Source organism: Cygnus olor, chromosome 1 (genome assembly GCF_009769625.2).
Source record: "Cygnus olor isolate bCygOlo1 chromosome 1, bCygOlo1.pri.v2, whole genome shotgun sequence".
NCBI lineage: Eukaryota > Metazoa > Chordata > Aves > Anseriformes > Anatidae > Cygnus > Cygnus olor.
In genome coordinates this window covers 19,781,652-19,906,697 of record NC_049169.1, presented here as the reverse complement: position 1 = coordinate 19,906,697, position 125,046 = coordinate 19,781,652, and the positions used below count along the sequence as shown (strand labels likewise).

At 36.8% G+C, this 125,046-nt stretch overlaps 1 protein-coding gene and 2 long non-coding RNA genes across 6 annotated transcripts; 2 read left to right on the top strand and 1 right to left on the bottom strand.

The window, feature by feature from the left end:
- Window positions 1-9,175: 9,175 nt before the first annotated feature.
- BRD1 (bromodomain containing 1) lies at window positions 9,176-67,692 on the top strand. 4 transcript variants are annotated; one of them, XM_040549128.1, is made up of 13 exons: window positions 9,176-9,610; window positions 14,046-15,426; window positions 27,987-28,143; window positions 34,522-34,653; window positions 35,870-35,998; window positions 36,790-37,102; window positions 37,871-38,131; window positions 41,294-41,782; window positions 57,755-57,890; window positions 59,436-59,563; window positions 65,025-65,134; window positions 66,558-66,712; window positions 67,488-67,692. In XM_040549128.1, the coding sequence occupies exons 2-13, from the start codon at window positions 14,060-14,062 to the stop codon at window positions 67,669-67,671; spliced, it is 3,561 nt and encodes a 1,186-aa protein (XP_040405062.1). In that variant the 5' UTR covers window positions 9,176-9,610; window positions 14,046-14,059; the 3' UTR covers window positions 67,672-67,692. The 4 variants fall into 4 exon arrangements, with proteins under 4 accessions (XP_040405062.1, XP_040405073.1, XP_040405083.1 ...); XM_040549139.1 differs by having other exon boundaries at window positions 9,187-9,610; window positions 41,678-41,782; XM_040549134.1 differs by lacking the exon at window positions 9,176-9,610 and adding an exon at window positions 10,101-10,458.
- A 22,346-nt stretch (window positions 67,693-90,038) lies between these two features.
- Window positions 90,039-99,630, bottom strand: LOC121064099. Its single transcript, XR_005816337.1, has 3 exons — window positions 99,573-99,630; window positions 90,800-90,919; window positions 90,039-90,156 (listed from the first exon to the last, which is right to left on the bottom strand). It is a non-coding gene; the product is annotated as an uncharacterized LOC121064099 (long non-coding RNA).
- On the top strand, window positions 99,624-112,516 carry LOC121064100. Its single transcript, XR_005816338.1, has 3 exons — window positions 99,624-99,766; window positions 100,064-100,181; window positions 112,356-112,516. It is a non-coding gene; the product is annotated as an uncharacterized LOC121064100 (long non-coding RNA).
- The last annotated feature ends 12,530 nt before the right edge of the window (window positions 112,517-125,046 follow it).

The window sequence follows — 125,046 nt, the reverse complement described above, 5'->3', positions numbered from 1 at the left end:
TAAAAACAGAGTTTGGTCTTGGCCAGGTCTGTCAGACACTGTAACAGACATGTAGGGGCTTAGCTAAGAAGGCTCTATCACCAGTCTCTTGACTAGCAATCATGGTGATTATTTAACATGCAATAATAACAAATGGAAATATATCATCTCAAAAAGCATCTCTTAGAGAACTATAAAATTGTAACAACATGTTGAACATTACTTGGAATTATAGTTACTCTCATCACACAATGGAAGGCATGACAACATAAGAATATGTGACAACTTTTTTTTTGTAATAGTTATGACTTTCAAGAGTTTTCAATTTATAGTTGAAAATTGTACAGTAAAATTAAAAAGAATGAAAATTCATTTTGTACTCTCCCACTGCACATTCCTGATTCTGTACACATTTTTCTGAATATCTTATTTTTTTTTCATACATCCTATTATGAAAACTTCAGTAACAGTTAAAGAAATTGTCAACTTTCATTAAATCATCTTCTCAGTTACCCAAAAACCAATCAGTATATAGATGTATATCACCCATTGAGTGTGATATAGCTGTAACTTCTTTCTGTTCTATGAAATTCACCAGAAACTTAAGAAAGTTAGTCTCAAAAATCTGAGCAAAATGAGTCAGAAAGACTTCTCTCAGACAATCAGTTAAAATGAAGAATAAAACAAAGAGGTGGGGGTGATCTGATAACGTGACTGCAAAGAGGAAAGAAAGTAACTGTAATACCTAGGGAAGGCTCCAGGCTGCCAGCTTGTGGTGGATGTCACAGTTTTGGGTGTAGTCATAGTCTAAAGATATAGATTGTGCATAAAGCATGCAATCCAAGGTGTAAGTATGTGAAAGAACATAAAGCTTTGGAAAGGTGGATATTAGGAAAGCTTATGTAAGGCATCTTGACAGTAAGTAACCAAAAATTTTCTTATTTTTTTTTTATTAAAAGATACTCAAAGAGTATCTTTTTCCCCCCCCATTTATATATTTTTATGAACTTGTTGTCTGATTCAGGTGTAGTGAATAAACACCTTTATTTGTACTTTTAACTTAACTTTTAACTTAACCTGACATGAATTAAAAGTGATCTGATACTAAATGAATGTCAAAAATTCATTTCTCAGTCCTTGGAGCAAACTGCAAATTACCTAGCTCACTGTTGTGTTTTGTGGAGTATCAGAAGGCTAAGAGAGCATGGTCCCAAAGAAACTGTTCAGATTCTCTGGAGAACAGGTGTTATGAGCTCAGAGAAGAAGGAAATACCACTGCACTAACCGTAAGTAAATAGCTCTCTGTCATTCTCAATACAAGGGCAGGCTATAATAAAAGCCTAAAATCAGCAGGCAACTAGATGAAAACATGGTGTCCATTCCTACTGTGACAGACAGAACATATATATTCCTTAAATGTATCTGTTTCTCTGTCAATATGCTGTTATAAGTTACGAGAAGATTGCAGAGGTTCAGTTGCTGCAGATAGAGCTCTGTGTTCTGTGGTCTCAGAGTCTCTCCAGCCACTAAGCTTTTCATCTTAATTTGAATTTATTGTTCTTCTTATCTACTTCTTTTTTTTTTTTCTTGGTAGTAATGGTAACAGTGATGGTGCAATGATAACTTAATGTAGTTCTGTCTTCCTGAATGTGTATGCCACTGGAGATAGCTAATGTTATAATGGCATATTGGTAATACCAGTGGTGGGAGCAATAACCATTTTGCTGCTATTACTTGGTTTTAGCAGAATTTATTACCAAACCTCTTCTTACTCAGTAACAGAAATAACCTTACCACTCAAACCTTTAGCTTCACTTCGAACGCCTTGTGTATCGGTGGTGCATTTTCCATATGAAATAATTAAGACAAAAACTGTCTTAAATAATACTTCTTAAATCAAGCATAAAGAATCGGTGCCTCTTGTATGCACTGAGATAACATATTTAATAAAATGATTTGTTTTTCTTGTATAGGCTCCAGCCTCTTCCGGGACCCCGTGTAGACAGTGCCAACTTAAAATCAAAACCTTAAAATAAAGGTCAGAAGTACTAAATTTGGATGTCCAATTTAGTATCACAAGGGTATGGTTTCTAAGAACACTTAACATAGGAGAGTATTTATATATTTAGCATACATACCCCATTAACTTCAGCAGGCACTTGGCTCTGCTCATCGTATCCAAGGTGTCAAGCTGGATGCTCAGAAAAGAAAGAATGAACAATTATGCAGTGGTTGTGAGCATGTTTAAACAGTATTCTCTGCCAAAGCCATGATGCCTTTGTGCTTTTATATTAATTACCTCATTTGTCACAAACAACTGGCTAATCTCTTTTTGTTGTCCTGGATTTATACCACATCAGGAGTGTATGTTGGTAATTTTGGTGTGGAGTTGTGCATATGACAGGAAGTTCAGAGGATTTATTCATATTTAACCTTTGTGTGGAATGAGGATGATGCTGGAATATGTCTATGAGGAGTGATCAAGTTGAAGATTCTACTTTTTTAAGATTTGTTTTGGTCTACAAGGCCATATTATATATTAGAACTGATTTATATAAATGTGATTTTGGAAGATCTCTATCATCCAGCACCAGGCACTGGCCAAGATAGCCGGGTCTGAGATAAGGCAAAGAAAACCTACACAGGGCTAATTTTGCTTGCTTGTTATCTGATACATACAAATAGGGTTTCTGTATTCAGGGGATGCCTTTCTCTGGACTCTTTCTGAAGCTATGAGCTATATCTAGTTTTCCTGTTTGTTAATTTTTTGGTGGATGTCATGTATTCATAATCTTGCTCCTGATTTATTTTTTCACTTTTTCTCCACAAGGTGATGTCACCTTGCTTTGTTGTCTTTCCTCATGTAAATGGGGAGACAAGGTTTTAATTCTAAATGAGTCCATCTATTCTGGGATTACTTCTGCAGTAAATGACTGGGGATTCCAACAGTGAGGCTTCCTCTGCTACATACCATCTTAATCATCTGCAGACCAGGTCTGTCCTTGAGAATGAATGAAGAAGAGGTAGTAAAGTAATTAAGGCTGGATTTGTTTCATCGCTGATTGAATTTTAATTTAATTATGCCAGAGCTGAAGTATTAGCTCGGTGTAAACACTGGATTCTTTCTCGGAGATGCACCTTTGTGAGTGGCCTAACTAGGAAAAACACTTCACTCCAAATTTGCATTTTATTAGATATTAGAGTTACAAGTTCTGATACTGACAGCAAGGAATTGGAAATTCCTTGGAAGACACCTAAGTGATTTAATACATAAAGTTCGTAAGTTATTAAACTTTATGGAAGCAGTGAGTAACATTTCTTTGCTTGGATGAAGGCTGTTGCCAGTGTACAGGAAGGGATCAGGGATCAAAAAAAGGTTATCAGAGAAAATAAAAATGTGTTTCTAGTAGTATTGTTTACATGCTGGCTTAAGCAGTTGCCTGAATTCAAGTTGAAAGAAAAATCTTCTGAAACCCAAACCTGATGAGGAGAATAACTACAGGAAGAAGTTAGAAACTACTGAAAATGATGTTTGATTTGAAAAATCCATTGTGTGATGAGTATTTTTGTGGAGAGCAATCCTTCCCCCCCCTTTATGGCTGCTTTTTGACACAAATTTTCAGTTCAAATAATTTAATTTGTTTCATTAACCTTCTATAAATAGTTTTCATCTGCTTAGTTCCTCAATACATCCTGCAAAAAAAAAGTCAAAATACAATGTAAATTGTTTAGCCACAGTGGCTGTAGTTCTTTGCTATGTAAGTACGATATATTTAGAACTTTTCACATAGCAATTATTGTTTTGCTCTTTGATTCCCACCCATTACTGCTGACATTTTGTCTTTGCCCATAACTTGGCTCACTTAGTTATTCTATGTGAATCGAGTCAGACATTCCCATTCTAAACATGCAGCTTCTTTTGTCAGCTTAAGCTAATGATGCCTAATAATTAGGAACGCTAAAGGGGCACTCAGACCCTGGGTTTACTTTCCTGCTGCCTTCCTTGCCCTGGCAATCATGTTTGTCTGATTGTGCAGTGAGACAGTTCAGGGAACTAAACAGAAAATCAACAGGCTAAAAAGTGAAGGGTTATTATGATGGCAATTACCATTTGGCAGGGATAGCTTCCCATAAAGGCCTTTGCAGGTGGAGCTACCATACAGAACATATTAAAGGTGCCAATCTGTAAGTAGTAGGAATTGAATAATTAATGTCAAAGAGGCAATGACAGGAGAGAAGGGGATTAATACTTCCTTGTTTAAGGCTCTGTCTGCTCTTTTGTAAACAACAATATCATTAGATAGGAGTCCAAATAACTGCTCAAAGGGTTTTTTTTTAATCAGCTTAAGAAGAAATACTAAGTCATATAGCTTTCTTTCTGACCTGCTTCTGAGCTCTTGAATCTTCTTACCTCATAACAATTCTGAAATTTCAGCAATGTGGTTCACATAAGTTCTATGGCTATATATCTTGAATCACCAAGGATGCATTCATTGTATCCTCTTCATTGAGCATAGTGCCGTTTTGCTATTTAAAAGACCTACAGGTGAGTAGATGGGTAAGCTCTGTGCTTCTGGTGCAGCGTTTTAAAAAAATAGAAGTTAATTTGGATTTTTTTTTGTGGAGTGTAACACAGATATGCTTTAACGTATATTCTAATACCTTTTTTTTCATATTTGCAGTGTCTGCGGGGGTGAGTTCAAGCCCCACCTTCCATTGTGCAAAGTTTGTGTGCACATTTCGTAAAGAGAGCCTTATAAATGCGAAATCCCAAAGGTACGTGATGTTAAAGGATTCAAAACAGTGGAAGGGTAAGGAAGGCAGGAAGTAGATTTCCTTGTCAATTCTGCTTCTCAAAGAGATGTTTAACTACAAAGGCTACATAACTCTTCTTGCAATAGGTGAGTCCAAGCAGTAGTTCATACAAATGCTTAAATGGAAATGGGGTAAGGACCTTTGCATAGCAGCTGTACAGCCTAAAGACCACTATGTCAAATGGTCTTTAAGTATTATCTATAGATAACATTCCACAGGACTGCTCAGCAGATGCAAGTCACAGAGGTATTTCTTAGCAAGCACAGTGATGTAGCTTGAGTTCTGGTGGAGCTCTAATGATAAAAGGGCTCTGTCTTTATCAGTACCGTAGGAGGCATTGACAGAGACTGCAGTCTGTTTTAAACCGTGTTTCAGAGAAGACTGTTTCTTTGGATCACCATGAATTCTTCTGGAGATCTAAAGGGTCTCCTTATCAATTTTATAAATAGAGAACCTCTTTCTTTCCGAGGATGAGAAAGATGGTGCATACAGAAAGTAAGAGTTAGTGAGGCCAAAAGAACCAAAATACTTTGATTCCGTAGCAGTTAGTGAACAGGGGTGAACACCTATATTATTTCATTTTAACTCAGCCTTTGTCACAGTGTGGTCAAAATCTTCAGGACTGAATTAAATGAAAAAAGAAATGCATAATTCTTACTAACCAGAGAACAAAGAAGATATGCAGTAATCTTGTAGTGGTGAAAAGACTCAATGCTTTTCTTCTGTATTTGGAGCTAAAAGGTTCTGGAATTGTCATCTAGGACTTTGGACCATATATCTCCCTCAGTCTCATATGAAAGTGTAGTTTTTCTGCCAAAGTATTGGTGTTATATAGGAGATGGATCAGTGATATGTGGATTTGTCTTTAAATATAGCAGTTCCCAGAGATCTGCCAAAAGAGGTGCAGGGACACTACACCACCACACAAACTGAGAATAAACAGTTGTGTTTTTGTCAGCATGTTGCTGTAACATGTCTTGTGATAGGGTTGCAGCATCTTAATCACAGTGTATGCTGTCCAGGCTTCCACAATGTTCGGGAACAACCTTTTTTTGAGAACAGCTGGCCTTGCACAGTCAGGCCCCCTGAGTAATTTGCCAGTGCCACAACGATGAGGTAAGTGAAATGGAAAAGCATCACCCTTGCAAGATGTGAGGAACCATAGTAACATATATTATCAGACAGTATTTTGGGGGAATATAATTATGTATTGAGTGTGAAGAAGCAAACCATATAGTGGGGAAGTGAGACTTAGCAAATTTTATAGGGACAGTTTGGCCTGAGGAATCACATAGTGGTGTTCCACGTCTTAGCGAAGTTAGGCAGAGTTGTCATCATGCTGGGGTGAAAACCCATGTCCCAAATCTATCTGAAAACTGAAAGGTTCTTGTGACTTCTAAAGAATATGTGGAATGGGATCTGGCTCTTGCTTGTCCCTTTAGCAGCTGGCTGTTCAAAGAAGGAAAGGGATACAGAGTTCCATCCGAGGAAAATCAGTACTACTGCCAAAAATTAAGTGCAGCAGCAAGTCTGAGTTGATGTCTATTTGGAAAAAAAGGTGTTGCTGTGCAGGTGATATACTTGAGCAGTGTAGTAATGTCTCAAAGGTTGATTCTGAAAGGGAAAATGAGCAGATGGATAGCATTTGAGTTTGTTTACATGATTCTTTCCTCTTGAAATGTTTGTCTTAAGAATTTGATAACTACTGCAGGTGAAAGCTGGTAAGCAGAAGATATTCCATCTGTGAAAATCTTTCTTGGAGAGTGAGTCAGCAGTGGCAACGTGAATCAAAACCTGATGCTGCTAAGCAGGAGTGTGAAGATTGTGATGGAACGGGACCAAAACCCCACACACATTGAGTTAGTGCCAAAAAAGGTGATGAGGGTCCTGTTGCCACCAAACTATCATGCAGAGGGCCAGTTATCTTTTTGCTTGAAATTGTACGGCATCCCATAAAACTTGTTTCCTCCTCTTCCAAAAATGGAAAGACTACTATTTTGAGGCACTAGATCTCACTTGTGAGATGGAGCAGGCAAGGAAACAAATCTTTGAGATTATAGCAGTGTGCGCTCAGGACTGGTCAAATACACCAGGCAATACCGTACATTGTTGCATTTTGAAAGAATGTGAGCTAACATTACAGATATTTAACATTGAGGATTGAAGATCCTGATCTAGTAGCCTGTCATAAGGTCAATGAGAGGAGGTTCAAAAGTGTAAGGCTCCTGTTACTGGACTGTTTGTCAGGCCTGCTCTGATCTTTGTGCCATTGCTGTGAAACACTGTATCAAGGAATTACATGCATTCTGTGCCAGAGCCTGGGCAGTCTATAGTAAAAAATCATACCTTCTTCCTGGGGTTAATTGCAAGGATCTAGAGCCCTGATGAACCCTGCCTGTATGATAGTAATTTGAAATGGAGTTACCGTCTTTAGTATGGGCACCAGGAAATGAGGCTCAGCAGTTCTTTGAAACTCTGCAGAGAATCTGAGGAGCACGGAGACCTTTCTGCGTTACACTAAAATAGATCAGAAGCCTCTCATTTCAAATCAGTTGGGAGATCAGATCCTGGCACTGTAACACGTTGTCATGATTGATTCAGGCTGTGCTATGAGTCCTTGGTCAACAGGTCGTGGGAATCAGTGATGCTGCCACTGTCTTTATAATGAAATGATTTTGGAACTACCACTTCCTCTTTTTATCAGCGTGAAGTTTAAGACATTACACTTTATGGATGGGGTGTTTTTACCAAATGTGCCTTGTGCACAGGACAGGCAGAGCTGGAAGATGAATCTCAACAAGATCATGTAAGTAGAGTTTACCAGAGATTAAAGCATGAGATCAAACTGCAAAAAGGTGGTTAAATGGTACAAATACGTGTAAGGAATGCTACATTATTGAAGGGATGTGCAGCTATGGAGTGCTGCAATCCACCTGGCAGGAAAAAAAAAATGGAAAAGTGCCAGACTTACTTCTGCATCAGACACAGGAGAGTATGGACACCATCAAGCTCTCTGTGGAAAACTTGTCTCCAGTTATAAAACACTTGTACAGCTGCAGGACAGATACATATGTGGATTATCAGTTAAAAGATGAAACAACATAGGTTTTATCACAAATGGGATTTTATTGTACTCATTATTAGCTTCTTGACAATATTTGTCATTTCTAGTCATTTTTACAACTTGAGTGTACGCTAGCATATATGATTTAGTACGCTGCTTCCTCTTTAGTATCTGTCACAAGCTGAATTCTATATTAATTTAAATCAATGTATTGTAAGGCTTCTGAGACTGATGGTATGACCATCTAAGTGATATAAACAGAGTAATTCTTTATAAGTAGTACACAAATGACCAGATGACCTGAATAGTTAAAACATTTTTTTTTAATTCAGAAATTGAAGTTACTGTGCCAATGTGATCCTACAGATCTGCTTCTACATTGAGTGCAGTGCACAAGTGTTAGCTGTTTTAATAGCCTCTGCTTTGCTGGAGAACAGCCTGCTGGATGGTCCTTGATATGGGGGTGGGGGTGGGGAAATGAGTTGAAAGTACTTACATTGCCTGTTGTACAAGATTTCCTTAGCTAAGTTACTTGAGCTCTCTGGACCTTAATTCACTTTTTGCAAGTAAGTATTGACAGGTGTATCTATATCTGATTTCCTAGCCATCAGTTTATTGTTGGAGAAACTGCTGTTTGAGGCAAGCAAAGGGTACTGCTATAAAAAAAAAAAAAAGTTGTGAAGTTGTTTTGAAGAAAGCTTTATTCCGTGAGGGGTTGTTGCAGATGGGCAAAGAGCACCACACCTACTCTTTGCTGTTTTTCACTGCACGCAGGGCTCTTTCTGTGTGATAGGCAAAGACAAGTGTTTCCCTCAGACAGGGCTAGCTCAAAAGAAGTTTTTGAAGCATGTGGGTGCAGCTGTCCCACGGAAACATACAGTAAAATCCTCCAGATCTCGAACATGGCTGTCTAAAAATAATACTCCACAAAGGCTGTCCTTTGCGCGGGGAGCTAGAAATAACCCGTTTTTGCTCGCTCAAAACGTGAAGGCCGATACCAGTTACTCAAAAGCAGAACCACGACCCGGAGACGACGTAAGAGTGAACTTTCAAACAAATTTGCTAAGCTCGAGCTTGGACTTTGCCCAGAGAAATAATAAATCGCAGTTACGCGCAGTTCCGAGCTTTGGTTTCGTAATGAAGCAGCCCTCCCCTGTCCCGCCCCACACACACACTGTTCGCCCGGGTTTAAATCCCCCCGCGCTGAGGCATTTCCGTGCCCCCTCGCCGGGCCGGAGCCTTCCCGCCCTGTCCCCTGAGGCGCGGCCCGGCGCTGCCTCCACCATCGAGGGGCGGGCGGGCGGCGGCGCGCAGGCTCCGCCCGGCAGCGGCGGCAGCAGCGGGTCTGGGCGGTGCCTGGCGCCCTCCCGTCCCTTCCCTCTCCCTCCTTCCCTCCCTCTCTCCCTCCTTCCCTCCCCCCCGTCGGCGCAGCGCTGTGGTGAAGCCGCATTGTTTGTGCCGAGGGGGGAGGGGAGCTGCTCAGCCCCGGGAGCCGAGCGCCGAAGCCCGCAGCCGGAGCGCGACCCGCGCCGCGCCTCACGAATGCGCCCGGACCGGCCGCAGCAGCAGGAGCAGCAGCAGCAGCCCCGCAGCCAGCGCCGGGCCGTCGCCGCCGCGGGCAGCGCCGCCCTCTCAGCGCCTGCCGCCGCCGCGGGAGCGGGCGGCAGCAGCAGCAGCGGCGGGAGCTCCGCCATTAGGGCGGCAGAGGCGGAGCGGGAGGTCTGTCAGCCGCGCCTCGGCGGCTCCCACAGCGTGAGTGAAGCCGGGGCAGGGCGGCGGCGGGGCCCGCCGACCACCGGCCGTCGGGGTGGGTGGGCAGGGAGGGAAGGGAGGAAGGGAAGGGAAGGGCCAGGCCCGGCGGCGGCCGTGGAGGCTGCGCGGGGGGGAAGCGGAGCGCGGCGGTCTGGGGGAGGGCGCCGCTCGGGCTGTTTTGTCAGCCGCCATCTTGGTGGGCCGAGTATTTTCGCGGAGGGGAGGGAGGGAGGTGGCTGTTGGGAAGGGCCGGGAGGTGATGGGCCCGGGCAGGAACCATCCTCCCGGGGGCGGAGGGGGGGAGGCGGGGAGCGGGGTGGGGGGGGGAATGCCGGGGCCGGGCAGGAACCATCGGGCGCGGAGGGGGGCGTGCGCGCTGGAGGCTCCCTGGGCGTGGGCAGGAAGTGTCCGCGCAGGAGCCGCCGGGGGCGGGGCCTGGAGAAGGGGGTGGGGCCTCAGGGGTTGGGGGGCGAGATGGCGGCGGGGGCCGGGAGGCGTTGGGGGGGGAGCTGAGGGGGGAGGCGCGTTGCGGCAGCCCCGGCGGTCACCGCAGCGGCCTTGGCGAGGCCGAGCTGCCTCCCCCCGTCCTTCCCAGCCTGCCACTGTCCTTCTCAGCCTCCCCGTGCCGCCCCCGAGGGGAAACACTCCCGCTCCGCAGCCGAGGCCGTGGGTGGTGCCCCCCCACCTCCCCCCACCCCGCGTGCGCGTCAGCACCGTTCGCTTGCCCTGCCTCACTGTCTGGGGCTGAGCGGCGCCCCGGTGTCGTTTTGCTTCCGATGGCCCATTGAGAACGACAGTCCCCAGTCCCCTGAGCGGGGCGTCCAGAGATCTGGGCAGTTTGGGTGAAGGTAACTGGGACGGACGCTGTGAAAGGAGTTTGCGAGTAAAGAGTGCGTTGTGGTGCTTCTCCTGTTGGTGATCCTGGGCCTCGCCCTCACAGACAGCTGTCTTTGTGCGCTTGTGTTGTGGCAGGGCACAGTGGCTGCTGGCGACTTTCTTCCCAAGCAGCTGAGGTAGTTCCGAGAGGGAAGAGCTGCAAACTTTCCTGTTTGATCTCCTACACTCTTCAACTTGTTGAAAGAGGCAGAAAACTTCTGACAGAAGTATATTAAAATTACTCTGCTGAAAGCGTGATGTCGCTGTTGATATCAACTGGAAACTGGTGGCATAGTTTATTGCTTTTCAAAGTTATGTACGTAGTCTTCATTCCTATGGGCCTGCAGGATACTCTAGAGGGTGAGAGAAGAGAGGTGTCTGATAATTAACTAGGAAAAGCAGACCAAAAGCCGGTCTTGAATTTGCTATGTAGAAACCTAGTCTTCCCCTGGAATATTTATGGGACACTTGCAAATAGAAGACATGTGAGGGCAACAAAACAAAGCCACCACTGCTTTGGCTCCTGGAGTGTTTAGGTTATTCACACTTAAGTTTTACAAAATTAAGCCAGATTAGTACCCATTCCAGTTCTGTGTTCACTGCGTTATGTTTGTAGGGTATCCATTCTCCCAGCAAATTGTAATTTGCTTCATGATCGAGCTTTATGTAGAGTTGAGTGTTACAAGGAAGATGCTTAGATATTAGCTCAGGCACTGTTTGGCATTGATTCATACAGTTTGACATTTATGACAGTAGTCCTAAGTGAGAATACATGTGCTTTAAAATAGTTTCTTCCTCTTGTTGCCAGCTTGCAGCCATGCTTAAGAATTTCAGGTAGATAGGTGTAGAGAGATTGGAAAATATTATTATAATACTGTAATACTGGGTTAGGTTAGATAATTAAATGTGTGCAAGTAGCAAAATTTTTGATTTCTGAAGGCTACCTCTCATGTCTCCCCCAGTAATTTGTTTAAAACAATCACTATCCTCATAGGCATTGGTTGTATATCTGTTCATAGTTGTAAGAAGAGAGATTTAAAAAGAAAACACAGACGTTTACATCTAGACAAAATTAAAGTGCAATTGTATGAGGTAAACGTAACGAAATGATCTGGGTTTTGTTATTGTTTGTTTGTTTTTATTGGTGACTAAATTCAAGACAAGTATCAAAAAATACCATAAAATGAAACCATACTGATCCATAGTAGGTTGCTGTACACTGACACATCAATGCGTACTAGCTAAAAAAATCTCTCATATTTGTTCACGTTAATAAACAAATCAGGGTCGTTGTGTTATCTTTGGCCTCTGAATTACAAAATCTGTTGTGAAACTGTGGGAACTAACTTCTAATTGCAGTTAAATTATCCGTATGTCTGTTTCTAGTTACTGGACCTTCTGTAACAGCATTAGCGGTATAAACTTCTTCTGGAGTTAAGAAATAGGTCTAATTTAATCCTATGTTATTTAACAGAACTAGATTATTAAATATTTCTCCAAACTTGTTTGAAGAGGTGGATCCTTTTTTATTCTTCCGTTGTTTTTAAAGAGCAGATCAGAGGTGTGTGATGATTAAACACTGACTGTTGTCTGGTTTTGAGCTTGTGCTATAAAAACAAGTAATAAGAATTAAGGAATATCTGTGTAAAAGTCAGATCTGTGAGTAATATGCTTAATCTTCACATGAATAATAAGGGTAGCTTAGATTCATCTTTTTAATTTCTCTTTGGGAAACCAAGGTCAGTTTGTGATAGCAGATAGATGAGACCCTCTCAAGAGCTGCTTTTAACACTTGTTGCCTAAATTGTCTAGTCTTCCCTTAAAATGAGTTCCTTCAGGACTTCAAAGGTGGATTTCTTGAAATTGGTGTCACAAACTGAACAAAAGCAAAAGGCAGGCTCCATGGGATGTTTTGCATATTAATTGTTCCAGTCTTTGCTATTTTCTTGATAAAATAGCTACAGTGCTGTTGTAGCGTGACACTAACTGTGACAATAACTGTGCTCTGATCTCTAATTGTCTGCACTTTTGGCAATACATGCTGATGCTAGCTGAGTTATTTTAACTAATAGGTGACACTGACATTGTTAGTGTCGCAGTATTTCTGTCTGATCAGAATTAAAATAGGAGGCCCTAATAACACTTTAAGCAGGTGATTAAAGATCAAGAGTTGTTTTTTCTGTACCTGAGGTTGAAGTTTTCTTTATTAATGATTTATTAGAGAGGGGAGTAGAAGAACTTTTAAGCTTGAGGTTATCAGTTGGTTCCGTAATAGTGTTCAGCCTTTGTAGGGGGGGGAAATAAATGTCATATAGAGTGTAAGCATGGAAGCTCTCAACTAGAATTTCTGTAGTCAAAATGCATTCCTGTCCTAGTCACAGTGCTTCATGCTAGGGAAAAAAAGAAGTCTTTTTTTTGGTATGTTGTGTGTAATGGGTGCTGATCTTGTTCCAGTAGCTGATAAACTTGGAAATGATGTCATTTTCATTTTATAAAGAGCTTGGGTGTGAATTTAAAGGCAGGGAGATACTTACCTACTCCAGTCGCTGAAGAGAACTCTTGAAGAATGGGTTGAGGGACAAGGGTGTAAGGGATGCGTGCATGCACAGATGCACAGAGCATGCCTTCAGCATAAGTCAAATTACAAGTGGAATATTTCATAACTGCAGCCCATACTTCACCATATTGGTCACTGCGAGTTTAATTGTGTTCTTGTCATTTTGTGCATCTCTCGGTATTCAAAAGTTTTGGCACTGACTCGGATTCAACCTGCTAGTATGGGGGTTATGTAAAACAGTAAAATGTGCATTGATGCTGATAACTTTGTGGCCATGGCAATGATGTGATTCTCAGATACAATGCTTGTAGAACCGTTTCTGTGGGTAAGTGTAGTAAGGTAAAGAATAATAGATTCATGAAGAATTAAAAAAAAAAAAAGCTGTCAAACCGCATGCTTGTCAAATTTGGAGGTATGCATGTTTTTCTAGCTGTAAGTATAGGTGTACTAACTGAGCTCTTAACGTATTTCAAACTGTATTGGATACAGTTGTGGGAAAAACTTAGTCTCGGGGTTATGTAAGTACTTTTAGAGGGGAGATCTAGAGAAAAAAATCTGAAGCTCAGGGAAAAAAAAATTGAAACTGCATTTTTAATTGCAATTCCAATTACTCAGCAATTGTAATTACTGTATTAAAGATTTTCTTAGAATGTAACAGCTATATTATTTTTCTGTGGCATTTCTGATTCTTTTTTTCCTCATGCAGAGTTGTTCCCGTTAGCTCATCTGTAGCATTTTTGTTATGGATTTTATATGGCTGTGTTTACTTAGAGAAGCTAGCATTTAGGAGATCATTTTATCATTAAGTTATTTTCTTCAAGACTGAGCGGTCTTATAAACTAAGGGCGAGAAGTGTTTTTCTGTTGTTGCTGTTCTTTTTTTTTTAATTGGATAGGTGGTTTGGGAGCCATAAGGCTTAAGTTATTTCTCTTACTGTAATAAAACTAACATTTTCAAATCATTTTTCAGAGTTCATAATTTTAACTGTTGCTCTCGTTTTAGGTAAACATTACCAAATGAGGAGAAAAGGAAGATGCCATCGAGTATCGGCAGCAAGGCATTCTTCTTCCCCATGCAATATTAAGCACTCCCCTACACGAGAAACCTTGACGTACGCTCAAGCTCAAAGAATGGTTGAAATAGAAATTGAAGGTCGCCTGCACAGGATCAGTATCTTTGATCCTTTAGAGATTATATTAGAAGATGATCTTACAGCCCAGGAAATGAGTGAATGCAACAGCAATAAGGAAAATAGTGAAAGACCACCAGTTTGTCTAAGAAGCAAACGGCATAAAAATAACAAAGTGAAAAAGAAAAATGAAGTTCTTCCGAGCTCACACGGTATACCTGCTACAACAACTCCTCTTCCAGAACCAAAAGTACGGATTGTTGAATACAGTCCCCCTTCAGCTCCTCGGAGACCTCCAGTTTATTATAAATTCATTGAGAAGTCAGCAGAAGAACTTGATAATGAAGTTGAGTATGACATGGATGAGGAAGATTATGCATGGTTAGAAATAATAAATGAAAAGCGGAAAAGTGATGGAGTGTCAGTTGTTTCACAAAACATGTTTGAATTCCTTATGGATAGGTTTGAAAAGGAGTCTTATTGTGAGAACCAAAAACAGGGTGATCATCAGTCTTTAATTGATGAAGATGCAGTGTGTTGTATATGCATGGATGGTGAATGTCAGAACAGCAATGTAATCCTGTTTTGTGATATGTGTAATTTAGCAGTACATCAGGAATGCTATGGGGTGCCATATATACCTGAGGGTCAGTGGCTCTGCAGACACTGTCTGCAGTCCCGTTCTCGGCCTGTAGACTGTGTGCTGTGCCCAAACAAGGGAGGTGCCTTTAAAAAGACTGATGATGATCGCTGGGGACATGTTGTGTGTGCTTTGTGGATTCCAGAAGTTGGATTTGCCAATACAGTTTTTATCGAGCCAATTGATGGTGTCAGGAACATTCCCCCAGCCAGATGGAAGTTAACATGCTACCTCTGTAAACAGAAAGGTGTTGGTGCCTGCATCCAGTGCCACAAAGCAAACTGCTATACTGCATTCCATGTGACGTGTGCTCAAAAAGCCGGTCTATATATGAAAATGGAACCTGTGAAAGAACTAACTGGCAGTGGGACAACATTCTCTGTAAAAAAGACTGCCTATTGTGATGTACATACTCCACCAGGTTGCATACGGAGACCTCTAAATATTTATGGAGAAGCTGAAATCAAAAACGGTGTTTGTAGAAAGGAGGGATCAGTCAGAACTGCTAGGTCTACATCAAAAGTCAGAAAAAAGACAAAAAAGGCCAAGAAAACAGTGGTTGAGCCCTGTACAGTTATGCCAACAGTATCTGCTCCTTATATCCCCCCCCAGAGGTAAGCAAACCATCCAAGTGAGAGAAACCTTTATGTATTTATCTGTTTAATCTTAAGCCAATGCTTTTAGGTACTGACTTAAAGCCTTTGTGTGTTTCTTCTATGTCTTCCTTAAAGGCCATATTCAGGGGATTAGTGTAAATGATGTACATTGCACTTCAGTGAAATAGCATTAAAAATGCTGTAACTTCTTTAGATAAATTAGTAAGTGGTCTGACCTTGAATTCAGAAACCTTTTTTTTTTTGTCAGACTAAACGATGTTGTGTGTGCAGTTGTCTGCTGTACTTTTGAAAATTATCCACTGAATTCGCAACAGCCTATGTAGTTGACATTCATTTCAAAAAGCCAAGCTCAGGGCTGACTGTATTTATAATTTGGGAATCTGAACTTCTTTTCCTAGCTTTAAGACTTCCAAAATAAAAATTAAATTGGCATATATAGGATTTGAATCTTGTCTTATCTCACATAACTTAAGCATAAACTTGTAACTTAAGATCTATGCGGGTACAACAAGCCCTCCAAGAAATACTTTCCTTGCAGATCAGAGTAATTTTTCAGGAGTTTTCTCCTATATCTGCATTTTCCTTTTGCAAATACAGTAGCATTTATGAAGAATTGAAGGAATTTGGTAACCTGTATACTTTTTTTTTTAGAAAAGTTGATTGTAACTTAGTTGCATTCTTAGTCATGTAACCAAAAACGAATGTGCCCTCTCATACAATTCTATTATCAAATCTGTTCTGTAACTGTAGCATAATCTTTCTGTTTGAACAAAAATTAATGAACTTGCAAAAGTTTTAATCCTAACCATGTCTTCACTTACAAATTTATTCTTTGTAAGAAGTTCTGTTTAAGCCGATTCTTCTACTAGTGTACCTGTTGCAGTTCTCGCAGAAGCTTTTGTTACTACTGCAAATATAAACACCAGAGCTGAAGTTGCCCTTTACATTTAACATGCCATATTTTTGTATTTTAACAGTGATGAGCAGGGGGCTTGCAGATGGCTCTAGATCTGGTGAGGCTAGAGAAGTGTTGCCTGCATGAGAAAGTGGGGGTGTTTCGAGTGGTGTTTTTATATGTAATAACAGAATGGAGCAAAATGGAAATGTTGTATATCTTTGTTTCATGGGTTAAAGGTTTTGGAACCAATTAGATTAGCTACAGCATAGTTTAAAAGAGCTGTATCATCTCATTTCAGATTTCTTTCACTTATAATGCATTTCAGCAGTGGAAATATATGTTTTGGGGATTTGAGCAATGAAGTAAAGCTCTGGATTAGAAAGATACAACTGTGGTTTTGCTGAACGTTTGATAAATAACTCACTGTGCTAAGAAATGCAAAATTGGACTATTGGGACTAAAACCAAGTTTGTCTTTATTGAGTATTTGTTTTGATACCAGCTTTTACAACATCAGTATGTTTGTTTAACCCTTGAATTAAATTCTTATTGAAGTTAATAATAGCACTTTAGAAAGTTTCTCAAAAGAGGCACCAATTCCCATGTGCAGCTTAATCGTGTACAAGATTCTTAGGATAATATAAATAATATAACTAAACCATGCTCTTTGAAAGCTGGACCCAAAGTCTCGGGTAGTGAACATTTAAAACCAGTTAAGTTAATCTAAATAAGTAATGTTTTGAGATTGCAGTCCTTTTCTGCAATAAGATTTGCTAATGTATGTAGCTACCTATGTATTGACTTTGACAAACAGCCTTTAGCTCATGTGTGGTGTTTGCAAACATCAGATGGTTACACTGTTCACTTCCGTGATTTGCTTGATTTTGTTTGGTGATGCACTGAAGAAAGGCTTAAGTTGACAGTTAGCAACAAATCTTGTTATTTGAAATGGTGCTTTTGTCCATGGGAGGGGGAGCTCATATAAAAGAATTTGCCTTTGACTGAATTAAGACGTGCCTGATTGATTATTTTATTTTTTTCTTCCCTTCTCTGGACATACTACAAAAGACAATGGACTATGTGAGAGTTGAGAACTAGAATGCATGTTCTTAGTTGTAGCACTGGTAATGCTTGCCATAGGTAACTTGTGTGAAAGTCAGACCCCAACACTAAAGGGATACTATCATCAGAATTGTATTCATTCTTTTTAACAGTGTTGTTACATGTGAGGAACAGACTTGTAAAGGGTATTGATCTCTAAACTTCTTTCCAAGACTGCAAAGAGTCAACTTTATTCCATGTATGCTCAGCTTCATGTTACTGGATGCAAGCATGGGTATTTGTATTAGTTGACAAAATACAATTTCCTGATACTGTATTCTGTATCAGAAGTGCACACTTGCCGTGGTGTTTGGTTTGGTGTAATTTCTTCATCATTAATATCTACACTATAATGTTTCTTTGGCTGTTTTTTTTTTTTTTTTTTTAATATGATAGCAGCAGTAGTACACAAATATGAAGAATATAGTGAGCAGGAAAATATTTGGTGGATGTAGCCATTGAGCACACCTGCTCAGGGAAACCATTCTTGCCATATATGTTTAGTTACAGGTGGAAGGGATGTGTGTTGGTGAGTGTATGTGGAAGAGTGGACAGTACACTGACACCTATTATAATAATTCTGTACTCTAAGAAGCCTGTCTTAATACTCAAGATATGTTAAAAGTACTGGTGTAAAACAATGTACTTCATAATTTTTCACAACTTTTTGTACCTCATGAATTTCTGTATCTACTTAACATTACCCAGGTAGCGTCATTCCTTAGTCATTTGTAATCTGTCTATTACATGGCCCCACAGACTGTCATCTATGAACTACTGAGTGTAGGGTCAGAAAATTTTAAATGGTAGTAATAGGAGACGAATGCTTGTTTTCCCCTCCCTCCTTTTTATTTCTGGGCAGCTATCTATCCTCTCTTACTTACCTCAGTTTTTTAGGAAGTCCATAGCTAAGTACCCACTTTCAAAGGTGCAGGATGTCACATTAGAGCCTTGAGGTGTCTTCAGTTTTCGGTGCTGTCAGTGCAGGCTCCTTAGTAAGTTGCTTAGCACTTGGAATAGTATATGAGACTACTGGGGAATCTCATATGTATATATATGACTTGCATCAGACCTTTCTGTCTACAGAAGTGTGTTCTCTCTTTGGTAGGAAATTGCACTCATGTTTTCTTGAAATATAAAGTGTTGAAGATTGTTGCTTCTCTTGAATTCATCAGCATTTTTTTTTTCCAGGACACAGAAATGAGCTTAATCTAGTCTTACACTTCTGGGAAGTGTCAGAGCCAGCTACGCTGTGTGGAGGAGGGAGGGGAGAAGGACGTTGCCTCCAGCCAAAGCTCTGTATGGCAGGGACAGGCAGTACCTGGGTGCTTTGGCAATAAAAGTCAGAATGCCGACCTCCTGCTGTCACCAGCTAATTTGTCTGGAAACAGTGGCAAATTGTTTTTGCAGTGCCAAGGTGCAGGTGCATAGTTCACTGATGATGTGTGATGGTTGAATTTTGCCTAGTTAAGTAAATGAGTAAATGTCTTTTTTTTTTCTTAATTAAATACAAAAAATATTTTCTTTAGATTGCAGGTCCAAAATTTCTGAGTTAGGAAATTCTGGCTTTTATTGTTGACTTGACAATCTAAACCTTGTTTCTTGTCTGCATGAGTTAACTTGTACTAGCTCTGTACATTTCTTGTGAATTTTTTACCCTGTTGGTACCTATCATATACCTTCATAACAGCTACTTTATTCAGTGGATGGGATGGATGCACAAAGAAAGTTTTCAGAGAGAACATTACAACTAATCTGGTTTCTCTTGAGTGCTTGATTCTGTAGTACAAATAACATTGTTTTGGTGTAGTCTCTTGATTTTGTGTGCTGAAAGAGGCATCTAGGGTGTGATTGCTATATGAAAAGCAAAGCTAATAGTAGTATTTGTGTTGTCTAAAAATCTTGTATAACTAGGATTTTGTGGACATATACTTGGGGAAAAAGGTAAATAAAATACTTAGTCCTCAGTATTTTGGAAATATACCCTGAGACACCGTGTAATCTGTTTCATTAAAAACACCATTCATGCAGCTATTGCTCTATTAAGTGGAAGCAGACATTTTAAAGTATATAACTATTTGCTTTCATTTTTAGTTTCTGTTTCTACGTGGTATATATGTAATGTCTGTAATTAAGAAAGCATTTGAAATGCAATACTTGTACAGGGAACAAAAAATAAGCGAAAGAACCACCACTTTAATAATAGATAGGAACAAGGCATTGTGCTTGCTTTTCATCTGTCAGCTGCGTTACATCATACTATTGAAAAAGAATAAAAGATATTTATGAAAGTAGGTAAGCAGCAAGCAGATAACTGAGAAGAAAAATTGTTGAGACAAAGATATTTTCAGCTGTCTTTAGAAATTAACATTTACGTGTTTTGTATTACCAGAAATTTCTATGTTAACCTTTGCTGTGATTAGAAAGCATATTGTTCCCGGTGGTAAAACCGGCTTTCTGTAGCTGTGTGTCTCAAGGCAGAACTGGTGTGTGTTTGTTTGTTTTGTAACTTATCCAGTAGAAATTACCCTACTTTCTTAACAAATAGTTAACTGTAGTTACGATATCTAGACACAGGAATCTTCATTGCCTCTAAAGTGGAACATGGACCAGAAAAACAAATGAACAGCAAGTGATGGATGAAACACGATATAAGCAGAAAGAAACACATAAGAAGGCCTTTGAAACACTGTCAGTCTGCTTTCGTGGATGATGCATCTTCATTGTACATGTGGCTTGAGGGTTTCTTTGTGGGATTTATTTTGATGTTTTAGTGCGTTGGTTTTCTCTAATACCTTCTGAAAGGTTGTCAGTGTGGGAAAATAATAATAAATACTTACTAAAGTTCAACATCAGAAAAAAACTTTGGATAATGCTACTAGGATCAGTGTTGCAATGAAGCCATATAAATCCAGACCATTGCTTATTAGCCATATACTTATTAGCTTGAATACACGTGTATATATACTTTCACACAATGATGTGGGAATCCTTATTTTAATTATAGGAGAGCATGATGGAGATAGGCCTTATGGGTTACACCTAATAATGAGGTGGTGGAACCACCTAGGTGTGAAGTGAAAGGGGATACCACCAGCAGTCAGTCACCGATGTTTCTTGTCAGTTGGGTCAACTTCAAAACCTTCTCTGATATGCGTAGAAGTCATCTGTTGAAGTCATCCTACCCTTCTTGCTTAAATTAAAAAAAAAAAAAAAATGCCTAAATCAGGAAACGAGGTTCTAGAGTGGTCACCAGCTTTGCCTCAGCGTTATTTAAAGCAAACAAAATAATATTAAAACAGTAACTGTTGAGCTTTATTTTCAAGACAGTTCATCTTGACTCCGGTTGCCTTTTTAGATAAGAATTAGTAAATGTATTTAAGTAAAAAAAAAAAAAAAAAAAAGTGGAATTTCATTTAAAAAGGGGGGGGGGGGGGGGGGGCAAACTTGTATCTGACAGTAAAGGCCAAATATTGACTGATTTCTGGGAAGTGATTCCCCCCTCATCCTTAGGGTGGAAATGATGCCTCATATTTAAACACTCCCTTTTTACAAAAGGGATACAGGAAAATACTGTAGATATAGTTTTCTTTTTTTGTGTCTGTGTATTTTGTTTATTTCATGTGTACAGGGCAAAGAAGCTTAGAATTGGGATTAAAATACATTAGATATTTTGGTATGGTGCATCATTAGTGCTCTGTGCGTCCTCAGAGGGTTTGATTTAAAGTTAGGGAGGTCAAAATTCATGACCTGAATTTAACAGTAATAAACACCACAGCTACTTGAAATATTTTTTTTTTCCCTTGGTACTTCTGAGTTTCACCAATTGTGTGAACTTCCATTATGTGTTGTTTTCTGTTTTGTTTTTGTGGCGATTAGAGAGTGATGCATCTTTTAATTCTATACAAAAATAAGATTTTCAGTATGAATTGTCTGAAGAACTATTTATTCAGGTTTTTTATTCAGTAGTCAAAGTTACAAAATGCACAAAAATTTGTAAAATAAGTTGAAATTTCCATTATAGACAAAAGGCTTTTGGGTTAATATTTTATTAGTTGGTTAATACTTTGCTGATGTGAGTTTAGCTTTTGAGATTATATTTCAAAATCATAGGTGGTATGGTTATGATTACTACAACAAAAACAAATATTTCAAATGCTTTCAAAGAAAAGTCATGACCCTAAGATGTATAGAAAGAGGCAGAAGGAAATCTATGCATGTGATTTTTTCTGAGAAGGCTAAGGAAGTTTTCCAGTGTGACTGGGTTTTGTTGTTGCTATGTTTTTTGTTTGTTTGTTTTTTTCCCTCTACCTTATCCGAAGGTTTGGAAGGTCACAGAGTTCATTGGGAGGATAGGAACAAAGTAACCTGTTATAACTAATAGAGAAGTGACTGGAATTAATGTAGCATTTTCTTAGCCCTTCAGTGCAACATTCTACTTTCCTATCTAAGAAAACTTCTAGGGTGCTTGCTTAGTTTCATGATCTATGAAGCACGAACAAGTGTTTCCTATGTGTTTGATAAAAATCAAATTAAATACCAATAAAATTTTAAGTAACAAATAGGAACCTGAAGACACTTTGAGGCTTTGGGAAATATATCGGTGAAAAAATATATTATATTATCAGACTCAATGTAGCAGAGAGAGGCAAATTTAGTAGCTGGAATGTTAAAACATACACGAAACATATACTTCTCTGAAAGCTGAAGCTTTATATACAGAGCTAGGAGGAGTGCTTGGCCAGGTGCCAGAACTCATTCCAATTCCCAAAGCAGGAACTTCCCCAGTTTGTTTTTTTGTTCTGTTTTTCTGTTAATTCTTTTCCAATCAGTGTCAGTGGAATTACTGTAATCATTTGTAGTTAATATTTCTGTCCTTTTTTTTTTTTTTCCTGCTTCCTGGGAGTCTCGATATGTTCTCTGGAACTTTGCTGAGCAAGGCTTGAAAGCCCTGGATGCTCGGTTTCCTTAGTAACGGTTAATTCAATTTAGATATTTCGTGTTTTCTTCTGACAGCTTTTTCAAAAACATATCTGCAGCCTTGGTATTTGAAAATAGGGGTATTTTATTTGCACAGTGAAGTGGAACCTCATTCAATTGTTTATGGGTATTACCACAATTCAAGAGACTTTGGGTATTTTAGTGATACTAAATATAATTTTATGGAGTGTAACTTAGTCTTTGCTGGTCTTTCACATGGAGCTTTAATCCAGCTGTGATGGATAAAGGAAGATACAAAATCACAAATCAACACTACAGGCTTAGAAGTTAAAATACTAGCTTTAGTTCATGTTTAAAAGTTGTTTGGGTTTAGTGGGCATTTGCTCTTACTGAATCTTGCTGATTCTCATCTGAAGTTCCTTCTGCCAGAATTACTTAGAGTGATTGGGGGGGGGGGGGGGGGGGTGAAAAAACAAATCATAATTAGCCTTAGGATGGAATTTGTCTTTCTGGTTTGTATTTTTGAAAACTCGAGGATGGAGAGATACTGTATGAATTTTCAGGTATTAGAATTCTTAAAACAATATCAGTGGGGTTAGAAAGCAAGCATTGTCCGCAGAGCAATCAGTGAAGATTAATAGAAAACGTCAGGTTATCTATTGCTGGCTTTCCAGTGTTGAACTGGCACGCAGTCACCACAGGTAATGTTTTCACTCCTTGTAACCAGTTGCTGTAGTTGCCACAGAGACAGCTACACTGAAACTGGGAGAGGGAGGCAGCCACCGGTAGAAAGGAGGAAGCTCTGAGATTGCTAATATCACAACAGCAGATCTCTTATGTTGAGAGAAAATATTTTACGCACTTAGCTAAAAAATGAAGAAATACAGGATTGAGTGTTACTGCTCACAACCTAGTTCGGATGGCTGACCATTAAAAGTACTGCTGTTGGCAGGGTAGATATCAAGCCTCTCTATGTGAGGACAGGGGTAGAGTAGAGCAGCTGATAAACAAAATTTCCTTACCAAAGCTGTTGTATATTAACTTTAATTTTAAATTAAATGATTTGAGTCTGTCTTACCCTTTCAAAACAAAACAGTTTCCTCTCCTCGTACTTCTGGTGCTTTTATAAATGCCTTGTATTTTTAATGCCATAATTCATTCTCAACTAGAGTATGGTTTCATGCTTGGAACTGCAGATGGTGTTTGAAAGCTTCAGTTGAAAAGCAAACTGTCTCTTTTTTAAGATAAGCATGGGATTGTAAGATATCTCCATATCATGTTTGTAGTGCATGTCAGTGTTTTACAGTAGGAGACAAGTGGGGCTGGGGGAGGGAAGTAGCGTTGGCTTTCTCAGTTGCCTGTGACACAAATACCATAGTTGTGAAAAATGTTCTTATATCCATGTAGTCTTGGAATGTATTCCCCCAAGGAAAAGAAAATCAACAGGGAGTATGCCTAGTGGTGCCAAAACATCAAAAGGCTGCAGTGGTCAGATGGTGTTGCTTGAGAAAACGGCTGGGCTGGGATGCTGGCGCAGGCATCGGTATCGTTGGGTTTGTGAACTTGAAACCTAAGGCTTCTGTTACGGGACCAGTTACATATTTAGAAGTACCAAATGTGGGAGCACAACAATGTTTTAAGAAATTTTGAAAAATCTAAAATATGTTTTTTCTGGCTGTTAATCTTAATTTATAATGTTAAAGAGAAACCATTTAGAGAAATACATAAATCTTATTTATAGATTATCTGTGATTTTTCAGTATTCTTCGTTTTAATCAACTGAGAAGTTAAGGGGTAAAAACAGTGTGCTGTGAGCCATGCTGAGCTGTTCTTCAGGCCTGAGAACATCGATTCTTGCTATGCTGAATTACAGCTTGAAAACTTGTTTAACTTAGTTGTGTTGATTGTTTAAGTATTTAGAAAGGAAATTGTTTAATGCAATGTCATCCATTTCAGAAGACTTCTTGGGAATTTTGTCTTAACAAATTCTCTGTTCCCTAAGGAATGTGGGCAGCATGGACAGTTCTCATCTCTTTTGCTTGCTTTCTGTAGCCACTATAGTTGTGACTTTTCATTTTCTGACGTGTCTGAAGTCAGTTATACAGGAAGCAATAATGCTGGTAGTGCCTTTCAAGTGTGTGATCCTATGTTCCCTTCTTTGTGGGCTGTCTGGAACAGTAGTCTTAGCTTCTTTGGCAGTCTCAGCAGATGTGTGTGTGTGTGTGTGTGTGTGTGTGTATATATATATATATAAAAAAAAAGAGGGAGATAAAGTAGTTCATTGTAATGAGGCTTGCCTATTATTTCTGAAGATAAAGCACTATAGGTTAAATTGATACACCTGTGTTTACTGTGCATTTTAAATCTGGTTTATTTTCTCTTAGCACAATGCTAGATTTACAGTAGACACTTGCTGTTACAAAATAAAAACACTACAGAACATTATTCTTTCATGATGTTCTTATAGTTGGCAAAAATTCTAGGGTAGATGGGTACCTTGGCAGTAGTTTTTGTCACTGATGTATTTTGTGTCATTCTGGGAGATGATTTAAATTCTTCTGTAAGTTCTGCCTCTTCTTGGGGGAGCTGACAGTGTAGTACAGCAGTTAGTCCTGTCTTATGCAAGTCAGATCCTGGATTGCAAAACTATGAACTCTTCAAACAGCTCTCTTGTCTGACTTAAATACTTTTTTTTAACTCTTCAATAATTTCTTTAAAATTACACCTCTTTATTGGAGGAAGGAAGAGGGAGAGGTGAAGCATGCAGCAAGCTCCCTAAGGACATCAAAGGATTTCAAAGTTTGTTTGAAAAACTAGTTTCAAAGTTTCAGAAGTTAGTTCTAGCTCAGGTAGCAGAAAGCAACGTGTTTAAGACTGATAGGTACGTGTGCTTAATTTCATGTCTGTGTGTTCAAGTTCACCACAGCTGAATTTGAGTCTGAGTGAGACTTTCCCACGATGGTAGCTCTGTCAAGGACAAGAGCTTCAAAATCAGTACCTGGTCTGAGCTGCTTCTAGGGTTTTATGGCAGTAGATGTATCGTGTCTTATTTCTCCCACATGATTGTATAATCTGTCAAAATGTGAAGTGTTTCAGACCGTAAAAGTCTTCTTGGGAGTATCTGACTAAACAAAAGGTTGATCAACAAACTATACTATAGGGTTTTCAGGGGCTGATGGCAGATGTAATGTCTTGAGTCATAGAGATCATCTGCTCTGTAGATGTGTGCAACGTGAAGAGCCTCTGACCTCTGCATCCTGAGAAACAAAAAGGTGATTCACGTTGTATTGCTACTACCGATGCCTGGTGTCTAAATGAAATATTTAGAGCCAGGGTTCGGTTTTATTTGGAGGGTAGGGAGAGAACAGTAGGTTCCTACAACTTGTTAGGTCGTTTCTGCACTGTGAACTACCTTCTGCTTGTTTTTATTTTGAAAGCTGGAAAATATCTTCTGCAAACATCTCTCCTAAAGCTTTTTCTAGCACATTGCTATCATAATTATCTAAGAATAGAATGCTTCGTTATGTGAATGGGCAGATGTACTTAAAGCTGTAATTAAAGATGTTTGCTTAGTCTTGCCACATCTGATGGGCATGAAGCCAGTGCACCTTTCTTCATGTGGAGTTATGATTCTCAGATCTCTCCAAATAGGTATACATTTGATTGCTTTTTTGACTCACTTCGGTAGGGTTTGCTATTTTCAAGACAGAGATGACAGTAATCTTATTTTTTTGATTAAATTATATAATTAACTGTGATGGTATATAATTAACTTGTATATGAAGTTTTATATAGTCATACCAATGCCTGTTTTGCCCGTGAAAGACTTTTAAGAGTAAGTCAGTGAAAGATTTTCTAACTTTCCTTCAAGTTAAGCTAGAATTCATCAAGAGTGCTGAAGGACAAAGTGGGACTCTGTTTTGAAGACCTGTGTTTGCTCTGCCTGTACTTTGTGATGATTGAAAGCTTTGTAGCTCCTTGTAGTGTAACCTTGAGTAGACCTATCGCACCTTACCTTCTACGTAGCCAAGAAAAATCACCCGGTGATAGGTGGCCTTTGGCGAGCTCAGGGTAGACTCACATGCATGTTTGTTTGAAGAATACTGTTCAAGCTTCCAAAGCATTCTTAAAAATCATTTTACTAAAGGATTACTCATAACTTGACATTTTGTTTATGTATTTGACTATTTCTCTTCTGTCATTTAGCTGAGAAACTGCTTTATTCCTAATACTAAAAGGGAAAAAGCTACAAAATACCAATATGTAAATGTTCAGAATTTTTATTTAAATGCTTAACGGTAGTGTTCTATAAATCAGATGCCTCTCTTGACTTTATTTTTGCCTATTTTGTTATTAAATTTAATTGGACAATCTTTGATAGATCTACTACTATGGATTGTAGAGTTTTCCTACAGGTAGTAGTATACTGCCTGGAGAACAAACAGATTTTTGTTCATTCATATTATCCTTTCTGTAACTCTGTCTTACATCCAGCTCTGGGAAATCGTTTCTCTCTCTGACTTGCCCAACTCAATGAACAACCCTCCTAACAGTGCAGGTGGTTGGTATATTAAAACACCTGGTGTTAATTTTGCAAGGGCTGCCATCAGCCACAAATTCCTGCAATATCAAGCAAAGACAAAAACTTCTACAACCATAAAGATTTTGTACTTTTGCACTGTGATTTCAAGATACTGTAGGTGCAGCACTGAAGATCTCTTTCAAAGGAACTTTTATTTGAATGTAAATTTTGAGCTGTTAATGTCATGTTTTGCGAGACTTGGGTTGTTTTAACAGGGAAGTTTGTCATTATTTAAAAAAATAGCATCTGAGGTTGTTGTGTTTGTTAGATTCTAGGAAAGTGCTATATGAACAATATTTATGTGTTAAACAGAGTTTGGAGAAAATGCTTTATTATGCTTATTTAATCACGATATTTTGCTTAACTTTTTATCATCCCCTGTTGCAGCTTTTCTGTGTGGATGTTTTCATCATATGCATAGTGTAAAAATCATAAGTATTGAGTTATTTAACGTTTCTTCTTCTTCCCTTTATTTGCCAAAAGATTCATATTAGTAGATCAATAATACAAGTTTTATTGACAAGTATAGAGAGTATTCACGTGCTTTTATGTTAAAAGTTTGAAGATGTATTGTCTTTGAAACAAATTACTAATTCTGTGTGAAGATGATATTAAGCATGCAACAAGTGATATGAAAACTTCAGTAGGATTTTAAAGCTTTCTGTCTTGTTTTCAGTAGGAAATTTACTCTAAAATGTACATTAAGTTTTATTCTCAGCCTTAATCTGGAATTGTTCTTGAGAAAATTAATGATCATGGAAAAAATTGATGTCCTTTAGGATCAGTTAGCATTAGTTAAAGTACCTTAACGTATCTGTTAGAAATACAGTGTAAAGCAGATGTATTTGATTGTAATATACTGTTGAGAGATAACTGTGCTGAAAGTGATGTAATTGAAAGAAACTAATAATGTGATCATAGCTGTTGGTACAGTATACATTCATATATATATATATGCCTGATGTTTAACTTCCATAGACAAATATGTTTTATCTTTTGCTGGAAAAAATACAATATCAGTTTTTCCATATTTTAGATTAAATAAGATTATGAATCAGGTGGCCATTCAGCGGAAGAAGCAGTTTGTTGAACGAGTGCACAGTTACTGGTTGCTTAAAAGGCTGTCTAGGAATGGTGTTCCTCTGTTGAGAAGGCTGCAGTCCAGTTTACAGTCACAAAGAAACACACAACAGGTAGGTGACATGATTTTTTACTTAGAAAAAGAAATCGGAAAGTCTTACTTTAAAGAGTAAAAAATTAATCAGGAAACATAGCACCAAGTAAAAACTTTCTCTTATTCAGCACTGAGTAAAAGCTTTACCTTACTTTTAATGTCCAGTTTCAAATTCAAGTCACATTACTTATTTAACTCCTTTTACTTGTGAGATCAAAAAAAAAATTGTGCAGAATAATCATTTATTTGCTTAAGTGTTTCACAAAATATTCACCAAAACCATCCTAATATCATTGTTTATTGATTAGGTTTGTGGTTTTTTAGAAATCATTCATCAATGTGCTATGAGTTAGCCTATCCATTAACAGATGCAAAACAGATTTCTTCTTTGACACACACAACTTAAAAAATAAAAAAAAACAACAGGAACTTTTACAGAGTAAAACGTTAGAGTATGAGTTCTGTGTTCAAGTTAGAACGGTCTTGTCCACATTGTTTGGTAATAACAAAACAAAGAACAAGATACGGATGAAGTTCAAAGGCCTGATGATGCAACTTTTAGTTTCACTTTTGACAAAATTCAGTGGAGTTATAGGCAAACATAAATTCGTGCTTATATTTTGTTCTAGTTAAATTCAACCTATTTCTAAACAACTTTGATTTTTTTTTTTAAGTTGTATGCATTTACCAGTTAAAATTTGTAAAAAGTAGAGTAAAACAGTCAATCCAGATTTGTATCACAATCATAAAGCAGTGCTATTCTGCTTCTCATTTTTGTAATATGAATGACTTTAGCAACATTTTTTTTGTCTGGTTTCAAGGCACTGAGTAACTTTGAAAATAACTAAAACCTTTTTTTCTGAATTCCATACCTGGATCTGTGTAATAGTCCTTGAAGCGCTGTGAAACATGATGTGAAAATTCTTCCTGCATTCCAGTTACCTTTGAAAATGAACTGATAATATAGTTGGCTGAGTTCTCTCCATTCTCCAGATGTTTGATTTCCAGTGGAATTGTTACTGTAAAGTAACCTCTAGATCTTCAGAATGTGATTTATAACTTTAAAAAACTTTGTATATGACTATCATTTATTTGAATTAGTGAGATTTTTCCCCTTTTGTAGCTTAACTATTAATTTCATTTGTATTGCACTGCTATTTGTTGATCAATCATGAATTGGTATAATCACAAAAATAACACTCAACATTCCTTCCTAACTTTCTGATCTGTCCTTTTTGTGTGCATTTATTTTCTTAGTTTTATGTAGAAAAAATAAAAATACTAATCACTAATTAAGAGAATATCCGAGTTTGGAAGGGACCACTGGAGACCACCCCCTGCTCAAGCAGGGCCACACAGAGCAGGCTGCCTAGGACCACATTCGTGTGGCTTCTAAAGATTTCCAAGGAGGGAGACACCACAGCCTCCTTGGGCAGCTTGTGCCAGTGCTCTGTCACCCACACAGCACTCCATCCTGATGTTCGGATGGAGCCTCCTGTGTGCCAGTGTGTGCTCATTGCCACTTGTCCTGGCACCACTGAAAAGAGCTTGGCTCCACCATCCCTTCAGATACATGTATATATTGATAAGGTCCCCCCAGCATTCTTTTCTCCAGGCTGAAAAGTCCCAGCTTGCTCAGCCTTTCCTCATAGGAAAGATGCCCTAATTCCTTTTAGGTGGAATTAAACAAGTGGCCAATTTACATTGAAAGTTATCTTTTGTATGTTTCTATATTGTTCCCTTTTTTAATACTATTTATTCTTTTGATTAATCCTTTAATTCTGTAATAGAAGCTTTTATTCTACAAAGTAGCGTCTGACAGTTAGCTAATAATAGCTCAAATTAATTATTCAGATAGTGGACATCAGAGCAACAGCAACAAAATACTAAATGAACTTGAGTCCTTAAAAGAAATAAATAAAAACAAGCACAGAAGTCCAGGACTCGTGTGGAAGTACAGACTTAGACTGTAGTCTGAAAAAAATTGCATTTACTAGTTGGTAGTTGGGAAGTACTTCTGCTATTGAGATGGCATGTTCTGTTGCATCAGAACTGCAACATTTGTAAAGATTTAAATAATAACTACCATAACAAAAGGATTATAATCAAACATTAAATAATACAAACATAGACCTTGGATTGGAGCTGTTTAAAATGCCTTTGCATGTTTGCACTCCTGTATAAACACTATTCCTTTCATTTCTTTTCTAATTACAGAAATATGCAATTTTAAATTAAGTAAATAATGAAAATATTTTCTAAGTAGTTGGAAACTATTGCTTTAGTAAAAACTGGAGCACTTGCTCAACTTAATTCTTAAAAATAACAATTGAATTGGACTTCATCTTTTGAAAAGAAAATGCAACTTTCAAGCAAAGCTGAGTAATAAATTGTCCTGTTTGATGAAAAATACGTAGGTAATGCTGTTCAGTGAGTAGCAAGTGTCCTGTGTGTGACACTGTCTTCTCTGTAACATCATCTAAAGGTACTTACAATACCTTTTACAGTAGTCATAACTACAAAGAATTAGATGCGTTAGTCATCTTCATTACTCAAGTGTAGGCCAAACCATAATGAAGCCTTTAATTAACAGCCATAGCTGTATTAAAAAACATATTAAACCCAACTATGGCTGTTTATTAAACTCCTCAGAAATTTGAGATGCAGATTACTTGTGCCAGTCAGGTGGGGCAAGTGAGTGTGACTTTGTTAATTTCGATCTGGATGAGAAAGTTGTTTTTACCTTATTTTAGGTTTGAGGTCAAAGTGTCAAGAACCCTGGTTTTCAGTCAGTCACAAGAACTTAAGCGCCAGTGTAGTACAGATTCAAAAGAGGTGGTTGGGTTTTTTTTGTTTTGGTTTGGTTTGGTTGTTTTTAATTGTTTAAATCGAAAAGAAGTGTGAAGATCAGGATCCTGAATTAAAACCCTGAAACCGATTTCAAGATGTCAAGTGGAAGATGTTTGTGATCCCTACGCAATGTTTGTTTACTAGAACAGGTTTGGCAGAAGAAGTGTTCCATGGTTTAAAAATTACTTCTTAATGACTGTGTTAGAGCTCAGTTAGGTTATGTTTTTGAAGGTGATGATATATCAACAAATGGTTCTAAACAAAAAAAATCTTATGTAGCACTTCACCAGCTGAAGGAACAAGGAACCCTCTGAAAGAATGGTTTGTACTGTCACTTCTTTCTCCACCTACATAATCAGGAAAGATATTGGAAATAATAAACTTACAGCCCCATTATTCCAGGTTTTTCAGCACTTAGCGAATTTTTGAATGAGAATAAGGCATGAAATTAAAGTGTAGTAGCTGTTGCTGCTATAGTGAGGTTGTTTGAAAACTGCTATTCGGAGAAAAAATAAAAAAGGAGAAAGTTCTGCTGGTTAAGGTTATACCTACAGTGAAAATTTCAGTAAGAACACTAATTGCAGTCACAAAATGGTTTTGGCTGACATATGAATAACAGCAGGTAATCTTTATAAAGCTAATTGTATTGATCAAGATCCAATGTTATCACAATAATTCTATTCCTGTTTGGCTCTTGTTAAATTACAGTCCCTGTAAGGAGTGAGGCTGTCCCCATATATTCACATCCAGCATAAGGAGTGATTCGCTGGTACAGTGACAATGTGCCTACTGGTATACGGCCACTGGTACAGTGTGCTTTATGGTCAGAGGTGGAGCTGAAGATGAGTTCTCAATTGGTGTATGTTCTGTGTGTAGACTTAGAAGTGTTATCCCTCAATATTAATAAAAACCAGTTTTAGCTTTCCTGGATAATGCATCTCTTGGTGTTTGGTAAGAACTAAGTTCATTGTAAAACGTCAGTTTTGTTCTAAATTTGTCTTGTGTTGTCAGCAAGAAGATTTTTCTGGCTTTGTTATGGAAAGAAAGGTTTGGAGGAAGAACTCTTTATCAGGAAGTTAATAGAAAATGTGCTTGTCAGCAAGGTTTTGAGAAATTAAAATTTTAAAAGGGACTCGTTTTATCCAAGTTTTCACTAGATAGATACAGGAAGCCAGTGCATCAACAGTGCTTTTCAACTTGCCTGGATCTTTTAATTTAATTAAGGTATATGTTATATGTTATGTAATAAAGTATAAAAGGAGTTGGTATCAGCTAGTATAACTGCCAACATCACTTTGCACAGAAGTGATGCAAAACTGGAAGTTTGCCATTAATCCGCAGGCCCAGGTGACTTTCAAGGAGGGACCGTAGTGTATGCCCAACAAAAAAGCAGACAAGGTGCTGTTGATGCTTTGGGTCACATCTGCACATTTAAACCTACCTGGTTATCTTAGATAATGAAATATTATGTTTATCTGTTAGATATATCTGTAGCAGGTGAAACAAGTGATTCAGTTTTAAAAAAAAATCTTAAAAATACATATTTTTAAGTGCAACTGCACCTTCAGATTTAGCCTAATGAACTACACCGGACCTGTTCCAATAAAGTAACTTTTCCTGTTGCTGTATTTAGGTTTCCTGACCCACCTTAGAACTAGTATGGTTTTGGTGTCTTAGCTTTCAGCAGAATCAGTTCCCCAGTCTGATGAACTATGCAATTACATTGGGCAAAAGAACAAACTATTGAATGAGTGCAAGCAAAAGGATAAGACTTACACTTTTGGCAAGAGCCAGAGCTAAATTTTGACTCTTAAAAACAGTAAAACCATGAAAAAAAGTATAAATATGTCAGTTAAAAGGTTGTTTTTCCACACGTAGGATCTGGACTTGGAGATGAAGGGGTGTACAGGAACAGCAATTAGTGTCAGTGCAGATTTTCTATTTCAGCGAGTCTCTGGAAATTTTAAGGAATTAAAAATGTATGTACTAATATTTGTACTCCTATCAAAGTTTACTCAGAAATATTCTGACCTTCAACAGTTAATTAGGTGTCTAACTCAAGACATAGCTCCTTTAAAGAAATGAAAACCAAAATAACCGTCAGTGGTAATAGACCTTAGGAAGGGGAAGTAGAAAGTTCTAGTTACAGTTTTTCAGTCTGTTTTGTGTTATTTTGAAAAGGGGAACAAATTGCTGTTACCAGATTGCTTTACCAGGATACAGAGCTAATTGACAGTAAAGGATTTTCAACTTTAGTGAAGTTTTATTTGAATAAAACTAACTTCATAGTTGCCATAGGTATTAATCTTCACGTTTCCAAGGCATATAAAGCAGTAAAATATTCTGTAGATTACTCAGTACTCACAGATCTATTAGATATTTTTAAACAGCCAATTTTTTTGCAATTTTAGTACCTTTTGGCTGAAAAATTGCACAAGCTTTATTTAAAGGACTTACAATTACCTTCTATTAGGGATGTTTTTGCTATGAGTGTCACAGTTTGTAATGTGTGGTTACTGTTCACCTGCTTAGCCTGTTTTCCGTAATCCTTTTTTAGTTTTTTATAACTTATGGAATTTATTTATGATTTGCTTATTTGTTTCAGTAAAAAAAAAAACTTACCAGATGTATATTGCGTTATGCTAATTTCAGGTCAGCATACAAAGCTGTGGATCTTTTCCTGAGATTCTTTATTAAAGTATTCTCTTAAAATGTAATAATCCTCCAAAGCATATTTCTTTTGTGCACTTGGTACTAGTAGCAGGACTTCTACTCTTTACCATAGTTTCGGGTGAATTACGAATCTCTTTTGAATCTGTAGGTAGTATTCCGATATCTTTCTTTTTCTTATGGAAAATAGTAAAAACAAAGAGGAAAGGCTGTATTCTGTGTATACAGATCCAACTAAGTACTACAGGTATTTAAACGCTTCTTCCTAAAAGTGCATTGTCGTCCAGGTTGTATTACTCTATTGCCTATTTGCAGTGCCATTTGAAGTTAGTATTTTATTTGACAATCTGCTTTTCATTTCCTGTCCTCAGAAGTCAGAATGATCTTGATGCTCTTACAAGCGTTTCCTGATTCTACTTGGGGGTGGGGGAGGTGGACTGTGTTGAGCACAGTAAGAATTCATTTCTACCAGGTTTGTGTGATGTTTCTGAAGAAGCTGGTGATCATTAGAGTAGAATAGAATACAATAGTAGTTGGAAGGGATCTACAAGGGTTATCAAGTTACTGACCACTTCAGGGCTAGTTTTCCTGGTTTGGATTTTGCTGTGAAAATATTTTTTTGGTGGGTTGCTATTTGCTGTATTGCTTTTTCTGATGTAAATAACCTTAATTGTAGGTCTGCTTTTCAGTTTTACAATTTTTGCTTTCAGCTAGATAGTTGAAAAAATGAAGAATTATAGTATGAAGATTATGAGTATGTTTTAAAAAAAAAAAGTTTCTTCTTTCCAGTGAATACGTTTATATAATTGCATAAAACTAGCTTATAGAAAGAGATTAGTGTTTTCACTTCCTGAAAATCTATTGATTCTTTTCTTAGAGGGAAGATGATGAAGAAATGCAAGCCTTAAAAGAAAAATTGAAGTACTGGCAAAGGCTGCGCCATGATCTTGAAAGGGCACGTTTGTTGATTGAACTTATACGTAAGCGTGAAAAGTTAAAAAGAGAGCAGGTAAACGTTTCTTTTAATTTCACCTTTTAATTTGATTAAACTCTTCTGAAAGAAAGATAATTTAAGTATTCTCACACAATTTTTGCAGTACAAAGTATATGCTGTTTGTGCATGCACTCTCACGCAAGCTGTTTAAAATATGTGAAGTTACTTAACAAGCCATTCTGTTACACTTGCAAAGGTAATTGGTTTCTGAAGAAACGTATAAAATTTGATTATCACATTTTCCCAATAAGTACCTTTATTGAGCAACACTTTTATTTGTTTGTCATAAAACATAAAAAACAAAAAGCTGCATCTAAATCATACAGCATTATAGGGTTAAGATAGCTAGGATAAGAGATGGGAGGAAGCCGTACTGCAGAAAGAGAACATTTTATATGAAACTGTGGAAGCAACAAGTTCGCCCTTAGGAGTCTTTAGTTGTTCTTAGTTGAAAATGTGCTTTGTCTGTTTATGTGTATGCACCCACACTATTGATGTGTCATAAAGAATTTATTTTTGCCTTAACGAAACTGTTTCAGTGTTGATAACTCTTGAAATGTCATGAAAATAAACTGTAGAGGAGTTTTAATATTGTTTAAAAAATAATGACAATTCTGAAGAGTGACCAAGTATTTGAAGATGTAGATTCTGGTTGTTTAAATGATCTTTGGAATCTATATAGGACGTCGTCTTTAAAATTACCTTTGTTTGGGGTTTATGTAGCCTGTAAATGTTCATCAGATTGTCTTTTTGCATCTTGAAAATGGCATTACAAATGAAGATTAATTTTAAATAAATTTTATTTAAATTCTTCTTATTTTTGTTGGCAAAATATGAATCTCTTATGTAACAACTTCTCAAAGAAAAGAATTACTATTAAAAATGGAGCAAAATTCAGTTATTACAGATAAAAAAAATTTGGGTTCTGAGAGGATGAGAAGCTAGAGTTGAAATTGAGTCTACAGCAAAGGGATGAGTGATTTTTTTTTTTTTTTTTTAATAAAGTTATCAGCTGAAAACATATGTCAGACCCATGCCAACTGATGATACTGAAAGTAGCATTAAGATCTAGAAGCATTATTTCTGAAAACTCACTCTGGTATTTCAGCTGAAGTTGAAGCAGTGTTTTTATAACATTTTTCATATCTAAAGTACTATTGCTGCAAGACAACCTACATTAAAACAGTATCTTAATGAAAAATAATTCATTACATAATTACCACTTCTTTAGGTCAAGATTGAGCAAGTTGCTATGGAACTTCAGCTTACTCCATTTACTGTACTTCTGCGATCAGTTCTGGATCAGCTGCAGGAAAAGGATTCTGCACGTATATTTGCTCAGCCAGTGAACCTTAAAGAGGTATGTTTTAAGCTTATTTTTTCCAGGGTTTTCCTTGTGTCACCAAGTCATACCTAAACATAAGTAGAAGCAATTCATGGCATCACAGAATGCAGTGTTGCAACAGAGTAGTGTTACTTTCTAACCTGTATTCTGATAACTTCAGTTACGTCTTACTGCTATGAAAATCTGCTTGTTCATATACCAAAATATTTTTTGGCAAATAAATGTGCCAAATAAGATGGCAAAATACTAATCTTCTGTTGTAAGATTAATTGATAAAGAAAATTTGAAGGGTGTCTTAAAAATTGAAATATGGATACTGTGTTCTTATTTGGAGGTAAAATTCCTTTTCATTTATCAGGAAAATAGGCTATATATACGTGTGTGTATGCATGCATACGTACATATACACGTATGCATGTGCATAGATGTATATGTAAAGTCTGTTTTGTACATATACATGTGTATGCAATATGCATATATTGTACATGTGCATATCCAAATGTATTTATACATACACATATTTTTAGAACTGTGTGTTACATACATGTCATAAGTAGTTTCAGCATCTGTTAGTAGACCTAGGATACAAGGTCTTGTAATATGTAGTCTTCTGCTGGTGTGTAAATGTTTACAATATCAAGATGTGTAACTCTCAGCTACATTTTGAAGTTCTTGATCTGGGGTGTTAATATGTTAAAACACGCGGATCAGTTAGTAGCAGGTATTACCTTATCTGTAATAAGAAAATTTTACCATAGTTCTACCCTCTTTTTTTTGTTGTTGTTGTTTTAAATATTTATTCAAAGGTTCCAGACTATTTGGATCACATAAAACATCCTATGGATTTCTCTACCATGCGAAAACGGTTAGATGCTCAAGGCTATAAAAACCTCAGTGAGTTTGAAGAAGACTTCAATCTTATCATAGATAACTGTATGAAATACAATGCAAAAGATACGATATTCTATAGAGCTGCAGTGCGGTTAAGAGATCAAGGAGGTGTAGTTCTCAGGCAAGCTAGACGAGATGCTGAAGGAATCGGTTATAATAATGAAACTGGAATGCACTTACCTGAACGGCCTAAACTTGAGTCACCACAGCCTTTCTCTTGGGAAGATGGTAAGATATTTTTTGGATTGTTTTTGGAAGTTGCATTTTTGGTGTGTGTAAATTCCATACAAATGCTTAAAATTGTAGCTGTTCAGTCTACTGACTAGAATTTGTTTTCTCCACTAAAGACAGTATTTGAAAGTTTCAGTTGTTTCTCTTTTACTGGATCTGCCATTAGAAAGCATTGTCAAAATCAGAATCTGGAAGACAATGTTAAAGCCTAATTTAAGAAGATACATGAAAAAGGGTTTTAAGTTGAGCACCTTCTTTCACATGTTGTATCTGGTCATAAGTCATGGAAAATGACTACCATCATGTGTAAACTTCAGTACATTTTTAAATAACCCATTAAATTAAAAAAATCAAGCACACTTGTAATACTGGGAAATAAACAACTTCCTTTAGACATGCATATCAGTTCTCTGAGTTGTTGATAGTTAAAGAAAATAATTAACACTCTACTTTTGTAACTAATCTCTCCCTGCTCTTTGACAAGAAGGAAATTACCTGATAGGGTGGGAAAGGTTAATTGTATTCCTTCTGACCTTGCTAAGCTGCTTAGATTTCTTGAGCAAAATTCAGATTAAGAAGAGTCGTAGTAACATTATACAGTTGGAATTCATGCCAGCATTTCTTTACTGGTAATGGAAAGCTACTAAGACTAATCTAAGTAGCTTCTTGATAAGTTTTCAATTCCAGCACATGATTTTTTTTTCCTGTTAGTATTATATGTGGGAAACACTAACACATTTTCAATTACACATATTTTGACTTCAGTGGATAGGTTACTGAATCCTGCAAACAGAGTGCATATGTCCTTGGAAGAACAGCTGAGAGAGTTGCTAGAAAAACTTGATCTTACCTGTGCAATGAAATCCAGTGGGTCAAGGAGCAAAAGAGCAAAGCTGTTAAAGAAAGAAATCAGCAGTATTCGCAACAAATTAAGTCAGCAACACAACCAAGTTCCTCAAATAGAATCAGGTATTGGAAGTTTTGAAGAAGAAAGTGCAGCACTAGAACAGGATGGAGAAGAAGAAGGTAAGATTTGTACCTTGTTTAAATTAGTACTACTGTGGACTTCTTCAATCAGCTGCTCTAATCATGTGAATTAAACAGTGTCATAAATGAATGTTTCATTTTTAAATGGACAAATAGCCACTTAAGTACAATAAACGTTTTAAGAATATGAGAATGATCCTTTTAACTAAAACCTCCTTTCACAGTAGTAATACAAAAAGGAATCAAATGTCTGAGTGGAAAACGTGTTTATACTTTCAGAAATCCGCTTAAATGCCAAAATATGTATTAGGAATCATGTGGGCCTAAGTCAACCGTGTTGAAAATGCTGGCTCTTGTACAGTCATTTGTAGCTTTTCTATAATCTGCAGGCTCTTTGGGGAGGGTGGAGGGTAGGCTTTGTTTGTTTGTTTCCCTTCTGTTTTAATAAAGCTTACTATTGACGGGAGTCATCAAACTTCATGTTGTAGAACCAAGGCAGCCAAATCTAACCAGCCCTTCCCCTTGTGCCTCTCTTCCTCCTCGAAATACTGGTCTCAGAACTACATCAACTGTTGGCTAGTTCCCATTGATTTCAGTGAGAGCAACATAGTAGAAAGACCCAACTTTTTGTTACAGTTCAATATATTGTATTTGATTCTTTTGTTTTTAACTCAGTTACTGAGGTCTTTATTGCTCACTTTTAAATGAAGCAAACAAATCCAGTCTCAAAAAAAAAAAAAAAAAGTTATTGAGAGGTTTTGTTTTATAATCAGCTCTTCCCTAAAAAGCTAATCTGTTTTTCTCTAGGAGAGTTAGAGGCATGTTTGATTTGGCATAACACTATTGAATTGTGGGAGGAAAGAGCGGAAGGGAAAGTGGAAGCATGACAATAAATAAAACAGTCCTGTGCAGCTTGATGCTATCAAAATTTTTGAAAGGTGAAGTGAATAAAAAGACTGTCCTTAACTGCCATTCAAACAGCAACTTAGTGTTTGTTTCTTACTGCGACTAAGAGTGGTTTCCAAACATATAATGTGCTTGAGATTTGAATGACAACAGTAGAAAAATTGTAATTGGATCAGCATGTGACTTACCTCATTCTGAAGCTGTTAAAACATTCTTAAGTTGTTTAATGCTGTTTTATTTATTTATTTAAATCTCCTTCAAGTGATGATGCCTCTGAATGTAGTCATTTAACAATGTGCTTTGTCAGATAAAAAATACACTAACTTTTTATTACTTGTAGCTTAACATTTTTATTACTCAGCATTTAACTTTTGCAGCTGTTGTGCAAATAATAGACTAAAAGTCTATTAGACTATTAGTCTCTAAAAGACTGAACAGTGACTGTTTTCTTAAATTTACAATATGTTTAAAAAATATCATAATTATAAAGAGCATGATCTGGAGTTGATTGGCACTGCTGTTACAGTGAAGAGTAGTAGTCATTAGTTCAAGTTTCAGTTCTGAAATGGAAGATATTTAGAGGAAAGAGAACAAATGTCTAAAAAAGAGAGATGGGGAAAGTAGTCATGAGAATCCTGTGCCCAGGATCTTCACAGGAGCTGACTCCAGAAGAGCTGTGAATTAACCCCTGGCAATACTATTTTCAATTTCTGATCATGTTAAAAATGTGGTGGCAGAATAATGCAGTGAAATTTAGTTTTCAGTGTCTAAATTAAGTGTTTTTCTATGCTTCAGTCTTTTTGAGAATCTTCTCTAATTCATTGTGAGAAAAATAAAATTTGTTCGAAAAGAACAGTGACCTTGGATATTCTAAACTATAAGCTTTTTTAAATTCGTGCTACTGTAAATACCCTTATCTGACCCTAAATTTCATTCTAAATGTCTTCCCGAAATATTATTTACCGACTCTAATACTTGCATGCCTTCAAAGGATGTGAGCATAGTCACACTGTATTTCAGCACTGTATTTTTAATAGGAACTATGCTACCGTTCAATTAAACCGTAAATGATAGGGCAGAGTTCTTCTACACTGGGAAGTTATTGATTTCAAAGTAAAGATTGCTAAGCCGAAACCAAAACAATACATAGATAATACTTAATTCACTACAGATACAGGGTTTAAACCCTTGCTGTTTCACATCTTTTATCAGGTGACATAGAAAATTAACTAAACTTTTAAAATTGATTTGACAGCATAAATGTTCCATTGGTCTCATGCAGTTATTCATACAGAATAAGCATCTTATTATTAACTCACATCTTAAAAGATTCTTTTGGAAGCTATAAAGGTTAACATCTATAAATAAGCTACGAAGGTGTATAATTTTTTGTGTTGACGGGTAAGGTAGTCCTGTTACTTGTATTTAGGAATGCTGCAACAGTAGAATATATATCTTCTTTCCCATCACTTGGGATGAAAAATTGAAACTAGTTGTTTATGCTCACCCTTACATCTCCATTGTCTTCTCCCAGTGTGGAATTATTTAAATAATCTGGGAAAGGATAATGAGGGGGGAAAAAAAACAGGATGAAAGAAAATTGGTAGAGGGTGGTTTTTCTGACTTCTTCTATCAAGTCTGCATTGTCAAGTCTGTATTTGTCAATGAGTGGCTAATAAAGCTGCAAGGTTTAGGGGATGTTTTTTTGTTTGTTTGTTTTGCAAATGAAACTGCTAGTCACAAATGTAAACAGCTTTGCAGAAATTACAGAAAGGCAATTTTATATCACATTTTAACTTACTCTAGTAGATCAGGTTACAAATACCACTTTTTAAATGTCTATTTGATAAAATTTGTCTTAGGCAGTTAAGGTGAATATACAAAATTTATAAAATGTATTATATCAAGTATTTTACTTGAATGGCAGTGTAAGTGCATTTAACAGATAATCATCCACCACCCCAACTTGGTATTAAAAAAAAAAGAAGGAAGTTTTCTTAGTTTTTAGTTAATGAAACTAACATAATTGCATGAGAAGTAAAAAGTACTGATGCAGGTGTAAATTGTTAACACCAGCTATAAACACCTACTTTTCTATCCATGTTACATTCCCAGTATAAAAGTAGGAACTACTAACTAGGACAGACTGTTGCTAGACAAGAATTGTTTTAAAAATGTTATGCTTTGTTTCCAAACAACAGTTTATTTGGTGGGCTGCACATTTATAGTGAGTTTTATAATAGACTTTATAACTACAAGTTTTCAAAAATCACACTCTATTTATAATTTTTTCAGGAGATAAATCTCCCCCTAAACTTGAACCATCAGATGCATTACCTCTTCCTTCAAACTTGGAGACTAATTCAGAACCACCAACCCTCAAACCAGTAGAACTCAATCCAGAGCAGAGTAAGCTTTACAAAAGAGTAAAATTTGATAATGAATTATATAGCACTTCCATTCAGAAAGAAATAAATGGACACACTCCAGAACACTTACTTGACAGTAATCTCAATGAGTCGACTGTTTCTGCTGTAGCTGAGTCATCAACTGATGTAAACAGACGTACATCCATTCTCTTCTGCAAATCGAAAAGTATAAGCCCCCAAAAGTCTGCAAAGAACACTGAAACCCAGCCAACTTCTCCACAGCTAGGGACCAAAACCTTTTTGTCTGTAGTCCTTCCAAGGTTGGAGACACTTCTGCACCCAAGGAAAAGATCAAGGAGTGCATGTGGAGATTCTGAGGTTGATGATGAGTCCCCTGTAAAGCGCTTGGATACAGGTAAATGTTACAAAACTTATTTGAATGGATGCATCTCAAAAGTTAACATACCTGTAATTGTTAATCTTCAGATTTTAGCACTCGAACAGTTTTTCCTCAGAGTTCAGTACTCAGATGTAGTTACAGTTCAAAAAATTACTGAATCTTTTTTTTGTGTTGGCCCTTTACAATTGGACTTAGTGAACCAAGTTTTCCTTTTTCACAGTTTCACTTTAGCGATGGAATTTTCAAGTTTACATGTCTGGGTGGGTGATATTTTCATTTTTATTAACTTGTTTTCCTATTTCCTATTGTTGCATACAATGGGAAATACGAATCAGCTGTTTTTTGGAAATTCCCTGTTTAATTAAAAGGAAACTTCATATATTGTGCCAAAACTAGAATTTTTACAAGGAGCATGGAAGATGTACATTCCATGTGCAGCTTTATTTGATACCATGTTACTCTAAGCATATTTTCACATTGTGAAACTGATGACTATGTGTGAGGTGCTTTGCCTACCCATGTATTTTGTGGAAGCGTTAAAATTCCAAATAATGACCACATTTCCTGTGCTTCTCTTCTTAAGTCTGTGCACTTTAAATAGATAAATGAATGCAATTTGTATTAGCAAACTATAGTTCTGTTTGGAGAAGTTTGAATAAAACCCTGTATGAGGAGGAACAGCAGCATAAGGAAATTACTTGTGTATTTCCTTAATGGCTCTTGCTATGACTTCTAAATCACCTTCTGAAATAAGCACTCTATTTCATTGTTACACTGATAGCCTGTATGCAGGTATGAAAAGAGCATGTGATTTTTCTGTCTCTGAATGAAAGACGTAGAAATGTATTTCAAACATTTATTGTGAAGATGTGCTCTAAAAGCAGACCTAAAAGATCAACCTAATCAAAGAGATGTGCTTTTTGTTTGTTTGTTTGTTTTTAATGATCAAAAGAGAAGGGAAATTATTGCTAGAAAAATAAAATAAGAAAATAATAAGTTTTGGTGCAGAGATATTTTTGGTGTCTTTTTTTTTTTGGCTTGTTTGTTTTCCCCCATTGGAAAATCCCTGTTTGTTTTGCTTTCTGTGAAAGCTTGGAAGGAGCCCATACATCTAATCTGATACCTTAGTTCTGAAGCAGAAATCAGGTTAAGGTGGTGTGATGGTAGAAGTGTATTAATCTTATTTAATGACAAAAAAAGCTTTGGTTTCTAAATATTTTAACTTACTGGTCTTTAATCTGGACAGTAAAATCATGTGTCTTTATACAGATTGCATTTTATCACATGCATAATGAGTCACTTTATGCTAGATCATGCAGGCAATTAGTCCGAACTATGAAACTTTTATCTTAAACATTCTAAAATTAGTTTTTTAATATAGGAAGACCGACTTAATTCTTTAAATAAACAAATAAATCAGACTGGTTGAATACACTTAAAAAGTGTCATGTCGTTCATTTTCTCTGTGCAGTGCATGTATGTGGGGCAAATATGCTTTTGATTATATTAAAAGAATTATGAATAATTTCTTCTGATTTTAATAGACTTTCCATTTCAGAATTTCTAGGTATTTTGTTATTGTATAATATGTAGGTCAGTGATGGGAATAAAATCCAAAGGGTTAAAATATTTTTATTACTGTTACTATTTTTTAAATAGAATTCTATAACTTCTTCCTGAAAGCAATGGAATATGCATGGAATAAAATCTATGCAGAACTATTACTTAGGGAGGTGTTTATGTTTTTGTTTGCTTGTTCAAGAAGAGACTTTGTCTGTGAACTGAACTCTTCTGGCCAAATTACTTTCAACTGGAAGTGTTCTGGTTTTTCTTGAATAGTACACGTTTTCTTCAAAGCTTATATTGTTCATACAGATGTGCCAACTTAATAAATCTTACTCTTGTGATTCTTTGTCAATTTGCAACAAAAATTTTGCTTTTACATTGTAGATTTTCTTCCTTACGTTATTTTCAAACTTGTGTCTCCACAGTAATTTGAGCCATTTTGCAATTGGCAGCTATTTTGAGCTACAATTTAGCAGGAAACCAGCACAAACCTTAAACGCTTTCCAAGATATAAAATTAGTTGAATTATTTTAGTTTGGCCTATGCAAGCTGTTGTGGATTCATGCAGATGTCTGTGTTCTGATAATATTAAAAAAAAAAAAAAAGTTACTGTATACATAATTTCTGTTTGGATATTTTTTTCACTGAAGTGTAATTGAATACTGCTGGTAAAAATGCCTTTCTTAAGGAGAATTCGTCAGACATGACTCTTTCCCATCTGAGACATGCCATGGTAGATAAGGCATGCTTCAGGCTCCTTACATGTATTCTTGTGAGTTAGCAACTCTGTGATCGATCACTGTCACTTAGAGAGAATGATTATTGCATGATTTACTGGTATGAATGTTAAATATCCTCATTTCTAGTGGATATAAGAAAAATGTCATTAACAGGGACTTCACTTAATATACAAATATACTTTGAAACTTTGGTCTCTAGAAAGAAAAATTGGTCAAGAGCTGCACCCAGCCTGCTAGGTGCATGTCGTTACTGGTCAGGCACTGCTGTGGAGTTTGTCTGCTGTCACATCTCTTTCCCTCCTTACCATTTTTTTTATTTCCCCTCTCCCTTATTATTTAGAGATGCCGTGTTGTTTTGTCCCTTGCCTTATTCTGTCCTCAAGGTATCCCCCTTGATGTCACTCATGTATTTCTACATGAGGTTCAAAAGAAGACTCCAAACCTTCCCTAGTTAGGTGAAACCATACCTACTTTGTCTGACGTTTCAGTATTCTCACAGACTGCCTGCTATTGTTCTCTGTTGGAGTACAGTGGAGGCTGGTGTGCTCGCTAGTTAGTTGCAAGAAAGACAAATACAGGATCCGCTGGTCCACTGCTTTCTAAGTTTAGTGTCCCATATGTTGTTGGTTTTGTACACAAAGTAGTTATTGAAATACTAGCTTTTTTTTTTTTTTCCCAGAAATAACTGATTACTGCACAGTATGATTTATCCTTTAAAGAGGACCAAAAGCAGTCTTTAATATTCTGGCCTCCCTTTATATTTGAATCCTTGTTTAAAAAATGTGAAGCAATACTTTTCTACTGGGGCATTATCACATACATACATATATAGCACCTCTTTCTCCATGGTTGTTATGTGTAAACTGAAAACTAAATACTGGGGGAGATGTGTTTAGAAAATTTTTATATGTACTGGATACATCATCTCATTGGTTTGTATAGTATCTAGCAATTTCAGAAAGAAGAGAGGTTTTACTCTGGCAATTTTGGTTACATTGGAGATCGCTGTATGATTCTTGAAGTTCTGGTGTGTCAAAAGTTAACTGCTACAAGTTCAGTGACCCTCCTAAAGTATCTATCACATACTTTGAGCGCTTTTTGTTATAAACCTTAGACCTTTTCATCAGGTCAGGTTAATGTCAGAAAATTAATTGGTGCAGTTATTACATCTGAGGAAAACAAAGCTGATCAATATATGAGAGATTTTATGAAGCAGTTAATAGTTTGCTTTTATCAATATCAACCAAATGAAATCCTGGGAAAAGTGACTGTTTTAAGATGCCTTTTGATTATTATAAAACTATAAATTAGGCTCGATTAAATTTTTAAAGATGTTCTTGGTTTTATCAGTCATTTTTCATAAATGTAGAAATTTACACTTACAGTGTTTGTGCTCTATATTTTAAGCAGAAGCTATGTATTTAAAATTTGCCATCCTAAAGCAAACACTTTAACTTACCACAGATTTAGAATTGCAAACAATGACTATTACAGTACAGTTTTCTGTTATTTCTTGGCTAGGCAGCAGTAATAGTTTGGTGTAACTCTAGTTACTCAGTATTCTTCACACTTCCAGCTACACAGATTTCCTTAGGGCACTGAAACAGATGTAAGCATGCATTTAAAACATGGATCACTGAATTTGAGTAACACAGCAAAAAGCACAGATTTGGGGGGTGAGGGGAGATTATCGTTTTGTAATAACTACTTTTGCTTGTAGTTGTCAGTATACAACAAACATAATTATACCTTTATAAATCTATTAATAAGCGTTGGCCTGACTTTTGTTTCTGCCTGGCCACTACAAAATATTTTTTGGCACTTAAGAATTGTTTTCAAGTAACCAGTACGTGGATTCCACTTCTATGTGATACGTTTCAGATTGTAGTAATGAACACTATTAGTCGATTTTATTTGGTGTTATAAGGACAGAGATTGTATTTGGGGTAAAATGGAACACATGTTGTTTCTTGGATTCCTCAAAGTGATTTCTGTTAAATCTTCTAATCTGGAGCACAAATGAACCCTGAATTTTAACCAGGCTGACGTGTGCAAAATTCAATCACCATTCCCTAAATGAAAGAGATGGTAGTAAGAAATACATATCTAAGAACATAACTTATGTCCTCTCTCTAAAGAACATTCTAAGCTAGAGTTAGCTGAGTGAAAAAACTGAATTCAGAAAACAACTATTAAAGTCTGGTTATCATAGATAAGAATGGCAGTGTCTGTTATATATTCATGAGTAAAATGCAGTAATTTGACTAAAACTATGGACATATGCAGAGTCTGGATATGTTGAATTACATCTACTCTTTTTCTTTTTCTTTAGATGCATACTGATTGCTTCCTGTAAAATATGACATGAAATTTAGATATTTAAGCACTTAGTGGTGTCCAAAAACTGCAGCTGCTTTTCTCCAGGAAGTTTCAAAGCATGAAATATTTTAAGGTGTAAATGCAAACAAAGCATTGGAGATTGTGAAGGCTTGAAAGGAATTGTCCTCTGTCTTGTTAAATTTCTCAGTGTACAGATATGGGGACCACAGGAGCTCGACTGCTAAGTTGTCAGGATAGAACCAGACTGCACAGCAGCACATAAGTACCAAGGAGGCTGAGAAAGCTAAGTTTGACTAGAATATTGACAACAGTTTTGTGGTGAAGGGGGAAATGTTACTGTATTTTTGTTTGCTTTTGACAAATTGCCTTTTTATTTTTTAAAATGGGGTGGTAGGCCACCGTAAAACTGTGACAAATTGCCTAGAACAGCAGGCAGACTAAGGAGAGAACGGGGGGATGTGGGAAGAGTGCTCGTGTTGTCTTTCTTTGTATTTGGCCCACTAAAGCTTCAGACAATAATTCTGGCAGCCCTACTAAATTTTTTTTTTAGTTGGATTTCTTGAAAATTTTTGAGAAATAGGGTAGGATTTTGTGATACATGTGGAATAAAATAAGTGCATAAGTAAGGAGGACAGGAATGTAAACTATTTTAAACCAGTCAACAGTTACATCAACATTTAAGCATAAATACTCCTTTTGGTACTTTAGATGCAATCAACGATATTAACTTCCTCACCATTAAAAATCCTTTTGCTTACTGCTTCTTTAGAGCAGCATAGTCAAGAGCAGTGGGGCTTGATGAACAGCTGGATAAATGGTCTGTTTCTCTGGAGTCTGTGCATGCATAAGCTAAAGTATGCAATTCTAGAAACTTTTCTTGGGTCTTTAACCTGTTAATCTCTTCAAAGCACTATCTTTTGGGTTACATAGAAGACAATTATTAGCATCCAACTTAGAGTTTCTGTGTTTTCTAAGATCAGTATAGCTGAATCTTCTGTTATAATAATAATAAAAATATTTCTAGATGCCCTTCTGTTTTTCTTGATGCTGTAGGAATTGTGGAGACTTTCAGTATATTTTGGTGTTTCATTTTTTTGGACTGCTTAGCTCATTCTTGGCCCAGGTTTGGCTTTCTAAAAAATAAAATGTCATAGTCCCCTCTGTGCTTCATCTGCGGCATTTAACACTAACTCATTTTTCTGTGTGATGCAGATGGTGGGATGAGAACTGTGGGGTTTATTGAAGGTATTAAAAAAAGTTTGGAGATCTATATTATGCTTGTGAATTAAGAACACACTTCCTGTGGCGGTGGGGCTCTGTGTAGAAAACCTACCTTAAAATTCAGGCTTTGATATTATGGAGTCCCTTGTACAGGGAATGTACGGTACCAGAGTTCATCAAATCACCATTATATGGATCACCATTATTTTTGACCTCTTTAGAACATAATTTGCCTGCAGGTCTGATTTAAGAGATGGATGATCATAAAAATGAATATGACTCCAGTGGTAACTCAGGCAATGAACATGGAAGTAAAAAATACAGGTTATCTTGCTCTAATATGAGTGGAGAGAGGGGGAGACAGTCCCCACAAGATGAAACACACTCTCTTAAAGAGTGGTTTGTTTGTTTTTTCCCTGGGTGAGAAAAGATTATATGGTTACAAACATAAAGAGATGTTCTGCATAAAGAAGAGTTATGGAACATGGTGTTGTGTACCCTCTCACTGTGTCATACACGCTCTCTCAATCTGTCCATACTGAGATGTAATTCTTATGTCTGGATCACTCCTTACATCAGTTGGTTACACATTACTTTTCATTCTTCTCCTGTCCAATGGTTCTTACTCACCTGAAGTAGAAAGCGCAGCATACTAAATTGTAAACCCATAAATGATAAATTGATAATCCTCCATTTGTTGTATTTTTCTATCTTTTTCTGCTCTGATAGAGCAAAATTCAGGAATGTCTTAGTGTTTTGTCAGCCTTCAATCATTCCCTTTATTGCAAAGTCTTTCTCTGCCTGTATTCTGTCTGATTCTAAAGATCCCCCATAATGACTTGGAGGAGGGAGGGGATCCTACCACTGTAGAGTGCTGGACTTATATCCTCTGCAAAAATAGAGGTTCAAAATGTTTTTACAAAGTCAGAAGGAAGATGAATGATAAAAGTTTTTGCTGAGGCAATACTGTAAACAAGATTGAAAATTGGAAGTAAAAGGAAATTATATCCTGAAGGCTCCTTTCTGTGAAGGAAATTTTGTTTAGAAAATCATCTGTGGCAGTTACACAATACACTGTCAAAGAAGAACCTCCTCTCTGAGCCGATTTATCGAAAATGCCTGGGAAGAGTTTCACTTTGCCCTTTCAAGTCAGACCTCAGGCAAGATTTCCTTTTTGACTGGAAATGCCAGATAAGAAGTAGGGATCCTTTCAGCCAAGTAGGATCGAAATAGTTATTGCAAGAAATGATACAGCAGAGAAGATACTTGAATTGTGATGTTGTGTGTTATTGTATGTGTATGCTTATGCATGCTTTTCAGATAGAAATGCCTACACAATCTTTTCCACAGATACAGTGATTGGGAACTGGCACTTTGATGCTCCGTGCTACAGGAAAATACAGCGTTGGTCTCTTAAAACTAAAATTTCTTATTTTTCCTCTAATGCTCATAATCCTCCACATAATCATAGTGTTGATGAAATGACACTGGTATCTTCAAAGTAGCAGCAATTATCTCCAGTAGATTTAGGAAAAGACAATTAAGTTAATCCTGTAAATCTGGGGATATATGCAGAAGACACTTAACTATTTACTCTTCTTGGTTTATTAGTTCACTGTCTTCCTACATGAAACTACTCTTCAGTTTGTTCTTTGAAGTTCTTGTAGCTAGATCACAAGATCACAATAGGAGCTGTTGTAATAGATTCCACTAAAGGTTCAGGGAAAAAATAGTAAAAACAGTGATATGTCAGAGAGGACACTGTATCACAAAGACTTGCTTGTTTTGTGTTTATTGTTTTTTCCAGTAATTGCTCAAGATTATAAAACATCTACAGTCTTTATCAGTGTTAGGTTGACCTATGTGTCAGTCACCATAAGGAGATGGTTAGGTTATAATTCCCATCTTGTCTTGCAGAACTTGATCAATGTGGCAGTATTAAGTAGCTGTGTAACATTACACATTTTTATGTAACTGCTTTTCAGCTGTTTGTTTGACAAGGACACCCCCTAAGATGGTAAAACTCACACGTTTGTTGAAGAAGGCAGGCAGCATTATGTGCTTTAAATGTGAACGCTGATGGAAGACTCGTTGAACGCCAGACGTTGACAGAAAAATATGATAAACTTCTGTGAGATTAAAGTAGACTACTTGGACAATAACATTCTGCAAGGAGAATGCAGTCAGTTGTGGGGGTTTGACTTGCTGCACACCTACTCCCTTACTCCCACTCCTTAAAAGAATAGGAGGAGAAAATAAGATGAGGGAAAAAAAAAAAACAAAACACAACTTGGTGGTTGAGATAAATGCAGTTTAATAAAAGGAAAGCAAAGGCCATATGCAGAAGCAGAAAAATAATAATAATAAATTATTTTCTACTTCCCATCAGCAGGTGATGCCCAGATGCTTCTTGGGAAGCAGGGCCTCAGTATGCATAGCAGTTGTTTCAGAAGACAAACTCATTCGTAATAAATGTTCCCCCCTCCTCTTTCTTTCTCCTAGCTTTTATTGCTGTGTGGCATCATATGGTATGGAATATCCCTTTAGGGGGATAGTTGGGGTCAGAGTGTCCCAGCAGTGTTCCCTCCCCACCTCTTGCCCTCCCTGAGCCTGCTGCCCTTGAGAGCCAGCCTTGATGCTGTGCCAGCACTGCTCAGCAATAGCCAAACACTGGTGCTTTTTCAACACCCTTGTAGCCACAAGCACAAAGCACAACACTATGCAGGCTACTGCTGGGAAGTGTAAATATACCCTGGCCATTTTTACTATACATAAAATACGATTTCAATTCCAGTCACGTATAATGTATATGCAGTCTTGTAATTGCAAGAACATGGAACAAGAGAGCAACAAAAGTGTTGGTGGTGACCAATGTACTTCCTGCAAAAATTTGAGTGTACATGCTTACCAGAGAAACAAGAAGATACTGGGAAGAAAGAGAATATTGTTCTTGAATCTTGTTCTTTGCTTTTCCATTGATTTTTCTGGGTAGTATTGGTAAGGCTTTGCAAATAAAAATGGTATCAAGTGGCACATATGGTTGAGAATTCCTTAGATAGTCCTGGAGATAGGCATTATGTTGTTTCCTTTTTTTTTTTCCAATTCTTTTTTTTAGGGCATTTTTTAATGGATAACTCTCTTCTGAGTTTCCCATTGAAGTAGCCAGACGTAGTTCCTTCAGTGTCCATAGAGGAAACTGTAGTTTCTGCTCACTGTTCTGGAATGAAGCAGAAATTAAGAACCAATTTTTCTAAACAGTTATAAAAGGCAAATGCATGGTAAATGGCATGCTTTTTTTTTTCTTAATAGACTAGGATTGTTGGACATGCTTATGTAAGAGAGCTCTGTTTCTTTTCCTTTTGATAACATGCCTAGCGATTGTGTTCCCCCAGTTAAAGGAAAACATTTACTTTCAAAGAAGGAAGAAAAAAATTGTGTTGGTAAAAGCTGTGTATAAAATCCTTAAGATAATAATGTAATAGTCTGCCTTGGTAGGTGCTTCTGGGCAGTTCCGAAGGACTGCTGAGCACTAGGTTTCTGATGTAAGATCAATTGACAGCCAATGTTCGTGCTCTTTCGTGATACAAGTTGAGAACAAAAAGGTATTTTTTTTTTTCAAGTTTTTAACAATGCCCATTCAGTTCTCCTTTTTTGTGATTTATCTCAGAATTTGCTAGATGTGAACATAGGCTAGATGTGAACATAGAAAACTGATCTTAAGTCCTCATAAGTAGTCTTGGCCAAGATAATTAGAAGTAAATGTTCCCAAATATTAATGATTTTCTATGGTCATTGTATTTCTTGTATCCTGAATGACATATCATAGATCTACGTGTCATTCAGGCTCTCGAGCCTTGTATTTTACAACCATCTGTGTGTGTTTTACACATCATAAATTGTATCAACTAGAGCTGATTAAATAATCAAAATTTTTGGTGAATTTTAAATTCCTTTGGCTTGTACTTAGGCTTTTTGTGGCTTTTAGTGATACTACTACTGCTGTCATCAGTCTTTTCTATACCACCAGAACAGCTGATGCTCTCTAGAAGTTTTAAAACAATTTTTGTATGTTTCTGCTTATATGCTCTGTTTTTCTTTTTTTTTCTTCTTCTTTTCTGGAATGTTTTCAAACTCTTCTGTTAGTGTTGCCTCTCAATTGTATATTTTAAAATGTCTTGAACAATCGTCCTACAATACAGTGATTCCATTGTTGCAGTGAAAAGAGCAACAGATAATCCCTGTCTTCTGAAAGTTGCAGTTATTAAATATTGATCGTTTTTTCCTTCTATTGTGCAGTTCGCATTCAGCTGTTTTAGCAGACAGAGAGACTTCTTACTCCCAGTTTTCAAAGCAAATTAGTAGATACAGGATGAATTCTTAAGCATTCTTTTGAAACATATCAAACTGACTCTTCTGTGAGCCCCTAAGCAGCATTCATTACATGTTACCTAAACCAACAAAAGTGGAATTTTCTGTTTAGGGTCTTGAAAGCTGCTGTTATTCAGTATGTAGGTGCCATTTCAAGGGCTCACACTGAGCTTTCTTTGCTATCTTAGAACAATTGTCAAACCAAATTTTAAACAACTTCAGTTTTTAAAACTTAATTTCCAAGGGGACTCTTCACCCCAAAATTTGTCATCTTCATGTTAAGAATAACTGGCTCCTATTTTGTCTGCGTACTGTTAGGACTGAGTTAAGGAATGTAAACTCTGACATGCTCAAATATTTGTCTGTATATTCTGAAAAGAAGAATTGTTTCTAATACTCTCACTATGCTCCAGAGTTTCCTGTTGGAAAAAGGCATTTATAGATATACTGTAAAGTTCAGTTTTTAAAAACTTTGTGGATGCCCTCCTCTTGCTATAATACGCACATTTTCAAGATTTATGTGTTTAAGAATACAATAGCTTCTGATTGTTTATTAACTTAAAGTATTCCTTTATCCTCTCTGTGCATACCTACATACATAAATCCCCTTAAGATAGGGCCATTCCCTTTTTAGTTCTTATTGGAAGGATTTTTAGATGCATTTCAAAACCATGTTCTTGATGCATATCATGCACTTGGAGATTGTATTCTGTGCTTTCAGTGACTTACATATATTTTCTTTTTCAACAAAGAGGACTGAATCAAAGTGAAACCTTTAATATAGTTTTCCCCTTTTGAAACTTAAGCTGAGAATCAGTATTAGAATATGTGGAGCACTTGTGTCATTCTCACTGTCTCTGACACTGATGTAGGGATGGCTTATTTATTTAAAAGCTCTGTTTCCTTTCAGAGAGACTTAATGGCTTTTTCACTGTCTTCCAGGTTCTCATATTAACTAATATCATGCTGGGTATTTATCTCTTTGGATCCTAATTATTTTCTGTTATCCTCAACATGGAATGGAATCCAATTAAGTGATCATTTTGGAACGCAGAAAGACAATTACATTTGAAGTAATTATTTTGGATCATGTTGGAGACACCAGCCATCCTTAAAACAAAAACAAAAAAAAAAGAACACTGTTGGAGGAAGTCTTTGACATATATGAAACTATGCTCTTCATTCAATATATTGCCCCATTTCCGTAAGTTATAAAGTTGTACATGTTGTAGTATATGTGACTCAAATTGGTCGCAGATTTTTACCAGTCCCAGCGTTCTTATTCCCCGTTCGTGCTCTGTGAGAGCGGATTAGTTCAGAACACTCCATCTTCATCTTCTTCCCTGCCCAAACACACAGTCTGATCTTCCTTGGAGAACTAAAGCATACAACGGAATGCTCTATTTTGTGCATTTATGTAATTTTAATAAAATACAATTTTTTCTTTATATATATATATATATACACATAAAGAGATATATATATTTACTGAAGACTAATGTTACGCATGCTGGGTAAGTGCACAAGTCAGGACTTGATTAGTCCTTGCTTGGTAAAAATCAACCAAAATAGTGTTATATAAGTGCTGGTGACTGTGCAAGGCATTTTTTGAATGTTGTGACTTTGTTGGGGTAGTTGAAATTATTTAACTGTTTTTTTTTCATTTCTCAGCTCTTCAGCTGTGGTTTTAATATAGCACATCATCTTATATTTTGATATGCTTGTCTTTGCAGCAGGCTATGCATAATACATTTTTAATTGCTTTAGAATAATTTTATACAAGTTCTGCTTCTTTATTTTTGTTTCAGCAGAACTACAAAATCAGATTGCAGTCTAAAATGCACAGATCTGTATTATGTGGTAGTGTTTTGTACATTCATGGAGTATGCTGCTCCTTGGACTATCCTGGGTTTTGTTCGTCTTTCATTTTTCCAAACTTATGCTGCCTTTCTGGAGTTATCTTTTCCTGCTTCTGTTAATGTGGTATGGACAAGAAGATTCTAACTTGCTTGATGTAGACAGCCCAAGTTTTGACTACACTCTTAAGGACAAACTGCTTCTGTTATGAAGCTGAAACTTTTCATGATAAACATAATTTTCAGGGCAGAGAAAAACCTTTGAACAACTATTAAGCTGATCTTTGACTTTTTCTTTTCTTTTTAAACTGCATTTAAAATTGATAGCAAACTTCATTGTTTGTGATTTTTTTTTCTTTTTTAGAAAAAAATGAGTTCTGCCTTTGAGTGCTTTTTTGAAGAAACGTAAAAGTAGAGGAGAAACTAAAACGACATCCAGTAATGATAGGTCGTAGTTTGATTTGGGGGGTTTTTGTTTGTTTGTTTTTAATCTCAAGTTTTAGTGAAGGGTGTGTGTGTAAGAAGTTTAGTACCTGACCTAATGAAGTTCTAGTCCGTGTTAGCTCATTTAATCTAACATAGTCATGAGTTCTTGGAAAATTTGAGTGAGTGGCTCATACCGGTTTGTTGCAAACTTACCCAGGCTACTAATATGCAAAAGCGGGATGAGTTACTTCTGTCGTGGATTTTCTTTATTTGACCTTCTTAGTACTATCTTTTGAGCCGAAAAAATTTAAATTTCTCAAAAGAATTAGGAATCTTCTCTAATCTCACTTCCTCCAGTAGCTAGAGGAGATTGGGTATTTCTTGGTTCTTGAGAGAAGGAGTTTTATAATGGTCTCAAAAACACATTTACAGTTACAGCATTTAAATGTAGTATATTTGTTTATATTTTGCACATCAGTGATACCATAAAGCACATAAATTTAATTGCCTGATTCTCCTGTCAAGTTGAGGTCACTTGGGAACCACTGCCATTGTGTGACCAGATATGTGTGTTTCACTTAAACTAAGCGTTGAGGTCTTCCTTTCTTAAAATACTACATATTTCTTACAATTTCTGCATATTCCTTACAATTTCTGAAGAATAGACTGTGTAATCTGAGTCTCCTGGACTATGTAAGCTGATATCATTAAGGGCTTGATATTCAGCAAAAATGTTCCTGATGATAGTCTCATTTTCTTCATTTTTCATACTTCCACAAACGAGAAAGAAATATGCTGCGGGGAGGAGAGGTGGAATTACTGTAGTCTTCAAAACCTATGTTAGTTAAGTAAATGAGTCATTAAATTTATAGTCTGTTTAAACTGGACTGCCAGTGCAGAGAGCCGTCCCCATTGTTATAGTTGTATGTTCCTGTTCCTTTCCTTGTTTCTCAACATCAGCAGTCGTGCAGTTACTTGGTTGCTTTTCCCAGTGCGTGGCTGAAAACTAGTTCAACGCGTGGTCTCACATTTCTCCGTACTGACGGGGTGAAGATGAGAAGAAACTATTGCAAGGGACTGAGAGCACTAAACCATCCCTTTCAGTGGCAGCATAATCATAAACTTACTGAAGCAATCAAAATGGGAAGCCAGCCCCTGATCTTTTTTGTCCTGGGTATATGTACACATACAGCACAGGTGTACACAGACACATAGCCAAGTTGTATCTGGGGTACACATGATTGAACACTTCATACATCTTCTTATGAGATTAAACATGCATTTCCTTTCACTTTCTCAGTCCATTGGGAACCTGAACCCTGCTCTGGTTCTGGTAGCAATATTTACTCGATCTGTCTGTAGACTTAAAATGAAATCTGTGATGTAACTTGTTTCTGTGGTTGATGTATATTAACTAGGTGCCTGCTTGTGGCAGGGTGAAAACAAAACAGTTTTTACAATCCACTTGAAAAATAGGCCTCACGTATTAGAAAAGTTACTTGTAGAGACCCAAGATCACCTTTTTATCTTTATAGAAAAGTTGTTTAGTTTTTCATTTTATGTGCTATATAAAGTGTACCATGATAGTTTTACAGGGGAATTTAAGCTTTCTCATAAAGCCTGCTCTGTTTCAACAGGTCATTCAGCGTAGTCTAGGACAGAGCTCCTACTTAATCCCCAGCTATCTGTACTGATTTGCTTCAAATGAGAACAAAATTAATATTTTTTAATATTAAAAAAGCACCTAGTTTGCTGCCTGAACACTCAAGACAATACAAACATTTTTTTTTTTCCTGTATAGGAAATTAAGGGCAAATATGGGACTTAAGAAGCACTCTTAAATCTTCAGTGTAAAGTAAATGCTAATGAAAGGGAATGGTCATATGTGAATCTTTCAGATTACTGAATAAATTCTTCTCTTTCTCTTAAAAAAAAAAAAAAAAAAAGTAAAACTTAATTGAAAGGGAACGTCTTCGGGGGGGGGGGGGGTGTCACTGAATGGAAACACTTTGAAATATGCCTGGATCATACAAAGTAACTTGCTAAGCTAAAGTTCATAGTTGTCATCCTTCTTTGTATAGGGCTTTGTAACAGACAAGCTGAAACAGTTAGAACTTAAAAAGGGGAGTTCTGACATAATTTGCTTTTATTTCAATGTCCTATGTAGAGATGTGAAGATATGTAAGCTTAAATAACCATGTCTGAATGAACAAAGATTATGATGACTTTTAAGACTGATAATAGGATGGCTATGATGGATAGTTCTTTCTTGCATTATGAGAAGCATGTAGGTCATACACACAGAATTAAAAACTTTAATTTGTTGTAAGGAAATAAGTGTGCTCAGAATGGAGTTCAGGTTAAAATTTTGTTCTCTTTGTGGTCTACAGCTTGTGGTAGCTTATTGGAAGCTAGTTCCATTGTTTTAAGTCAGTTCATTTTTGATGATATCCTGGAGTCTGTGTTGGATACTTTCTTTTAAAACAAAACAAAACAAAAAAATAAATTTTCAGAAAACAGAAAGAAGTTCTATTTTTTTTTGCCTTTGGGAAATTTCTTCAGAATGCTAGCTTAAACCACTTCATTGGTCTGTTTTAATCAAATTTACGACGGGTAAATTTACATTGGCTTTACAATGGGTTTCAAAAACTCACTCCATGAATTTTCCAGCATGTTCTGCGTATAAGAACTATGTTTTTTGAGAATTAGCAGACCAGGGCAGGATTGATGACAGCCCGCCAAATTAGTAGCTTGTAATATAAAAGCTTTCTGTTAGGTTTTCATTACAGTTGTGAAGTAAAAATACAGTATCCTCAGATATATCTGAACTAGTATCAGGAGAAAGATTGTTTTAGGAAAAAAAAAAAATCATATGCATATTACTGATTTTTTGATCCCAGAAAATTGACGTGATGTTAATTTGAAATTACTAAATTTCTTTTAGGAAGAGCTAGCTAACTTCATAAGAAAATCCCTACCAGTTTTTACTTTTAGTAATTGAAAAGGATTTTCAGTAGTTCTGCATTGATGTTTGTGTAACCCTGTTTTAAAATGAGTTTTCTGTTGACTTGGTAAATCTCTCTCTGGTTTGTAACATTTTTTTTCCTTGGTTTTTCTACCCAGCTTCTGCAGCCTGACTGTCTTAATGTATTACGTGTTGGAAACATTACATACAGAGAGTAATTTGATATTCTGTTTGGCGTTTCCCATATTGAAATCTTCACCTTTTTTTGTGTTACCTTAATTTCCATCCTAACTTTAAAAACTGGACTACAGGATCCTACTATTTATAATACTATGTTTTGAAAATGAAATATTTTGTTAATGTCCGTGTTCTTTCTTTTTCGTCCTATCAAAATACTTAAGAGGTACAGAACAATAATTATACAATGCATGTGTATATAAAATTGTTAATGAAATGGTATGTTTGTTTCCAGTTTGATGCAGTTTATTTCTGTGTTATGCTGTAGGTCTCTCAAATGGTTTTGGAGATGGAAGTAAAGAGAGAGCATTAGACGATACTCCGGGGAGAAAAGTTGAACCTCGTCGTCGCTGTGCATCAGAATCTAGTATTTCATCTAGTAACAGTCTTTTGTGTAACACCAGGTAAAACTGTGAATCTCAAATACAAATTTGAGGTAGAATATGTCAGTTTTCTGTGCTGCTTGTGACCCACATTGCAGGATTGAATACATTTTAGAAAAAAAAGAGTACATTTCAATTTTCTCAGTGGTGTGTTAAACGTGAAACACCTATTAGGATTGCTAGTATTCCTTTGTTGTATTCAGGTTATTGCAGATCCAGGCATGCTTTATACTTGACTGCACTTGTCTTACTCTCCTGCTCTGTATAAATATAGATGGGCAGATACATATACATGTTTATGTGTGTAGAATTTAGTTTTAATTGTCTTCACAGTCCTGAACACTAAAAGTGCCTGTGTTTAATCAGTGGGGATGGGGACAGGGAGCAATCTCCAAAGCTGAGTCTTCTCCATAGGGAAGGTGAATTCAGCAGCTGTGAAACTGTGGGTTGTCAGCGTGTGATTCAGATCACTGGGTAGTTTCTGCAATGACAGTACCCGTATACCAACTGGTGACTGTCTCTGTAAAGTCCGTTGTTAAAGATAGGACTGTCAGAATGGTCACCTCTGTCACCACTGATACGTACTTCTCCATCACCAATGGTGCACTATTTTCCAAAAGCATACTCATGTAACTATCTCCAGTCCTGGGCTATGAGAGTTGAGGAAGCAACATGGCAGTGGAGTTGAATGGGTTTGTTTGGATCCATGGAATGACAGTTGCTGGTATGTGTTCTCTTGGCCTAGAAATATGGTTGGCAATGGTACACGACTTTCAGTTGTTGATGTGATGAGAGATGTGAAGAAGTTTGAAAATAAGTAATAGAAGAACAGAGCTTGTTAGAGTAGGATAGGGCATACAGGAGTATAGGATAAATCTGTGGGTTTGTATGGGGAGGGAGGTTTTGTGTTGTTTTTTAAAGAAGAGACTAGTTCATTTGTTCATGATTGGTATTAAATTGCTTAAAGGAGTGATGTTAATGCATTCATGTCAAAAAGGCTTTCAGGAGCAAAGAGAATACTGGGTCTCTTGTGAAAGTGATATATTGAGGATACGACTTAGAATAACTACTGTTCACATTCTTTGATCTCTTGAAGAGAACTCAGGTGTACAATAAGACTCTTGAGAACAACTTTCTCACTTTCTGTATAGACATTACTATCATAAGTGAAAGATTCGAACTTGTAATGAAAAGTGAAAGAGAAAATAATTGCATTTTCTATTTAGTGGGACTATTGGAGCAGAGGGAACATGTTTTTATGTGTCCAGTATTCATTTTTTAACACTGGAGACGATGCAGCTGCTCATATGCTGAATGTGTATAACCAGCACTAAAGTTGAAGTGCAATTGCATACTGCTTGTCTTTTGCTGATAACAAACCAATTAAGTGCATGAAATTTTGTAGTTTTTGTGGTGGTTAACTTTTTTTTTGTTATATGGAATTCATTGGAGTTTGTGGCTCTGATTTTTACCATGTATGATTTTAAATTCTTGTTCAGAGTCTTCATTTGTAGGGAACAATGTTAATTTATCAAGGGATGGTCTTTAATATTTGTACTTTTGCAGTTTCAGCCTACCAAAGTGTGGTAAAGGTAAACCAGCGCTTATACGAAGACACACATTGGAAGATCGAAGTGAATTGATATCATGCATTGAAAATGGAAACTATGCCAAAGCAGCAAGAATTGCAGCTGGTAACTGCTATTTATAAATAATTGTTTTCTTAATAATACTATGCAACTATATTTTGTCCATTAGTTTAACAAATGCTAACATTCTTATTTTCTCTGCTGAAAGAGTTCTGAAAGTGGTGTTGATAGCATGGTAGAAAATGCTAGATTCTGCTTTCAACTTTTTTAAAACTTTAAAGAAAAAGAATAGCATCTAATGTTGTTTTGATCAATAAGTGGTATTTAAAGTGAGTTAGCCTACTCAAGTAGTACAAGTAGAACTTGTACTTCAATACTATTTGTGGTTCTGTTAGCATTTTTCTTTGGGCTTTTTGTTTTAGGGTTTATTCCTTATATACTCATCTGCAAAAATGTGTTGACAAATGGGTAAGACATGGTCCATTTTGATTCAGGAAAAAAAAAAAGGAATAAAGCAAGAATTTCTAAGAATTCAGTATAACAGGTTACCATATTTCAGGGAATTAATTATGTTTTGGTGATATGTCTTTCTTTTGTTTTAATATTTTTTAATTGTATTGCAAAATTTAAGTATGTTGTCTCGTCTGTAAGTAGATCTGTTTGTAGAATACAGTGTTCCCATGCTGCAGTTAGGGGTCAAACTTGCCATGTCTAGCAGGCCTGTCGTTAGTCCCTTACCTTACAGCTCCTCTCCCCTTATCCAGGATTCTTTCATGTCTTTCCAGTGCTTTTTATCTGACTCTGTTTGCCTTACTCTGTTCTTTCCTCCTTGTAAGATGTTTTGTTTTCTTTCTTGCAGCTAATCTATTTTCAGCTATTGCTTCATTACTCTAAGGTTTAGGATCTTTATTTGTATGGTAACCTACTATACAAGAAAGCCTTTTCCATTTACTTTCCTTATTCTGTCCTGGCTAGTCTTACATTTAACACTATCCACTTAGAATTCCTGTACTTGCTTTTTCAAACTCTCCTTGATCCATCTTAATTCTGTCTCTGTTCTCAGATACATTCTAAAGCTGCCTCAAAGGAGAAGTGGTATTATTTTATATACTGTTATATATTGTATATACTTTTAATTCTTTTGGCTGCATTCTATACTGGCAGATATAGAAGAAACAGGCAGGACTGAAGTGAAATGTGTTGCTTACGTTCTGTGCGTAACTGGAACTTTGTCATGATTTACTTTCATTAGTAAACTCCTGGATTTTAAAAAGAAACTAAAACAAAATTTTGCCCATTCTTAGCAAAATGTCACAAGCAACTCTGCTTGACAGAGTATACGTACTTTAGAAATGGACACAGTGTTTACAGTCATGCTGTCCAAGTAATACTTTATTTTTATTTACAAGATGCTAACTCAAAACCTCTGGTATATTATGTTGTAATACCGCGGTTGTGATGGGATGCAGTTCTGCACTGACTGATATAATCATTGTCATACATGCACACTGAAATATGGTAGTTTAAACAAACAATTTTACAGGACTGCTGTTGAGCTTGCAAAGCTAAGTGGAAAGCATGCTGTCCACTTAGTGTACTGAATAAGTTAAGGATATTATGGAAAAATATGCTCTACATTGAAACCTGAAGACTACGTTGAAGTATAAATACATGCAAGAGGATAAATTAAGGTTTCAAAACCAGCTTACAATTCTATCTAACTTTTGGGGCTTGGACTTGCAGGCTTAATTAGGTTTTCCTGTTTTTCAAAGAGAATCATCTGTTTGTAATAGGTTGTTGTCCTTGGTATGCAGGAGCACTGGAAGATGAATAGAGACATGTTATGAGTGGTTTTCATAAATAGTTGCTGTATACAGAGATGCGCTAAGATTTGTGGGTCTTGACTTCCTTTACAGGGTTCGGAACTTGCTGGGCGAAAGTGGCAGTGTATTCTTCTGCCTGTCTCCTCCTGAACCTTGCCCAGTCCTTTTGCTCAGCTGTTCCTTATCCAAGATTCTTGTCTACCTCTCCTGTTCCTAGTCTGTCCCTCTCATTCTTTTTGTCTCAACTTTTAAATTCTTTGTCCCCCATCTTTGCCAGTTACTTTTTCCACCTAATTGTCAGACTTCTTTCTTTCCTCAGTAAAGCTTAGTGGCAGTATCTTTTCCAGCAGTGTCTAAATGCTGTTTTTGACTTCAGTAATTTTGGACTGGTAAGCAGGAATGGGGAATGGAGAGGGGGGCAGGTTGTAGGGAAGGTCTCACACTGTTTGACTCAAATAGCTTTCTTCTGTGCACAGTCTTCATTTCAACAGGTAAGTCATTGATGGCGGAAAGTACACTTTGTCCAGCCAAAAGTTAAACAACAGAAGGAAAGCTTCAGTATAAATTCTTGTGCTAAAGAATGATCCATCTGTGCTGGAGAGATCATAGCTCATTTTTAGGTCTTGGTATTTTTGAAGCTTAAATACATTCAGTATCTGTGGCTTCATCTGCAGATTTAGATGTTAAAGTCAAAGTTGCCTCTAAGTAATTTGAGAGCAAAACAAAAAAGAAAAAAAAAACACTGTGCACTCTTACTACTCTGGTCATGTTTCAGTTTTTTTTTTTTTTTTTTTAAAGACTTTCTTCTTTGAGGCTGAAGTTTCTGATTTAAAACAAAGTTCATTACTGAACTACAAAAAAAACTCTTGGTCCTTGCTGAAAGCTGTGCAGATTTCTTGAAGTTTGGGGTTTTGAAGTTCTTAACTCTGTTTTTGAAGATAAAAGTGTCTTTAAAGTTTTGAAGCCTGCAGTGCTGGCACCTAATGGGTGTTTTGCTCAATCTACCCACAAAAAGTTAAACTCATCAACTTCATTATGAGAATGCTCATGGAAAATAAGCCCACAACACAGTAGTTGTTTTTAAAACATTGTGAGAAGTAGGAAATCTGTAAGGGGAGGAGGAAATGTTTAGAGAGACATCCTTGTCTTTCCCTGAACTATGTAGGATCTTCAGTCTGGTGTCTGGTATTTTGTTAGTGTTGGTTTTCAGATAGTGTGAATACTGTTATTTTAAAATCCTCAGCAGTACATTGTCATGACTGCTAACTTAAATGCATTGTCTCTCGTAGCTTGAGGAAATAAAGGGTTGTTATGGCATAAAACAAAACTACTAACTATATGTGCTAGCAATAGTAAACTAAACACTTAACACCATATGGAATAAATTCTTACTAGGAAAATATTCTGGGACTCTTCCCTACTGTTTATACATCCAAGAAGTCTCTGAGGGAGTCTTGCTGTGTTCCTCTAGTGAGATTATATATGACCTTCTACTCTTCATTAAAATACTAATTTTTTCATTTTTGTATCAGCTCTACAGCTGAGAATAAAGTAGGTTTCTTTTCTTTCTTCTGTTAGCTGCCCCCTCAAAAAAGAGGACTTGTACTGTTTTTATGTACCAGATACAGTTCTGTACACGTTTTCAAAATAGTTTTTGTATGAAAGACACGTTAATCTAAAAGTTCATGACTGTGTCTAGCCACCTTTTGAATACTTAACATACAGAGAAGCAGAGAAATAAAGAAGTTGCCTAAATTATTTTTTTTGGGGTGTTAGAAATTGTTTTGATCAATTGTTTTGAGATGATACCAAAATGGTTCATCTGGATTTGACATGTCTTTCTATAATGTCCAATATTTAGTGAATTCAGCGATAGTCTTAGAAGTATAAGAATGCTTGTATGTATTATTTCTGAGTGTTATATTTTTGTTCATCTGAGGAATATTATTATGTCTTTCAATGAGAAAGTGAGGAAAATCCTAATAAGACCTCTAAAAATATTCAGAAAGGAACAAATAAATAAACCCATAAATTGTTTAGTAACAGTTCTTCCAAGGTTATGTAGTTCAGTTTCAACAACAACAACAAAGAAAATAGAAATAAGACTGCATTATTTCCACGGTTTTATATAATGGAATCCACTGAGTAAAGTTCTCATCTGTAAAGTCTGTTGGAGTTGGTGGCAAACATCCCTGTTTTCTTTGGGACACTTGTTTAAGGTCTTAAACACTGGAAAAAAATATTGCATTTGGTGCTCTTTCTCCTCTAATATGTATAGCTGCAACAGAACCTGCAACGTTTTTTTAACTTCAAAAGCATCTAGCATCTTGGTTAAGCTGTTGCGGCAGATTACTGTGAATTACTGCATTTTGAGAACTCATGTTATAGGGTTGTGAATCTCTAGCCTTGAACTTGTCAATACAGTGTTCTCTTGGAATGTTGATACCATTATTGATTCAAAATAAGCTATAATTGAATGAAAAGCCTTTGGTTGGAAATTGACCTAGAATATGTTGTGGAGAATGACTGACCTCTTTGTTTAGTGATCAGGTCAAGTGTTTTTTTCCCCACTCTTTCTACTCCTGCACGGTTTGAAGCCATTTTCTTGATGTTCAAATGGAATGTATATCTGCATGTCAGATTTCATTATAAGCGCTGCCTATTTTAAATAGAAGCAAATTAGGAAGAATTGAATATACTTTCTTTTGGCAAGTAGAGAGCTACTTCTACCAAGTATTGTCTTGCTCCTAAAAAGTTGTACAACTGCAGCCTCTGAACTATACTTTGGTATTAGGTTTCCCTATACAAGTTTTTCCTCACTTTTACAGTTCGTGACCTTTCATTCCCATCTTCCTACTTTCTCTGCCCCAAGTTCCATCTTGAGTGGGCAACTCACGGTCTTCTGCCTAGTCTCTTGACAGGAGTCAGTTGTGGTTCTAGTTGACTGAATGGCTTAAACCTGTCTCGTGCTTCAGTCCAGTGGTGATTGAAGCAACAGAGATGAAAACTGAGGATTCTGGTAGAAGCAAGCAGTAACATAAACTTAGCTTTCTGTTGCGCTGCCTCCTGAAAAGGAAAAACCACTATTGCAGCTGCTTCCTTGAATCCTGTTGGTCTTTTTTACTTTGCTTCAGGAAAGGGTTAGGCAGAGAGACAAAGAGCTCTGATTTAAATCGAAAGAAAAGGAGCAACAACAACAAAAAAGCAAGTTAGAACTTAAACACATTTCTATTCTTATGTTTATCAGACAAGTGCTGTAAGTGACCAGGGGCTAATCTTGTTATACGTTATATCCAACACTTTGGAAAGATCATGCAACTTGCATCTTTAATGCCATCACAACTTATATCTTTCATACCATCATCTATTTGACAGGCTTGTCATAATTTCAAAACAAACACATTTTTTGGGGTACCATAACTTTTTCTTCACGTTTTTTCAAAGGAAAAGGGATTATAAGAATCTGATGGCGCTTGCTTTCTAAGAATTGTTCTGTGATAGGCAGTTTCTGGAAGCTTTTAAAAACTCATTCTTTATCTGCAAACTTGGATTAAGCTACTAGAAACATTTCAAGAGCTATTGCGAACATTACCTGTTTTTTATTGATATTTGCATAAAGGTGATACTGGTACACATTTGATTTCTACTGATCATGAAATACTGGTGACAAAACAACTGTAGATTTGTCTGAGGTTTTATTCTGTAAAATAATAATCTTATATTTAATTATTATTTGTTCTTAGAAGTTGGGCATAGCAGTATGTGGATTTCAACTGATGCTGCAACATCTGTTCTTGAGCCTCTAAAAGTAGTATGGGCCAAATGCAGTGGATATCCTTCTTACCCAGCTCTGGTGAGTACACAGCTTTCCATCAGTACACTAGTAATACTGTTTCTGGTTTGAAAATCTTGATGCATGAACTCAGCCTGAAGGGGAAGTTACGTATTATCTTGAGTAAAAGTGGATTGCTTTTCCCTCTTTACAGCTTTAACATGAATCCTTTTTGTAAAATTATTGCAATATCCGATGTCGAACAAATGATGTCTGTTACCCTAACTGTCTCACTAGTCTTTTCACTGCAATTTTGTTTAGAGGATCAACTGAATAAGCATTTGACAGACATCTTGCTAGTGTTAGAACTTAGGAGATACTTTCTGCTGCAAAACAAAATTTAAAATATTCAAATTCGGCAGCTCATTAAAGAAACAAAAAACTCGATGGATAAAACCATTTATTTTTTTTCTAGTTATGAATGATATGCTGGAAACTTAAAGCTGTTGTGTCCATGTTATTTTAGGGGAAATAAACACAGTTCTGCTTAAATCAAGAGTTTGTAGGGAAAACGTTGTTTATGAAGTGTTTGAATGTCTTCAGCCATTTGGGGTTATACAAACAGTTCATATACTATGACTTGATTTATATAATAAACTGGATAATCAGGTGACTGGTTTGATGTATGCCTACTGGGGAGATCAAGAAGTTTAGTCATAATAGAATCAGGTTAAAACTAGTGGAGGTGAGATTCAGAGCACTTGAGTTTGTGCGCAAGCTCTTGAGTAGGTGATTCAAGCACACTTTAGTCAGATGCTTAAAATTTGATTGTCTATTGAATTGTGCAGTTTGGTGTTAGATTTAAGCCGATCATGACTAGGAGGTGCCAAAAGGCTCCTTTTCTGTCCACTGCTTTATGTAAACACTAGTGTTTCTCTGTGTGATGAGGTGATTGAGGAGTTAAACCTCAGTCAAGAGAAGAAAGTTATTGTGATTTCCACAAACTCTCCACAGTTCCTAGCTTTCTGTTGGCTTAGTTCCCATAACCAGTTTATTTTGAATTAAGATGGATATCAGTGGGGAAACTGGCAAAATAACAGAAGTTTGTAGGGCAAAAGATGGATGGAACAGCCATGGAGTAATATAACCCTTAGTGACAACTGGGCAATTATTAATACTGTGAAGTATCTCCAAAGGAGTTTTGTTTGTGAGTGTCACTGCACAATTCATTGAAAAATGAGTAGCCTTTTCTGATAATTAAATAGCATATGCAAGATATTTGAAAGCAACTTTGTTATTTTTTTCTTTTTTTCCTGTTTTTTTTTTTCCTTTTAATTCTGTTAAGAGCTCTTTCTTCCTTCAGATTTTAAAGGTATGACTATTTTTGCAGAAACAAATATCCATACCATAATATAGGTAATGTAGGTTGGATTTATTATTTTTTTTCTTTTATGTGTAAGATGTAAAATTTAAATTAGGAACTCTCCTTTCTTCTCTTTTATAGATTATTGACCCCAAGATGCCTCGTGTTGCTGGCCATCACAATGGTGTTACTATACCAGTGCCACCCCTGGATGTACTCAAAATTGGAGAACAAATGCAGACCAAATCAGATGAGAAGCTATTCTTAGTACTGTTTTTTGACAACAAAAGAAGTTGGTACGTTATTAAAATACTTTGCTCAATACAGAGACTTAAAACTTTACGTCTGTAGCTTAAGTCTAAGAGAAAACTAAGACATTCCTACCTATAGATACTTTTTCATACGGATGTATCACCTGTAATGTTAAAATATTTGAGTCTGTTCTTGGACCAAGGTGTATCATACTGAAGATACATATTTATGGTCAGTTTGGAAGGCAATAATATAAACTTACTTGTTTTGATCTACAAGCTGGTTTTGATATGGACCTGATAAATTAACTACACAGATTTTTCTTTTCTTTTTTAAAGATAGTCTTCAGTATTTGTCTGTATCAGCTTTCACCATTGTTTTCCAAATGACGACATATCTTCCAATCTGTTCAAATGTCTTTTCTTTAAATTTTTAATCTTCCTAATTAAATGTTGTATTATTAATATGCACTTGAAGTTCTTAACTCTTTCTAATTTTTCCATGAAACCTTCCCTTTTTCTGTTTCTTTCATTATCAGCAATATGCTGTGTGGAGCCTGAGGGGAGAATTCACATAATATTCACACGAACATTGTCTTCCTCTTCCACTAGATCTTTTTATTTTTGCCAGATATGGAAGTTTTTCAGCTACTTCTCTTTCTTCCTTTTATCAAGTTACATCTTTCTTTCCACTGTTCTTTTTTAAAATGGCAAATCTGACCCACTAAATGGAAAACACCGTGTAGTGGCCCTTACAGTTCTGGACAAAGTTTGTGATGTTATCCTATATTTAACATAGTTATTTTACCTTTTCTTATAGGCAGTGGCTTCCCAAATCCAAAATGGTTCCCCTTGGGATAGATGAGACCATAGATAAGTTAAAAATGATGGAAGGCCGCAACTCAAGCATTCGAAAAGCAGTAAGGATTGCTTTTGATCGTGCTATGAATCACCTGAGTAGAGTACATGGAGAACCAGTCAGTGACTTCAGTGATATTGACTAGCAGAGATTCTACCAAGGCATGCAAAATACCACAGACTTGAACTCTACTAATGAACCTCTTTGTCTAAAAGAATGTATTGAAGATACAACCCCTTAATTGTTGATTCAGTGGCTGAGTTCTGCAAACTTGAAATTGTTGAGCAATTCTTCTAAATCACCATTGCCATATTGATTAATGGTTTTATCGTGTTGTAGTTTGGAGGATTTTCCACTAAACCTGTTAAAATGTCTTGTTCATAGTGTTCATAATTGTACATAAATGTATATTCAACACTTAACTTATTCTGATTTTAGAAGTAGTTCTTTAATTCCTTTTATAATTTTGCTGGGGAGGGAGTTGGTTTTTGTTTCCATGCTGTTCATTTTTCTTTCTTTCTAAGGTTGTTACCTAAGCACCATCTTCCAGCTTAAGGTGTTTAGTGAATTGTAAAGCCTAATATCAAAATGGCATCAAATATATGTTTGCCTGAATCATATACAATATGGTGCTGCTTGTATCATTTCTTCCTTGGTCTGTAGCTTCTGAAAAAGACTTCTGAATGTTTGTGTAAATCATTGCTCTTTGCACAAAGTACCACATATTTAAGATTGATGTAAATTTACAATTACAAATATGTATTTTAAGAAAGGAAGTTGCATTATTTTGGAGGGTACTTTGTGAGAAAGACATCAAGAAAAAAAATTATACTATGTACATCACTTGCAAATCACCAAAAACACTCCATTGTTGCCCAAAATAACTTGATTGTTTTTGTTTTAAACAAATCTGGCTTAAAGCCTGCAAGCACATTATTTCTTTCAAAACCATATCCCATTTATCTCCCATTGATTTTATTTTGTTGATATATGTGCCTCCCTGTGTTTTATTTATTGTAGAAAATGTATTAATTTGATTTATAATGAAAAATAAAATTGACAAATATATTGATATGCATTTTTATACAGGCACATGAGAAGACAACTTGCTTTGGGAGAAAAATGTATTGGAAATTGTATAAAAATAACTTGATGGTTTGTGTGTAATTTGATTTTTTTTGTAACTTGTAATCTTTTGTTTCCAATGAGGGGATTTATGTAACTTTTAATTTAGAACACTTTGGTAGCAATAGAAACTTTGGATACATTTTTGTATGGTACATGTGATGTATATAGAATTAGTACTTTATTTTTATTTTTAAGAAGTAAAGCATTATGTTTGGGCAGGGGGAAGAAGGAGGGTGGGTTTCCAGAATTGCATTTTTATATTAAAAAAAAAAAAAATAAAGTCAAGATATTGATTGTTGTAGCTACTTTATTCCTACCTTCACTGAGAATACTGAATTTGTAACAATGAAAATGGCAAGGTATGTTTGCAATGTGATTTATAATGACTCCATTATTTATAAATGCACTGTGTTTGAACTCTTTTGCAGTGATATCTTAAATACTGTACCAGGTTATATAGTATGAAACACCAAATAATGCATATGAATGCACGAAGTATTTATGCCCAGCTTTTTTATAAAGGATTAGTAAATACAGCAAAACCAGTACTTTTTAAATCTTTTTTTAAAACTTCATGAATAGCATACTTCATTGTTAAACCTGCTTGAATCTTTATTTTAAAGGGACAATTACTTTTTAAATAGTTTTTAATGTTTTTATTCTCTATTGTTTGTAATACCCCCTTAGAAGCTTGAAATAAAATTTCTTTCTCAACTGTTAATTTTGTCCTGAATTTAGCCCCTGAAATTTTGCTGTAGTGCCCATTCTCTTTACTCCATGACTGAGGTGTTAAAGAGGAGCTAGTTAAAAGAATCCGATTGCTTTCGTGCTACAGCACGCAGTATCATCCTTACTGAGCCCTCTGCCTGGTAGGTATTCTAGTTATGCTATACTAGCTGAGAGCAACCGCCTGTAATGGACTTTCTTAATTACAAGGAGTACTTAGATAAATTTCACAAATGAGCAAGCAAACTGTTTTCTCAGTCTTGACTGTAAACCATGCTTTGTAGGAAGTAGTGATGGCAGGTATCTTGTGAGGAGCATCCCAGGTGTGCTGCTCTGATAGAAGCAATAGCCACATCAGGTAGAAAACTAAAGTGAAAATTTGGTTGTTTGTTTTAATTAGTACTTTTGTGTAATGACTTGGAGGATCTGCCATTTTACCATGCTTACCTTTGAAGGGAATGGAACTCTCACTTTTTTGAGACACCATAACCACTTTTTATCTATTAGGTTTGCTTATTAAGAGAGTCTTCATCAAGTAGCCTGCATCAGATAATATTTCAGACTTGAGCCACCAAATATACTTAAAATCAGTGTGTGGGAAACGGGATAATGATTGGCAGGCAGAGAAAAATGTGGTTTTTTGGATCTGTCAGACCCTGAAAAACAGTAAGTGCAGTTTGGAGTAGGATGATGATAATTTTGTACTTGTAAATCTGATATCTGTGAAATATGAAGTACCAGTTTAAAAACAAAAATACACAGTTGAAAATGATTCTTCAGAAGGCTTCCCAAGTTCTCAACTGCTTCCAATGGTAGGAACATTGGAGGGGGGAAAAGAGCTCCTTTTTGCAAATAAAAGTGGAGCTTTAATTCTGTTGTTCTGTAACAAATTGTTTAAGCAAATCTTAAGTGGAAGCTTTAGTGTGAATTTGGCTCAGGCCTTCAAGATTCATTTTCTGGGTTTTATCTTCAGAGGCAGCTCCATCAGTTCTTGGAGAAGGTAACTGTTTTTCTTGATCTTGAGAGAATTTTGGGCTGGAAAACATTAACGATTCAAAGAGGCCCTTTAAGCATCCTATACAAACGATACTGCGTATTCTTTTGATGAACTTGGCATGGAAGGCTGTGTTACTTTTGTGCATGTGATGAAAACTGTCCCAGGACATTGTCTGTGAGGAGGTTGCAGCAATGGCTACAGCTTGTCCTATGCTCCTATGCCAAAGTCAATTTCCAGTGGCTCTTCAGGTTGGTTTCAAATATAAAATATTTTCTCAGACTTGTTGCTCTTCACTGGCGTGTGTTATGGAAATGAATACCTGTCTAGAATTTCCCAATGCTAAGGCTTAACCTGATACAGTAGCTGAATGAGTACTAACGTATCTGAGAATGTGCTTCTGTACAACTAAGACCATGCTCTTACATGATACTATTAATAACTGTACAATAATTGTGGAATGCAAATTAGTATTCTGGTGGAGGAAAAGGAAGGGAACAACACTATCTAAAGATATCCTACTATTTTCTCAAGGAGTGTTACTGCAGTAAATACAGCGTGCAGATTTGCATCTTCACTTGTCAATTCTGGTGTGATCATCCCCAGCTAAAAAAGTGTGAGAATCCCAGATCAGATGCTGAAACAAAGTTAATCTGTCTCTTTTGTATTAAAATGTGGGAAATCATGTTTTAAATATTTGGGGAAAAAATGGGGGTAATGACTTTAAAAGATATATATGTATTTGTTACCAAACACAGTGATTTTTGCAATGTTTGTTGATTGTGATTTTGTATTTTTACACTAGAGGGAGCAATACACACAGACCATCAACATTCACCAAAATAAATATTTAATATTTTCTTTTTAAAATGCTGCTATTAAAACTTCTTGCTGTAAAAGTCTTTCCTGCTTCTAGTTTTTGTAGTCCATTAAAAGTGGATTTCTCTGATGATCCTGCTGCAAGTGAACCTCTCTCGGAACGTTTGTTTTTCCCCGAAGAGCTGGTAGGTAGGGCAGCAACTCTGGATTTTCTGGCTCTCTTGGTTTGTATCTAAGTGCTAGTGACAGGCAAGTTACCTTTTCACACTGTTTTATTTAGCTGTTTATTTCTGTTCAGAGGTGTACTGCTATGGGTTCGTTCAGGAAAATTACCCAGAGCTTCTTGCTGCTAGTAACGTAGTGCAAGTTGAACAGAGAGGAGTTGCTGACAAAAATATTCAAATTTGGAGGTGAAGGTGAGAGATGAGACAATTGCTTTACCCAGCAGGCCGCTAGAGAAACGTTGTCTCGAGGATATTCACAGGGAATTAAATAAAAGCTCTCACGGGTGATTGTGTTGGTAAAGGTCATTATCTATATTTAAAAAATAAAAATAAAAAAAATCCTGTAATTCTATTAACACACAGAAGTGAACATAAATGCAGGAAGCATTTACTGTCCAAATTCTACTTAACACTTCATTTTTCTTGTGTACATTTTTATATAACATCGTTCAGTTCTGACACCTATTTTATCAGTTCTTCCTTCAAAAACCTATTTCCTCTAAGGCTTCTCTGATATGGTAGAAAAAGCAAATTCAAGCTAATGAAAGCTTTTTAAGTTGCAAATTCTTTAGAATAGCAATACATAAATATATTTTTAAAATATATATATAAAAGCAATTTATATATATTTAAACATTTTGGAAATTAGTATTTGGTGGGAGAGGTCTACATTTATTTTTATCTACCTACTTTATTCATTTTTCATTGCTTGTGCAACAGAAGCTGCTATGAAGTCTTGGCTAATAGGGGAGGAAAATGCAAGATCTCAGCATCTGTACTTTACAGTTATTCAAGAGTAGTTTGTTTCTGTAGGTTTAAAAATTCAACACTTGCAGTGACTTTGGTCATCCTGTTGTATCTTCTGCTCATAATACATGGACAGAGGGGACAGCATAAGCAATACAAATACATCTATTAAAAAAAAAAATAAATAAAATTAATCCTGGTGTGATCCTCTGGCCAGACTTTTTCTACTGCCTCTGCTTCTTGATTTCACAGTGGGTATAAATTCAGCTCACTTTCTGGTTGTCTGTTTTGATCTTTCCTCAGCAACAAGTAGCACTGTCAGCAAATCAGGCAAGCCACAGCTTTGTGGATGTACGCAAAGGTCTGGAATAATGTAGTTTCCATGTCCTGTCTTTTCTTTTCTTTAAACAGTGGGCATAAGCATTCCCAGTTTCACTATTAATCTGCAGATTTTTGCATGGTTTCACAAAGAAAGTTGTTTTGAAATTAACACTTTTTTTCCCCAATATTCCTAGTCTTTTATAAAATAGTTGAGAATATCTCCCATATCTAAATAGTCTCTAAGGCTGTATGAGCTTGATGGTCATGTTCAAGTAGATGGAGAAAAAGAAAAACATTAAAAACTTTTCTCAATAAGACAATGGGGGACTATATGAAAAACTAGCAATTTTTCATTATGAACTCATGGAAGACTTCTGGACTTTCTAAAGAGAAGCTGAAGTGCTAAAGCAGTGTTTCCATTAAAAAAGGGGAATTTTGAGAACTGACCACCAGCGGCTGACACCAGCAATGAAGCTGCTGCAAAGACTTGGTGAAAGAAGCGATGGTGGCTGAAGCTTGGGTAGAAAGCTAATAGCTGAGATGGGCTGAGATAGTGCAATAGCATTTTCCTAGTTTCCTGCAAAAACTTTAAAATACTAGACCAGATTTGTGTGTGTGCATTTGTACCTGCATCTCTGTTTTGACTGAACTTTTATTTTGCTATAGTAATTCTTTGGCTTATACTTTGCTTCATACTTGGTGTGACTTTTCTATCTATGATAGGGACATCCTAGAATTAGTTTCTTTCTTTTCTGACACGTAGACTTCCCTGAATTAGCCTCAAAATGTGATGCTTAAATACCGTCACAGGAGGAACTTTTGATTACATAGACGTTATTTGTCCAAACCAGGACAAGATGCTACATTTTGGCAGCACTTCCTTTATAAGGTAAAATTAAGACCTATGTTAAGAGAGAGAGATGTCTTTGCTGCTGCTGCTGCTACTACTTCACTCCTCCTCTCCCCAATGAAAATAGCTGTCTTAATAGACATCTTTGTCCCAAGAAAATGACAGTAATAAAGTGAATTTAAACAGGAGGAAAAAAAAAAAAAAAAAGAAAAAAAGAAAAAACACTACAGACTGATTGTACATGAGCTTAACTAGTTATCTAGATTTTCTGCTTTTTCTATGACAGCTGTATTTACAATGGTGGAACTGAGTAGTCTGTAATGTACACATATTAGAAGAAAGTGAAATTGAAGTTACTCCTCTGCACTTCTTTTGGATGATGATTATGTGGAGAATGCGTATGAGATGCAGTTAGGATGCTGATGAAGCTTGAAGATCAATTTTTCAGATCAATTTCATCAAATAATTTGAAGTGAGCTAATCTAATTTGCTGCACAATTGTCTGTTTCTTCCCACAGATTTTTATTTCTTCTGAAAATGTCTAATACAGTATTTGCCAGCAGGTGTTCCCAGCTGAAACAGTATGTCTTGGTTGCGTTGTTGGTTATATCAGAAAATGATCCTAACTTTTAATGAAAATGTTGCTCTCTGAATGGGAATTTCAGCAGTAGAGAGAGAGAGAAAGGAAGAAAGGAATAAAGGAAGAAAGGAAGAAAGAGAAAGCAAGCTTTTTAGAGTGTCTGACTGGAAGAGATGTACTTAGATAGTTTAAGTGTTGTATGAATACATGCATTCTGGACTTTACATGTTATTCTGCACAAGATCAGTCCTGTTTCTTGGACCTGGAGCTGGAGTTGTTGTTGACTCTGAGGGTTTCAGGTATGGTGAATTGAGGATTGTGTTGAACTGCTGAGAACACAGTATGTGCTTGTGATGTCATGGAGTCACAGGATGGTTGAGGCTGTAAGGGAGGCTACCTGGTCCAACCCCCATTCAAGCACAGAGCAGGTTGCACGGGATCATATCTAGGGTGGTTTTGAAGATCTCCAAGAAGGGAGACCTCACAATCTCTCTGGGCAACCTGTGCCAGTGCTCAGTCACCCTCACACAGCACAGAAGTGCTGCCTGATGTTCAGCTGGAACCTCCTGTGTTCCAGTTTGTGCCCATTGCCTCCTGTCCTGGCACTGGGCACCACTGAAAAGAGCCTGGATCCATCTTCTTTGCAACATCCCTTCAGGTATTTATAGACACTGACAAGATCCCCCCCAAGCCTTCTCCAGAAGGCTGTTCAGAAGGCTCCAGAAGACTGTTCAGACTGAACAGTCCCAGCTCTCTCAGCCTTTCCTCATAGGAGAGGTGCTCCAGACTCTTCATCACCATTGCGGTCCTTCACTAGATTGTCTCCAGTATGTCCATGTCTCTCTTGTGCTGGGGAGCCCAGAGCTGGACACAACATCCCAGGTGTGGCCTCACCAGAGCAGAGCAAAGGGGAAGGATCACCTCCCTTGACCTGCTGGCCATACTTTGCCTAATGCAGCCCAGGATATCTTCTTGATGAAGATCATCTCATTTTATATTGTGCAGAGTTTACATGGGTGTTTTAACACTTAAAAAGGCCAAATAAAATTTCATTTGACATTAAAATATGTGGCGCTGTTATTTATTAAAGTTCTAATTTCTAGGCAAAAAAAATAGGAGGCTGCATATAAAATTAGGTCAGTTTTCTCAATTTAAAGTTGGAATAAAAATAAATGAAGTTAGAGACAGTCGCAGCAGTGGGTAATCGCATGACATTTCCTCCAGAGCCTTGTATGCCTTGATGCCAGAGATCCAGCTCATGCTGCTGACTTATTATTGCAATTGCTCAAAGTGTCTATCAAATCTTCCATGCTTCGTATAAGCTACTTGCATAAAACCAAACTATTAGCATTTTAACACCTCAGCAATAAAAAGTTTTGGCTTTGAAAACTCTGCTCTTGTTTCACATTTGACGTACAGTATTTTCATTAATCTTAGTTAGTGTGACAGTATCTTCTGTGTCCAAGGTTACTAAAGCTGACAGTGATGTATTCAATCAGTCCGAGAGTTAGGTGTAGTTAATGAACTACACAAGTCTGTTTTATTACCTGTCTTTCTAAAATTAGTTTGGGGGACAACCTGAAGTTCATATTAGCTCCTGTATTAAAACGTCTTTTTAATGTTAGCCATATGTATACAACTACTGGCTAAAGAAAAAACAGCTGGAAAGTCAAAAGTTACCGAGCTAAAGGTGAGCCTGCTTAGCTCTACTCCGTTCAGTAAGAGAACATTTGAAATCTTTGTAGTAGGCATCAGTCTTCTCAAGTTCATGTAATGAAGTCACCACTATCTTTTCTAATCTTCATGGAATGTGTTATGAAATAAGTCACCTTTATGAAACCTTAATCTAAATCTAAATAATTGAAAGACTTTCACCTGATTCTTTTGGATCCAGCTAAGTTACTTTGAAAGCTACAAACATTCCTTGATTTTTTTCACTCATGACTTATTTTTTTGTACTGTTATTTTTTTCATTTTATTTTATTTTATTTTATTGTTGGCTTACTGTTGGCTTAATTTTCTCCAAAATCTAGCTTTGTCCTTACATCGAAGACTGCAGAGATGAGAAGGGGCAGGACTACTGGACATCTGCTGCTGGAGTATGGGCAGATGATGATGCTACTATGCAGTCATCTCCCTCCATGTCATGGTTGCAGCCAGGCATGGATAATGTCACTTGGCATTTACAATTCAGTTTTAAATCCCACGTTATTGTTCTTAAATTTTTATACTGCAAAAACATATCATTGCCAACCCTTACATACAGTATAAAAATAATTTCACAGCAAGAAATCTGAACAGAAAATACAGCCTAAAGAGAATTGGATTAATTCAATTTTTAAAATTTTTATATTAAAATTGTCATTTTAGGTAGATATTAGTAGCCTGTAATTGAGAAAATTGAGAAAGTACTATATATACACAGTATGTGTATGTATGTATACAGAAAGAACAATCGCAGGCTAAAGCCAGAGGCTGTATGGCTATAAGCACAGAATGGTTAATTTATTAAAATTATTGTTTAATTTAAATACAACAGGATGGAAAACAGTTTTAGAACAAAACCAAAAAAAAATTTAAAAAAGGGGTTAACACCGCTGCTAAAGACATAAATTAGTTTTGTTAAAAATGGAAACTTTAAGTTGGAGGACAGCTACTTGGTTTAAAGAATGGAGGGAAACTTCAAGTCTTAAAGGATGGTAAAGAAAAACTGTAGGAAAAGAGCCTCCTAACTGAGATCACATGGCACATGTTGGGCACATACAGAACCGTATGACAACCTGTGAACACTGCCCATAACTGGCAGCAGAGGTGAAAACCTCTTTAGATCATGTATGCAAGTCTGCAACAAAAATGGCTAGCTGGGATGGCCCCATACTTGAGCCAGGTATACTTGATGCATAGACAGGCATGTGTGTATGTGGCATATAGATATGTATCACACACATAAACGTACTTCAAATGATAATTAAAGAGAAATGCACTTCTGCTCCTTGTGTTTGGTTTTATATGGTATTGCTTACCCTTCTGCTTGGGCTATTAATTTCTTGCTGGTGTTTGGTCTGGCATTGCACCACACCCTTCCAGGGGCTTGTCTGTAAGTTAGATGTAACAGAAGAAAGTTATAGCAAGTGTCATTGTCTCTGGCTGATTTATCCATTAGCCATTAGGAGTGAAGCAGAAATTCAGTGACTTGTCCAAGGACGCAGAGGAAGCTTCGGATAGAGCTAGGAATTGAACTGAATACACTTCTGCATCAGTTGCCAAACTATGGCTCCATTTTTAATCAACTGGCAAATTTGGAATTTAATCACTAACTCATCTGCTCAGTGAATTTTGTTAGATGAAAAAGTGTGGTGGGTTGACCCTGGCCAGCAGCCAGACATCGCCACAGCTGCTCGGTTATTATTCCCCCACAGTAGTATGGGGGAGGAAATTAAAAGAGCAAAAGTGAGAAAACTTGCAGGTTGAGATAAAGACAGTTTAATAAGTGAAGGAAGGAAAAAAAAAAAAAAAGGAAAAAAAAAAAAAAAAGAGACGTGATGCAAAGGCAATCACTCACTACCTCCCTGGGTGGGGAGTGATTACCCATTCCAATGCCTAACCATCCTTTCTGAGAAGAAATTTCTCCTAATTTCCAACCTTTCCCTCACCCACCAGGTGGGTGACCTGGTCATAGAAGGAGATGAGGTTGGTGAGGCAGGACCTGCCCTTCATAAACCCATGCTGGCTAGGCCTGATTCCCCCGTTGTCCCACACACATTGCATAATTGTGTTCAAGATGACCGGTTCCATCACTTTACCTGGTACCGAGGTCAGGCTGACAGGCCTGTAGCTCCCCCTGAGGGTCCTCCTTATGACCCTTCTCATAGATGGGCATCGCATTAGCAAGTCTCCAGTCATCCAGAACCTCTCTGGATGACCATGACCACTAACAGATGATGGAAAGCAGTCCAGCAATCAGATCCACCAGCTCCATCAGCACCCTCGGGTGGATCCCATCTGGCCCCGTGGACTTGTGACAGTCCAGGTGGAGCAGCAGGTCTCTGTTTCCACCTGAGCTGTGGGGGGTTTATTCTTTTCCCTGTCCAAGGGAAAATTCTTTTCCAGGTCAGGAGGCTGAGTACCCCAAGGATAACTGGTCTGACTATTAAAGACAGACGTAAGCACGCTTGGCCTTGCCTTCTATTTTGCCTGTCTTCCTTGATCTTCCAGATTTGTTATGAGTCTGTCCTTAACTGTCCAGCATTTTCATTTTTCCTTTTGGTTGATTTGCTTTCTCCTTCTGCGCTTTAAGAGAAGAAATGAAAATGTTGACTCCAAGAAAGGTGAACAAACTGAGAAAATCTTCAGAAAGGGGATTCTACCTTTGTGCAATGAGAGGTCAAGAAGTTGCACAAGACCCAGTTTAGCCAGATCCAGCTCTATTGACCCCAACATATCTGCTGAAGTAAATGGTCTTAATTTTTAAGACTGACACTAAGACATTTACAACTGCATGAAAATATAGATCAAATAAGAAATTTCAAAGTAATATTTTGAGTAGACTTCTCATACTCACTTTTAAAAATATTAGACAAATATGTCTGCAATTTCAGAACTGTTGTCTGATTTCCAGACAACATGCTATGACTAAAAGCTCAAACAGAACAAACATATAGAAATGATGTAAGGGTAAATAGAATATTTTTTATTCAGTAAATATGCCTACATTCTGCTAAGTAGAAGAGATTCATATTCTCTTCATATATAAAACATTCATGTATTAGTAAATTAATGCATTTTAGATTAACACTTCTTTTTGTATTATGCAACACCTGTAAAAAATATAAAAAAAATAGTTTGCTTTTCACTCAGTTTATAACTATTTGGAATGGTTTAATTCAGGCTCTCCAGAAATGAGAGGCAGTTTGCAGTGTCCTTCAACCTTAACCGAATCACAGGGTGGACTTGCTGCTAATGATGTCAAAGGATCATATAGATAACAGCAATGTCAACAGGCATTTGGCAGAGAAAGTTGATAATTTTCTAAGAATGAATTATGAAAATTAACTATTTAGTAGACCATGACAAGCCCTAAGATATGACAGAATTAAATCCTGACTTGTCAGGGAAGATATACTGGCAAAGGATAAATCTTTATGGCATAACTGTTAAGCAACTTTTCCATTAAAAAGTTTAGTTTGTCAAAAAAGGTCTGTTTGCTGAGCCCCAAACTTCCATGACAGAGAGAAATTTTACCACTGGTTTTTGCAACTGAGTATTCTGAGGCACAGAACGGACTTTTTAGTCAACCCATCAAAGAAGCAACTCTCATTGCCTAAGTGGGCTAGCAGTAACTGTGTGGGATGGACATGTGAGATCAGCCCTGTGCCCTTCTTGAGTTTGCCAAGGAACCTAGCTGTGCTGCATCTAATGCAAATGTCTTCACCACTTTCTTCATGGACAGTGTGCTATCCTTTTTAAAATTTTATTTATTTATTTATTTATTGGTGGAATAGCTTGACTTTAGCAAATTTTAAGCTATTTTTGCCATAGGTCATGGAACAATCATGAGATATAAGACATCTGGATTGAAATTCCCTTCATTGATAGATATTTAGTTGCTTAGTTTAAGTGGGATAACTTCATCAGCAGTTGGAAAAGACTTTCTCACTATAGGCAAACTAATTAACAGTGATGATTTAAGCTTATCTGTGTGACTTTGCTTTGAAATGAGGCATCAGTGCTGACCCAGAGGGGCTCTCTGCTCAGCCGGCAAGGGCTGTTCACTTTTGTCTTTCAATCCTTATTGTTATGTGATTTACTGTGTACTGGAGGGCATAAAGCATGCTGAGATTGGACAGGTCTCCTTGCATGTCTTCTAAGAGTTTCCAGAGTGAAGGTGGCCTCAGGAAAGCAATTAACTTTATAGATTTTGAAGGACTTCAAGTGAAAAGCTTGGGTTTAAATCATACATGCTTTGCAGATATTTACATTGTTTACATTTCTCTTATGTTTTCCAAAGTCTTGGAGTAAATAATTATAAGGATTTTTTATTTTTTTTTTAAATCTCAGATTAAAGATTTGAATCTTCTTACTTTTGATATAACTAAATTTATTTCTTTAAAAATGTTGTTGTTTTCTTCCTGTCATTTTCCCTGCAACAGAAGTTATATCCAGGTGCCTATAAAAGTAGTCTAATTCTCTAAGGTGCCATACCTTTAATATACAGCCAATTACCAAATATTATGATATACTTTTCATTCCTGCCAGATTGCTCGTGTTGCAGAATTAACATAGTTTGGGGATACCACCTAGTAAGTTTTTGTTTGTTTGTTTCCCAAATACCTTTTGTTTAGACCATTTGCAGAGCATTGTTATTTCCTTTTGCCCACAGTCTGAGGCAGAACTAACTTCTCACTTTCCCTGCTTCCTGATCATTAAGCTGCTCTTTCTATATGCTGATTCATCACTACCTATCCAACATATCAGAATACATTAGCAGGGTTACTTCTAAAATTTACTGAAGTTTTGAGTAACTTTCCATTAAATCAGTATTTGCTGGGCTAATGGGCTGCAAATCCACCAGTTTGGAGTATATGTGACCAACATAGCACAATTTGGAGGAAGCTGATGCTGAAGCACATATTTTAAGACAGTTGTTCTACTGTCAATGAAGGTTTTAAAGTGACAACAAACCTCAAAGGCTGAGCAATGATTATTTTATCTTGAAGATTTAAAAAGTACAGATTCTCTTTTGTATCTGCATAAGCAATTGGAGTCTCAAGGCTACAGAAATATGTAGCATAAAAATGATTCCTACTTCAAGGGACACAAAACAAGCAATTTCAGATATCTTGAGAGCATATACAAGCAAATCTATGCCATATAACTTTTTGAAATTGTTTGCATCCTTGCAGGTGGTGTGAGTTTGGAGCAAAGAATTAAACCAGTTCATGGTGGTTTAGGAATAAGAAGCAATATCTAATTAATTACAGGAAATGGTCTGATAAATCCACTTGTATATTCAGCTTTTACGTGTGTGTATACATATATTGGTAAACTTGTATGATGTAATCCAGTTTATACAGTGACTGCTCATTCCTTCTGAGTGTTTTGTGTTGCACAAGAATCAAAAGTGTATAAAGCTAAGAAATGGTTCAGGCAATCTCTAGCCATTCCCCAAGACCCTTAATTGAGAATAGACTATTGCTGCTCCCTTCCTCCCCGTACAGTGCAGTAAGAAAATGTGTACTAAAACATAAAGCTACACAGAAAAGCTAGCAAGGAATAGCTTAATAACTTTATGCTCTACTAAAAGCTTGGCATAGTCCTGAGAATTTTTTCAGGTTTCTGATGATGGTAGTCTGGATGGTGGTCATGGTCCTACTCTTGCAGTCTGATTATACAAGTCTGAGTGCAGGATTCAGGCTCAGATAAATAATATTTACAGAAGAAAATCGCATATGCTAAGCACATACATTTTTAGTAACAAGTGGGTGAGAAACATTTGGAACCAGAAGAGTACAAGGACTATTTTCTTCTAATGGTATTACTGATCCAGTCACTTCTTTCCTGTCCTTTTCCTGCTTAGGAAAGCCAGATCAGGAAAAACAAAGCAGGATAAGTGCTGCCATCCTCATCTTCCTGGAGGTTTCATGCAGTGTGAAGCTTACTTTTTTTTTTTTTTTTTTCCTGACCACACGACATATTTCATTTTCAACTGACAGAGAAAAATATTTTCATCTCTGTCTAGTGGTACCTACTGGTGGTGTTTAGTTCCAAGATGGGAAGATTTTTTGCAAGTTGCTATCTTATCTGAGAAATCTATTAAACTATTTCAGATGGATTTTTTCTTTTTTCTTTTTGTATAATAATACTTCAATCCCCTTTCACTGTAAATTTCATTGTGATCAAAATTTTCACATCTGATATGAAAAATATTTAGTTTTTCCCACTTGCACAGAGTTAAAACTAAACATAAGTAGTTTCTGAAGTAACGTTTCAAAGTGGAAAACTGAAATGATACATTTTAAAAATGGTTCAAAGTTTTTTTTTTTTTTTTTTTTTTTTTTGTCATTTTCTGGCTGAAATTTCAATCTATATGAATTCACAAATGTTTTTTGTTGGCAGAAAAAAGGCAAACCATTTTATGAGATGAAATCATCACCAACATTTATGTAATGTAATCAACGGAGATGTAATTATGTAATGTAATAAATGGAGAGTTACACAAATAAGTAATTTTCTTGTTTTTGCAGGGTTTGTGCGTGTGTGTGTGTGTTGGCCAAATGAAAACAGCAAAAGTAAATTAGTATGTTAAAACTGCACTTACTCATTCTCAATATGCTTCACCTGACCTGTTAAAAATGAACACATTTTAATTTGAACAATTTTTCTATGTGCTTGATGTTATCCACATATATAATATTGCTGTACATATTTATAATGAGTCTCATCACATTTCTTAGCCTTTGGATAATGAGATATTTATCAGTACTAACATTTAAAATAACATTATCAGTATTAGAGTTAACAACATTGAAAATAATAGAGTAGTTGAAACTTCAAGAACATCTTTGTTCTATAATGACATTATGTGATGCATTTGATTATAATTGTAATAGAAAATTGTTTCATTAGCATGGGTTTGCTAGCACCTGAATTCTCATTAAAGAAAGTTGCATATGGCTGAGGTGTAAATTTGTTTTATCCTAACCTGATACTGTAATTCTCATACCCAATCCGATGCAAAATGTGCCTGAAACATTGTGGAGGCTTACAGATAAAGCAGACCCAAAATGTCCTCCAAACCTAGTCTAGATGTCACCTCTTTCTTCCTAAGATATGGATATTAAACAATTAAAATAATAATAATAATAATAATCTCCTAAAACCAGGAGGTTCCTATGTTTGGTACCAGAAATGAGAACAATATCATAATTTATGATTTTCTTCCCATGTCATTCTTGATTAAACTTCACATGCAAATCCCGTTTTAATCCTTTTAAGGAATGTGCTCATTCTAATTGCACCCAACATCTACCCAGAGAAAATTCCAAATATTATTTGAACAAAAACTCAAGAAAATCGACAACTTTGAAAAGAATCATGTGTTTTCCCCCATGAAGACCTACTCTATATGCTGCAGGTATTCTCTTTGATGGATGATGCCACAGGGAGACTTTTGTTTAGCATAACATATTGCCTGTTAAAATAAATCTAAAAGAACACTGAGGTCATACTGATCTAGTCCCAAATGTCCCTATAGACATATGTAGGGACAGGTGGTTAACTCAGCCTCCTGTCCAAAACACGATCTGCAGGGATTTCTACTTATTCTTGACAGGTAGTCAGTTCTCAGAGCTTTCTGAATATGTTTGATGGAAATATTTACAGGATTTTAAGATGGAACTGGGTTCTTCAGGTGTAAACAAAGTCACCATCCACCTTTCAAAGATGGTTTACTTGGGACTTTGAAATTAATTTCCTTTCCATGAAGAAATGAATATGAAGTCCTGAGGACAGAGCTTGGGTTATTTAAGGCAAAAGCAGCACCGTTCAATCACATTTCATTGCAATGCATTTCTACCTTTTTCTGGAGACATCTGGGGCACTGCTGAAGTGGTTCTTGCGCAACTGATTCACTGCTTGAAAGTTTCTGCAAAGTTGCTGCCATTTGAGTGCTGAGTGATGTGGGTATCCATTCATTGTGAACAAAATGTGGGCAAAACCTCTCTTCTGCAGTGATATCAACCAGAGGACAGCAAATCCCTCCAGCTCAGTATGCAATATGTCTCTTGCTGCTGTCCCATGCTGCAATCACACCCTGTTGTTTCATGCAGTCATTCACAGATACTATAGTACTTCCTCAAACTTCAGCTGCTCCATTCATCAGAAATAGGGGCTGAGAGAGCAGACCAAGGTCTCTCACGATGTTTAATTCTGTGGAAACACAGCTGATACTATTGCTATGAAAGAAATCACTTGTCTTAGAGCTCTGATATGCTAGGTCATGTTATTGGCCCCAAAAGGATGATGGAAAATAGCACCCACTGCTTTAGCTTCTTTGCTCCATGAAAAAATGTATGGTAACTGAGAGCTGTCCAGAATATTGTTCATGCAGAAGAATACAGCAGCTGGGTCATAAAAATGTATAGCAACAAAGAATATTATTGTCATGCAGGATTAATATCTCTTTATCTTTGAGTCACAAAGAATTTCTATATTGATATGGCAGACCTGTGAGTAATAATGGCAAGGCTGATTTTGTGGCATTGCTTAAAATTACCTCCATATTTCCACCAGGATTATCTCCTTGTGCTGGTAAATGCAGATGCAAATATGTCTAAACTCAGTTTTAAGCATGACACGACAGAGACTGAACACATGTTCCCTCATAGGCAGGTGTGGATACATCACAGCCTTTGGCTCTTTAAATCTTATATTCCCGTACAGAAATGTCTTTTCAAGCCTATTCTAAAACCACTAAAATTCAAAGCTGGTTTAAATGAGATTTTGCTTTGTTGGCTTCTGCATGATGATAATTCATTGTCCCTGTAAATGGTAAGTCTCTGTTAAACTACTTGAAACAGACCAAGCTTGTCTTTCCAGAAAAATAGATTTCTGAGCAATGGTTGCGATTTTTTTAAATTAAAGCCAAATTTCAAGTGAATTTCAGCATGTGGCTGCAGCAAACATATGGAGCAGCAGATGATTAATATGTGCATACAAAAATTCCCAAGAAACCCCCATTGCTTTAATAGATGAAAGTGATTCCCAGTGAGCACAATATATCATAAAATCAGATGTTAATAAATAAATAAATAAATAAATAAACAAATAAACCAGTTTTCATGAATAAAGTGTGCTAGACCTAGAGTGCTGTAACTGCTGATGCGCATGGCCTTAGCATTAACCTTATTGACTTCAACCTAGAGAAGCTTAGCCCTTGTTTGAAAGGTAAAATACCATAGGTATATGATGTTGATGACCAGGACCATATCTAAAACACTTCTACTGATGTTCAGTCTTTTCCAAAGGAGCAAAATCCAACTAAATTGTTCTCTAGTAATAGAGTAAATTTTTGACATTTACAGTTTAGTTTTCACTTGCACAAATAATAATTCTGCCTTCATTTTCCTATTAATTTAATTGAGGAATTTTTAGGTGAGAACCACCATAGAATTTATCACATATTTGTCTTTGGAGCACCTGGTGGAAGGGCCACCAGTTTCACTCAGTGTTTCTGTGTCTCTCTGGACTACAACATAAAATACAAGCTACCTGTTAGTAGCCCTCTTTCAGGAATTCATTTTATTTGTTTGTTTATGTTATGTTTAGTGGGAAGAAGCATTTTGATACAATAGTAATTGGTGCTGGAGCAGATTAAATGCTTGTGTCTTTATTATCAGAAGTCACTTCCAGAACTTCAGCTTTTGTCACCTGATCTATCTAGGGATATTATAGATTAGATGTACGCTGCAGCTACCCATATTCTGCTATTCTGTATAAGTACAATTTGCCTTTTTATGATGTTTGGTGTCACATTTATGTTTTCATCAACACTATGATCTAACAGAAAGATGATAATATAAACATGTCAAAATATATCATATGAAAAGATGTACGGTTGTTATTGTTGTGACTGAAAATATCTGTTTCTGCCCACATATTTCATATGAGAAATTTGATAATAATGAAAAGTTGTAAAGTTATAGAATTAGAAGAAAAGGTAAAATAATAAAACTGACAAGCTAACTACAACAACAGACACTGAAATGGATGTTGGTTTTCTGTTCTCTCTGCTTATGGCATATCTGTTACTCTGTGGTTACAGGCTCAATAACTGCTGAGTGGAGGTCTGTGATTTTTGTTCTTCTGAGATGTGATTATTTTAGCATGGGAGTGCCTTTTGCTACCCAAATCCATTGGAATTTGGTGGAAGGAACCTGGTCTGTTTGTCCTTCTTGCTCTAAAGGACTGAAATATTCCACCCTGCTCTGTGCTCTACAGAGTGCTATGTCCACATCCTCATAGATCTGAGGCGTTTAGATATGCGCTAAATATTCACTGAGGCATGATGGTGTACGTTTCCCCAAAAAATGATCTTACATCCCCCTGTTCAAGACATTCATGATTCTTTTTTTTTTTTTTTTTTTTTTTTTTTTCAAAAGACGAGCAACCTTTGTGTTCATTTCATGTAGACTAGACAAAGTTAAGTGTTTCTGAAAATCAGGTATGAATGATTTCAACTTGGAAAGTGAAAATGAATGTTCACTGTTAAAAAATTCATCTGATTATTTTGTACACAAATGGTTGAATATTTGCATTTTTTCAATTTCTTTTTCAACTTCTAGGATAAAAGCTGCGTGTATTAACTTAGAAGCTCCTCTGTGTATTATTACAGCAAATAGATAACATAGTAAATAGAGACAAAGTTAACTCAAAATAAGTACTTATTGTATAAAATGTTATAGAAAATTACACCAGAACTCTCATACAATTAGCTAGCTGATATTATAAATTTAACCCATATTTTAAATGACTGCAATATATTATAAAATATTAAAGGAAAGTTTCAATTTAAGAAAATGAACCTGTAAAAGAAATGCAGTTCAGGGTAATAGTAATGGCTGATTATTACTGGCTAGTTACTATGCGATTAGATTTCAAACTTTTTAATGTTTTACACAGCATCTCTGGAATAAAAAGCAAAATGCTTAAACAACAACAACAAAATATATTTAATAATGTCCCAGTTTGATATTCTCTATATCATATATTGTTAATATTGATCAAGGGACTTTTTCATCACATGCTCATTGGGTTCTGAAATGAATTTGGCATTTAGAGGTCTCATAGTAAGCTGCATATTAACAGTACAAAGAAGGAGCTGCACATACGGCAGGGCCTTGGAAAACATAAAACAATGCTCTTAGCTTTTATCTTTGGATGAAACAGTCTCCTTGATAGCAGATGACAGAGCAAGGAGCAGGGCTCATCGTCCCCCATAATGGACTTGCATTCTCCAGATGTGCCCTGCTGTTGGGAGCATCTGATTGCCTGAGATTTCCAAGCCCAGCAATCAGGCTACAGGAGGACAGGCTGCTTACAAAGCAGGCAGTGGTAAAATTAAGTACATCACACACGCAATTCTGTATCATATTGTATCATACCGGATACAAGCTATCAAATCCAGATAATGGTGTTTTGAATTTTCACTTATACCTGTCCTTGCTTGAACACTGATTTTTTTTTTTTTCTTAATCAGTTTTTGAAAATGTCTTTAACTAGGATGTAAATATATTAAAACATTTTAGATGAAAATATAGAGTAAATAAAATGCTTAATGCCCACTAACCTCTTTAAAGAAACCTGAGTAACTCAACAGGAGAGCAGTTTTCCTGTATTAAAGCTGCTTTACTGGCTAATGTCTGTTGGGAGAGAAAATTTCTTTACCAAGCCACTCTCTAAAAGATTTCATTTAACTTTTATGTCTGAATTTATAAACCATTAAATTAAATTGAAAATTCGTGCACATAAAACTGCTCCCTGTAACTGTAAAACATTGCAGCTGTAAAATATTTATTATTAGATAATATTAATTTTTTGGTAAACTGCAGTTTCTCTGATTGTTTCAGGAGTACTTAACATCCTCACTTTGCTCTTAAAGATTCATTAAAGAGTCTTTAAAAAATAATTAAATTTTTTTTGAGTGCCATAAATGTGATAAAAATTCTGTCTTCATTGCTGATCTCTGGATGGCAAGCCTAGATTTTGAAATTTTCATCTGCAGCCAGAGTCCACAAGATGGCATTCTTGGACTGTGAGTGCCTCCTCAAATTGTCCTACTACTAGCGGTCTTGCTGCAGTTTGCAACTTTGTGAGCAGCTCTGAAGAGCAGTGTGCTGTGCTCATGGCTATGGGTGCACTGTAAGCACCTCTGAAGCGAGCAGCAGTGCTTTCAGACCAGCTCTGGTACCCTCAAAATTGGTAGCTGAAGTGATGCAGATTGCTCTAGCCAGTTTCTAGTGATATTCAGTAGATATTCTAACACAAGTGTGTTTTGAAACAAGCTGTTTAAGAGTGTAGAGGCTGTTTAGTAGCATGGACACCCCTTAATGCCTTCTGCACATTTAATGAAAGCAAAATCATCAAAGGTACCCCTATGCACCCAAATGCACTGTACATTGCTAGATGTAGATGCTACCCAGCCCTACTCCTACCACAATTTTAACCCCAACAATTGTTTTAAAAACAAGTAATCCTCTCAGCAAATCCTGAAATTGAAAGTACTGCGGGTTTTGCTTGTTTGTTTGTTTTTATGAGTGGCCTTTCCCTTTCTGCAGGTGGCTCAGAAGGAGTCCATACAGAGAGTTTTTTTGCAGACTTTCACCATCTATTTGTCCAGCTGTCTAGCTGTGCTTCTCAGGGGACATGAGAGAAGCAATATCTGATGCCACAGCCTGGAGGTGGACAGCCCCTCCTGTTGTCTTGTAGAAATAGCCAAAGAGTAGGCAGAAGAACCACTTTAGATATATAATAGGCTTCACAGATGAGAAGTTCGGGAATTTTTATACTGCAGACTGCTCTGTCACTCAAATGGTTCTGTACTGGGTGCAGCTCTGCAGCATTAGCAGGTTCATGGTTGCCCACAGTTGGATACATAACACTTCAAATGATGCAGTGATGCATCCTCATTTACATCCTCACTTATAGAAAATAAATAAATAAATATAAAATTTATTTACATTCATTCAAGGAACACACTGTACCTGCTCATTACTGTTCAGGGCATCTAAACTTGCAGAGGCTTGAGCTTGGTATGTGGAAATGACAAAATCCTACTATGAAGGATAAAAAGGAAATTATCTTGGAGAAACCTAACAAAACCAAGATGATTAAGTCTCTCTTTCTCGCATTGCATTTTATTTATACTTTGCAGTTGCTGAAGGTTTCTGGGGATTAAAATTAGGTGCTACCACCTTTCCCTGAAGCATATGGAGATCATTATGACTTCTTTCTTACAAGGGATAGTTAGAATTAAGGTTGTTAGGAACCAAAATGAAGAAACCCAGTTTGCTCTACAATGTTGCTCAAAAAAGAGGACAAAAGCTAAGGTAGCCATGCAGAACTGCATTTGCTCAGGTCTTCCTCTGACCCTATGCTCATCTGCCATGTGTCTGGGCGGCTGAAGTCTTGGATTATTCCAGAAAATAGTGGTGTAGGCAGCCTGGCAGGAGCTGATGTTATCACGTAGCTACAGGAAATTGCCATCAGCCTGACCCCCTCCGATGTGATTGCTTTGTAGGTTTCCTGGTTTCTCCTCCTTTCAAGTTTTGACCTACATTAGTCTTATTCCAAGGTATGAGACTGTATTTCCTAAATTGTAACAATTTTTGTTATTGCATTTCTAAATTCCATAAGTACTTTTACTTCTCAAAATTGCTTCTGTTACTGTCATATTTTTCTCTACTTTCCAGATTTGACATGGAAATTTTAAACAAAACAGGGATCTACTGCCAGTCTCCTTACCACTTTCGACCATAAATCAAAATATTGATATTTATAATTAATGCATATTTATGGCTATCCAGATAGTTTCTACCCTGTATGATTATGTTTATTGCAATTCCAATTGAAGTTAATTTTGGAGATAGTAAAGTTTTATGAGACATTACACAAATTGTTTTAATAAATCTATCCCACCTCTATTCAAAACCTGCAATATTTTTTTTCATTACGCATGTATAAGAGAAATCACGTTGCACATTTCAGCTAGTATTTCTGGGAAAAAAAAGGCGCTTACCAGAATGCAATATTGCTGAATTATAGTGTTTCACAGACACAGTTGATTGTGAAATGAATTTAGAACATTCTACAATAATTTTTCCTTAGTATCTCGTGCTTATTAAAACAAGGGCTGAGTCAGAAACAGTAGTGGGAAGGTTAGACTTGATCCTCAAAACTGTGTATAAAGCTTGTATAATCTAAACATGAAGAAAACCTACCCATGTAATTTTTCATTTTATCATCTCTAATGCCAACAAAATGACAACATACCCACATAACACTACAGAAAGGTGACAGAAAAATTAAAGGTCTCATCCAGTCTTGTCACATAACGGGGAGTCTTTCAGTTGTTTTTAATAAGAGAGAGATCAAGTCTTGAGAATGTAAATAATCAACTGTTATTTGTGTTAATTGCTTTTATTCTTAAAATGTCCCAGCAGGAGCTCTTCTTCAGTCCAAACTGCCTGAGGAAACATTATAATGTGTGTACATGAGGGGAGCTTATTCTCTTCTTTAACCATTTACTTATGATAACCTTGTGTTCATCTGCTAGTCTATTTTTTATATGTGAAGCCACATTATTTGCAGAGTAATTAAATGGAGAATGTTTCTCTGCAGTAAACACATGCATTATCAATACTGTCTTTTTATTTATTTTATACACTAAGAAGCATAAGATAAACTATCGTTGAAATAAAAACAAATTAAAAGAGAAATCTCTTCAGAGGGCATGAATTTTCTAATTGATTATTCAGCTTTGCAGGTTATCACAGAAAGGTTATTATTGAAAGTAATATAAATGTAAAAAAGGCTTTCAAAAATATTTACAGTATAAAAAATTCATCACAAAGCAAAGAGTGATTGGAGTCCGTATTGGTTTGATGCACTCCTCTTAAAAATCTTAAGTTTTTAAGTCTTAAGTAGCAGAAAAAATGCTACTACTGAAAGCATTATAAATGTAAAAGAAATAAAAAGCCTTTCTAAAATTAATTAGAGTAAAAAAAAAAAAAAACACAACAAATTGTATTGCAAACTGAGATTTGTATAAAAACAACATGGAAAGCGTTTGTTCTTCTGAACCCAAACTATAATACCATTCTGTTTTACTCTGATGGAAGTAGAGCTGGGTCAGCTGGATGTTCATACCCCATTGCTGCTCCAAAGCATTTCAGGGCAATTCTTCCCCATGAGGCATCACTTCCCACTGTTAAAGGGTGGGAGGTTTCACTGGGCAAGGAGGAAGGGGGAAAAAAACAGTCATCATTTTTTATTTATTTATTTTTTTATTTCAAAGCTTACTGACCTTGTCTTCAAAAAGTAAAACAAACAAAAAAAAAGGTAATAAGTAAGTGATGATTCTCGTAGGCTGTACCTGAAAGCCTCCCTGTTGCATGGCTCGTTTGCTGGGGCGGTGTTGCAGACCTGCTGAAATGGTGTGCCTGGAAAGGGGGGGGCATGCTGTGTACATGCCCCAGTGCAGCTTCCAGATGGGGCTGGTGCCAAGCCTGGGGGGAACCTGTGCTTGTGCCATCCTGCAAGGGACTTTCCCTGGGGAGCCTTCAGCTACCAGGGTGGTAGCCACAGCAGCGCACAGTCCCTGTGGGGCTGCGGTGCTTCTGGTTTACAAATCTTTCCTGCAATTCACCTCATCTCACAGAACTGAACTCCCCCCACAGGAGGAGTTACTTTAATCGAGTTTGGTATTTTTTGCTTCTAATAATCTGCAGACATTAGAGAGTATAAATTCTGGTATCATCTGTTCACAGTACGTAAATAGTGGAGCAGCTCCAGGGCCGTGGGCTCCTGGCACACCAGAGACCCTCTGATGGCAGGTGTTATCTCATGCCAATGTATGAATTTGCCCCAGAGGCTGGGTGCTCCTCTGTCTTGAGAAGTGACCATGGTTGGTCAGTCATGCAGCCCTCTCCCGTCCTGTCTGTCAGAGTTTTATCGACCTCCTGTCACTGCTATTCCTTCAAAACAAGGCTTGGGCTCATTAATGGGGCAGCTTGCTCAGCTCCTGCCCCAGACGTGATGCTTGTGGAGGAAATTGTGAGTTATCAACATGGTAGGTCTCATGAACATTTATTCCTTGTTAAAAATAGAAGTCATTAAAATGCTTTGCAATTATTCCAATTAAAACTTTTTTTTCCTTTTTTTTTCTTTTTTTCTCCCCAGTCAGGAACGCTTCTTGCCAATTGTCAGTATCATGCTTAGTTAAATAATCTGGGAGAATTTGTCACATTATTTACACTGGAATAAATTATGTTACTTTCACACTAATTTGCCTTATCAACTGTTGCTCTGATGTTGCACCAAGTTGCATAGCCTGGAGAATTGCATGCAGGTTTGGAGCTAGGATCTCTGGCTTTCCAAAACAGAGCCTGTCACTAAGATCACCCTGAAACAGTAAGGATTGATTGGTTTTCTCTGAGGCATCAGCTCATTACATGATGTTACAGTCTAATAGCTAGATGAAAACAGTCTGAGCTTTAACCCAGGGCTTTTGGGACCCTTAGTGCTCCCTGCTGCCTCTGGACCCTAACACTTGACTCACTTTCAAAAGCTGCTCACACTGTTTCATCCAAAGCACTACTTCAGCTTCTTCATTTGTGAAATGGGACTAACAGCTGCACTGCCAGACTCAAAAGCTGGAATGATGAACAGTGATACAGGATATTACCAGTTTGTTTTCAATATTCTGAGTTTTTTTTTTTTTTTTTAATGTATGTATGTATTTTTTTTTTATTTGCTGTTCACACTTTTTATGCCATTAAAATATTAGAGAGAATTTTTTGTGTTTTCTGCTGTAGCTGTAAAGGCTAAAACCTTCTTTAAAAATAAGAAATTGAGACCGGATATATTCGCAATACTGTATTAGTAAAGTGCTGAAAAAAATCCAGCAATTATAAGAAGAAAGCCTGCAAAGGTACCTGAGAAGTAGCCTGCAAAAATAAAACTAATTATTATTTATACGGACATTAACAAGGTGCCAATCATGATCGTTTTAGTTTAGCTCCTAAATATTCTAAAGGACACCATTTACTTAGAATATATATATGCTTACTTTAGTGTTTTTAATATTTCAGGCAGCCTATTGTCAACTGAAAAATAATATTCTCCTGAGGGGTGAAGAGCCTGTAGTTGCAAAAGATATTCAACTGGTTTCAGTAACATAATTCTGTTAGCTTACACAGACTCTTTAAATTGATTCTGGCTTGGGATCTGGCCCAAAATGAAAAGGATTTGTCCCAAATTAATCTACTCCTTCAGATATTCTATTTCTGGGATCTTTGCTTTCCCCAGCGAAGGTCAAGGCAATAGGAGGTAAAACATTGACATGGTTAATATTCTCCATATCTGTCTGCAGCTGAATGCCTGGTGCAGTAAGCCAGCTGACCAGACGGCATTGTTAAAGAAGGTGATGCATTTGTACAGCTAAAAGCACAAAGACATGCATGAGCAAACTTTTTAGTTGTAAGGATAAGGTCCAGATCTCAGTCTGGCCTATCAAATTGTTATAGCTTCACCTTATTCAAAGACAGATAGGAATTGGTTTGAAGTAGTCTTTTTGATCACAAGGAAATCTTGCCTTGTTTCAACGCTAAAAGAAAATGAAAAATACATTTTTTATTTAGCATTTAGATTTTATTTTATTTTATTTTTATTTTATTTTATTATTTTATTTCATTTTATTTTATTTTAGTCTGTAGAAAATCTTTAGAATGGAAACATTTCCAGCATTTTGGGTACTACCATTGGTATTTCTACAGGAATGCTGCAAAATTATGTTCAGAAGCTAAATTTGTGTGGCTTACAGGGAGGAAAAAAAAGTAAAGTAAAGTAAAATAAAGTAAAGAAAGAGGAAAGAATAGAAAAGGAGAGGAAAAGAGGCGAGGCTAGGCGAGGTGGGGCGAGGCGAGGCAAGGGAAGACAAGGCAAGGCAAGGCAAGGCAAGGAAAGGCAAGGAAATGAAAAGAGAGGAAAGAAAAGAGAAAGGCTGCAAGGGACAATGAATAATTTTACCCTGCATTTCTGTGATTCAGTAGCATAGGAAATATTCTGCAGTGACTTTGGAAATGCCAAGACACCACTCTGTTGAGAAAGTCTCAACCTGTTTTTTCCTGATGAAGGCTGCCTTTATTTCAGCCCATGTACACACTGAGTACTCCACAGACTGAAAAACTAATGATGTGTTGAGAGGCAGAAGTCATATCCCTTAGATGCTTCAGAGGAGCTTATTTTTTTTCAATGAAAAAAAAAAGTTAAAAAAAGAATCATCCTAAATTTTTCATTTCATGAAGAAAATATTAAATATTTTAAATAGATTTTAAAATACTAAAAACAGTTACAAAATCTGAAGATGAATTTAGTCAATATTAACTTTACAGTTTTATTTTTTTCCCCTATTCCTGCTTCATAGGCTAATTTTCTTTCATCTTGATCAATATGTTAGAACTCCTGCAGAATGGAGAGTTCCTAGTTCATGTCAGTGACAGTCATTTTGCATTTAAAAATGTCAAGCAAAGAGAAAATTGACCTAGGAAGTCTGGAGAATAGCTGAATTGTAGCTCTCTTTCTGCCAGCTTCTCCTCTTCCTTGTCTGATTGGGGAAGGTTTAAGTCTGCTACACAGAATGAAGCATTTTTGTAGGAAAGAATATTTACAAATGAGTAATATTTTTACAGTTAAAGCCACTGCTGCTAAGGTCAGTGCATAAAACATTAATAATAGTTTGATTTGTTCTTTTCCTTGAATCTCAAAGCAGAAATCATTATATTTTGAGAACAGGAATACAGATACTCTCTGGTAGAAGATAGTGCTTTTGCAGACTGAAGGTTGGTGATAGGAGGCTGTTATGGGCTTCTGAAAGAGTAATGACTTGTGGTACCATTAGATTGATACAGGTTAGGACCAGGGCTTGTGGCACTCTATCACTGACAAACCTATACCTCAGATGTCATCAGTGACAACCCTCACTCCTCCATACCTCCTGCATTACTGGAACAAAAAGATAAAAGAAAAAAACTTAGCCTGAACCTATTTAAGTTATAAAGAAAGACAGAAGTTTTATTACCTCCATGAAATCTTCCAGCACAAGGTAGCAGATGATAGGAAATCAAGAAGGACTTAAGTTGCCAACAAACACCAGTTGTGGCTACAGAGAGTAAAAGGTCTTTAACTAGATATGTAAATAAAATATGTACGTGAATGTTGGTCTGAGAGATTATTTCTATGGATTCCACTTGCTTGTGTTTTCCTTTTAGAGGAGTTTACTCCATTCTGAGTTCACTTTAAAGCAAAAATTATGAACAGGGATACTGTCAAATAATGCATCACTGAAATTCAGTAAATGGCCATTATTTAGAATTTGACTGAAGCTGTAAGAAAACAACCTTTTTTTTTTTTTTTTTTTTTTTTTTATATATATATATTTAGGCAAATATTAATGACTGGTCATATTATGAGTCATTTTGAAATGTAAAGCACCAAAGGTGACTTAAGGAAATACTTAGTGTAGTAATTGTATATCCTTTTTATAATGATGCTGTTAACCCGAGACTTCAGCCCCAAAGCTTACCAAACCTATTTATATGTTTACTTACCCTAAGGTACTAGCTGTGAAAAGTCTTGAAAAAACACCATCATTAGCACCCAGTTAAAGAGAAAACTTATGCTAATAAAGCCAGGAGTTGCTTTTTAATGCTAGGAAATGGAAAAATATTTAATGACTGTATTTCTGGAAAGCTTTTGATGTTCATGATAATTAGTTCAGTCCAGCTACTAAATTAAGGGCAATTTAAGTATTATACAGGCACTTGAAGGTTGCTATATTCAAAGAAGACCTTTTGCAATCCTCTGGCACTGAATGGCATTTTATCCAATACTCAGTTTTGTCAAAGAACTTCAGCAGTGGAAAATCTACTCAAGGATTCTTGTTGTTATTGTTATTGCTGTTTTGTTTGTTTGGTTTTGACACTTTTTGTAACTCCTAGATGAAGTAAACATAAACCAAAATATATGAAATGGAAGTTATATAGCTGCAGAAAGTTATAGTTCTTACATTCAAGACCATCGTTATCGTCAGTGTAGGTCCACTGAAGAACATACAATACATCATGCTTGAATATATTCAGTCTCAGGGAGTTTCTGACTTATTTCAACCAAGAAAAGAAATTTCTGAACCATTTTAGTACTGTGAAAATGCCTGTCTGTGTTAAGTGACTTCATGTGCCTAACACTAGTTTGAGAGGGCAAACAAATATACATTTTTGAACAGTCCAGATTAGCTTTTGATCTTTTCTCAGAGCAGTTCAAAGGGACAAAATGCTCTATTATGTAGGTATCTAAGAGTTTGCTATCACAGAAATGATCTGGTGGAATACAAAGAAGTTATATCAAGAAGTACATTGCTTTTCAGTCCTTGGATATACAATAATACATCCCTACAATACAAAGGATGGTCTGGTACAACCTGGGACAAAATAGGGGTACTATTGCTTTAAGTTGTATGAACTTCTTCATGTCCCAAAGGCAGCCATTGGCCAAGGAGTCTTGCAGAGGTTTAAAGCCATCCTGGTCCCATCCTCTTCAGTGTACCCTGAAGACCAGGAATAACTTTGATGAAAGGTTGACTGACTAGTGGCTCGTGTGTTGTACACCTAATTCACCTTTCCACCTGATATACTGTCCTGGTTTTGGCTGGGATAGAGTTAATTTTCTCCCTAGTAGCAGGTATGGTACTGTGTTTTGGATTTAGGATAAGAATAATACTGATAAGACACCAGTGTTTTAGTTGTTGTAGAGCAGTGCTTCCACTAAGCCAAGGACTTGTCAGCTTCTCACGTTGTTCTGCAAGTGGGCAGGCTGGGGGTGCACAAGGATCTGGGAGGGGAGAGAACCAGGACAGCTGACCCAAACTGGCCAAAGGGATATTCCATACCATATGGCGTAATGCTGAACAGTTAATATGGGGTGGCTGGCTGGGGTGGGGGGAACTGCTGTTCAGGGATGGGGTGGGCACTAGTCAGCAGGTGGTGAGCAATTGCATTGTGCGTCATTTGCTTTTTACATTTGTACATTCTATTATTATTATCATTATTATTTATCATCATCATCACCACCATAATCATAATCATAATTATTATTTCCCTTCCTTTTCTGTCCCATTAAACTGTTTATATCTCAAAGGTTTCACCTTTTTTTCCTCCCAGTTCTCCCCTCCATCCCACTGTGGGGTGCTGGGGGTGAGTGAATGGCTGTGTGATGCTTAGCTGCCTTTTAGGTTAAACCACAATATATACCAAGGAACAATAGATGTAAAGATATATCAGGAGACTTATTTTTGTATAAAAAGCTGAATTTTGTTATAATTATTATCTTTTTTGGGGGTAAGTGGGCATTTCAGTTGCCCCTCCTGCCCTACATTAATTCCCAAAACGTTTAGTGGGTCTTTTGCATTTTGTCTTACTTTTCTTTTGTTCATCTCCTCTGTTCTCTGTTCTTCAATTTACTTTAATATATTTCTTTTCTTTCTTTTTTTTTTTTTAATCTTTTTCATCTCTGACTATTCTTCACAGAAGCACCTGAAGCAAATTATTTGCTCAAGTGAGAGTTGTTGAAGGGTGCATTGATATGCATGGACCCATTGCAGATACTTCTTCACCTTACGGATCAGATCCCTTAGGTATCCATATAATATAGTCCCTAAAATGCTGTTATAACCATATAAAGCTATATGGACTACATTAAAATGTAAAATGATGTAAATGTCACCACTCTGTAAGGATTTTGATATTACAGTAGGGAAAGCTGTAAGAATTGTAGTTGTGCATTTGTCAGAATATGCCACAGTATATTTTTGATCTAATAAATAGGACTGAGCTAAAACATCCTACTGACCTTGTCGTGAGCTAAACAAATCAAAGGAATAGAAATGTAAAAAAATGCAGCATTTCAAGTAATAAGCACGTATCTCTGTGGTCATGGACAAAAAGACAAAAACATAGAAAGATGCTTAAATAAATGGCAAGCAAATTCTGCTCAGCTGTGTTTGTGCATAACCCTCAACTAATGCTGCTTCTATTCATGGTTCACAGCCTTAGCCAATGTAAATCACATAAATCTGACAGACCCTGAGGAAATTTCTGGCTGACAACAAGCTATAATCACCTATTGAGGTTGTTCTGTCACACTTTGGGGTGTTAGGATCTGGGGTGACACATTTAACATCTCTTTGTGTTCAAATCTGGGAACTAACAAACAGCACGTCTCCACCACAGGGCTAATGTAAATACATAAATAAATAAATAAATAATGTGTTGTGTGTCTGTGACCATGTGCTTGCTGCAGGGCTGCGGACTCCCATGTGAGGAGAGGCCGGGGCTGCCCAGTACTGGACACAGCTGGTTCCAGCTGCCTCCAACGGCCCCAGTGCAGGGCACAGCTGGGCCCAGCAGCCAAAAAAAAAAGTGTTTGAGAAAGAGTAAAACATGGCACATAGGTGTTGACAAGTGAAAAGTGAGGGAAAGGGCCCTGTGGCCACCAAGGTCAGAGAAGAAGGGGGAGGCAGTGCTGCAGGCACCAGAGCGGAGACCCCCCTGCAGGCCATGGAGAATACCCATGCTGTGGCTTGTGGAGGACCCTGCGGTGGAGCAGGTAGGTATTTCCTGAGGGAACCATGGCCCATGGACAGCCCATGCTGTGGCAGGTTTATCCTGAAGGACTGCAGCCCATGGGAAGCATACTGGAGGAGGGGTAAAGGTGAGGAGGATGGAGCAGCAGAGAGGACATGTTATGGACTGACCGCAGCATCCTGTGTGGCTTGGGGAGGTGGAGGTGAGGGAGATGGGAATGAGGGAGTGAAAGGGATGGGGTGAGGGGAAGGGCTTGTTGTGATTTGTCCGTTTTTCACTACTAAAATTTATTTTAATTAGTAGTAAATCAAAATCATTTCTCCTAGGTCAAGTTTGTTTTGCCCATGATGGTAACTGGGCAAGTGATCTCCCTGTCTTTTTCTCGGCCCATGAGTTTTTTCATTTTATTTTCACCCCTTGGTCCCGTTGAGGAGAGGATATGAGAGAGCAGCTGGGTGGGTGTCTGGCAGCTAGCCAAGGCCAACCCACTAAGAAATGGAAGTGGGTATATACTTATATATATATATATATATACAGTACATAGTATATATATGTATATATACTATGTACTGTAATTACAGGAGTGGTGGATCCACATAGGTAGTAGTATCAGGGCCGTGTGCTGTTCGCCACACAAAGAACAAAGTTCTGTGACTGTCATTCCAGGCCAGGCTGGATGGGGCTTTGAGCACCCAGGTATGGTGGTAGGTGTCCCTGTCCATGGCAGGATGGGTGGAATTAGATGATGTTTAAGGTCCTTTTCAACTCAAATCATTCTGTGATTCTCTGATTCTTGTATGCACATAAGGAGACAGCTGGCCTGGGAGTCAGTAGAAAATTAGGGGTATTGTCCTGTCCTCTGGGGCAGTGCAGGGCTGGCAGATCATATGTGCTGTGCCTGTATAGACACTGCGTGACAGCACTGCTGTGGAGCACAAGCATAGGGGGTAGTCTGGTGTTTGTGTGCGCTAGATTAGCTTACTGAGATAAAATGAATCACATTACAAATCCTCAGCAGGACTGATGAGTCTTGATGTTGAGGTACAGAAATCTGTGTGTTACCCAGAATGGGATCAGTCTTCTGCACCAAAATTTTACAACTAAACCTCAAAGGCAGATAACCAAAATAGCTAAAAATATACATAAAATGCAGATAAAATATTAGAATTACACTTTTATGATAATAAGACAATACATAACATAAACAGTAGTACAGTACAGGATATCACAGTAATTCTACATACTTGGATTCTGAAGAAGAGGGGTACTTCTGCCTTTCTGTGATGTTTGTTACAGTCTTTCATGTTCAATTTAGAGGTGACTCCACCTATTCTGTCAGAACTGTGAATGGTTTTTGCTGCCAAAAATTCCTGTTCACACGACCGTGATGCGCTGCTTGTCTGTGGATAACCTTTCTTAGGCAACTAAAGCTTTTAAGGTGCTCATCAAGATAACTTAGCAATTTTTCTTCAGATACAGCTTCTTTGAGACATCTCTTAAGCCATAGCATCTCAGTGATACTTTTCCAGATGGAATTCAATGCAGTTCTTATATGTTCCTAGTCAAAAAGACATTCTTCTTGTAGGGTTCACATATTTCTCAGGGTCCACAGAAATACTTGCTATATAGCAATAGTAAAAAGAATATATATACTTAACACCTAACTAAATATTGTTTAAATATTACATAAATACATCATTTGTATTGATGTGGATTCACATTTGATTTTTTCCAGGTAATGAAAGCCCATCAGCCACACTGCCAAAGAAGAGAAGAATAAAGAATGGTTGTCCTTCGTAATTTTAAGAGCTCAACTACGTCATGTACAGAGAGAGACACTTGAACTGGCTTAGGTAAGCCTATGGGCAACATCAGATCAGAGGGGACCCAGTGGCCCAGGAGGAGTGAAGCGTAGCTGTATTACACTGTAGTTCAATCATGCAAGGCAGATGGAGCTTATTTGGTCAGATGCAGCATGCCCAGATGTAGTTTTACTGCTTGCAGACCTGAGCTTTTTGCCCGAATGTTGCCTGAAAGACATGTGGCAGTCACTGCAAAACCAGGGCTCTGATGTGCAGCGTAGATGTGCCTTGTTCAAAGTCATCAGGGTCATGCATGTGTGAATCCACACCAGTGTGAAATGTAAGTAGTTGAACAAATGTCAAGTGAAGAATGCAATCTTTTTCTAAGTTGCTGATATTTAATAGGTTGTATTTGAGATCCTCCCCTCAGTTGCTCAGTGTTGCTGAAAGCATTAATATTAGTCATACCAAGCATTTGACTTCCTTATCTGTGAACTTTTTTTTTTTTTTAATTGTGAAATGGTTGACAACAAGAAATTTGTGATACGCTGCTAATGTGTATCGGGATTAAAAACTAGGAAGCAGAACAATGTAGCATGAGCATAGCTGAATGCAATTCAGCAGAAAAATGAAAAAAAAAAAGTACTTGAAATACATGTTCAGGATAGAAGATTGGGTAGAAAATATAGACTATGTATAGAGGAGATTGCAGAAACCTAGTGAATCACGGTATAGGAAAGAGATGAGGAGTGTGGGAAATTCTTTAGACTGGAATTATAAAGGAAAAAATGGAGAATAGAGACGATATAAAAAGTGTGAAAATGACTAGATAGTACACAACACAGAAATAAGAGAAGAGAACAAATAAAGCGAAATTGGATTTGGCAAAATGAGCATGAATGATGAGAAAGAAAATGGACAATGGTAATAACAAGAAAATTATGTGAGGAATAAATTGTTTTATTTGATGATAAATCTGTTTCTTAATTTATGTCTACTTTTGGTGGACTGTTTTGGATTAGGTTTTATTGAAATGGCCTAGCTGATTATCTGTTTATTCAGCATAATTATGCATGGGGATTATTTCACCTTGTTAGTCAATAATCCCATAAAATTAAAAGTGAACCTGTGTTTTATTAATCCCTTTTGTAAAGTTCCTTTCAGCATATAGAGCATATAGAGACAAGTAAAACAAGTGCATTTTTTATGGTATACTTGTTCTTTGTTTTGTAGTAGCAGCAGAGTGTACCATTTTCATGAGGTTTCATGATTTGGTGATGTGTATGGGTGGTAGAAAATGTGGTCAGCTAATCGCCCAATGATACCAGAAGTACCTAGTTCAGTTAAGAATGTGGGATATATTGGATTGCTTTCCATTACTTTTTTATGTGCTTCATGGACCCTTTATGCACGCAAGTTCATGTCATGATGAATTTTAGTAATTAAATTAGTATAATAATTAGTAATTAAAGAACTCCACATTTTTGTCTCCCGTGTCTAGGAAACATATCTTTATTAAAAGCTAATTACTGAAAAACATTGCGCCTTTACACTTCTGGTTACTCTTTTAAAACATAACTATATTTAAAATCTGTTTTATAAATTTGTATTGAAAAGGAAATTGGAATTAAGAAAGCAGGGATAGGAGAACATGAAGCTTTTCCTATTTTGCATGCCTTGAGTTTTACATTTGGTATTGAGTTTTACATACTGGTTTTACATCCAGGTATGGCACCAACTAAGCGTCACTGTCATATGATAGCTGTTTGCTGTGCAGGGCAGGACACAGAGTTTCAGGTGAAAATGTAGAAGGAAAGTTTATGAAATGGAACTCAGCCCACTTTCAAATCTCTGCTTCTCATTTCTGAAGCAGCTTTTGAGTCTTTCCCCCCTTTTGGCATTAGAAAATTGCCATGCATATTTTACAAAGAATAAAATTAGATTTCTTGATGTGCTTGAATAATCCTGGGCAGGACTGCAAAAATCCAGATGCCCTGGATGCTGTGAGCAAGGTTTGAAGGGAAAACTGTGCTACAAATCTCCCCATTAAGCAGTTATTTTCCTATTCCTTTAGAAGCAACTATCACCTTTTGTGAATTCACTCTATCTCAGTAAGAAAGGAGTGACTCTCTATCACAATTCTGTAAAAGAAGGATTCTGAAATTTCAGTACCCAAATGGGCTGAGCAAAGGGATGATGTGACATGTACACACATGAATGCCTGCCCCTGATCCCAAAGAAATCTGTCACCTGGATGTTTTATGTGTAGGTCAGGTCTCAAAACAGAGGAGCTGAGATTTCTGGCTGCATAGAAACATTCTCTGTTTCTGCTTCTTGTTATTTTGATGTTTCTTGCATTGAGTTTGTTCACTCTGGAGGCTTCAAAGCCTTCAGATCCTACATTTGCATTGTATAGATGCTCTGAACACTTTTGTCAATACCTTTACATCTGCAGACCTTTTCTTATAAGGGTATTCTGGCTTGTCATTTTGTCATTAGCGGTTCCTCTTGTCATGCTTGAATAACTCAGATAAATATCTTTTTGAACTATAAACCTATTGCACAAAGACTCTAAAGACTCTACATAAGATGTAAACAATAACTGATACGAAAAAGCCAAGCTAAAGTTTTTTAACTCTCAAAGCAAAAGGTTTCATCTTAGAAAAATAGAACTGGCTATCTACGTACCTACCTATTTAGAGATACAAAAATAATTAAATGCTTCTGCAATCTTCTCCAGAAACATATTAATTACTTCACCTTTCTTCTACCTGGAATGGAAGTTCCTGGAGACCCATCACACAAATACTGTCTACATGGGCATGGTTTTGCCAGGCTGAGGAGTGACTAGTCAGACAATAGAAACGAGTCCCGAGACTTTATTTGCTTTTGGAGGGGCTAACGGAGCAAATTAATTTGCTTTTCCTAAATAGGGGACTGAGATCCGAGGTACACTTGAAGGGGATTTGAATCCCTGCTTTTAAATCAGCTTTCTCTGGAGTTTTAATGAACTGTTTGCATTGGGTAACAAAGTCTGTGAATAATGGGGGGATGAAAAATTATCAGTCCCCTGGATCATATGGTTTGTATTGCATAGTGTAAAATAATTTGTGAGAGCAATATACACCTGTGAAATTGATATGTTGGTTTCTCTACATCATTCTTTTTGTGTTAATTTAATGGCTGGGACTATGAAGAGGGAGTCGAGTCAGGGAGAGAAGGAATGCAGCAGGGAGGAGGGATTCTCCCTGCACACAAGAGAGAGAGTGTGTTGCGGTAAAGGTGACTAGTCTATGAAGGTTTGGACAGATTTGCTGGAGCAGGCAGCTGGGCTCAGACAGCATTAATGAGATTGTTTATTAGTACCGGATGAACAATTCTGCAACTCACTTGACAAATACCAAGGAAAAAGCACCACAGGGGAGCGTCCCACTGCCTTTAGCAACTCTGTGATCTATGGAATAAAATAATCACCGAATTAAAACAATCTATTTTCCATCTATTGAGTTTTCTCTAACATGAAACCGCTTCTATGAGAATTTAAAATCCAGGCTAACCCTGCATGAGATAAGAAGCTTTGTTTAAAAATCAGAAGTCTGTGTTTAAAAATCAGAAGTCTCTGGTTAAAATAGCGGCATGAAACAGAAATGTTGTGACTGACTTAATAAGCCATGTATGCTGTACTGCATCTATTTTTTTTTTTTTGAGCTCCTTGTTTTGATTCTTAAATTCAAAAATGTTACCTTAGCTACGGCACTGCAGCAGATCTTACTACTGCAAACTGTTCTGTTTTCTACAAGTGTCTACCATTCCTGCATGCCGCATTGTTTGAATCTGTTTGAAATGGATGTTTGTCAGCTAACTTCAGGGTGTTCAAAAGCATTCTCATTGAAGCACTTTTTTTTTTTTTTTTTCTTTTTTACCTTCTTGAATATGTTCCTTTGGGGGTCTGTCTGTCTGAACTAAGCTTTGTCTGTAGCAAATACACTTTTTGATATTTATCTACATAAACACACACACTTCTGTACACATGAAAGCTATGTGCTCGCATGTACTTAATGCGCACATAGATTATCTTTCTTTTTCCTTCCATCCATCAACTCACCCAATCTAAGAGCAGTTTCATATACACTGGGAAAAGCAACAGCCTTTGCACAGTTTTTAGCTTTTTCTTGTCTGGGCTGCAAGATCATTAGAAAAGTGGATGTGAATGCTCCTTTTTCAACAAATTCTGTGAAAAGTTACAGAAACTGAAAGGATTAAGTCAACCAGTATGTCATTTACTTTTCAAATTAGTAAACAGAGATGTTTCTTCAACTGGTTGCTAACATGTTAACTGGTTGCTAACATGTGATTTCTCAGGTTACTTTTACTCAAAACTGAATCTCAAGATTATTTGTTAGGGTATACCAATTTTGTGGGGATTTTTCTAGTGTTTTTTACCACATTCCTTATCCTGTTTTGTGCTTCCTTAACTGTATGAAGTTCAACAAGGCCAAGTGCCGGGTCCTGCATCTGGGGCGCAACAACCCCGAGCAGCGCTACAGACTGGGAGATGAGTGGTTGGAAAGCTGCCTGGCAGAGAAGGACCTGGGAGTACTGGTTGATAGGCAGCTGAATATGAGCCAGCAGTGTGCTCAGGTGGCCAAGAAGGCCAACAGCATCCTGGCTTGTATAAGAAACAGTATGGCCAGCAGGTCTAGGGAGGTGATTGTCCCCCTGTACTCAGCTCTGGTGAGGCCGCACCTCGAGTTTTGGGCCCCTCGCTACAAGAAGGACATGGAGGTGCTCGAGAGAGTCCAGAGAAGGGCAACAAAGCTGGTGTGGGGTCTGGAGAACAAGTCTTATGAGGAGCGGCTGAGGGAGCTGGGATTGTTTAGCCTGGAGAAGAGGAGGCTCAGGGGAGACCTCATCGCTCTCTATAGGTACCTTAAAGGAGGCTGTAGAGAGGTGGGGGTTGGTCTATTCTCCCACGTGCCTGGTGACAGGACGAGGGGGAATGGGCTAAAGTTGCGCCAGGGGAGGTTTAGGTTGGATATTAGGAAGAACTTCTTTACTGAAAGGGTTGTTAGGCATTGGAATAGGCTGCCCAGGGAAGTGGTTGAGTCGCCATCCCTGGAGGTCTTTAAAAGACGTTTAGATGTTGAGCTTAGTGATATGGTTTAGTGGAGGTCTTGTTAGTGTTAGGACAGAGGTTGGACTAGATGATCTTGGAGGTCTCTTCCAACCTAGATGATTCTGTGATTCTGTGATTCTGTGATTCCTTTCTTGTGATGCCCAGATGCTTCCTCATGTCTCTTGACTCCAGCTTCGTGAACATCAGCTGACATTGTGATGATGACATAGTAATTGCTGAGTGGATTCCTCCCTTTCCTCTCATTCACCTGGCTGCTCCTTTCCTTCATCATGTCAGTGAAAAAAGTATCTTCTAACTCAGGTGAAAAGGTAGAGCGCACATCTCATCTCCTACACTGTTATCCTTTCTACAGCCTTCAAATACACTTTAGTCATTCTTGATTTCTCATTTGGTTGATGCAAGGATTTGCATATCGGAGTCTTCTAGATAGACTTGAGTTCTGTGGTTTTGAATTCAAAGTGTTCAGTACAACTTTAACAACTTTCAGTGCTCTCAAAGATTTATCTTCCCTGACTCTCATATGCAGTGCAGAAATAAGAGATGTTTCTGTTCAGCAGAAGGGCTGTTGTGGTTGCTGACAACCAACTCTGTATCTAGAAGGAATTTCATCCCCACAAACAGATCTGAAGTTTTAGATTAGCAATAATGGATCAGTGATAGCACCTGTGTTGGTACACACAAGCCATCTATTTGGAAAGCTTTTGCTTATCTGGTTCAGCATAAAGCAATAACACGTAGTAGCTGCAGAAAGCTGGAACATCTGTTGGTTTTGGTGTCCTTTGCCCATAGTGTTAAGGACAAGATAACTGAAGTCAGTAAAAAATCTCCAAATGATTTGAATAGGTCTTAGGCTAGTACTTTAGATGAGTTTAGATTTACATTGTAAATGAAGTTATCTACAAATCAAGTAACATATGCATGAAAGAAGAATGAACTTACTGGAGCTGCCTAGATGCTTTAATCTGGCATTTATTCAGGCATTTAACAAAACTGAAATCTTTTGTTTACTTGATGTCTGTTTTGCAGGACAGCTCTCTTATGGTAACAGGGTGGTTTTCAATTTCTTTTTTCATCTTCACCATTGCAATGTGTCATTGAGCAATCATATTTTTCCCCATGAATTTCTAGTTGAAGAAATTTGAGCTTTGACAGAAGTCTTAAATTCCAAATCTTTTTATGAGGAAAAATGGAATGCACTCCATATGCAAAGCCAAAAATAAACTGTCTTAATGAAATTTTGGCAATCTAATCAAAATACAGCAGCCAGTTGTCATTAATCCAGTTACAATAATATTAGCACTACCAATTCAAATTAATATGGAAACCTATCAATGATAATTATATCTTTAAAATTTTAAAAGACTTTCTAATATTTATCCCTTTCCACTGGTGCTGTGCTCACACCTCCAGTATCCCAACAGGTCATAAGGACATTGCACGTGGCCTTACTGCAGCTGAGTGGGGTCTATTTGGCTTTACTTTTATGTGTTTCCTCACCACAGGCTACTGCTCCCAGCATGGTGTGCGTGGCTCCACAGCCTCCCCCAGGCTCAGCCCCTCAGGGGCTCTTGTTTGCTGGCCAGCGACTCCCTGGCTTTGCCAGACCCTTCCCACGGAGGCACTGAAAATCAAAACTTAACAAGTACAACAGATAGCACCTTTTTATTTATTTATTTATTTAAATAAAATTTCAGGGCCAAGTGCTTTTAATTTAAGACTATTTTTTTCAAGATCTTAGCCCCATGCACATCAAAATCCTAATAGGTATTTGGGGACTGTTGAAGAGCCTCGTCATTTCAGTCTGGGTGGCTAACGCTATTGAGGACCACAGCAGTCATATAGCTAATCGTACCACATCAGCTCTGTGGCACTGTGTAACCACAGCTAATTGAGGATATGACTGTTAAGGTCTAAATGTTTTGAGTATGTACTGATAATGATTAACAGTCAGTAAGAAGTAACCACTGGAAATGTGTGTTGTTAATGAGTGGCAATCTCATTAAGTGTTATTTTGTAGTTTAAACCTGGCCTGGCGGTATCAGTCATTTATCTGTTTCCATCCAGATGGTATATATACCCCTGTTTTTAGTTGCAACACCAGTGATGGGCAACAGTTGAGGGTCTGGATGAGAATTTTACACTTAACCTCCTCTCAGGTTAACTTACTCTTAACATACTCTCACTTAACATACTCTCAGGTTTAGCTGTCTGAAAGTTGGGTGTTCAGTTTGTGCAAGGCATTTATGGTACACCATAGTCAGTGAGGGAGGAAGGCCTCATCAGGCAGTGAGTCAACCCAGCTGTCCTGGACACTGAGCATGGGATCTGCAGTCAATGCTTACATCTTTTGACTGATTATAGAGAAGGCTTATGTGCATTGTATAGGTTTGGGACTGGACTAACAGTCATTGGTGAGCTATGTCCTGTCCCTGAGGACTGCCTCTTTTAGGTAATTACATTTCATTTTAATTCTGGCCCAAGATACCTAAACATAAACCAGCCAAGATAGATTTCTCAGATTCACGCACCAACTACCTGTGTCAAGATGAATACTAATTTATTTCGGTGGTGTGTTTGCTGGGAGCTTATGTGGTAGGAACAGGAGAAAGCCTCCTCCATTTTCTGTTGTGCCTGCAGCTAGGCAGCTGTACTCGTTTTATTGAACCAAGTTCAGAGATTCATAGATTATAAAGGCCAGGAGGAACCATTGTGATCATTTACTGTGACCTCCTCCATAACATAGTCCATCAGAGATTTTTGAATTAATTCCCAGTTGAACTAGAGTGTTCCGTTTAGAACAATGACCAATCTTGTTGAAAGTGTTTCCAGAGATGTCTGCCATAATCAGTAGCAAATTATTTTAATGTTTTATTAGTCTTTAACTTTATTGCTTTATATTCGATCTGAATTTGGCTTGCTTCATCTAGATCATTGGATCTCATTACAGAATTACCGACTAGACCCATGAATCTTCTCTTATGAAATATCTGTTTGTCATGTAGGTACAGAGACTTTGAGCTTGCCACCCCCTAACCTGCCCTTTACTAAGACAGGTAGGATTAAGTACTTACTGAAGGACATGTGCTGTGGGAAGTATTTTCCAATCAGTAAATCTTCAATAAACATTTCTGTTATTAACACCCTTATAATATTGCAGGTCTTGCAATTGGACAACACAATATCCCTGTAGGTATTTGCACTACTGCCAAGTACAGAAATATGGATATCATACCTATTCCTAATAAATATCCTCTTTATTCATACAAAGTTTGTGTGTCTGATTTTGAGCTCACTGTTTCACTTGGGGGTTGTGTACAGATGGTTAGGTCTCTTAATGCCCATATCCTCAGATAAGTAATAGGCGACAGATTCTCCCATTCTGTAAGTATGGCTACATTTGACCATATTAAATGCAGTAAGAAGTGCAAAAAGCCACACCAAGTGGCTTGCCCAGGTGCTTATTTTAGTAGGTGAGCCAACCTTAGTATTAGTGATCTGTCCATATTGTTTGCCTTTCATGCACACTTTCATGTTCTCTACAAGTCTGTTAGTAATGTACTTATGTTTAATCATAGATATATCATACAACATACATTTAAAAATAACTGCTGTCCACTCTTGAAGCAAATGATGATGTTTATTTTACCTTTTCTTTCTGGTGCACTTCAACTTTAGTTATCTCAGTTTTTAGTCTCCAGAGTTCCTCATGGAATTGCAGTACCAATTTTTTCTTCCCAAAGCTGTTTTGGAGCTTACAAGTTACATTTGCTCTGAAGAAGTTCCTCTTTTTTCTCTCTGTTGCTTATGAAAGAACTGAGGGAACCAAAGAACCAACAGATTAGATAGATGCTTGAAGTTGGGAGCTCTTCATACCCCTTTAACAAACTATCAGACAGTTTTAATCCTTTAATGGGTTTCACATTGGTTTTGTGTTGCTCTAATTTCGTAATCAAAATGTGTTAAGTCAAAGGCCTTACAGAAGTCTAAGAGTATTACATCAACAACACTAATCATCTGTAATTACTTCTATCACTTTATTAAGACTTACAATGTGATCAAGAAGATATTGTTAGCTCTTTCCCATCATACACAATTGGAAAGAATCCTATTGTGAATTGTTAATTCTATGATACAGAACTAGGATGTTGCTACATATCGTGGTTAGAGCAGAAAACCTGCTTGGGTAATGAGATAATCTTGAGATGTCAGCGTCCCTTCCCACCTCCATAGCATGCAAGTATAGTGTCTGAGAGCTGCTGGGAGGATCAGGTGAAGGGGATTTGACAGTTCCTGTATGGAGCATTGCATTCAGTGCAGGCCATACTCTTTGTCTTCCACTCAGGCCCTGTTTCTTCTGGTGAGTACTATTGCATAGAAACGTGTTGGCATAATTTTCCCATCACCAGTATAAGTTGATTATTTCCTCAGTTCCACTTAGTGCATAAAGCACAGCAGTTCCAAGGAAGCTAGTGCCAGACAAAGGTAGTAGTAAGCAGTTTAATAAGCAGATTAATTGCAAGGCTTAATACTGCAATATCCAGCCCATAGATTTATTTATTTATTATTATTATTATTATTATTATTATTATTTTAGTGTTAGGCTAGAATTGCACTGGAATTTTAATGATGCAAAGGAATGAAATGAACATGGTGACATATGGTGATTTGGTTATCATCACACTTTGTGAATGTTAACTGTATTTATTCAAGTTGTTCTTTAAAATATTTTAACCTTTTGGGCCATTTCCTTCTAGCCTTTCTTCTTCGATAGATGCAGCATTTTATTAGCCTAGCATAAAGGCTAGCAGAAGAGCCCAAATCTCTTGTTGCTCTACAGAATGTACCTGACTGTGCCGTGAGGTAACACGGCTTTAGGAACCTTCCCCTTATCACAGCCATTGTGCTCAGTCTTATGAAGACAAGTTTTCAGGGCTGAACAGGAAGCATAAACATTGACTGATTAATGATAATGCTGTGCTTTTGCACCTCAGCCATGAGCTAGAGAAAACTCCTTTATTCCTTGCATATGGAAAGGTGAATTATTAATGTTTCCATACCCAGCATCCAGTTATAAATGTAGCATCAGGGAAAATAAGACAAGTGACCTCAGAAGGGCATTCTTGTCTAGTGCCGTCATTATAGCACGGCTGTTCGGTGCTACAAGGCTTGGGATTGCTCAGCCACTGCAGACATCCCATCTACTTTCTGTAGTCACTAAAGAGGTTGCATTTACCACAGGCAACTTAAGGTGTACATTGCCCATACTCATAGATCCCAGTGCAGTACAGAGCCCTGGATATCTCTGCAGTGATAATTCCTTCACAGAAATACCCCAGGAACGAGGTTGTCATAGCTTTCTTCTGTGTTCCAGTTATGCAGTTAACTTTGAGGCTTCCTCTTACTATGTTTAATTATCACTACATTTCCTAGATCTCTGCAAACACAAACTCTCTTGCCATGATGTTTTTGTTTGTTTGTTTGTTTGTTTGTTTTTCTTTTCAGGAGTCTGTATCTTTAGTGGCTTTCAGTGTCTTTTGTGTGTGCACTGACTGAAACATTAGCCCAGTGAAGACATACCCACAATCGTTCATAACATCTACACTTTCTGAAAGAAACTCAGTTGAAAAACTATGAACTTCTATTAATTATTCTCAAAATCAAAAACAAAACCACACATAAAAAAACAGTAAAATTTCAAGATAGCCATGACAAAGAATTAATTTAAACTTGCTGCCAGGAATTGTTTTTCACTTGCACAATAATGTTAGAATATGGTTGCAGGTATACATGCAATGTAGTTCACTGAACAATATGTTTTCATGAAGTGAATTTTAAAACTGTTGAGAAAGTAGTGGCAAAAACTCATTTCTGATTCTGCAAACACAATCAGTTCTTTGTGTATGATGAAGCAATCAGTGAACAGAAATTTCACTATGCAGCTCCTTTGAGCAATCTTAAGAAAATGTATAGTTTGAATTATGAATATTCAACAGTCCATAAAATAGCACAGTTAAGGACTCTTCTAATATGTCTGAATTATGAATAGTTCCAGGAAAGGTGGCTCACTGAAAAGGAACCTAAATTCGTCAATTCATTCTCACACCATTATATGCTAATATTATTACATGCAGTTTGTATTTTACATCTCATACTTTCTTAGCTCTTTCATTCCTGTGATCTAAAAACATTTAAGAAAAAATGTACAAAAGAATGTATTTCATGAAGTAAAGAAACTTGTTTGAGAATGAAATCTACAGCAGATGTTGTAAACTCAATTTCAACCACATAAAATACATCTCTAGGTGGCAATTACCACATAGTGCCATGTTTGAATAACACGAAAACATACTCCACAGGACACAATGAATGGATAGCTACAAACAGATAAAAGTGCTGAAATACAGCATAGTCATTGTCTGCAAAGAGGCAGTGCCTGCCAAAAGAGGCACCTTCAAGGCCCAGGGAGTGAACTACTACATCTAGAATAGGTCAGAGCAATTTTGACAAAGTCTTTTTTTGACACTAAAAAGCTATTTTGTCAAAACCCAAGTTTTTCTTAGAAATAATTTCAGCTGAAGTTGACTAGGAGGATTTCAGAGGAGACTAAAAAAGGTTCCAAAGGGATTACTAGCAAAAGCTCCATTTCCCATATTGTGAGATATCCTCATCCCTTCCCTGTATGTTCTTTTCTAGTGGGAGAGACCTCACAGAAAGGGGGAAGGTACTTGTCAGCGTAACAGAGAGGATTGTGCTTTTGCATCCCTCAGTTGAAGCATAGCTTCTGGCAACTGCTGCGTGCTGAATCCTGTACCCTTTTGGTCATTCCTAAAGAGCCCCATGGTCTTGTACACTGGTGATCTGCACAGATTTTATTTTGCTTTCCCCTCTACCCATCAGCTGGACCCTGAGGAGCTGGCCCAAAGAATTGCAAATGATGACATCCCCTTTAGTTTAGTGGAATTACTTCAATTTTTTAATTGTAAGTAGCAGTTAATTGTGTTATCTAATAACTCTAATAATTCTTAGCACTTTCATAGAACTTTTCATCTTCAAAGAGTATCACTAACATTAACTAATTAATTTTCCAGTTTTCGACTAAGACAGAATTGCAAGCTGTGATCATGCAGACCACCTAGGTAATTATAATTTTCTTTGCATTGAAGATTATTCCGAAGACAATTTTTGTTATTTTAGGTGCAGTCTTGCAAATGCTAATTTGATCAGATAAGAGTTAAAGCTGAAATGATTAAATGATGGAATTTCTGTTTTAAAAACTTCAAGAGCGGCAGGCTAGTAATCCTTATTGAAAAAGGACCTCTTTCATCTAAAACTTGACTATTAAGTACTGAAAAATAGTGCTAAAGGACTGGTTTTGACAGAGTCTAGGCATAGAAAGAAAATGACTGAATCTAACTTTTATACTATCAGAAAATGATTAAATTAAATATTCAAAGTTGCACTGGGGCTTTTTTTGGTTCACAGCAGTCTTTTGAGAACATTTTCCACAATGATTTTCAGCACAGCATTAAGTAGAAATTGGTCCTTTTCACCTAAAAGAAGTACAAAAGCTGCAGTTTGCAGTAAATAATTTGGTCAAGATGCATAATGTATGAGCCACTGTTCTACCAGCCACAGCTTTCTTGATTATTGACTGCATCTATTACTCTAGTGATTATTGCTTTTTATTTAAGGGATAGCAAGTGGCTAAAAGAAGAGAGTTAACTGCTTTTTTACCCCTACTCTAGGATAATAACAATTAAATAATATAAGGTACTCAAAATGAGCAATAGTTCAGGTTCCTTAAATGTCTTCTGTGTCTTCCCTCCAGAGACAAGCACAACGAGGTGAATCTCATCATTATTTGTCTTTTCAAGGGCAAAGCTGTGATAGACAGGGCTTAATGTGTATCTTGGTAGAATTGGATTTGATCCTCAAGGCTGGGCCAGAGGGCTGCTTTGTTAGATTTGTTAGATTTACTCTCTCTCCCGCGCTCTCTCTCTACCACAAACAAAATTACCTCTTGGAGGCCTGCATCAACCCCAGCATCCTGAGACTATCTCCTTTTCTTGATTTCAGTCACATCTAAATCAGTTTAAACTGTCGACACGATGATTTGTGGAGAGACAGGGATTAAGCAGAAGGGAGATTAACACAGTTGTCTGTCTTCTTTGAAATAATATACCTGCTGACAGTAAGGGCATTCTTCAATTTACATAACTTAGCTCACAAGGAAGGCTTTGTGGTTGTTATTGGGTTGCTTTTTTGCTATAAGCAGTGCAAACTCACCTGCCCCCTGCACATTTAAAACCTTGACAGTCCATCTCTTCAATTCCTGTAAGATTGAGAGACATGCCCTCTTCTTTTTCTAGGTGGAAGGAGCTTTTTTGGTCTTTGAGTAAAATGCCTTCAAATAGATTATTTAAGAAATATGTATTAAATTCTCCTGGAAAGAAGATGAACTTCCCATTCCCCAAAGAAAATATTTACATTCCAATAGAGTCAAAACTCTGTGAACAACTGTTTTGAAATAGAATCACAAACTCCAGATTTTTCTTTCATTTGCTGGTAGAAATAAGCAGATAACTTATTCTTCTAATTGGAGAAAAAAAAAAGAAAAAAAAAGTATGCAATATTCAGTTTTAATACTTACCTAGGTAATTCTTGACAGCACTAACAAGAATTAGTTGGGTGGTATTTTGTGCTTGGCCTCACTCTGGTGGAGAACAAAGGACTGTAGAAGAAGAAGACAATATCATCTAAAAATGGGAATATGAATGTGTATTTTTCTCATACTTCCTATATTTTATCTTTGTTCTGTTATAACGGATGAGGCACAGAGATTTTTCTTCTGTAGGTACACGGCTTTGTAAAAGAATCTTGATTTAAATTAGGAACTGCATTGTGAGGTAACATTATGCAAGTTAAGGAAAAGCACAAACTTCATGCCAGCAAATTGATAAATGTACTGTCACAGCTGCATAAACTGGAAGAGCTGCATATGCAGGAAAAAAGGAAATAATTACATTCAGAAAAAAAGACAGTAGCTTTCTAGGTGTGAAACTTTTCTTTTAGGTACCTTCTATTTTTACGTGAAATTTCACATAAAAGCTGCTTTATGATTCCTGGGTAATATGCTGTTCTGTTAGGATGAGGGATCTTATGTAGTTATCTCTGGGAGTCTAAGCATTTTAAAAACATCTGTTGCACCAGCACTGGGAGAGTTTTTCCATTACTGAGTTCCAGCTTACTGCTCATCACATTGCAGAGGAGTGAAGGCAGAGGAGCAGGCAGAAACTTTCTGTTCTTTTCATCTCTCTCTCTGTGTCTCATTGAAGTGCTAGGCAAATTTTGTAATATGTTTTATGGTATTTTTAATATTAACAATTACAATAATATTACCAACTAAAAGCAGTGGCTTAGATAAAGTAAGAGACAATCCATTTCTTAAAGTATTTCCTGAATCAGATCTGAAACAGATAACCTAAACCTGTTTCTGAGTTTTGAAGAAATTTGGTTGTTTTTCTCCTTTTTTATTTTTTTTTAATTTTATTTTTTTTTATGCTTAATGATTATCTTTGAGTTTCCACAGTTGCATTGTGACTCAAGAGACAGGTTCTTATCCTAAAGTTACCAACTAAAATTAACAGGTGTAAATCATTCAGAATTTATAGTCAAGAAATTTCAGACAGGCATCCAAGCTTTGAGGTGTTTATCAAACTTGAACTGGATCTTTAGAATTTATCCGTCTAATTCGTAGAATTAGAAATTCTAATAGAAATTGTGATAAAACACCATTTTTAAATAGCTTCTGTGATGTAACATTTTATTTACTTAATATTTAACATTTGAAGTAACATTTTATTTCCTTAATATTTGTGAGTATCAACACTTCTTTAACGGAATAAAGGTGAAGGTTTGATCCTCAGTTGTGTATAAATCAAGACACTGAGCTGAGAGAGATTATCCCAGTGGATAATGGTGTCCAGGAGGAGGTGTCCTGGTTTTGGCTGGGAGAGAATTAGTTTTCTTGGTAGGTACTCGTATGGTGCTGTGTTTTGGATTTTTGATGAAAGCAGTGCTGATAACCCATGGATGTTTTAGTTGTTGCAGAGCATTGCTAACACAGAGCCAAGGAGTTTTCAACTCCTCGTGCTGCCCTGCGAGTGAGGAGGCTGGGGGTGCACAAGGACACAGCCAGGACAGCTGGCCCAGACTGGCCAAAGTCATTCCATACCATATGACGCCATGCTCAGCAATAAAGCTGGGGTGAGGAAGGAAGAATTGGGGACATTTGGAGCGATGTTGTTTGTCTTCCCAAGAAACCATTTTCTGTGATGAGCCCTGCTTTCCTGGAAGTGGCTGAACACCTCCCTGCTGATGGGAAGAAGTGAATGAATTCCTTGTTTTGCTTTGCTTGCGTGCACAGCCTTTGCTTTACCTAGTAAATTGTCTTTATCTCAACCAATGGGTTCTCACACTGTTACCTTTCAGATTCTCTTCCCCATCCCACTGAGGAGATGTGAGTAAGTGGATCTGTGGTGCTGAGCTGCCTACCATGGTGTGCAGAGAGAACATTATCAGTAACACATGCCGTTATGCAAGACACTCAATGCACTCCAAAGCCATGTGAATTTTCTGCAAACCTTTCCACTGATTTGCTCCATTTTGGATAAGATCTGTAATGTGACTATTTTTTTTTTTTTTTTTCATATCAACTAATGCTGGTCTGTTGATGGTTGAAAAAGATTTGAATGAGAAAAGAGAAGTGTCTTACAGAGGGTTAGGGGAGGTATGGTAGAGACAGATAACTTCACCAGAAGTGACGCACAATGATTAACAGAGGTGGAATACTTGATGACTATCACCTTGAAGAAAAGGGACTTGGGCAGCCGTATGCCTTCTAGTACATTCTACCTATGGTAACTGTAATTGTGTCTGTAGGTCAGATCTCATTTTTAATTAATTACATTGCTGAATTGGGTGTTTTTAGGAAGGACAATCTTAATTTTAGCCTTAAAATCCTAAAAGACTTCCTTCTAACTAAATAAACCAGTCAGAAAGAATAGGGCACCTCTATAAATTATCCTGAAATTCCACTTATGGGAAAAAATGATCTGAAAATTACCTTGTATTACCACAGATACAAGAAGAATCAGAAATGCCAAGGGGATGCTGAGGAAGGCTACTGTCTAGTTTAACCTATTAGTTCATTTACTTTCACTTTTTGGCTTTTCAGAAATAATTGCAAACAACCTCTTGACAGAAAAGTATTCATCATTCCTTTTTAATACATGAAAGAATGTCTGGTGTTGCCACCCAATCTATGACATGGAAGGATTTCATTTTGTTTGCTTTCTGACACATTTGGTTTATTGTGTGCAGGTTTAGAAATATATGGAATTTTGTTTATGCTTGCAGTACCTAATCTAAAATGGAGAGAGAAAAAACATTTCCTTCTAAACTCATTCTGCAAATTAAACTGCTCACAATATTCTTTGTGGGAGTAAAAAATTGCATGAATCCCCAGCATGAAGAAGCACTGGGATTAAATACCAAACCATTCACCTTCCTGTGACTTCCTATCAATGGGTTAAATGTGATAAACAGTTTATGTATTCACATCATTTTAAGCTTCTGGGTATATCTGCTGAGTGAATACATTTGCTGTTGTTTTTTCGGCTCATCAGTAAATCTAGTACAAATCCGATAGTATACCAGTTGGATTTATATTGCTGCAACAGACAGAGATTATTACTGATGCCAAGAAGACTGATTTTCTGCTGATATGATTAGGAGAGTAGCTGTGCAAAGCTACATATTCATATATAAGAGCACTATAGTCCAGTAGAAGCCCATAGAAAGGAATTTCACGTTGGATCTCGAAAAACACAGACTAGTTATTGCTCTATCTTACTGCATCTATTAGACAATTCATACAAATTCTTTAATTAGCCTCTTCATGTGTGCTAGGAAATGGGCTTTCCATATTAACCAGGGAAATGTCAACTGAAGGCTATAGGGGCTAGTGCTAATAAGGTTAATGAATAGCTGGCCTGAAAAGCAACAGATGGGCCTAACAGAGCGAGAGCCTTAATGGCATTTATAATGCCTAGGGTCAACCGCAGTTTATCTTCATTTTTTTTCTCATTTAAAATATTCCAGAGGAATAATAAAGTAAGTTTAAATTTTTCCCTACAGGGAGATGAAATTTTATGCAGCACTGTTTATTGAATGTCAATGTGTTTGGTTATAAACAGGGGACTGCTGCACTGAGCTAGAACTGTAGTTGCTTATCTGTATTTGCATTTACAGAGACTTTTTTCCTTTAGATCATTTAAAATAGTACTCTTTTTATCAACTGCTGCTGAACAGTTTTTCTTGCTGAAGATGGGCTAACACAGAAGGTCAATCTCTGGTCATATATTGTAGTTGGATACATGTCTATTATGCTAAGTTTGAATAAAGGAATTGTAAGGGTAGAGTTTGAATGACCTATGTTGTAGTCTCCCCAAAGATAACAGAATTCATACTCATTATTATGGAATGTATCATATAATAGAATATGATAGAAATGACAAAAATATACGGTAGAATTAATGAACTTTTCCAGCTTTAGCAGAAAATGTTTCTCATCAATGTTTGAGTTTAATAATAATTTCTGTGACCTCATTGTCTGTTATCTCAAATACATTAGCCTTGCCCTGGTAGGAGTAAACTGCACAGGAGGCAATTGGTATAGTCTTCTTTGCTCTAAATGCAGGCTTGCAGTCATGTTAAACCAAAGTTAATGCACACCTGTGTAGCCTGAATTTAGTATACAAGGTCTGAAGTCACATATCAGTTAAAATAGCAAAATATAACAATGAGGGAAATTTTAAGACATGTTCTAACAAAATTAATTACTTGAATAGTGATGGGGAGGGAGGGGGGCAGACAGAAACCTCTGCTTTCTTATTTTGCTTATAGGTCCGTAAAACTATTCATAGTAAATATACGGATCCAAAGTAGCTTTACCTATGCAACTCACTTTCATACCTTGGAAATACACAGAAAGAGCTAAGAATGTTTTTAAGTTAGAGGATTTATGATAATGGGTAAGGCTTTTTAAAGTACTCAGTCCTGAGCTGGTGTTGCCAAGTTTACCGCTTAAGATGCTTTGAAATCATCCATCCCCTTTATGCTTCTTTACTGCTTCTGTAAGTCTGTGATGAAACTCCCATTGACTTTAATGGGGGCAGAGATAGGCCAAAACTGTAGGCTTCTGAAAATCTCACTTTATATCAGTTTTTAAGATGCTATTGGATTATTCATAATGAAGACTATTGATTAAACTATGAATTTGTGTAATTTCCAAAGTATCTGATGAAATTCATCTCACTCAGTATTAGAGATCTAAAAATTAGGTGTTCAAGTTAAGGCCAGACAGTAGATTATTCAAGACAGATCTTCCTACTAAGGTCGTCCAGCAAAGAACAGAAAAGCAATTAATTATATAAGATATAATGACAGAATTAATTTTCTTATTCATGGTAAAAAAAAGGATTTGTGTTTCAATATTTCTGACATTTTGAGTTGTAGGGATCTGCTTTATAATACTGCCAATATAAATATACATGCGATTTGTCAAAATTTTCAGATGTCAGCTTAATTTACAAATAACTTTGGATATTTTGTTAATGAATATAATATTCTGCATACAATATAGAGTGCTTTAGTGCCAATGAACTGTAAGAGAGATTCATCTATCTCTGAATAATTTAATAATTGTTCTACCATCTCTATAAATTTGGCAAAAGAAAGAAAAATATTACTGCATAATTTAAGTAATGAATTCCACAGAATTTGTGAAGCAGTGTTTAATCTGATTTGCTCACTGATAGCTATGGGCTGGAATAAAACTTGACCCAAAACCAGGAACATCTAATCTTTTGGTGCCACTTATCATAGAAAGACCTATCATACCTATTTGTGATAGATCTATATTGTTTACTGGTTTGCAGATAGGACTGCCTTTGTACAGTACTTGCAAGTTTGTATAGATACAGGAGGAGTGAAATCTACCGACTTTTCCCTTGAGCACCATAGAACTTCTGTACTTCATTAAACAGGTGATTTTCACCCTCTTTTGTGCTTTCTACTGTACAGTGACACTGGGGCAGGTAATAGAAAGTAGTTCCACTTGGCTTCTAAAAAGTAGCATTGAACATTCCCTGATGTATTTTAAGAAGAATCTTTTTTGTTGTTGTTTAAGTGTACGCGTGACATCTTTTCAGTAACTGAGTCTTATATAGTGGGAGTATTGCCTGTCCTCTGAATCACCTGCTCCTTTCATTTAAATCATGTTAATTTTACACAGTGTAGGTTTTTTTTTTTTTTTTTTTTCTATTTAAGGAAAAGGAAACTAAAACTTGCATGTTAAATTGAAAGTCAAGTATGATGTGGGTGCCTCTTCTAAAATCCTGATTGCATTCCATCTTAGTTTTCTGAATTTTATAGTAAGATAACTTTTCATTTAGTCTGTCTGCTGACTTAAGCTCTGCAGGGCAAGAAAAGAGTTTTTTTTTTGCTAATTGGAATCTTTCAGATATTAAGTTTAAATATAATTTTGTTTAAGGAGCTCTTTCTTCATTATTTTAAATGACACAGACTTTATTTTGTAATACTGATAGATTGTAAATTTCAGAGAGGATTTCAAATGTTTAACTCCAGACAATCACTTGGCAATCACATGAAAAGAGATGATAAGCCACTTACTGAAAAAGAATTTAACTGATGTTCTCTAATAAATAGATGTAACATTTTTTAAAAGCAAAGCTACTCTTGCCTCTTTTTTTTTTTTTTTCCTGCTTGATAGAACAGACAACAATATCTTTTTCAGTGTCTTGGATGTAAAATGTATGGTACGTTTATGATTAGCTGGAACTCTGCCTGCCTCAATTTAATATACGAGTGATCACTACTCGTTTGTATACTTCCTGTAGTTCAAATCTTGCTAGTGTTTAGCATTAGAGAATGACTTATGTTTGTGTTGCATTATAATTCTACTGAATATGCAATATAATTCTACTGAAATCGGATAGATGGCACTGTTGGATTGCTGATAAACCATCTTGAGACTGAATCCTACATTGCTAGTTTTCAGAAGGATATTATTACTTGCTAAAGAACTGTTGCTTTAGAGAGCTTGATAGAAACACATTTATTTTAGCCTGTATTTTTTCAGCAGTGGGAGTCAAACTACCAGTCTGGTTGTTGGGCTGTATTTCTCTCCCTTCTATTTGCTCCTGATGGTTGGATTAAGACTTACGGGGGATATACCAAGGTATAAGTGTTCCTTACTGCACATTAAAGTCTTTTTGTTTAAAGCAGATAGGAGAGAGAATTCTGATTCTTTTTTCCTTTATCATAAGCTAGAGCATTCCATGTTGTGTTACACGCACCTTTTATATTCCATTTATCCCTTTCTTTGAGGTCTTAAGAATTACGAAAACCACCTGTGAAATTGCCTGTATTTACAGATGTATTGACTGTGATCATCTGAAGCAAATTAAAGAGTAACTTGTCCAGCTTGTGCTGTAGTTTAAGATCAGACAAATCCAAAAGAGTTGTTGGAACTAGTCCAGGTAAATCCATTAGATTTTTAATGCAACTTTTTCAGGAATATTAAAATGAGAATTTTCTTGATATATTATCGAACATATGACTTGGATTATAACCAAACAAATGATGCCAAACAATGAGCAACAGTGAGATGACTCATTTATCCTTGAATATATTACAATGTTGCTGAGTAAAAAGTACATTAAAGAGTTATTTTTATGCACAAGTGGTATTCTGTTATAGAAAAATCTGCATACCAGTTGTGAATTCTTGATTGTTACAGCAAAAACCAAAGCTAGACAGACTTGTTGAACATCTGTTTTGCAATATTAATTCCGTCTGTGCCATGTCATTTATACCCATTCTTCTCAGCATTTCAGTGAATTAGCACCACAGTAGGAGACTTCTGTAAGCAGCTATATGTACAGCATTATAAAATATTTTCTTTTTTTTTTTTTTCCTCGTATATAATAGACTAAAATTGTGCAATTTCTGTGATTTCAAATCATAATTACTGCTCCTAAAATTACTAAATGCACTCATTCCCCTTAGAAGAGCTAAGCAACACTTTGGAGGAGGTAATGGACTTCAAAAGGCAAAGTTGCTGCTATAGGTGTATAGCTTGAAATGTATCATCCACTGCTAGAATTCTCCATTATGATAATGGACAAACAACCTGGCAATGATTATTATTAGTGATTATATTCTTTCAGGATTGTTTTATTTGGGAAATGTAGGAACAGATCTTCCCTATTGTGAGGAAAAAGTGGAGAGAACAACACAAAGTGGGAACATTCCCTGCAAATTTTCTCATGGGAAACTTTTCTCCATTTTGTTCCTTCAAAAAGCAAAAGGTCTGTTCTGGTGGAGAACATTACAGGGACTGCCTCCAAGAACTCTGAAAGCTGTCAGGAGGCCAGGGCATCCCTGTGATGATCCTCTGCCTTCACTTTTCTCTGTCTACTAAGCATCTTTTGCTGTCTGTCAGAAGATTTTCAGCAGTACTATTCTTGCTTGGTGATGGCAGCTGGATCCAAGATCCTGAGTCTCAATTGTGTTTGAAAAGAAATTAAAGTGTAAATGGGAAGAAAGCACTATTATTTTCAAGTAAGATAGGTAATGAGATGCAAGAAGTCTTGCTATGCCTGAAGGCTACCTCCTGGCCTGCCCATTTGGTTTTTGATCCCATGCACATTCTCATGTATTTACAGTTCTCAGCATTGGTAGCTGGAAGAATTAAGACAGATATCATCTTCTCTTGCCAAGGCTTTTCTATTTCTGGTCTGTACATCCTGTTATATAGTGTTCTTGTGGGAATGAATTAAGTCTTGGTTATTTTAATAGACATTAGAAATTAAAAAAGATGTTAGGTGCAGGAATAAATCATCAGGACTGCACATGCTCAGTGCAGAGTAAAATTTATTTGCATTGAGTCAAGTCACATAGGGAAGTAAATTTTTCTTCAGCTAAAAGTATGTGTACAAAAATAAAACACACCTGTTATTCATGTCTTATGAGGCTTTATAATTTCATGTCTGCACAAAGTCAGTAGGCTATTGCAAATGAACTGCACCTAATTCAACAACTCTGTTCCAAGAGAACAATACTCTAAAGGTATCATATGATATAACAAAAATCAGATTATATTGGAGGGTTTCAATCTTTGATGAAATGAAAAAACAATTTTGCTGATGACTTTTGCCTCTTTTGTTTCAGGACACATTTTTCACTTGAGAATTAGTGTCTAGTAGAATAAAACTATTATTATTAGGGGAATGTACACTGCATATGGTATAACACCTGAATATAACTTCTTAGTAGACCAGCTTAATTCTAAATTAATTGTGTTAAAAACAAAAGAAAAAAAGTATTGGTTGTTAGTTTGGTTGTTTGAACATTTTATAACTTTAAAAAGTATACACAATTTATGATTAACAAATGCTGTTATTTGTGTCTCTGCTTCAAGTGTGTAATTAAAATAACTGCAGAATCTGGACCTTTGTAGACAAAGCTTTTAACCTCCACAAGCATATATAAATAGATACTTCTCAGTTAAACATGTTCTAGGTGACCAGTTGTGCCATTTGCAACATACTGAAGTCTCAACTGCTTCCGTAACCAGATGCTTAATGTTCAGGGAAAAAAAAAAAAGTACTTGTAGACATTTTTAAAAAATCTGCTCATTTAGGTGGAATAAAACAGGTTCTAGGAGTAATTGGGGACTACTTCACTGCCTGTAAGAATTCATCAAGGCAATCTTTTTGCCTAATGATCCAGCCGTGGTTATAAATTACAGGACCATTGTAGATTCAACTAGCTTTTGTTTCAGCAAAAGAGAAAAAGAAAAATTGCCTTAGAAACAAAAATAATTACCTGGTATTTTAAATAAGGTTTAAAATATTTTAATAACTATAAAGATGTGAATTGTAATTACTTTCCATTGATATCTCTGCTTATTATCTTAGAAACACTTGATCATTTCCCTGAAAGCAGACAAGAGCCTGAAATGTCTCTGTCTTATATTTCTAAAGAGGGAGCTTTCCAGTAGCTCCTGTCAGATATTCAAATGATTTACAGGAGATTGTGAAAAATGTTTCAGTGTAAAAAATTCTGTTTAAAACTTTACTGAAGTAGTAGTGCAAATTTTTGTTTAAATTAGTGAAACGAAATAAAGAACTTAATGCTGACATCCTACTACATGTCTACAATGACTACAATGTCTCCATCCTGTTGCATATTGAATTTAGTGAAAAAAGAAACTTCTATCATAAATGAGGATTGAGATTTGAAAAGCTGGTGAAGTCTGATAGTGGCAGGAAAATCTTTGCTATGTTGAGGACACACAAAACTATGAAGTGCCTCAGTGAGAAACACAGTGGAACTATTAGAACCACAAATTAGAAATAAGTACAAAGAAATATATTTCCATGATTTGAGCCCTCTGCATGCTTTAATGAGTCCCTTTATAGAATCATAGAATTATTAGGGTTGGAAAAGACCTCCAAGATCATCTGGTCCAACCATAACCCTACTACCAATGTCACCCACTAAAACCATGTTCCTAAGCACCATGTCCAACCTTTCCTTAAACACCCCCATGGACAGTGACACCATCACCTCCCTGGGCATCCCTTTCCAATGCCTGTCTACTCTTTCTGAGAAGAAATGTCTCCTAATTTCTAACCTAAACCTCCCCTGGTGCAACTTGAGGCCACTGCCTTTAGTCCTATCACTGGTTATGTGCGAGAGGAGGCTGACTCCCAGCTCCCCACACCTTCCTTTCAGGTAGTTGTAGAGAGCAATAAGGTCTCCCCTGAGCCTCCTCTTCTCCAGACTGAACAACCCCAGTTCCCTCAGCCTCTCCTCATAGGACTTGTGTTCCAGGCTCTTCACCGGCTTTGTAGCCCTTCTCTGGACATGCTCCAGGGCCTCGATGTCCTTCTTGTACTGAGGGGCCCAAAACTGAACACAGTACTTGAGGTGCAGCCTCACCAGAGCAGAATACAAGGGGATGATCACCTCCCTGGTCCTGCTGGCTACACTATTCCTGATACAAGCTAGGATGCCTTTGGCCTTCTTGGCCACCTGGGCACACTGCTGGCTCATGTTCAAGTGAGCATCAGTCAGCACCCCCAGATCCTTTTCCTCTGTACAGCTTTTGAGCCAATCTGCCCCTGTAGAGCTGTGTGGGGTTATTGTGACCAAAGTGCAGGACCCAGCACTTAGCCGTGTTGAACCTCATCCCATTGGCCTCTGCCCATTGACCAAACCTGTCCAGGTCCCTCCGCAGGGCCTTCCTACACTTCTGACACTTCCTCCCATCTTGGTGTCGTTTATTTACTTAAGGAAAATACCAAAGGCTGTCTGAACAAGATTCATGTCATAGGATGATGAAAAACTTTGAAAATCCTATGCATTCCTGCTTTGCAGATGATGCTCCCCTTGAAAAATATAAAATGCAAGAAACATTTTTTTTTTAAAGATGGTAAGCTGTTTGAATGAAAAGTTCTGTATATCTAAAAAGTATCTTTGCTGATTACTTATTTAGGAATCAGAAATAGAAATAAGTTACCAGTTTCAAATTGTGTTCTGATAAATTATCAACAAGAATTATACACTAACATGTTAATGCCTCATACATTTTTCTCATAAGAATTCACACAAATTATATGAAGATAC

Bases quoted from the DNA above. Each gene is read 5' to 3' on its own strand.
- BRD1 (XM_040549128.1), top strand. From the start codon at position 14,060: ATGAGGAGAAAAGGAAGATGCCATCGAGTATCGGCAGCAAGGCATTCT. The intron at 28,144-34,521 runs GTAGGTGACATG...TTCTTTTCTTAG, and splicing joins CACAAAGAAACACACAACAG to AGGGAAGATGATGAAGAAAT. The intron at 35,999-36,789 runs GTATGTTTTAAG...ATTTATTCAAAG, and splicing joins AGCCAGTGAACCTTAAAGAG to GTTCCAGACTATTTGGATCA.